At 38.3% G+C, this 144,179-nt stretch overlaps 2 protein-coding genes and 1 non-coding gene across 8 annotated transcripts in view; 1 reads left to right on the top strand and 2 right to left on the bottom strand.

Moving 5' to 3' along the window:
- Positions 1-10,814, bottom strand: part of LOC150075353 (O-acyltransferase like protein-like) — a 22,617-nt gene extending 11,803 nt beyond the window's left edge. The window contains exons 1-6 of the mRNA XM_090388241.1: positions 10,422-10,814; positions 4,423-4,643; positions 4,203-4,317; positions 4,002-4,089; positions 1,358-1,464; positions 174-350 (exon numbers count right to left, since the gene is read on the bottom strand). Coding sequence (XP_090244367.1) covers positions 174-350; positions 1,358-1,464; positions 4,002-4,089; positions 4,203-4,317; positions 4,423-4,643; positions 10,422-10,794 — 1,081 coding nt within the window. The 5' untranslated portion in view covers positions 10,795-10,814. The remainder of the gene's footprint in view (positions 1-173; positions 351-1,357; positions 1,465-4,001; positions 4,090-4,202; positions 4,318-4,422; positions 4,644-10,421) is intronic.
- Positions 10,815-32,375: 21,561 nt separating this feature from the next.
- On the top strand, positions 32,376-139,789 carry LOC150075351 (sushi, von Willebrand factor type A, EGF and pentraxin domain-containing protein 1-like). Of its 6 annotated transcripts, none has more exons than XM_090389007.1 (21): positions 32,376-32,566; positions 59,218-59,391; positions 82,508-82,693; positions 82,792-82,983; positions 85,646-85,819; positions 91,000-91,173; positions 91,986-92,162; positions 92,757-92,936; positions 94,369-94,542; positions 101,568-101,918; positions 107,833-108,042; positions 113,926-114,120; positions 114,210-114,425; positions 116,285-116,620; positions 119,724-119,993; positions 122,097-122,267; positions 125,145-125,282; positions 125,385-125,558; positions 130,302-130,502; positions 138,924-139,100; positions 139,220-139,789. In XM_090389007.1, exons 1-21 carry the CDS (start codon positions 32,491-32,493, stop codon positions 139,417-139,419), a joined length of 4,146 nt encoding a protein of 1,381 aa, XP_090245133.1. In that variant the 5' UTR covers positions 32,376-32,490; the 3' UTR covers positions 139,420-139,789. The 6 variants fall into 6 exon arrangements, with proteins under 6 accessions (XP_090245133.1, XP_090245136.1, XP_090245135.1 ...); XM_090389010.1 differs by having other exon boundaries at positions 122,094-122,267; positions 130,323-130,502; XM_090389009.1 differs by having other exon boundaries at positions 107,848-108,042; positions 122,094-122,267; positions 139,220-139,788.
- TRNAV-AAC (transfer RNA valine (anticodon AAC)) lies at positions 127,471-127,543 on the bottom strand. Its single transcript has one exon. It is a non-coding gene; the product is annotated as a tRNA-Val (tRNA).
- Positions 139,790-144,179: the final 4,390 nt, after the last annotated feature.

Here is a 144,179-nt window from a genome sequence, read left to right as displayed (position 1 = left end):
CAATAGATGGCGCTATTAAAACCTCTTAAGATCTTGCCCTTGGCACTGTTGGCATAATGGAACCTCTGAGTTTAACGATGCAAAACTAAAAGCCGAGCTTTGGTTCTCAAAACTAATTATCTTAATTTGAAAAGACTAAACGAAAGCGATCTGTTCTTATTGTATACACTTACTGTATTTGTATAGATGAGCTGGGTGCGCTATGCCATACGTGTGAGTGTAGATCGACGCTAATACTGAAAATAAACGAATTCCACGAATCGACCCAACAGTAGTTCCATCGTCTGTTTTCATCAGACGCTGGAGATTGGCCATAAAGGAAAACGACTGACCCATCTGGACTAGTTTGCCTGAAAACAGGAATAAAGTTACTGTTAGAATAACATAAAAGGTCATGTAAATCTTCCTTACACTATCCTACCAAAAGTTGGGCGAGTGTACTATAACTTTTGGTAGGATAGTGTACATTTTTATTAGTCTAAATTTGTATTTAGTTAAGTATCGTTGTTCTAAACTATATACTAAATAAAACTATCAAAATGTCTATATTATCCCTATTTCTGCTAACATCTTCAGCACTGCCTCTATCACTATGGCAACCTCCTCTCCTCTCCTCCCAAACACATAATAATCTTAAAATTCATAATTTTTCTTTTGTTCTAAAATAGGTATTGGAGTTATCTATTGAGGCGGTTTTATATTTTATACTCTGGACAATTTGCTTGTAAAATTGTACGCTATTCTAAAATATTCTTAACACGATATTTAAAATAAGACTGTACTTGTGAAGTGGTAAATAAAGCACCTCCATAAGAGGGTCAGTGTTGGATCGTTCAGCCTTTCGCATACACAAAAAGTCGGACAGAGAAAATGTGTTATTACTTGTAGGGTTAGGTTACAGAGATGACCTACATTGTCGCAGAGACAGGGCAAAGAAAGTAAGTGTAACCCCATTTAACGGCATGTTCAGGTGCCCCTGTCTCAGGAATAAACTAAATTTCAGATGGATCTGCGAAATGAAGCAAGCGGTCAGCGTCTATCAGTATTAAGAATTTTAATTAGTGCGCAGGGGACGAAAAAAACATTAATAAATACAGGTGAAGTGTCTTAAGGCTGTATTGACTGCTGCTTATTAAAATAATGTGCCCCCCCCAACTTTCTGACAGAGATTTTGCAAATATGAGTTGATATAGACATCAAGCAATGGAAAAAATTCAACAGGATACGAAGCTCTTAACTGTTTCCAACGATATTTAATCTTATTTTTAATAAACTGTGTTTGTGAAAATGTATTTAATCATTACATTTCTATTGTAGTTATATAAATTTAAATTGTATCCATTTAATGTTTACTTACTCTGTTTTTCATGACCTTTTGTACCCTGTTTAGTATTCCTCCTTCGTACAATGAAATCTGTTATGGTCCCGAGCACTACAAAGAAAACGGCTGCACCTAAAACACCCCTGTAATAAAGGCATAATAACTTCTATAGCAAATTGTCAGAAAATATAGGCCTAATCAAGTTAATATTTATCGAAAAGGGATCAAAGTAATCATTTTTCTAAGTTCATTTTATTGTAAAATAAGTGAGATAAAAACTTAAACTTAAATTAGTTGTTTTTACTTTTCTTTTTGTTTCCTTTATAGCCTTGTTGAACTAATTTTTATATTCTTTAACTGTCAAGCGTGAAGGCAAAATCACCGAACCAAAAAACGCACTTTTTATTTTAAATAAAAAGTTACCTCGTTGTTTACACGCATCAAGATCATGATTACATCAAGATCTTTTGCCTTTTGCCCTTCTTTTTTCAAGGACAAACATCAAAATGCAATTAAGCACGTGTTTCATCACAACTTAAACAATATAAGTTGTCTATTTCGTATAGGTCTGCTTACTAACAGACGACGTTTAGCACATCACTGCACGAGCTGTGACGTGTAAACAATGAAATTTAGAAGTTGTTCTTTCATTGGCCAGCTGATTACCAATTCATGAATAAATTTGAATAATAAAGTTTACGTCACAGAATTTATAATTGTTTTTAATAATCCATTGATAAAATATTCATAATAAATTCCTAATGTATTGATTAATTATTATTGACAATAATTACAAGGAATTAGTTTCGTTTTTTTATTTATTATTAATTTTTATATATTTTTTAATACAGTAAAATATACTTCAATCAGTCACGTTACCATTTAGTAAAAAATTCTTTAGTCAAATATTGAGCAATAATGCACCGTTGCAAAAAGATGGTTGTGGGTTACCACTCACAATGGTACAGTATCTGCATTTTAATTCTTCAACCTGGAAGTAGTTGAAGCGTTTATTGGTTCGGAACAAGGCCACTTCGAATTTCTTTAACGTATTGCACAGGTTGTTGCAATTTTTTGTATGAAATGACAGGTGCTGTTATTATTTACACTAGATCACTGTGGTCTGAGGTCACAGAGTGTTTCCTGTTTAACCATCGGAAGGAGAAAGGAGGGAGTTGTACTGACCGAATCGTCACTTTAAGCTTTGTTTGGAATTTAGTCCTACAGGTCAATATGTTCGAGTCATAAGAGCTCAGAGTGACCCCCTATATGTGGTCCATCAAGCAGGTTCCAGGAATGATCACAACGAAAAAAAAAAACAAGAGTCCTTTTCCAATGCTGAAAATTTCAATTCAAAAAACTTTTTGATCATTAGCAGCGATCACCTTTGAAAGTCTCATTCTGGACTTTCAAAGGTGACCCAGTGAAGTTCAAACTATGCAGATTCATCCTAGTGGAGTATCCAGCGCAGCAAGTTTTCCAGGCCTTCAACTCTTGTCAACTAGATACCACTTTGGATCCTACTCAAATTTCCAAGGTCAAATATTACCTCTGATTGGACTATAAGGACAATTAGCATATAATCGAAATTAAAGTATCATATTTAGTAAATACAACTAACTGAAGTATGGGATCCAGCTAACCGATGTAAACCCGATGAATGATGCTATTATGATAATTGCTTCTAACTATACGCCCTACTTTGTCGTTAAGGGGCAAAGCCAGCTTGCTTGCATAAACAGATTTAATAATACTATATCAGAAGCTAGCGCAAAAATACCAGTTGATCAAAGAAAGTGTACCATATTACAAGGCCCAAAGCCGTACTAGAGACCTCAATCCACAAGCTGTACTGGGACCGCGCCATAATAATGGACAAGACAATCCCGCATAACAGACCAGACATAATCCTCATCGATAAGAAGGAAATGGCTACCTACCTGATTGACAAAGTGGTGCCCAACACCAGCAACCTCCAGAAAACATACGAGGAAAAGATCAAGAAGTGGGACCATTGGGACAAATATCAAGACCAATACTGTGAGAAGGACGCTGCGTGATATGAGTTACCAGGATCGCGCAGCCGTCCACAAGCCACTAATACCAAATGTTATATCGTCTAGCTTGGTATAAGGCCTGTCATTTTTCGACCGTAGACCAATGAAAAGCTGTGCTTTGTTGTGAAGATTCACGGTACATGGTCTATGAATTCGACGGTCGTGTCTGGGTGTAGAGATTGCCCATAGAAAGCTACCTGACGGACGTGATCGTCCCGACAATGAAGTTTGGCGGAAGCGATGGAGTGTTTCTATGGATGTTTTTGAATAGAGCATTTGGCCTGGGACCATTGGTTGTTTTTGACAAAACCACGAATGCTGAGGGCTATATAGATGTCCTGGAGACAATAACACTTTACTTATGATACGGCAGCACGTTGGGGAAGACCCACTAGATATGGCAATGATCTTATAACTTTATCCAACCTTTATTATACTTTCAGAATTTCTGTGAGTGGTGTATGTGTATATAGAGAATGGCATTGTTTTGTATTGGCATTCCTTTATTTTAATGTGTATCCAGGGGAGGGCCGTCCCGAGGATGAAAGGAGTGGACGGCTGGATGAGTGTGTGTGTGTATATATAAACTACGCATTAATTTATAATTTATATATTATACTTACAATATAATCTTTTCTTCTATGTTTAATTTCACCTGCTTCTTGGTTTCACAGTAAGCCACCCTGGCAGGACCTCCCAGAAATTTAAAAGCTTCATTTTGGAAGAAAAAAAAATAAATAATAAATAAATATTAAAATAAACCCAGCAGCAGTTGATGAAAGGATGCAAAAACAATCATAAAAATTATCGATTGGATTACTTACTGTAGTTAAAGATGCTTTCGACATCATTCCGGGAGCAAAGTGAAGGAAAACAAACACCAATACGAGAAATCAGATATTTGGGATTCACTCTGGCGTTCTTTAAAAATTTAAAAAACTGAAATAAAAAAAAAAAATAATAAAAGTAATCATCGTAATACTATTAATTAAAAGTAATACTATTAATGATTTATCCAACGAGAAAAACAAAGCTCTCTCTTACCGTCTTGGTGTTGGCAATGTAAGAAGCAGACCGGTTGCCATGATGATAGTCTTCCAAAGCGTTCAGAATTGCCTTGGAGGGACGGAGCTCAACCATACAGTACTGGCCACGTATTTCTTCTTTCTTGCCTGCACTGATACTAAGACATTCATCGTATTCTCCAAGGGCTGTTACGGTCCCTCGTAAAATTCCGCTGGGAGGTTTACCCATCGCATCCAGCACTGAAGAAAGAAAGAAAGATTTAAATCTATATTTTATTGTCATTAGACCATCGGTAAATATAAATAGATTTTCAAAATCCATTATAGGCATTTTGACCGCATAACCCAATAGACTTGTACGTGGTCCACTCAACAAGAGTTTGGGGTTTCTGGGTTAGTGGAGGTAACTTTAAGTGAAAGACTTCTTTCAGCTGACGTCACAGTCTCGTGTCATTCAAATCTAACTTTCCGTTTCATTTGGTTCAAGTTGTTACGCGCTGCCACTTTGTAACCTGTTGTCACGTGCTCAAAGACACCATTCACTTGACGCTTCTTAGGAGCCGCTCACAAATTTCATAATGAAATATTTTATATATTTTTTTATATATTTATACGTATTATAAATAACGAAATATTTTTATTAGATTGTTTAGAGACTTTAGTTTTAAATATCTGTCAACCTACTTGTCTTTTATTTTCATTATTTTAACCTTCATTGGTCCCTCTCCAAGGGACTGTTCGCTTTAATGTCTTATTCTTAAGCAATACGATAATGCTGCTTGAATTGAGTTTTATTAGATATAATTCAAGTATAGTTTACTCGAGGGACTGTTTATTTACACATATGACCATTACGATTGAGCAAAACAACTTGTTGTGAAAGAAAACCTCTGTAGGTATCATGTGGGTCAACTACAGAAATGGCGGTTTTGGTAGGTTGATAAGAAAATGGGACATTTGCAACTGTAAGCTTAGCTGATGTTTACCAATGTAAGACAAAGACAATTTAAACTATAAGTAACGGATCGATGCGTACAGTTTTCATCTTGGAGCTTCCTCAAACATCCGAGTACACTAACTTAAAGAATATACAAATTCTGGCAGATATTCTGTCCACGAAGTTTGCTGGCAATTTCTTAACTTTGAATATGCTGGCTGTTTTCTTCTGGCAGGGACCCATACTTCCTCCAGTTCAAGGTTGAGGTAAACCTGCAGTTGTTGAAAACTAAGGAATGGTAAGGTATTATAACATCCTATTTGCACAGTGGTTCTTCGTTTATTCATAAGAACAAATGAACTCCCAATGTGACGTTCTCAAGTATGGTTTTCAGGTTTGCGTGCGATGTTTACCTCTGCTTCCTTCTCTGTCCTCTTACGAAAGACATTTGAACAGAGGAAAATGGAACAGCTGCACACACTAACATGAACACTACTCACGAGCGAAAAACATGCGTCGAATTAAAACGCTCCTTAAAATTATACGTCTAGAAAGTAAAGGGGATTACTTAAAATCTGATATTATAAAAACAGATGTTTTATTGCAATGATCCAATACTTTTTGCAGCGAAGTGTATTTACGATAGCTTTACTTTTCTCTTAAAACTAAATACTATTAATATGTTAGGGCATCTCATTAATGCGATGGAAATATCGTCCATTCCTCCAACCAAACAGTTTTAATTGGGCCAATGATGTTGGCTTCTATGAACGAGACCTCACATGTCCCACTCTGTCAATTATGGAGTGATTCCAGAGACAAAGCGACCAGAGAACTTAAATGTATTCTATTACTGATGTGGCTGCATGAGCTATTAAATCTGGATGCTTTCAAAGCGCATGGTTAAAATATGGGTCTGTAGGGCACACAGGTTCAGAAAGTACCAAAGCAACAACATGTGGCCAGTGTTGACAAGTAGGTCATATACTATATCTGGTATCTGTAAGGGGACTTGTAAAAAGTGAGATCCAGATGACAAAGTGGTCAATTCGAATCCTTCCGAACTTTTCAGAAATGTTATGTAGAAATTCAAGTGGAATATCAACTGATCCATCTGAAGTAACCTAAGTTCCTGAAGAATAACTAGTGGGTATTAAAGTATTCCTTCCACCTAAGATGTACGCTCACTGGCCAAAAAATTAGAAACCTTTATTTGTTCCACAGTCCAGTCTTGTAGTTGGCGGTTTAGCTCCAGTCGAATATTTCGATTTTTTTTTACCGAAAGGCACCACCAAATACGGAGGATGCGGAAAGGTCAGGAATGACCACCGCATGTTCACGGAGCAATATGGCCTTAGTTGCTAATGCTCCTAAAAAACAAACAACAACAACCGAAAGAAATGGTTTTCGTATAGGCACTCGAGCACCATATCCCAGATTCTTCAACTCCCACCCCACAGTTCGTTTGGAAATGGGTCTTTCTTTGCCTAAATCGAATTTTTCAGTCATTTGCTATATACTGGACCGTCTGTAGATTTTCTCTCGTCCCTCGTTTATTGTATACTTTTGAGATGATTGGTTTCCGACCAGGGATTTCTTTTGTTAATCTTTTCAAATGAAACATTCATTTAATACGTTATGTAATAACGATAACAAAGCAGTCACTTTTTGAACTCACGAAACAACCGACACGATGGTGAGAACCCGTTTCGAGTAAATGCCAGTTATACTTCACGAAAGGGGAGTGCTTTCGTAGCGCAATCTCTGACGATAACATGGTAACCTCATTGTTGAATGTAGCGAGTTTTGTTCATTGCTTTTTCTAGTTAAAATACAAAAATATTGGGAACGCAGTTAATAATAAGTTGGTCTGTCTTTAGCGGCAATAGTACCCCTTAGCAATAATTCTACAAGGTATGTACAGGTGTCTCTGGCGTCGGCATTCTGATCACGAGGTCCGATGGAATGGTCAACAAAAAGCCACGACTTGGCACTATGCGAATTCTTCTTATTGGGGTGGCAAAGAAGAGGTTTACGAGAACAAAAACACAAAATAGGAGCGGCTTTTCAAATACACTGTGGACCTTTTACAGTCTTCTCTGATATTCAGGACAATGTCCCGACGAAGTTCCATTATGTTGTAGGTTTGCTTCTCAAGTTTTCTGTTAAGTCTATTAATAAGAATTTTGATGATAGGGTGTAGTAAAAGAATATGCCAAAACTCATCATCACCCACGAACCAGATGATATCATACGGCTGATAATACTGGTACCATTAGAAGGGAATGGACACGGAGTTCTAAGTTGGAGTTCTAAATAACAGTACTGAAGTCTACAACGACTACACTATTCGACAAAATTAACATAACAAAATGTTTTTCATGAATATTTTATTGTGACCAGTGTTGCCAAAGGTGAATATTTGATATAATAGGCATCCTAGCATGCAAATTCCGAGTACCCAATTGAAATCTATCCACCACCCTATAGAGCAGCACATTATGCAAATTATTCATGCCTATAAAAATACGAATTGCGACCACATCACTTCATTCCCGTTTTTGGATTGTTCAGTGGGACAGCCACATCTCCGTACTCAGGATGGCAGGTCATCGTCGTTTAGATGATTCTTTGCGATGGTGGGCCGTTGGACGACTTGAAGCCGGGCAGTCGCAGACGGGAGGTGTCACGTTGGTTTAATGTGTCACGCAGCGCCCTCTCCGCACTTCGGAAGCAGTTTCAGGAGACAGGAGCCATTAGAAGAAGAGCTGGCGAAGGTCGCCCGAAGGCTACTTCAACCAGAACAGACCGTTATCTGGATCTAGCAGCAAGACCCAACCCTACGATGTCCTGTCATCAACTGGTGAAAACATTTCCAACCGGACTGTGTTAAGAAGGCTCAATTCAAATGGACTGTACGCAAGGAAGTCAGTGGTTTGTATCTCCTTAACCCCAAACCACCGCAGAATTCATCGAAACTGTGCCATGAACATGTGACTTGGAGCCCTGACAAATGGGTACAGTTCTGTTCTCTTTTTTGGTAATTCTTATACAACCCTTATAAATGTCCGTTATACCTGTCCCAAGTTTCTCCCTGTCTCCTCATTTCATTGTAAGAGCCAAGAGGGTAACTATGGACCGGTTAGTCTGGATTCAGTGATAGGGAAAATCATGGAGGCAATTATTAACATTGCAATACAGGGACATTTAGATAGAAATTAAATTGTAAAGGATATACAACACGGTTTTGTTAAGAGAAAGTCATTTAACTAATGTAGTTGGCTATTTTGACAGTCATCGATAAGAGCGATGTAAAAAATAATTTCCACATTGTTTATTTGGATTCAGTCCAGCACGAATTCTGATGTATAAGTCAGAAAACGTTGGAAGATTATAAGGCGGATCGCGGAGTTGCTGCAGGGTAGGAGGCAGAGGGTTGTAATATATGTTTTACTTTATTCAGATTGGGCTAATGTTAGGAATGGAGTTCCCCAAGCTCGATACTGGAACCACTGTTATTTCTGAATTTCATAAATAAAATGGATGGAGGGATAGAAAGCGTGAAATCGAAAGCTGCAGATGATATGAAGATTGGGAAAGTGGTTAATGATCAGCGCAAGCAGTTATATTTTAAGGCAGCAAATTGCAAAGTACGCTTGAGAATAACAATCCCCCAAATAACTTACACACTTCATGGGTTTGAACTAAAAACACTAGAGGAAGAAAGAGATTTGAGAGTTACGATACGGTCCAACATGAAGTTCCCCAAGCAGTGTACACAGGTGGCAAGGAAAGCCCATGATGTTCTATCGATCACTTATCGAACATTTGCTTGTAGAAATAGGAGTCATAAATCAAATCTCATAATCCCTACTGTACACTGATCCCTACTGTCAAAATCCCTTCTGTACACTGAGTGATAATCGCCGAGTTGGCTAAAAAGTGGAGACTGACTGGGATTATGGAATTATATTATGATCAGTATACAGTAGGGATTATGACTTCCTATTCTGCGCAAATAGGTGTATGTATGGACATAACGCTGGTGAAGTACCAAAGACAGGAACGGCTAATATAAGATTGTAGTTCGCATACGTAGCGATTAGTTTTTGAGTGCCTGGGAAGAATGGGTCGGCGTAGAGATCTTTTCGACTTCGAACATGGAATGACTGTAGGGGCGAGATGTGCAGTTGCCAGTATTTTGACAACAGCCAAGATGTTAACTATTCCCGTTCAGTGGTGTCACGAGTCCACCATGGCTGAACAGCGGTCGAGCAACCAGTCAAAGGTCACACGTGGGACAGCTATGTGTGATCGATGCCCATGCTGAGTGTCGCGTGGGTTGTGTTTCGTCTCTTAACACAGCACCTCTGCAGAGTGTCCTCGTGGGTAGCACAGTTGGTATAATCACCGTGTTCCCCACACCGGATGGAAAAGACCTAAGTTCGAATCCCTTCAATGACGCCAGGAATTTTTATGGGCCTTTTTCACAGCGTAGCTGGGTTAGTTTTCTCTGGGGACGGTTTTTTTTCTCCCGGAAACTCGTGTGTTTCATCCAGCAAGCGGCAAATCGATTACAGAACACATGCAAGTTACAGACATATTATGTATGATGCAATATGGCCAAATTTGCTGATGCGCCTAAAACTCTACTACAACCAACCAGCACTATCACAGGACACCACCTTACAACGCCTTGTGGAGTCCATGCCAAGATATGTAAGGCTGTATTATGGTCAAAAAGTGGCCCCACGAGTTATTAGCACTCCGGTTGAGAACTGTATTACAGATGGTACATCCAATTACTAAATTGTAGTTATGCGTAACTACAATTCAGTAATTGGACTACTGATTGAGGTAATGCAATATGTCAGTTAACAGGGCTAGCGCTAGCGTTTGTGGCGCAAACTTGTAACGGCACCTAACGACTATTTTAGGCGGTGCCTGTGGCAAGTACCTTATCTACGCACCCCTAGCGCCGGCCCTGTGTCAGTAAGAGTTTATTTCCTATCGATTGTGGACTATTTACAGCATACGCGAATGCTATTTGTATTTTTAGTCGTTAATTAGAGGTCACTTACTTTGGATCGAAGACTCTTTCAAGTTAAGCGCTCCAAGCCCCACCGTTATCAAGCCACTAATGCACCGTCCCGATATTTCGGTGCCCTCTGCCCCATCCGGCATGCTGGACATGACCATTCTGAAAGCTGACCCCACGAGCTTCTTCAGTCTGTCTTCGACATCCTTCATCGTCTCTTCAAACTCCGCGTGGTCCTCGTTTGCTGGCGATGTTACGCTCGGCCTGTGGGTGGTTGTTGGTGCCGCGGAGATGCCCCTAGTCGTCGGAATCGCCGTCGGTTCATAAACGCTAGTGTTCGACTCGCTGCCATCGGTGACACACTTTGCTGACCCTAACAGTAGCAACTGGAGAGCAAACAGATAAACTTTCCCCATAACTGCTCCGCGCACCACGCAAATGCTTGTACTCAATTTCCCCGCATCGAACACACTCTTACTATCCGTCTCAAGGCCGTATGAAATTGCCTCCCCCCCTCTTTGCGCATGCGAGGTAAGAAGATTTGGAAATGGTTACCTCATTCAGGTGCGCCTACAAACATTGTCAGCAACACGTCATACGTAAACTCTAAGGCTGCAACGTGCTTTGTGGTCTCAACGAGCGCGAGGATGTATATTATTGGTTCTGTTTTTCACTAAAGAAGTTTGATGGTTAGGTTTATAATTTACAAGAGTTTAACTTGCAGATTTATAACAGGGAAAATACGCTTCAATACCTAAATATTAGAGATTCCCTGGATGCTGGAGATTTATCTCGGATCTGCCGGTCCAGGTGATTCTCCCTGGAACAGCAGATTCGAACTCAGGTCTTTTGAACCCAGTGTGGGGGAGGACTGTGATTATACCACTCTACTGCCCACGAGGGCATATATAAAGAAAATGATAAAATAATTTGGCTTTTTAAAACCAATAAGGATTTTGACTCAATATCTTTTTGATTTCAAGTTTCTGCTTTGATCTTCTGGATTCCAATTTACGCTTCAGTAAATGGACTTGGTAATTCTGCTCAGATTTTGTAGATGTGTTCGCACACCATTAAAGCAAATTATCTTAAAATTGCGAAGAAAATGACCTTAACAGACCATATGGTTACTGGCTTCTTTTCAGATTTAAACTCTTGTAAAATGTTCATTCTTGTTTAAAATTATTAAAACAACTGAAATTACTGGAAAGCGTACAGAAATTTCGGAAGACATGAATATCTCTCTTTTTCAACAGTGTGAACCTTATCCTCTGGAGAAGATGACTTGTTAGAACATTTTCTTAAAAATAGTGAAAATTTTCAAGCTCCTGAAATCCAAATCCAAACCATTCAGCTTGCGTTTGAAATTTATATATTTTATTTTGCAGTTTATTTTGCTGAGGATGAAAAACTTTTCAAAACACGCCTGCAGGAGCTCTGAATTTCTTCCTTATAATGGCGAGGACTCTCAGGAAAAATTTACTTCGAATCTCTAATACAAATATTTTTGGAAAATACGTCTACCAGGGGCGAGCCTAGATAGGGGCTATAACTCCAGGGCCGGATTAAGGTTGAAATATGCCCCCAGCCATATTTAAATTTGAGGCCTCTTTAATATAGAGACTTCAACGTAGCCTGTATACCCCCCACCTCATTATCAAAATGATGTGTATTTTTTATTGTCACATGATAATTAAAGCTTAATAATTCCTTGAAACACTCCTTTACAGACCTTAGAAAATTCTAAAAAAAATTAAATTACTGAAAAAATTCAAAAGAAGTCCTAGATAGACTTCTTTTAGAGTCTATCTAGGATTTCTAAAAGAAGATCTGCTTGGCAGTGATCATTTACTACTAAAAGATGAACAATAGCCGTAGGCATAGGCGAAAGTGATTCTTGCACTGCTTCTATTAGAATGAGCAGCAGTCTGGAGGGTGGAGTGCTGGGGGATTTCAGGGACTGGTTGCAGTCATCATGAAACAAATAAATACACGCGCTCTGTTAGGGTAACTAAGAATAAGAGCAGGTTTTTTTTTTTTTTTTTTATATTATATTATATAAACCACGAACACAAGAGGTATTAGAACCTATAGTACTTAGTACCGTGCTTGGGTTGGAGGTTGAGAAGACGAAAGAAGATATTTGTTGACATTGGACTTGAATTTCTGTAGATTGTAATTTTCAGGAAATACGTATGAAGGAAGGTTGTTCCAGAAAACGGCAGTTGAATGAATAAATGAGGAAGATGAAAAGTTGGTTCTGTGGGTTTGAAGTTGGACAGTAAATGGATGTTGGCTGGTGGCGGCACGTGTTCGGACTGTTTTGAAAGAGAGAGCGGGAATTATAGAAGCCAATTCAGAAGAACAGTGCCCATGGAAGTATCTGTAGAAGAGGCATGCAGCAGAAATAGTACGTCTATGAGACAACGAGTGGAGAGACTGTTAGAGATGAATCATTAATTAACCTGCCTGCCCTCTTCTGAATGGAATCAAGAAGCCTGAGAGAGGTTTTGGGGGCACCACCCCAGATGTGGGAACAATATTCCATGGCAGGGCGGATTTCCGATTTATACAGAATGAGCAGCTGTTTGGAAGAAAAGTAACGCCGAGAGCGAAAGAGAAAACCAAGTTTTTTAGATGCAGAGGAAGCAATATTTGTAATGTGCTTGTGCCAAGAGAGATTAGAAGTCAGGGCAATCCCCAAAAGAGATATATCATTTTGCCTAGAAATCGGAGTGTCACTAAAGATAAGCATAGGAGCAGAAGAATCCTTTTTGCGAGATATAAGACAAGGCTGAGTTTTAGAAGGGTTGAAATCAACTAAGTTGTCTTTGTCCCACTGGAGAATTACCTGAAGATCGGCATTTAAGGAATTGGTAGCAGATTTTCGAGAAGTTTAAGCTGATTGAGCAGGACAAGGTTTCTCAAAATGGAAAGTGGAATCAATGTACTGTCTTCGGCAAAACTTTGGATAGGATTTCCAATCAATGGAAGAAGGTCATTAATATACAAGAGGAAAAGAGTGGGGGAAAGAACTGAACCTTGGGGGGACACCGGCATTAGTGGAGAAGTTAGAAGACAGAGAGCCATTTACCATCACCCTCAGTGAGCGATCAGAGAGGAAACTGGATTACCAATTACTAAAAACAGTTGGCAAACCATAAGATGGAAGCTTGTTTAGAAGACCTTTATGCCAAACACAATCGAAAGTCTTTATAAGATGTCAAGAGCAACTACTTGTGTTTCACCGAACCTTTCCATTGAATTAGTCCATAAATGGGTAACATAAGCCAGGATATCACCAGTGGATCGACACTGACGGAATCCATACTGGCGATCGTTGATCAGACGGAAGGTTTCTAGGTAGTTTAAGAGTTGGCGGTTAATTGATTTCTCCATTACTTTAGAAAGAGTAGAAGTAATTTCAATGGGACGATAATTAGATGGGAGGGATTTGTCACCCTTTTTAGGAACTGGCTGGATATGAGCAAATTTCCAAGCAGAAGGAAAAACACCTTTGGAATAAGAAAGTGAAAAAAGGAGGCAAAGAATAGGAGTAAGTTCAGGAGCACAGGTTTTGAGAACAAGTGGAGAAATACCATCGGGACCTGGAGCTTTCTTAGCATCGAGATTCATCAAAATCCTTCTGATATCCTTTTGACGGAAGACCACAGGAGGCATTGAATGGAGCGTGTTGGGAATGGTGGGAGGTGTTTTACCAAGATCATTAATACATGAGTTGGAAGAAAAATGGGAGGCTAGCAGGTCAGCTTTATCCTTGGCTGAAGTAACAACAGAATCATCTTGTTTGGACAGAGGTGGGAGCAGAGATGGGCAAAAGTTGCAGCCAATAGCTTTGGCAAGAGACCAGAATGCTCGGCTACCATTAGGGCAAGAAACAAGTTTCCTACTCTTAGCCTGTTCGAATGAAACAAGACAATTACGATATGCAACATTCTTCTCTTGAACAGTCTTAGCACATTTATTGGAAAACCAAGGTTTAGATAAAGGACGAGATTTTAAAGTGGAGTGTGGGATAAAGGATTCCATTCCTGCAAGAATAATTTCAATGACACGATCTGAGCAAACATTGACATCAGAAGTTTTGAAACAGTAATCCGACCAAGGAAAAGAAGAAAAGAAATATCGCAGGCCATCCCATTTTGCATTCTTGTAATGCCAAACAACACGAGGTTGGGAATAGCCATGAGATAAAGGTTGTTGTTGTTGTTGTTATTTGATTTTTAGGAGCATTAGCAACTAAGGCCATATTGCTCCAGGATATGCGGTGGTCATTCCCTGACCTTTCCGCATCCTCCGTATTTGGTGGTGACGGGCTCAAACCCCGGTCTAATCAAGGAGCGTGTGCTACGCACTGCTGCTCCTTCCCACCTGGCTACGGAGGCGCTTGAGATAAAGGTTCCATTGGAGAAGAGACAATCATCAAGTTGTGATCTGAAGTGCCTAAAGGACCTCTCACTTCGACCATGTACTTAGAAGGGTTGTTTGTGAGAAAAAGATCAAGCGTGTTGGCTGTATGATTCGGATTGTCCGGTATTCTTGTAGGTAAATGAATAATCTATGCAAGGTCATTAGTAATTGCAAAAGCCTCAGCATCTCGTCCAGCTTGGTCGGTGTGACTAGAAAATGGAAGCCTCCTGGAGTTGTGAACATTAAAATCACTAAGGAAAATTACCTCACTGTTAGGAAAGTTGGACTGGAGAAAGTCAAGTTGCAAAGAGAGGAAGTCAAAGAGCTCCAAGTGATTAGTGGAGTTGGGAGAACGGTAGAGACAACAGATGAATTTGACACAATGAGGTAGAGAGATTTTAAGCCAGAGAAGATCAAAGAGAGGAGATTCCAAATCGCCTCAAAGGTGGTACTTGTGCACATATGCACAAGTACCACCTTTGAGGCGAAAGGAATCATACAGCGAATAATTTGGGCATCTGAGATGAGCAGTAGTTGAATCAACTGATAACTGAGATTCAGTCAGAAAAAGTACATGGGGTTTGGAAGACTGCAAGTGGAAATGGACATCGTTGAGATTAGAATTGAGACCACGTATATTTGTGAAATGAATTAGGAAGTCCTTGGGAGGTTTAGATCTTTTCGCACATAAGCTTGCTCTATTAGTTTGAAAATTCATTGTGTATTCAATAGTAAGAAAGAGTGGGTGGGACATACTGTATGAAGTAATGAAATTTTTGGATATGCTGTACACATGGTAAGAATATACCCAGATCTTTGACATAACGTGGCCTCGACAATGCTCCTCGGATACACACTACTCGGACTCCCTCCAGTCACTATCTGGCAGAGTAGAGGTAGCAAAATTATACACTAGGTGATCCGGAAGCATCCTAGACAGTGTACTAACTAGCGGCCGGCCTGCGAACACCGTTTTAGAGCTGTACCCTCGAAATGTAAGGAATATTGGATCTCGCCACGATGTTCATCATAACCTCAAAATTCATCAGTCATACTGCATAATGGAAGAGATGGGGAAGGGTTGACCGGAACTTAGCTCTGGAGACTAAACATGGGTTCCACCACTTCAAGCCTCCAATAAGCAAAGTGGTGGTATTGCACCGGTTGATGAGAGTCATCTACCACCTAGGTGCATGCATACTTGCGTGTACACCAATGCTAGAAGTATAGTAAATAAATTTGATGAATTTGAGGTGTAGGTCGAAACATCGAAGGCAGATATTGTTGGGATATCAGAGACGTGGTGTCGCACAGATATATGGAATGCAGAACTGGAATTTGGGGAGTACAATGTGTACAGGAAGGATAGACAGGATAGAAAGGGAGGGTTTATGCTATTAGTTAAGAAACACATAAAATCGAAGAAAGTACAGCCAGTCGACATGAGTGGATAGAGCAGTGTCGAGTCAGTTTGGCGTGACATAAGCATTGGGACATCAAAATTGAGAGTAGGAGTGTGTTATAGGCCTAATGACTGTGATGAGTATAATAAAAAAGTGTGCAGAGAAATAGATTGGGCAAGTAAATCAGAGAGTCTTATAATGGGGGATTTTAACTTCCCAAATATTGACTGGAACTTGTGGATTGGTCACTCGCACACTACCAAGACTTTTGTGGATTTATTGGATGATTGTTTTCGAGAGCAACATGTTCGAGGGGCAACCAGAGGGGGTAATATCTTTGATCTGATTATCAGCAGTGGTGACTCATGCATTAGGAATTTGCAGATAAATGAACCACAAGGTGGCAGTGATCACAGTGTACTGATGTGGGATTTACTTAAAGATGTTAACACCACCAAGTGTAAAGGGTTTTTACTTCCATAAAGGTGGCTACAGTGGTCTCAGGCAGTTTTTGAATTCTATACGGTGGGACCAACTGATGATGTTAAAAACAGTCAATTCTAAATGGGAGACCTTCAGGGAATTAATCTTGGAAGCTACTAGGCTTTACATACCAATTAAGAAATACTGTTCAAGGTTTTGGCCTAAATGGATGTCAGATGAACTAATGAGGCTCGTGGGAGAGAATAAAAATGCATGGGATGCATATAAATTAACAGGTGACACAGAAGCCTATGATAGGTACAGTATAAGCTGATCTGTAATCAAGTCACAAAGGAGATTAGGCATGAGAAGGCAGATTACGAGCAATATTGGGAAAGGATACAAAGAAAAACACCAAAGACTTCTTTACTTATGTATACTCTAGAAGTAATGGAATGAATCAGATTGGTCCACTTGATATCAATAGTTTGACTGTAGATGATCATTCTCAGATAACTGCCAAACTAAATGAGTATTTTGCATCTACATTCACACACGAGGAGTTATTCAAGAACGAGAGGGCCAGATGTTTATCAAACTCTAACAGGGAGTTAAATGATTTTGTAATAACTGAGAGCAAAGCGAAGGAGAAATTGCTGAAGTTAAACATAAGAAAGCCACCATTCGTGGACTAATGTTATTAGTGGAGTTCCCCAGGGTTCGGTGTTCGGTTTTTGGGCCCATTGTTGTTTAGTATATTCATCAACGATATTGATGAAGGTATATCGGGCTTAATGTCGAAATTTGCAGATGATACAAAGGTTGACAGGATTGTTAAAGGCAGTGTGCTACTGCGACAGGATCTAGAAGTGTTGTGCAGATGGGCTGAGACGTGGCAACTGAAGTATGCAGTACATTGACAAATGCAAAGTACTGCATATGGGTAGCAGTAACCCCCAGAGAAATGTAACAACTGTGTGATACTACATCATGGTGCTAGAGAATGTAAAAGATCTGGGGGTAATTGTGTAGTCAGATATGAAATTTTCTGACAGTGCAGACAGGCTGCACTGTCATGGGGTCTTATCAATTATATACAGGAATTTTGCTAGTAGAGAAAAGGAGGCCATTAACCCTTTGTATAAGGCAATGGTCAGGTCATACCTTGAGTACTGCGTACAGGTCTTTAGGCCTCATTTTAGGAACGATATAGAGTTGTTTGAGCCAGTAGAGAGAGAGGGGCAACAAGATTGGTGAGGGAACAAAGGGGTGGTCTTACCAAGAAAGGCTTAAATTCTGCAAATTGCAGCGTCTGGAGACTAGGCACCTGCGAGGTGATCTGATTGAGGTGTATAAGGCCTTGAATGGGTTGAGCAAGCTCAATTCTGATGGAATTCCTGCTCTTTTGATATTACGAACCTGAGGAGGCATAAATTCAAATTGAGGAAAGACAGTTGTAGAATAAATGTGCGGAAATTTGCCTTTGGCCAGCAGTTGATTACTGGAACAAACTTCCATCTGTCGTTGTGGAAGTTGATAGCTTAAATAAATTCAAGAGGAACTGGACAAATTTTTAGAGGGAATGGATGTGTGAAATGTTTTTTTTTTTTTTTTTTTTTTTTTTTTGTTTGGTTGACTTGCTTTCCTACATCACATGCCTCTATTACTACTACTACTACTACTACTACATCTGCAAATTTAGACATTACGCCCTCTTTCCCTTCATCGATGTCATTTATAAAAATCAAAAACAACTGTGGTCCTAATCTGATCCTTGGGGAACCCCACTTCTTACATTAACCCAAACTGAGGAATAACCATATATCAGAACCCTCTGCCTCCTGGCCTGAAGCCATCCAACTATCCATCCAAGGATTTTCCCTGTGATTCTAACCTGTTCTAGCTTATAAAGTAACCGCTCATGTGGGACTGAATGAAATGCTTTGCTGAAATCCAAATAAACAATGTCGAAGTTATTCTCTAAATGCAGCTCTTAAGTGACCCTGTCCGAATAGCTAACCAGATTAGTTAAACATGATTTTCCCTCAACAAAACCATGTTGAATATCCTTCAGAATTCGAATTCTATCTAAATGATCCTGAATTCCATCCTTTATCATTGCCTACATGATTTTTTCCTACTACTAAAGTTAGACTGACCAGCCGGTAATTTTCCGCTTCACTCTTAGAACCGCCCTTATGTATTGGAGATACATTGGCACTATACATTGATACATATTTTGCCGTCATTTTAGCTTCACTTTTTATTAGTCTATTAATATGATTATGTGGATTTGACACTCTAAATGGGCTTTGGACTCTCTAATGTATATTATATAAATAAATATTAATAATAAAATGTAAGATGTCTAAGACCCTGATCCATTTTTGCCTCCAAGGTTTTGTTTCGATCTATCCCTACTCTTTGAATTTTCTTACATGTGCGTATCCAAGAGATTGTCTTTCAATTTATTAGTAAACTTGTAAGAGATATTTTGAGTGGATTTTATTCTTTTATGTGGTATTATGAAGAAAAGGCTTGAACTTCCAGGATTCCAGTAGCCCTTTGTTATTATTAAGTTATACGTAATGGTCTTAACAACAAAGAAAAGGGAAAGTTCTTTGAACTGGTTGACTTGCTGCTATGGACATCAATCAATACTCGAATAATAACTGAGCAAAGTGTACCGATGTCTTAACCTTTCTAATTTTATGGACTGCATCTGCCATAACCCCATTTTTCTGATCATTCTACTTTCCTGTCTGTGCACCCTCCTAATGCATACAAGTCAGTGCGCTTTTTGTTTTTACTTTCTGCTTGATCAAACAGACAAAGAGAAAACCCCAAGCACTGAATAAATATTTGGTTCAGATGTGACGATAACAAGATTGTCATGTGACAGATGACGTCATTGTCTTTAGAAAGTTCACGTTAAATATTTGTTTTCTCGGACCTGTACGAAATATGGCTGATCCTACAGTACCGAAGGGAAGGAAGGGGAAAGCCTAAGGGAGTTCTTTGTATCTTGCGCAAAGCACCAGTTAAAAACAATTGGCCATCTGTCAATAGGCCAACTACCATTATGGTTAAGAGGCCTGAGAGTTATTGCAATAAACTTTACAATTTTCATGGAAATATGGAAAGTTTCTGTTCCTCCAAATACTTTGCATTTGGTAGCATTAAACTTTAGCAGCCATTTTTGAACACATACTTGCAGTCCGTCCAAATTCATTTCAAGTAGAACAGCTTGGTTCAGATCGTTAATCACCCTCCTGACTGCTTCACCCTCCAGTCTACTCTGAAAAGTACTTATTTCTGACCACCCTTTTCTTCCTATCCTCCAACCAACCCCTGTTATCCTAACCTGCTAATTTTATACAGTGCCACTCATGAGGAACTGTATCAAAAGCCTTACTTATCCACATAAATAACGTCAAAGTTGTCCCTCGCATCCAACTGCTTTATAACTTCATTACAGCAGTATATTAGATTTTTCAAGCAAGATCTCCCCTTCGCGAAACCATTCTAGACCTATGACGTCATTCACCCTTTCTGATCAGGGAAACATTGGCATTTCTCCAGTCCAAGGGAACAATCCCTGAATCTCTGATGATTATCTCATTAACGTGGCTAATGGTCGGTTCACTCTCAATATAAGTGGATGCACACCACCTGCCATTTGAGCAGATGGTGTGCATCTATTAAATCTATTAAATTTACTTTCTGCTTCTTTGTATAGATATATGAGTAGAACTCATTTTCCCCGTTCCTATCTCTGCCAACAATTTCTCATACTCAACCCTCGCAAGTATTACCCCATCAGTGGAAATTAAAATCCTGAGCTTTTCCTTTGACCGGACATTTCTTTGAATACCACCTATTTTAGGACATCATGATTACTTCCTGTTATCAGTTCTTAATATTTTTGATACTGCTTGAACCTTTGTTGAGAAGCAGGTCAAGGATATTGGATCCCCCCTTGTGCTTTCTCTAACTGACAGAGGTGTTTAAGACTCTTCCTTAAGCAGAAGGAATGAGGGCGGTATACTCGTGTTGGCAGGTCAAACTAGAATAAGGGGGCACAAATATGAAATCTCATGAAGTCCACCTTCAGGCAAGCGTGTTGCTGATCATTGGAATAAGTTGCCTCAAAGACATTGAGCTAAAGAATCCGACAAGGTTCGATGCAAAATTGGATTGTTGTTTTATAGAAATTGGCAAATTTTATACCCGTAATCACCTACAAAGGGCATCTATAATGAACAGCTAAAAATGACATAATAAATTTATGATTTTTTTCTAAATTTATTACGATTCAGTTCTATTTTTCTTATACTTTAGAAGCCTGATTGGTTGACATTTCCTAATATAGGTATAAATAAAAATTATTTAAAATAATAATAATAATATAGTTGGATGACTCCGAAACTTTTTATAAAGGTTTAAATATCTACTTGAAACAGTTAGAGATCTCATATCTGTTGTTTTTGATTAACCAAACAAAAATCATATGTTTTCGAACATCTAAGTGATTTTCTTCATTCTAATTGGTTTATTACTCATCTACAGGTGTAGTTCTCAGATGTCGTTGTGTTGTGATCGTTTCGAGAGATAGAGGTCAAATGTTACTCTAAAGCAGAGACTTCACCAGAGCAGGGAGGGAAGAAGTCGTTGTTGTAGTAGGATTTTTGGAGCATTAACGACCAAGGTCATATTGCTCCTTATGTCTGCAAATTTCGTGTTCTGTTGTCGATTTTCTTTTTTGCTGGATGAAAAACCATGCTAGCTTCGGCTGAGACCGACTAACTCAGCCACATTGTGAAAAAGACCCATGAAAATGTTTCCCTCATCGATGGGAGTCGAACTCAGGTCTTTTCCATCCGCTGTGGGGAGGACTGCGACTCTATTAAGTGTGCTGCCCACGAGAACGCGGGAAGAAGGGTTTTCGTTAAAAAAAAAATAAAAATACGGTACAAGTAAAAAACAAATCACGAATTCTGCTCAAATCATTTGTGCGATTTGAGTTAATCTTGGTCAGACCAAAAGGTATGTGAAGAGGACCTCACAACTGACGCTATGATTGTTTTTTTTCTGAAAAATCTCCCACTTCTTCATACACTGGTGTGTAAAACTTAAGGACCAACACTATTTCTAAAGGTGCTCTTTACTGATGAGAATAGATTCAGTCTCAGTAGCGATTCTGGACGTCAACTAATCTAGCGAGAGGTTGGCACACGGTATCACCCCGCAAACATCACTGAAAGGGATCGATATGGCGGTCGAGGTGTTCTCGTCTGGGGAGGCGTTATCTTGGATGGACGTACACAACTCCAGATACTGGAAGGCGGTACTGTAACCGGTGCACGCTATTGTACGGAGGTAATCCTTCCCCATGTGCGTCTGTTCCCAGGTGCCTTTGGCCCCGAGTTCGTGTTTATGGATGATAACGCCACACCCCATCGCACTGCAGCTGTGATATGCTTTTGGAAAGTGAGGACATTGTTCGTATGGATTGGCCTGCCCATTCCATCGATCTAAATCCCATTGAACACATATAGGTCACTCCGGGCAGACGCTTAGCGGTACATCCACACCCACCAGAAAATGTTCACCAGCTGAAGACAGCGCTGACAGAGGAATGGCCAATGTTACAGCAAGAACTTATCAACAACATTGTTCTAAGTATGGACAGGCGGTGCAAAGCCTGCATCGACATTAGGGGTGGCCATATCTCCTACTGAAGACCACCTCTTCCCTTTGTTCCATCTTTGGCAGTGATGCATCTGTATCATGGCAGGCGGTGCTATGTTTCAATTTTTGAATAAAGTCCCTCTGTACCGTTTTTTTTTTTCGTTGTTGTGTCGGTGTTGTTTCCTTCATCATTTCTGTACCTCACGAGGTTCCTTTGGTATGCTTTTCCCATATCCAGGCCACTCCTATGAGAAGCTATAGGTGAAAACCTGACTGGTCCTTAAATTTTACACACCAGTGTATAATACGCACGAGTGACCACATATTCTCTTCAAAGTGGTCACTCACATTATACATCTGTTTTTAAACTAATTTTCCTAAACCGCGTATAAGCAAAACAGTTTCCTTTAAGCAGTAATAAGGATAATAAAGCAAAAATATCTACTCTAATGAATTCCTGTCAGTAAAAGTAAACTTTTACTGACAGGAATTCATTTTGTTTACTGTTAACTTGATACAATAGTAACACCGTTTTAACACTTGGTAGTATTAAAGTATTTCACTGAAATATCCATCCAATGAAGTCACCAACAGGGGGAGCCACATTATCAGGATCAGTACAATAATGATGGATCTGGTTACTACGACCACCGATCTACTATTATTACACTCACTATGGTTACCGGTTTGTTTGCGTCGCTATAGTTACTGATTTCTTTACGTCACTATGGTTACCAGTCTACTGTTGCTATGGTTACCAATATCCCATTGTTTGTAATGTTATCTGCATTTCTTTCGTTAAAATCATCTGTTGCTCATTAGAAATGTCATAGAACCCAATTTGAAAACCCATGCTCTACTTGATTATATGGTTTTCTTCGAATCTTTTTTTAAGCGAAATGAACCCTTCCTCATCTTAATTCCCTCTCTCGATATTTTCAAGTTTTTTTCTCTAGTTTTCAACGAGTAGAGCAGAGAGAGAGAGAGAGAGAGAGAGAGAGAGAGAGAGAGAGAGAAATCAGCTTGCATAAGTTCACTTTGAGCAGTGAAACGGCGCATAAGCGTGACACGAATGTGTCCCCGCTACAAATGGTTAGGAGGGCACTGTGCCAGCGATAACCTCAGCTGCGGCATAGCCCACTCCACTGCGACCTTCACCCGTTCTGATTTAACCAGTTATGATCACATTATGTCTTGTTCCAGTAGGGCTCTGGGATAAGCTTAAGCACGAATCATCGTGTACGCTCATACGTCATCGTGACGTCACAGTACTGTCAGGAAATGAGGCTCGCTATAATGAAAATAAATGCGTTCTGTTGATATTTTAATCAAGGTGTTATTCACGGAATTCGATGGTTTCTCTAAGGGAGCTTCTCGATCATAAAATTACATTACTTTTCGGGCATATCTAACAGGTTTCATAAAACGTCACTTCCTTTCTCAAGACCAGTATAGGAGGCAAAGGTTTAGGTCTCAAGAAGAGGTAGAAGAATTTCTGATGACAAGAAAGGAATATTATGCGCAGATTAAGCTTGCTCGATGAATTTTAATTGGTACCGTATATGCTGGCGTATAAGTCGACCTTTGAAGCACTAAAATATCCTACAAACATTTAACGGCGACTCATATAAAGTTTGAAATCCTAAACTTTAATTAAAGACATAAAGATGAATTAATACAGTATATTTACATATTTTTATTCAAATATATTATAGTCGCTCACCTTTTAAAAGCCGAGAATTCGTTCGTCTTCTTCATTTAGGTGAGTTAGCCGGTCTCAGGCGAGGGTAGCATGGTTTTTATCTCCCGGAAACTAGGATTTTTCGTCCAGTAAACAGCAAATCGACCGCAGAAAACACTCAATTACAGACATAATATATACGGCGCAATATGGCCCAAGTAGCTGATGCAACTAAAACCCCACAACAACAACAACAAGGATCGAGGTCGCCTTATAAGTCGAATCGACTTATATGCCAGTATATACGGTATATTCAATGAATGCATTCAAAAGTAAACTTGAATGGAAATATCATCTGGAGAAATTGATTATCGCAATTCCTAAATTTGAAAGCTATTACCCCCCCCCCCCCACCATTCCCACAATGCACTGAAACATTCTTACACTCTTAACAGAATTTAATTCTAGATTTCGTAAGTTTTCTGTATTATCACTATCATTCTTGACTATCATTTTAGGTACAGTGTTTTGTCTGTTACTATTGTGCCTTAATTTAATATCAGTAACACGGAAGACCCAGGATTAGAAAAAAAAAAAAAAAAAATTTTAAAAGGCACAGCAGAATGGTTATGAATGAATAAAGTTCTCGATATCATTGAGTGGCGCCATCTACTGGGAACAATAAGTAACAAGCAAAATATTTTCAAAGTGTTCTCTAAATATCTCAGGTATGCACAGGGACAGAGTTCTCATATATGAATATAATCAGTCAATGTATAAAAATAATATATATTTTATATATTATATACAAGTAATTATTTTTGCTTAGCTGAATATAACTCTCAATCTAATTCATTCAACGTGAATTATATTTCAATTTTTATTAAAATCAAGGAAGAACTCCTGGATTTTAATAAAACTTGAAATATAACACGGATATAATATTCTGCTGTGATCAATATAATAAAAAATAAGGTTTATTTATTTGTGTATTTATAAAGTGATAAAAAAAAACGAGCTCATCAAAGTACAACTTCATATGAATGAACCGAGAACATTTCTTTTCTGCGCATGCGCAATATTGTTCACATTCATTTTTCTAATGAGCGCATGGCAGCAAAAATAATATCCAATGTTTCATTTACAGTATATAGTATATGGATAGCTCTTTTCGTACCAAATAAATAAATAAACAAATAAATAAATACGAACATACCTAATAAAAATTAATAAAAATTCCCTTACTTTACATAAGCATTCAATTTAATTCAATAGATGGCAGCACTTCCAATCAGGAATCTGTCAGTATCCTTTAATCCTTGATTGCCATAGTATGTTTCATACATAATACACAGTGGTGGACTTCGGATATTTTCTAGCCAAAGGCATACTTGAATTTTGCTGTCCCTTTAAGGAATAATTTCGAATATGTTCATTTATTTTCACAGTTTTTGCCGCCTCTAAAATTTATTCGCCTGCAGGCAGATTCATCCGACAAGTCTGCTCTGATAAAACAACAATAAAAACACAAAAAACATATATATGGTTTTTCAAAATAATTTTAATGTTTTTATATAAATTAAAATAGTTTATTTATTAAATTGTTAAATATTCTATATAAATCGTATTTTCTAACATTTTAATGTGAATAAAAAAAATAAATAAATGATTTTATTATTTTTTTCCTAACGATTTCGATGTCAGGACATTCGCAAGCTGAGGTCACTAGAGACTTAATCCATCAAATGATAAGATTGATGTCTCAAAGGTAAGTTCAATGTCATATAATCGACATTCCAAAAAAAATCGCTACCTGGCCCTACCTGTAAAAGGTACCACAACAAACGCTGCGCCCATTTTCACTTCCTGAAGGAATTTAGGTGAACAAAACCACGATCAGTCTGGCTGTTCTGAAAGCTCTCCAACCTTGTACAAGTCTCGCACAGAATCGTGGGATATCTTCGGGTTTCTCTTTTTATAACTCATAGCGCGATAAATTTTTATAACGCGATAAATTAATGTGTGGTGTTAATAAAACTATAGTAATTGTCAGTACACTTTTAAAAGAGCTTGAAGCGTTAGGGAAAAAAAATCTTGGTTGTAAATACGGATGGAACTACATTAATAAACTAAATTAAAAATTTATTGAATATTTATTTGGAAATGTAAAAATATAAATTCTATATTTTTTTTATTCCAATTTTCCATAAAGCAAAATACATAGTTGAAATGATAATATTACGGTTGTAATACAACTGTATTATTACTCAGTAGATTAATCCAAATGTCGATTTGTCTTGAAGTGCGGTTCAAGATATCTTGGTCAGTTAAACCTCGGGCTGTCGTGCACTCCCGAACTCCATTCATCCATGTCCTCCTAGGTCTTCCTCTTCTCCTTCTTCCTGGAGGTATCCATTCCAGGATAGCCTTTGGATAACATAATTATAATAAATATATAAATAAATAAAAATGACCACAGTACTGACCTTGTACTGCATTGTTCAACTTTGTCTGTACACGCAGAGACAGGGAAAATGTCATGATTCTCATCACGAACAAACCAGTATGGATGAGTCGTATTAAGTATAACTTAGCAACCATTTTTCTGCATGTTGGGAATACAGTGTTCACACCCATATGTATGAAATTCTTCTAGAGAATATCTAACACCTTATTGATCTTGCGCCACATTTTAATACTGTATTTCTTGAGGAATTATAATTTACACTCAATGATCACTGAATTATGACCACCGTGTCTGTAATGGAGTATGCCATATATCTCGCAGTACAAAAAGCCAAACAACTTCGTACACTAGAGCAGTGGTAATTTGCATCTGGTCGTGAAAATCAAAGTGAAGAAATAGCAATTATGGGATACAGTAAAGATATCACGGAGTTTCAAAATGGTATGATTGTGAGAGCTCGTGCGTCGGATGCTTCCATATTGGAAACAGCGTGTCTTGTCGATTGCTCACGGCCCACTGTGGTTAACGTGTGCAAAGAATGGTGTCGAATGGGCTAAAATGCGCTGCACCCTCCGCTCACCACGAACATTCACCTTGCGTAATCCTTTACAGTTCTCTCGGCGGGAGGTGGTTGTTCGTGGTGAGCGAAGGGTGCAGCGTATTTGTAGGAGCTCAAAGACAGGTCACTGTGCGTTGTGCACACTCAGAAGTATGGGGTTTCACAGCAGACGACCCAAGAGATACCCTCTCCTCACCGCTGATCATCGTCGACGGTGAATGCTGTAATGCCAACAACACGCTGATTGGACACTCGAGGACTGGAACGACTGTGCTAGTCGGATGAGTCCAAATACTTGATGCAACACGCCGACGGACGCCTTCGTGTGTGGTGCAAGCAACACGAGTCTGTCGGCCGACCGTGCATGGTGCCCACTATACAGGCAGTTGGCGGTGGTTGCTTAATATGGGCATGTTTCGCCGCTAAGAAATAGGACCCCTGGTGCATATGAACTAACGTTTCACTGACGAGGTCTACCTGCAGCTCTTAGGAGACAATGTGACCCTGCCATGATACATTTTTTCTCGGACAAAAACAGAATCCTCCAAGACGTTAATGCGCCGTGTAATCGGACCCACACTATGCACGAGTTATTCGAGGAACACGCTGAAGATATTACCTATCCTGATTGGCCTCCAAATTCGCCTGACTTCAATCCAAACACTGTGGGATGTTTTGGAACGGGAAGTGAGATGGTATGGACACGCAACCGTCGTCTGTTCCAACACTGTGGAAAGCCTTGCAGGCAGCATGGATGCAGATCCCTATGGACCTTCAGACATCTAGTGGAGTCAGTGCCTAGGCGAATAGCGGCTGTTATTCTTGCAAACGGTGGCCCAACATGATATTAGTAAGTGATCATAGTTCAGTGATGCCTCAGTGTATATCACATTAGCTTATTCTGCTGACCAGGAACGAGGCAGCTTGGAATAAATAATAAATAAATGAAATTTTTAAGATTATTAGAGTAAAAAGTGCTTTTTACTCTAATAATCTGGTGTGGCGAAAGAAGTAGTGGCATCACAATTCAGAGAGGATTTGTATCGTAGACGGTTGCAGAATTTAACAGACCTGATAGAGTGTAAGAAGGGTTCCCAAGAAAAGTGGCAGAAATGCAGTGGAAGATAGATTACTTAAAATAAAAGGGTGAACCTCATTGAGAAAGTAAAGAATGGACAAATGATACAAGGGAATGGGGCTTTTGCTGCATCCACCAAAAATAAATAAAAATAAGCTTCATCTTTTCCTATCATGATTTACTCAGGGCCTTTGAGGAATTGCATGGCAATTCCTCCTTGAACTGTCCCAAAAGCTCTGAATCCCAGCGACTCAGCAACTTATTAATTAAGTAGGCCACGATGTAAAAAAGGCCCATAAAAATTCCTCATCATCGATGGGACTCCAACTCAGGTCTTTTCCACCTGGTGTGGGGGAGGTCGGCGATTCTACAAACTGTGCTACCCACGAGGATATTTGAATGATATAATCGAATGAAATAATCCAATAATATAATTGAACGAAAATCGAAGAGTTGCAGATTGGAGAAGCATTTAAAACTCCAAGGAGCTTTAGTATTTAGTACAAGGAAACAGGCTTTTTTTTTGCTACAAAATAAAAAAGAATATATATATATATATATACTCCCGCTTAAAAAGTTTGGAATCACAGCGTATGACAACAGTTTCCTTAATTTTTTTTGAAATTTGCTATGACAATGTAAGGTTTGATAAAAAAAAAAAAAACACACTACAAAGTATTTTAAGATTTTTTTATTAAGCATTGAAAACTTTACAGCAAAAAAGTATTGATATGATTAGTATTAACAACCATACGGATTTTTAATGAAAATATCCTCCACAAGATTTTATCACTGCCTTATATAGACGTGGCATTCTGGAGATTGATTGATTTTATAATAGTGTAGTATTTTATAATAGTTCATTAACATTATTCCAAGATATCTGCACGGTTTTCTATAAATTACGTGAAGATGGACAGACTTCACGGATTTGACGGTCTCGCCATAAAAGCTCTATTGAGTCAGGCTATCGGGAGTGGCCACACCATAATTTGCAATGCCTCACCTGTTGTTTAGTTGCTAAAAAGTTCCTGCACAGCTTAGAGCTGTGCTTCGGGTCATTGTAATATGAAGCTCCTTCAATTCTGACGATGTCACACCCACTCCAGAAAAAGAGAAGCAACTCCAGATCACAATGGGACCACCACTGTGCTTGACTGTATCCACTAAACAATGTGGCACCATTTTTAATTCAGTTCATCGTCTCACATAAACTCTACGTTTAGAGACGAAAAGTTCAAATTTGGATTCATCAGTCCACAGTATATTTTTTCACTCTTCAATTGTGCAATGTTGATGGCTCTTAGTTTCTTTCGATTTTCCAACCGTTTCTTTCGATTTTCCGATTTTAATAAGGGTTCTGGAACCGCTACACGACCATGAAGTCCTGCTTGTTTAAGACGAAGTTTTACAATGGATGTAGACATGGGAGTTTCTCAGTTCCTATTGAAGTCAGCTCGGATTTCAGGTGCAGCAATCGTCGATTGCGTTTAGAAATCAGTGTTATGGTCTTATTTTGTGCTTCCGTTGTTATGCGCAGCGTCCTGATCGTGGTTTGTCCTTTAAACTGCCGGTCTCCTTGAATCGTCGAATGGTAGTATGTAGTCCTTTGAATGAAAAAAAATATATAATTTTTTTGTCAATACCTCTCATGGAATAACTTTCTTTATACAGAGTTATAGCAGCAATTCTATTTTCAACACTCAATTCCTTATTTACCGCCGTGTTTATCACGAAACAAAACGTACACCAAACACTCTTTCTGGATGGCACGTGTTCGATTTTATAAGTTACAGCTCTTCCTCCTCAATTTATATTATTGCAAAACACACTCTAGAATCAGCTACAATCTTCTGTAATATTGAAACAATACTCCCACTTTCTAGAATATTCTAGAATCATCTACAACGTTCTACTACATTCACAAATCTTCTACAATGTTTTAACACATTCAAGAATCTTCTCCAATATTTTATCATATTCAGGAATCTTGTACACCTTTCTGAAATATTCTCGAATATTCTAGAAATTTATTAAACATTATCGCAGCTTTTTGATTTTTATACATAACAGAAAATATTTTAATAAAAATTGGTAAACAAGTTGGTCCTATTTTAACAGAAACTTTGAAAATTAAGAAAAATGAAACCTGATTCTAAATCTTTAAGTAACAATTGTACCAACAAATTGGACCGATAATATTTAACAATTGGATCAACAAATGGCACACAATATTTAACAATTGTGCCAACAAATTAGACCAGCAATATTTAACAATTGGACCAACAGATTACATCAACAATATTTAACCCACTCAGTTTCATTGCTATCTTATTTGCAGTGTAAAATTAGTATAATTTCTAAAACTGTAATAATATAGAGTAAACTAGCAATGAGTTGCCTAGAATAGATAACTTTGCGTTAATATTATATTCAGCATTAGCTAATAAATAAATAAACAAATAAAATAAAAAAACACTTTCCACATCACCTGTCCATTCCCTCCAATAATTTATCTAGTTCTCCATTGAATTTATTCAAACCATCCACTTCCACAACAACAGATGGAAGATTGTTCCAGCAATCAACCATCCGCTCCGGCTAAAGGCAAACTTCCACCTATCTATCTTGCAACCATCCTTCCTCGTTTTGAATTTATGCCCACTCATGCGTGTAGTCTAAGAAAGATGAAGAATGCTATGAGCAGTGAGCTTGCTCAATCCATTCAAGGCTTTAAACATCTCGATCAGATAACCGCGTATGTGCGTAGTCTCCAGACGCTGATATTTATAGAACTGAAGCCTGTCTTGGTAAGATCATCCTTTTATTCTTTTCACCAATCTCGTTGCCCTCCTCTGCACCCGTTCCAGCAGATCTATATTCTTCCTAAAGCAAGGCCTCCAGATCTCAACATGTGGCCTGATCATTGTCTTGTACAATGGGATACTCACCTCCTTATCCCTGCTAGCAAAGTTTCTGTATGGGTTGTCCTGGCACCTGTCTGCACTCTCAAAGAACTTCATGTCTACTGCATAATTACCCCTAGGTCTTTTTCATTCTCTACTTTGGGGATTGAATCGCTAGTTCAGTGGATGATGTTGATTTATTAGTATGTGAACCTAATTGTGTTTTACACATATATCATGCTTGCTAAAAATTACTGATCGTCAAAGTTCAGTGGTCCAATCAAGCAATCTCTTCCCCCCTCCCTATATACAAATTTATAAAAAAAAAAACAACAGTATGTTTTTTAAAAATATATTTTTTCTTTACCACTTTTTACTCAGTAAAAAATATTTAAATTACTTCTTTCTTAGATTACCTTTCTTTGCCTTATAATGAATTCCTAGCATATTAAAAATGAGGGCCGGGTTTTGTATTTTCGTATTTAATGTAACTGTAGTTTCATTTTTTTATTGATCAACTAATTTCAAGATGTGCGATTTTTTCTTCCTTCTTTTTTTGTGCAGATAAGGCCGTTAAGGAATAAATTAATTACAATACAAGACCAATTCTACGGAGAGTTAATATTGACAGAAAACTTGAAAGGAAACATTAATTTAATCTGATAAAAAAAAAGAAAAGAAGTTTTATCTTATTTTCGAATTTACAGAATTTCTGGATGAATATTGATCTATCAGTTCAGTGCGGTAGTAAGGGCTTCCTCGAAGAAAACAAAAAAAGATAATCCGAAAATCTTTATGACCTCCATAATATAAAATGCATAAATACGAATTAAATAATCTAATGCGCATGCTCTTTTCTACAGTTAAGAGTATTAAACAATCAGACGTTTGTTTTTTTTAAACATTGTAGATTCCGGTTTTTATTAGCAGAAGAATTTCGAATTTTTATTAGCAGACGAATTACGAATGTCTTTTGGTGGTGGAATTTGTTAAATTAACTCGCTCGAGTTCCGTTCAAACATTCTGCCTTATTCACGAGGGTTGAATATAAGGAATTGTCAAAATTTTCTCCCCAAGTAACCTTAACACTCCAAAGAGAGAGTTTAGTAGTCCACCTTAGTACCATTGTCTTCTGGAGCGTTGGCTCCACCGATGCTCGCCAACTGCGATCTTTCGTATATGTAAGGTTGCGTCCATTCACGTGCTGAACCGGTGACCTCTCGTCAGTCGCATTTGGACCGTTGTCAACTGACGTATAGAAAATCGAGAAGGTGGGAACGCGGTGGCGTCCTTGGCATTCCACGCTAACAACACGCACGCAACCAGTGACAGACGCTCACAACTTGTGCTCGCTTCGATCGTGGCTCAGCTAGTCGTCTGCTCGCTCGCGCGCGCGTTCTTGTCGTGTCCATAAAAAGCTGGTGTAAACGGTTTTGGTCGCACCGGAAACATCGCAGCTACCAGACTGGACCGATGCACAGCTGGCACGTGCACGAACTACTCGTGATAACGACGGTTTTCTCGACCCTCGTCTCTCACGTGTTTACGGGTAAGTCGCTTGTCCAGGTAAGATTTTTTCCATCATCTTTCCATCATTTCCATCATCTTTCCATCATCAAAAAGTCAAAAACATTCGAGAACACAACCGAAAATGAGCAAAACCCTTTAAGAGTTACTCTCAATATTTAAGTAATCTTTTTATTTATGAATTATAAAGCTATACAAATTGTAATGTTTTGCAATATTTCTTTATATGAAAAGAAACTTTTCTTTGCTTTTCTTTTATTCAAAAGAAACTTTAGTTTAATCCGTGTTACTGGTACTTTCTCTCGGTACATCCTTACAAACATTACGTTCATTTAATAAAAAAAATAAATAAAACTATCAAAATTAAGTGAATAAAAAATTTGTTAGGCTAACAGCGCCATCTATTAGCACGCCAAAAAAATAGGGTCTTAATGAACGAGATTTTATTTAGTTATTAATATTATTAACTGAAAAGTCTTTATAATTATTATTTTCAATTGAGAGTGTGTATGGCATCAACGTTTGCCACAGCGCCATCTAACGAGAAATAATTTCCATCTTTCGATAGAATTAGAAGAAATTATTTATTCAACCATGGCTTTTCTCTCGGGCTATATTTACATAAATAATAATGATAATAGCTGTATCTTTTCAGAGAAAACTGTATCTTTATGTTTGTTATATTTAATGATGTTTATATTGTATTACTAGCGTACAATGGATTTGAAAAGGTGGTTCATTAAGCTACCATTCTTCTTTACGCATAAAAGCAGCTGGATGAAAAGAAAACATGTTTACTACTCCCAATTCATCTTGGAGGCTTTTAATTCATTTTTATCTGTATTTTTTTTTAAAATGTATATCTGTCACTCTTTGTTATTTCATATATTTATCGTTCTATCCCTCTCTTGCTTTTCCATCTCTTTTTCTTTTCTTGCTTCTGCTTCTATGTTATGTGTCCGTCACGATTGTACACACACACGCACGTACAACGTTAGTTGGGGACCGAGCGGGGATAGAATAACGTGATTAATGACCACGTCACATGTAGCGTCTTGTAGCTAGTGAATGGAATCATGCACTCTACTCATAATTTCCGTGCGACACTTGACAAGGAGCGCAAATGTTTCATCAACAGCTGCATCAGTGAATTTCATTTACACAGAGCGTAATGGTGCTGGTGGCTGCAATAGGCGATACCATGGGGTGTTCTCCATTAACCCTACCCCTGTCAGTAACAAGTGACTGTTGATTCAAGGCAACTTGACGCGTGAAGTAAACAATATCAATCAAATTAACCAAAATCTGTTTACAGGCTTCATAATTAATGCCCAGTTCGCTAATTTATATGCTGTTGCTTGCATAAATAGTTGACCACTTAATATAACAAACTTCCTTTATGATAATTGAGCAATTATACAATATTCACTTAACTTAATTTTTTCATAACAGTCATTTATCGGTTGGTGTCTCCAAACTTTTGATAATATAGTGTATAATGAAATATAATCACCAATCATACCATATAGTCCACATTTCAAGAGGTTCTTTGGTACCCCTTCTCCATTGAGAAGAGGTACTCTCAGCTTGACAAGGAGTAGTGAAGCAAGACTTTGTTGCTTGGAACCAAGGGAATTGTTTCCCCGATAGAAGAAGAGAATACTTTGCCGTGTTAAACGATTGCCCGCTGTCCCAGCGGCACAGAAAGCAGGGGAATTGACCGAGATTTTCTTGCAAACCCAGAAGGAACCTCAGCATATTGAAAATTCCACAGACGTTCTACCACAGACGTCCGCGTATTTATACTGGTCATACTTGATCTTCTCTAACACAAGCCCAGCATTTCCTCACATTGGTGTTTTTAATAAGAACAAAGTGCAAACCAGGAATCAAAGGGACCAGGAATAATATTTTGAAGCAAAGCAGCTTCCAAACTTTTACTTAAACTGTATATGAAAAGACGCTACTCTTCTGGATTGTGACCAATGCCAATTTATTCATAAACACCAATCGAATCCGCAACAGTGAAAACGTATATAAGCAACATATCTCTATCTGTATGTAGAAATCATGCAGTTGGATCCAGTAGAGTGCACCGTTCTAAACGAGCCGTCGGAAGCTCTGCATTTCATTTTGTTAGAACCCAAGTCCCCTCACTGTCATCCAGCTCTTGTTGATTAGAGAAATGTCGCGCTTTATTTTGAAGTCTTCTGAAGTGTAGTCCCAATTATTCTGTATTTGAAGGATATTAATTAGTATTAACATATTCATTATCTACTTCTGAAGACTCTTCTTTGAAGGTGGATTGAGAATTGGCAAATCTTCACTGTGTGCCACCGGAGCAATAGAGAATGGTACTCATACGTAAGGGACACTACAGGTTTTCGATCCGCAGAGTTTTTAAACTTTGATATATGCTTCGTACAAATGTAACAGTCGTCATGGTGACTTTTCGACTTTCTACGATATTCGAGGTATAGCAAAAGACATATACTTACGAAATACTTATACGTATAATATAGGTTCATATATATCCCAGTACAACATGTCGGAACTTGTAACTGTGACAACGTATACTCTCCTGCCATCTACCGACAGCGCACCGAAACTTGAACGGTTGTACGTTGGCGCTGTTTCTGTGAATTAATTAATCAGAGAGGAGAAATTCAATCATAAATACTGACACTATTATAGTTTGACCGATTAGAAAACATTCCTTTACATATTTATGTACAGAATCTAAAAGAAAGTAAACGAACGTTGCCTTTTATGTTTAACTTTATAAGAAATTTTGCACTTAGTCTAGTCATCCAGAATTTACTTGGTTAATTTTAATATGCCCGAGGAGTATCAGATACTTTTTTTAAATGCAGTCTCCTGGTCGCATTTAATATGCAATACCCTAAATGCGGTTTATCCATTCCCCCTATAAAGAAGGATAATGATGTCCTTCCTTGTTTAGCAAAGGCTCGATAAACCATGTGCCTTCCTAGCTGCCTATTTACGCTGCATGGAAAATTTCAGTCAAATGTCTTCCAGTTGAATAATGTCCAGTCCAAACATTCCAAAAAACTTGTTGAAAGTGTTCTCCAGAGAGTTGCTCGTGTATTAAAGCTTATCTGTGTCGTACTCAATATTAAAATTTTATTTATTTTTTTTATAACCAGATGCGTTTTCATTTGGTATCTTGATGCACGTTGGAGGACAGTGCATGTTGGAAACACAATAGAAGCATGCTAGATTATCACAAACATCTAATTTAAACGTATATTTAATATGCGATACGAAGAAGTATACAAGCAACCTTAACAAAGAGCAAACAAAGCGAAGCAGATCTCATTGCATACAAAAATATAGAAAGTAAATTACGTGGTCGATTTTAGGAAATATATTTAAAGGAAAACACTATTACCAAGTAAAATATTTTTTAAATTTTAGTTATTGTGACACTATTGAAGAAGTACAACCCTCCCGTGGTAATATACGATTTGATTATGTGTTAATCGAACAACCCTTGAATAAAATTTAACTGAATTCTGATGTTTAACAGTCTTCTCAAACATGTGTCAAAATATAAATTAAAATTAATGAATTTCTGAAATGAATCTGACTGCCTCTTTATTGGGGAAAAATCTCGCATAAAATCTCTATACTTAATAGCAGACTTTTCCTTATTTCAGGTCTTAAATCAGAATTCAATTTTCCAGTAGCAGACATTTTAAATTATCCTTCCACTGGAATTTCCTCCAATAAAGCAGCAATCCAATGGACAATATCCAGACGGATTAAGCAGTTCACTGAGCAGGTTACTTCGGTTCGAAAGTTATAATCCCTAGTATTTTTCACAAAAGAATCATGATGTTCTTTTGAATTATCGACTGCATCTTTCATTGGCTGCTAACTTCATTGCACAAAAAGAGTTATGTGGCTACAGCAAACAATCATTCATCTTTTTTTATTAGATCACAGTAATGCCGAATGAAAAGCAGACTTCCCCCCACTTCTCATACACCATAGTATATTCGCCATGTTTACAATATCTCCTGTGCAGATTACAGCCCTGAACGACACATGCCAGCTGCTTATTAGATTAAGAACTCTTTGGAAAAGAACGAATATGACAGTTTTGTATCAACAGAAAGAGACAAGCATAGACATACATTATTCAGAAGAATAATGGCAACCCGTTCGGAAAACTTGATTTAAAGCCAATCTATATATTTACGATACACTCACAGATTGATATGACTGAACTCCTATCACAATATTGTAATAAAGTGATTGATTATTTTTTTCTGTTCTTTTTAAAGCCCAGTTTACATTTCTTCACGATCTACTTTGAGAAAAAAGAAGCCAGTTTCGCACAAATATTGTGCGAAAATTTGTGCACACCCTTTTGTGCACAAATATTGAGTTTTAGATGAACACATTTCATAAATCATCAACTTCTACTAACCTCAGGCATTGCTTGCTCATATACAGGGCCTTCACTTTGTTGGTATAGTCACCATTTTCCCACATCGAGTGGAAAAGACCTGAGTTCGAATCCGTCATGATGGGAGGAATTTTTATGGGTCTTTTTCACAACGTGGCTGAGTTAGTCGGTCTCAGGCGAGGGTAGTATGTTTTTTTTCTCCCGGAAACTCGGGTTTTTCATCCAGAAAACAGAAAATCGACCTCAAAATACACGAAATCTACAGACATATACGACGTTGTTGATGCGCCTAAAACCATTCAACAACCAACTAAATTGCAACAACAACAACAACCAACAATTGCATACTGCCAGCAAATAAAGGCATGAAAAACATATTGAGTGCGCACACAATGAAATGACCTTGGAAACAAATGCAATCGTGACAACATAAGTCCACAACGGCACTCCTGTGGCAAAACCTTAAGTCATACATTGCTCAGCTAATAGTTCCACTAGCCTACGTACGAAATTTGAGACCCCTACAACCAGCTGTTCTTGAGATACGACCATGAAATGGCATTTTTTTAATGTAATTTTTTACTACTACACAGTATTATTTGTTTCGTTCTTATACACAGAAATACTTAAAATAAGTTATACACTTGGTGAGGCTGAATTTAAAGAAAAGTACATTATATGAAGAAAGGGATTTAGGGGTTACAGTAGGAGCGGACTTGTAGTTCTCTGTACAGTGTAGACAGGTGGCAAGGAGGCCCATGGTCTCCTATTGATGAGTTATCGAACATTTGCTTGTAGAGATAGGGAGGTAATAATATCGCTGTACAAGGCAATTACAAGATTGCACTTGGAATACCGTGTCCAAGAAGTAGGGAGACCGCACCTAAAAAGAGACATCTGGCTTCTAGAAAAGATCCAAAGATAGTGTAAGACTTATAGTCTGCCCTCGAGGGTAGCACAGTTGATATATAATCATTATCTTCCCCACACCAGTTGGAAAAGACTTGGGTTCGAATTTCGTCAATGACGCGAGGAATTTTTATGGGTCTTTTTCACAGCGTGGCTGAGTGGTCTCAGGCGAGGATAGCATGATTTTTCTCCCGGAAACTCGAGGTTTTTGTCCAGAACTTTTATGAACTTTTCGTTATTATTATATGTACATATATCTGTATATATATATATATATATATATATATATATATATATATATATATATATATATATATATATATATATATACATATATATATATATATATATATATATATATATATACAGATATATAAGCCAAGTAAAGTAATAATATAATGGAAATTGGTGAAATAATGAGCGCTCCATGCAAGGTGAAGTGCTCATTATTTCACCAATTTCCATTTTTTGATATACCTGTGCACCGTTCCTCTAAAAGAATATTGTATTTCATAAAGTAATTATGAAGTAAACAACCAAACAAAAAACGGAAGAGGCAAGTTTAAAGGTTGAAACAGCAACAAATAGGATTAAGGAGAAAACAAAATAGAACTTTCTAGAAGCACCTTAAACAGCAATTAGCACAACAAGAGAAGTTCCTTACGCTGTAACATATATGATAGGAAATTCTAACACCGAGCGGTCAGCTTAGGAACTGGCAGCCAAAACAAAGTAAACAGGTGGAAAGACATTCTTTCGAAAATACGCAGTAAACAAAGAAACTTAGATATTTATAAAACTGAAGATTTAGAAAAACTGAATAGGCAAAGACAGCCACTCAAATGTAACAGTTTTAATTGAACAATTTATATTACATATTAGTATTAGTGCATGGTAGCAAAGAGGCCCTAGGCTTTTGCTGCACCTGTCAAGAAAAAAATTAATTAATTAAAATAATAAATAAATTAAATACTTATTTGAATGCCTCCACACACAGGTACCTGTCCAGCTAACCTGTGAGTTTCCCCAAGCTGTTAGCTTTGTTCGCCCATAGAGGCAATTTATTCCAGTAATTAACAACTCACTGGAAACTCACCGGGGAATAGGTTTAGACTGGAATGGATTGTAGGAAGAAAACTTCCTACAATCCATTCCAGTCTAAACCTCTTCCGCCGTAATCATTTATAACACTGAAAATTTCATCTCATTCATTTTATAGTTCCGTCTCAGAGATTTATAGACCTCAATCAGGCCCTCCTTCCTTCAAAGGTGCCTAGTTGCCAAGCGCTGTAGCCCACATAACCTCACGTGGATGCCTTTTGCTGATCTCAACAGATTCGTTCCCCATCTTTGAACCCTTTCAAGAAGTTCGATAACTTTTTTACAGATGAAGTCTCCATAGGTAGGCACAGTGTAACAAGTGCAGTCTTACAGCTGCCTTATGCAGTGAGATTATCTCTATCTCTATCTCTACCCTATCTCTATAAGTAAATGTTCGATATGATATCATGATTCTTCTTTGACACCTGTCTACAATTCTCAGAGAACTTCATGTCCAACTGTATCATAACTGTCAAATCCCTTTTTCCTCTGCTGTTTTTAATTCAACCCCACCAAGTGTATAAGTTGTTTTGGGGTTGCTGTCCCCAAAAACATATAATTTAGTTAACAGTCGACGACCAGATTCCAGATCTAGCAATGCATAAGTCGACTGCAACCTGTTGCTTATTATAAAACTTCAATTTAAGCATACTCTTAGGTTGGTTGTTGTAGGGTTTTAGGCAAATCAGAAACTTAGGCCCTATTGCATAATATTTCTGTAAATTGCGTGTGTATGTTCTGTGGGTTGGACAAAAAAACCCGAGTTTCCGGGAGGGAAAACCATGCTACTCTCGCCTGAGACCGACCAACTCACTCAAGTTGTGAAAAAGACCCATAAAAATTGCTGACGTCATTGAACGGGATTCGAACTCAGGTTTTTTCCACCCGGTATGGAGAGAACGTCGATTATACCCCAACTGTGCTACTCACAAGGGCCATAATCTTAGGATGATATGATTGTAAAATGAAATAATAATGCAATTCTAGAAGAAATAATTATTTAAATTTAAGATTTTTTTTAACATCTAGAATTTGCTTTTAGAATTTTAAATTTAAGATATATTTGGTTTATTTTTAAATTATTAAAGAAAATTAATAATTTTAAACATTATTACCATATTTTATATTATAAATCATCTGTTGATAGTGAGAACGTATAGCTGTTTTAGAATGTTTTACTATCCTCTGTCCTTTTAGCAATACTAAAAGAATAGTTTAATGAAAACGTACTTTCTATTCATCAGCTTTATCATTCGAAATAAAAATACATAAAAAAAACAAGCTAAAGACAAATTTTAAAATATTACGTAAAAATCAATGCTAAATATCGATATCTGTCCTCAATTTTTTTCTCTTTGCGCACACCTTTAGTAATAGTTTTTGAAGGAAGCACTTTAATAGTTAATGAATAAAAAAAATAAACTTATTAATTAAACACTTCGAATTTACAACGGTTACAATAAAATCTAAATTCTGATATTGTCACCGGTTTGCGAAACAGTTTAATGAAATTGGGATTATCAGAGCTCGCGTACTCCTACCTGTAGACTCATTACCATCCTCATAACGAATTGCCTCGGTACTGAACTACTTTAAACAGTACTTCCTGTTTCAACAAATGGGTTTAAAGTAGTGCAATACCAGAAAAATTTGCGAAGGTGGAGGAATATTCCGCATTCATTCAGGTGAGCTTTATAGTGCCTCCAAATGCTACAAAGGAAAGTGCTTTTTATTTGAAGTAGTGCAATACCACGGCGACTCACTGTGAAATTAGCGAGTGCTTCTTATCATATATATGTACATTCTTATCATTATGAGGATACTCTGAACTAGTAAAAAGTACATGGAACTTAACTGAAACACCCGAAAAGATAAGTAGATGTTATACGCAAGATTCCTCTGCAAGATTCATTAATTATTAAGATAAACTCTATCTCAGTTAAACGAATAGACCTTTAGATATTTATTTAAAATAAAATCTATGCGCAATCTTCAATCCACTTGATAGGAAAAACATCTAAATCTTTTTCTCATCCAAAATAACTTTCAGCAATTGGAAAAGCGACCTCTTAAGTTAGGAGTTAAAAATATCTTAGTACGTAAATGTAAATCACTAAACATTAAAGTAATGATTTTGATAGAAACATCGAAGGAAAATCTTTGCAATCTTAGTGTCTGAAACAAATTAATGCAATCTATGGGGAGCAATTGAATGAATCCTTTGGTCTGGTGTTATTCCAATTGATTCCTTTAAGATATTAAACAGATGGTCAGTAAATTGTAATTGTTTATCTGTTGGGTAGAATAACTTTAGTTTAAACCATACTGATGATAGCTTTACATCTTAATTCTCATTTTCCCACTCCCTTGACGATGGAATAGTAGTTTGTTATTATGCTATCCGATACAGTAAACTGACATATTTATTCAAATTACTGTTCGAATGGCTCATCAGGAAATGCAACGATCAGCCATAAGTCGTGCATGCATTACGTACAAACACAATCTAATTATGGAAGATTGTCTCAAATCTATAACAGTTTATCATTGCATAATAGTCAGGGGCTGATAGTGGGTCTTCTCTCTATTGTGGTGGTGTTCTTGGGAAAAGAAGATCAAAATATGGACCACGCATCATACGGTAGACAAAATATTATCAAAAAAATTAGATTAAAATTAGAACAGATATTGAGTTTCATGTGTATCGCACTGTTAGAGAAAAGTGGTACAGTGCCTCACAAAAATATTCGACAACTTAACTAAAAGCGAAGTTTTCATCACTGGATTTTATCATTCCAGCTCCACTTTAATTTAGAAAATTGTGAGAGTTTTTAGTTCATTGATAGAAGGCAAATGAAGATTGTGCGATCACATGGGCATAATTCTTTTTATTAGCTATTAAACCGCCGTTTTAATATTAATTATCATCGAATTTCATTTCATTGCTCTTATAATATTTCATTTGCAGGATAGCAGCAAGAGCTCCGTTGCCTAGCAACACTCTCTACACTTCTGAATATCCAACATCCATTAATAGTTTATTTTTTAGAATGCGCCATTTACAATTATATATCCTAGAATGAAATTTGAAACGGTAATGGCCTCTTCACTCATCATCTCTTCATTCATTCTAAAATAACTCTTCCAATTATTAAATAAAGACTTTTTTTTTTTAAATCTAAAATTATAATCCTAATTAATCAAGTGATGTTGGTTGGTTTCTTAAATAAGTTAGCGCATACCTTATTTTTTTTTAGAAGGCTACTTCATTTAAATTCAAGTTTTATATTGACAAAATGATTATCGATTTTAACTCCTGACGATAATGTTATATAGTCCAGATTAAAATTTTATAACAATTGTCAATAGAAATAAATACTCCTCCAGAAAAACAGCAAATGATGCTGACCCACGTGGACTAGTTTTCACACGTTCCTCCAACCCAACTTGACAATTCTATAGTGCATAGATCGACAGTTTGAGCTGGACAGTTCGCCAGAGTCACATTTTCTCAAGCGTTTTAGGCGCATCATCAACTTAAGTCATGTCTGTAAATTGCATGTATTCTGTAGTCGATTTGCTGTTTTCTGGAACAAAAACCGGATTTCCGGGAGAAAAAACCACGCTACTCTTGCTTGAGACCGGCTAACTCAGCCACGTTGCGAAAAAGACCCATAAAAATTCCTAGCATCACTGACGGGATTCGAACTCAGGTCTTTTTCACGCGGTGTGGGGAGGATGGTGATTATACCAACTGATTATACGCACTAGGGCTAATATATCTCCTTCTGCAAGGTACCATCCACATAAACCATTGGTCATATAAGTTATATAATATTTTATAGAATCAAAACTTTATTTAGTTACGAATAAGATTGGAAGGGGACGCTGATGCTCAAAGTGATGCTGTGAGGTGCATGTTTGTTATTTTGTTTTTGCGCCAAAGAAACGAAGGTTATGCTGGTTTATAGTTAGCTTGCTTCTTTTGCTGGATGAAAAACCGGGAAGGATTCAGCCATCTATGAGACCAACTAACAGCACAAAGCCTAAAATAGTATATGTTATTTGGTTATTTCCTTAAACAACGTCCGAGTTAATTCCGGTTTTCCAAAAAAACAACAAAAAAGTGTTTTAAAGATTATAAATCAGATGTGAAAATATATTCATTAGTTTACAATTGGGCAAGCATTTCATAAACTCAAAATTTAAAATAAATCAGTAATAGTTATGTGAATAAATAAAGTAAAATAGAAGATAGAAAGGAATATCTACATAAGAAGACTAATAATAAATCGATATAAATAATATAACATAATCAGTGCATTATTACAAAGTTGCCAATCATGCGCAGTGCATCTTTATGGTTGCCAAAGCACAAATTCTGTGGTCAATATAAAGTACAAAATGCAAGAGAATCAAATGAGGTAAAATGCAAATATTACGACACGCAATAAAGTGATTTAATGGGCATTTTGAGAATATTTGAAAACGACCAAACACAAGTAACTAAAACCAAGTTTAATTGAACAACCTTTCTCTGGATGCTGTAATAAAACTTCATAAACAACTCCACTCTGTCATCCGGGTGATATATATAACATAAAGCTTCGCCTTTCAAAAGGGATTTTAATACATCCCATCTCTGTAATTATTGCGTACCTGATTATTATTCCATGATCGCAGAGCGACCATGAATCACTGGGCAAATCTTTGTAGCACACCGAGACCTCTTTAGGTGTCTTTTCTGGGAAAAAGGGACCAGGTCGACACAGCGAATTACTCGGTAATTCTGGAAAGCATCGAGGATTACTCATTAACCGATACGTTCTCTTTGGCACAGGCAATTTCGCCGCCCTGAGGATTTGGAGCAAATCTGTTGCTGCTACCGTACCTCGTCTTTATATTCGCGTTGCAATAATTTAGCGTTCTATCTGCGTTTTCCCAGACCGCTGTGCCGATAATTATTCCGTTTCTGAAGTCGAAGTAGGCGAGAAACTCCAAGGGAAGGAAACACATCCCCAAGGACGACTTAAAGTAATTAGTGAGAAAGAAATGGGCTAATTACTAGAGACAGAGATGAGGTACTCTCGGGTCAAGTGATGCCATCTAAGCTTGCTGCCTTCGATTGCTCCTTTTCGTGTAATTATTAGTTATGGCTTCATTTCCCCAGGTAGCCACGTTTCATAAATAGCTCCCCTCATTAAGACTTCTTGTCTATGGGACCAAGCTTTAATTGGAGGAATTAAGAAGTACGCAATTATCGTGTTCTCTTGCTACACACTGGAACAGGACTAATTTATTTCCTTCGTTATCTTTGACTGCCTCTACAGCAGGTGAAAAATACCTGACAGAATTTTATAGAAAGCTTTTGGGAAAAGTGGGATTTGTTATGGCGCTTCCTCTATGGGTAGTAAATAAATACGCTTCAGTGAGTAAATTGCTCGCTATCACTCCCTGTTTTAAAAGGCTGCTACAGTAATAATTAGTTTCAAAGCAGAGCAAATATTCAAACATGTTAACACAGATGCTATCGTTAGTAAGCGCACTAACTGCTATTTATCTTTAGGATATGGTTGAGTCAGTGGATGAAATGCTACTTCTTCTCAGGGCTCGGAATAATAAGATATTTATTAATGAGCATTCCTTAAAATATTTCATTTCGATCTCTACTTTTTCCTCTTTCCAACAAAAAATTCAGAAAGCTACGTCTTTAAAATATCGGTGAGCACGTTAACTAGGTGCACTCACCCTCCTCTATTAAATATTTTACTTTCTTAAAATATTCAATTTTAAATATGTAAATTGATTTTAGTGTTTTTGAATATTACTTCTAATCTTTATTTAAAATAATATACTAGCATTTATTTTTAATAAAGTATTCAGCAATAAGTTGTGCACGTATGAATTGTACATATACATTCAAATATACAAGGGCGGACAAAATAATGGAAACATCTGTGATAAGAGTTACAGATATGCACTAATATGGTCACCCTTTGCTTTTAAAACAGCTTGTATTTTGCGTGGAACAGATTCAAATAAATGTTGAACTGTCTTAAGAAGAATATTGGACCATTCTTCGTGGAGGAACGTTTCAAGAGCCATGAGTGATGAAGGTGGAGGAAATCTGCTTCTCACTCTACTCTCCAAATATGTCTACATTGTCTCAATAACGATTAGTTTGGCCATAGGAAATGATCCTCAAACCAAGACTGGACATTGATAATGCTCCAACACGCACTGGCTGTGCGTGTTGGAGCATTAAACAACGTTTGCACCACGGAATGAACCTGGACACGCAGAATATCAAGGTGATCAGTGGGCAGTAATTCGCCCGTTCATTCGGCCATTTTCTTCATGCATCTTTTAATATCACCTCTAAATAAACATCAACTTTTATCGTGTTTCCTTCGCAATACCTGCAAAAACAAAAAAAAAAATCATCACTTCATTAATACTCGTGCGTCATACAGTCATTAAACAAACTGTTACTTTCATATCAGGTGTTTCCATTATTTTGTTCACCTCTGTACGTATTATGTAAAATTAAAAGAATTAAATAAAAAGGTGAATATTATATTAATAACTTGAGATATTACAGTAAATTCTAAACTGGAACTGTCAGATATACTCTTCTTATAGGAATATCCAGGGAATCGGGAAATGTTTCATTCTCTCGTGAGAAGTCTTTTTTCTGTCAAACGTGAAATGATTAAGAAATGAAAGCCAGTTCCATGTTGACAGGTTTGCATTCATTATCACAGTATGTTGCGTAGTTCATTATAAAGAAGCAACGATAATTTATTTTTGGTCATTTATCTGAAAGGAGTGTAATCTATTTAAATTGCCCAATCAATGAAATTCAAAAAGGAAAAAAAAACATCCATTTTTGAAGAAACAGGTGGATGATAAATTCAGAAAGAATTAGGAATAAAGCGAACATTAATCATGTAACCTCTATCCTTTCTTATTTCTTCCGAGAGTGAAATGGGGTGGTCGTGTAATGATGCACATGCTTAGAACGATAGAAAGAACGCAGAATTAAGTGGGAACATGCCCATAACTCATGACAAGAATTACTTTCTCTCTCTCTACTACGCTGTAGTGAACAAGCCCTGGGGATGTTTCCTGTGTTCGTCTTTTTTTTAATAAATTGCTCACCTGCTCGGAGAGTAGGATAATCAGGACCTCATTGCGAAGGTAATAATGATCCTACATTTAATTTTCCTTCCAATGGTAACCATCACAACACAGCGAATGCGTCCTGGCGATAATAAGTGTGCTTGTGGTGGTACATGTATGTTTTGATAAGGGAGAAGAATAATTTTGTCAGAACAAATGTGGTGACCAAAGTAGCTCACGAACTCGGGATTATTCTTAGAACGATTTGAAGAGGCTTGTGAATTTTGATGGCACAGAGAGAATTTCATTTGAATAATTATATATTATGTTGTCTTTCTTGTATCCAGATCCTCCCCAGATCATTATTAAATATACTCCTGCAATTAATTGAAGATATTCATTTTTCTACCGAAATTATGACGGATTTCGATCTGCTTAAATTAACTATCCACTAAATTAACAAGACAAATGATTACAGTCTTTATTAATCTCGCGGAAAATCGAGATTGGGGGGCTCGTAAGCTTCGAATTATTGCGCGAGAAAGAAATTAAAACAAAAATCATTACCTTAATTATTGTAAAATAGAATGAAATTCTATTAATCAAGAATTGGGGAGAAGGTTGTAAACTGCACCATCTATTAATGAAAGATTTAATTACTTCAAAAATTCCGATATCAAATTTCCCAACTAGTTTAATTCTAAATGAAAATATTAAACAAAACTTAAAGCAAAATATTAAGTGAAGATTTCATTATAAAATTATGTAATGGTGTTAATGAGCCTATTTTAACTTAGTTCTTATCTACAGAGTTAGGAATACCGAGTTTTATTAAAAGGAAAATTCTACTCATTTCATGTTGCGATCAGGGATACCCACAAGGCTCCTCCTTTGGACCGCTGCTTTTTTTAACGAATAACGTTAGTTATCGTCGATCATTAAATTTATGAAAGAAATTAAATATTAATAGTTAGAATACGAAATTCTGGCCAAGCATGGTAGTATTTTAATTGAAGATGTACTGAATTGAGTTTATGGAAATTTCTTGGACTAGTGGATCATCATTTTTTGAGAAGCGACTCCCTCTGATGATAACACACACTCGACGTTTATTAAATTAAACAGCTCGGAAAACAGCTCGTTTCATTGGTCGAATTTCCTAAGTGATGCTCAGCGACTTTTCTGTTAAAAGCAGGTACTTTTATTTTGGCCAACGTGGCGTCATCGAGGGTAGGCTGGAATGTATCAGCTGTCTGGTGCATGCTTCAAGCTTCGTGCTCCATTTGGCAAGTCCACTGCTAGGAACGTGGAGCGGAAAGCGATCACATGTTCTGGTGTGCTAGCCGGAAAAGACGCCACACTGTACGTTTCGAGATGTGACAGCCTTCTTTATTGTGTGTTAGCGGGCTTCCCATTTGGGGGGAACTGTCCTGTAAATATTCGCTGTGACTGCAGGCCAGGCCTCTTTCTATTAATGCGCTTTATTTCGGTCTGCGTGCAATAGAAACAGATGTCTGGTAATTGTCACCAACCCGTCTTTCTTTAAGCATTGGGTACCCGAAAGGGGCCCCTCATTCTCTCGTCCGCTTTCCAGTATTTATTTGGTACGCGTTTATGCCCTCCAAATTCCTTTTCATATTTATAATACCGCATCCCAACTCCAAACCACCATCGGTTCCTTTTTATTTCCTTTTGTTCAGATATCCAAGGCGTTGGAAACTGGCCCGTTTCCATGGCTACACAGAGAGTAGATTTGACGATTATCGTCTTAAGCTTTCAATCCTTCGAATGGCAAACGTTACAGATCACGGAATTTCCTGCCTGACAGCATTTCCCAGATCCCTCAAACAGGAAATTAGCCCATTTCTTTAGTACACCAATGGGTAAGCTACCCGGTGGAGATCAAAGAGTGACGTATAGATATCCGGTATTTGAGACTTCTCCGGAAATTTACGGAAATGATACAAAGTTCACGTACAATGCACCGGACAAATACTAATAATATACCCCAATCTCTCTCTCATCCTCTGGTGCTTCGCCCATCAGATGAAAATAAAATTGCTTCAGTCATTTTAAGTTACTAAATGCGCCCTAATATTTTGACTATCCAATGTGAAATAACTCGTGATAGTGGACCTGTTTTTCAGCAAGGAAGTTGAACCTATATAACATTTTGGGCAAACTATTTATCGTGCATTACCTGGTGGTCTGTTCTGGAACTAACGATATTTGCATTTCACAAAGCAAATCACACGTCCACCGAAAATATTTTGTTTTTTAAGACAAATATTTTGCTTTTCAGAGACCTCGAAGTAGGTCGAGTTTCATTCTGACAGTCGAATGTATATAGGGACACTCTTAGCAACTCTTCCGTTAGCAATAATGATCGCGCAGAGAGGAAAACTCGAAAGATAAAAATCATTTTCACAATCCCTCTCTTCGGCTCATCTCTATACCCTTCTTTCTTCTTTAGTTTTTTTCCTATGGAAAGCGAGGGTCATTATAACTTTCGGTGGCGTAACTACGATAACAAGATGTGAGTTTCTATTGGCTTCTATAGAGGCTGACCTGATCATTGAGTCTAGGTGAGGGTCTATTGTCGGCTAACATGTGTAGGGCCTGATTGGTTCGTTATCTTCTTTGAATCTCCGAGAAAGACAGGAAACGGGGGCTGCAGTCCGTGTCTTTCATCTCCTTCCCTCTCTCATATCTACAATGATTCGACAGTGGCGTGCTAAGCGGCGTATCCACTACTCTGACAAGGAGGCCTACTTTTAAGTCAAATAAATCATTTTTAAAAATCTTGAAGTCACCGAAGCTTATTTTAGATTCCTAAAGCTACTCTTAACCAACAAAAAGCCTGTTTATGTTTTTAATGAACTCTATGAAGTGCATTATTAGCTTGGATATCAAAATATCCAATAATCTTCTCTGGAATTAGCTTAGAACAACTTAAAGAGATCCAGAGAGAAATTTGTGTGTATGATGAGCTGTTTTAGAAGATTTTTAATTTTAATTTAATTTTAATTAATTTAAAGATTTTTAATGATAGACGATTTGTTTCATATTATTCAATAATATGAACTTTTAAATATGTATAGTAGTGGACATAAAAATCGGTACTGGCATTAATGAAAAATTTGGCGTCACAGAAATCCTTAAATATTTTTATCTGCAGAAATTTGGAGAACGTAGATATTTAGCTCAACTGAGCACAGTGGAGTCGACTTCATGCTCATGAATATATACAAGTTACTTCTAAGCTTCCAAATATAAATGGGAACTACAGTTCATTTTATAATCTATGATATTCACTTATTAATTCATAATTACATTTCCATTTTTACAAAAAAAAAGCTGCTTTATTATCTGCTAAAACTCAACCTTAGTATGCAAAGACTAGCCCTTGAGAATCGTGTGATATGTTTACAAATATGGATGACTCAAAACAGGTGGCTAATGGTGGCACAGAAGAGGACAGATTTCATATGAAGGGATTGATGTCACTTGCAACCACACCCTTAGAAACGGGGTGGGGGGGAAGGGTCTGTTTTCAGTCAGTGAAAAGCTGAATCACTAACACCTGATCTTACACTAAGTCAAGAAAACAATGATGGTGGGCTGTTCTTGATGTAACCAGTCTACGGTCTACTAAGAACACGTTCTATCTTTGAAATCGCTGAAACAAGTGAGATTTCCCACGTTTTGTCTTGTCTTTTCTCTCCCATGACGTTAACATCAGCTCCAGAAGCTCGCGGTCATATTACAGCCTTCTTTCAAAGATCAGATCAACGGGATTTTTTTCTTTTTCCTACTCCACAGTACATTCTAAACATTCCTTTGCTGTCTCCTCCTCGCTAAGCATCAGGGAACATGCACACATACACATAAAAAAAAAAAAAAAAAAAAAAAAAAGAGAGGGGGAGAGAGAGAGAGAGCGAGCGGAGGAGTTCTGTTCTGTTCTATACTGGGATCTCGCAGTCTGACGCAATCAACTAATGGATTCGAAAACCCAGAGATCTCTAAATACTCTCCCTGTGGAAAGATTGCAGAATCATTGTTCTAGAGTAAGCTTTTTAGGTGTGTTTAATAAAGGGAATTTCAAGCTTTGAATAGTTGCGTTCCTTTGGGTGAACCGTCTTGGAATTTATTTCTTAATTTTGGAACCGAAGAAATGAATCCAACTATTTAGTGACCATCAAATCAACAAGAAGAAAATATTTTATTAAACATTCCAGTATTTATTCAACTCAGAAATTCTCCTTCTTCATTTGTTTAGAGTTAATATTGCGTTCAGTATAAAGTTATTATTGTTTCTAAATCATATCGCGTTTTCTCAAACTTGGGATATATTGCCCAACTTTTCTATAATTTATATACACCAAACTGTCAAAAGTATTCGGAAACCCCGTGGAACATTAGTAAAGTAGATCCGATTGTCTATATGCAAACTAGAAAAAGCTATAAAATTGTCAGGGGTGGGGGGTATTACAAATATTATAAGTTAGATTGCAAATATTGGGTACAATTATCAATGCGAACTTAAAAGAATAGGCCTCTGCGTTTAGAGAATACCCCATTTGGATGCACAGCTGTCAGTCCCAAGTATAAACAAATTTTTTGTTTATACTTGGGATTTTTTGTGGACCACTTTTCAGAAAGTGGCTAAGTTAGTTGGTCTCAGGCGGGAGTAGCATGATTTTTCTCTCCAGGAAACTGGGTTTTTCCTCCAGCAAACAGGCAAATCCACCACAGAACACACCCAATTTTACAGACATAATATATACGGCGTAACAAGGCAAAGTCGCTGATTTGAGTGTTTTATTCTGAATACGAACGAATAATTTTAGTGGAACGGCTACAAAACATATCTGATTGACACAACGCTGATCAATTTCTTTCATGTTTCTCTGATAAATTATTATCCCGTTCATGCAGATTAAGCGGGTCGCTGTACAATATTTACATATGTCAGAAAGAAATGTCTAAAGTACTCATGACACTTAATTATACTAACACATGGTGATAAAAGCTCAGCGAACGATGTAAGTTGGAAACCACATGTAAATTCCTGGATTCAGCAACTCCATCTTTCATCATTGTAAGCCTATTGAGACATGAATACAAATACATTTTAGTGTCTATAAATTACATACATAACGCAGACATACCAAAGTAGTTAGGCTTGGGTGCGCCGAAGGAGTATAGGAAAACATCAAAGGTGAAACCTCACAATAGCCACACGGTTCACCACAGATATACTGTATTCTTCTCTCTATTGATAAGTGATAAATAACGACAGGGGATAATTTCCTCGCATTCTTCGTTGGGTTCGCCGCCGTACCGGTACTGGAAACGCTTCACCCCCCCCTCCCCAAGTTGATAGCGTTTTCATTCTAGACCCTCCTTCCGCTCCCCACAAGGGTGAATACGCGGCAATGATTAATAGCCGAGAGTAGGATTCAATTCCATGTTGTTCCCTTTTCATTTCTCGCCACCTTCTGTATGTTCCCTGGGGAACTGTGACTCCGGGAGAGGAGTGGGGCACGTGCTGCTATGCCCCGCTGCAAAGGCGCACTTCCCATCAAGTGGCCGTGTAGTTAATGGTCCTGTTGACACCCCACGGTCCGTGGATGAGCAGTCGGCAGTCTATCGATTCCTCGCCTTTACGAGCGTTCACGAGCGGGTCCAATTGTCTCCCCGTTTATGGCTGATGGCACAAGAACAGGTTAATTAGACCATCCTACCTTGTAACTATGGGTTGCTTAAGTGCGCGAGATAAATTAAGAAGAATTTCATTGCTTAGCAGAGTTATCCTCGACTTAAAGTGCCAGCCGCTATTCGATCGAGTTTGAATAGATGGGACGAAGAAGGAGGGGGAGGATGAAAAGTTTGCGATGTGGGGAAATGCACCAATCGTTGGGGCCATCGCCATTAACAAAGGTCTTTCGTTAGTAAAGTAATAAAAGTTGTGGCTCTTACTGAGATTCAAAATCACTTTGGAAATTAAAAAAAAAAAACAGTTGAACAGTGTACGCAGGAAAGATAAATCAACCTGAATCTGAAGTGTTGAATTAGCTCAAAATCAATGAAACGACAATTCCATCTAACTCTCACTAGGTGAGCTCATTTCTCTCATAACTACACTGCTCGACAAAATTAACAGAGCACGTAGAAAACGTGGCGCAGCTCGTGCAGCTTGCAATGAAACAGGAAAACATTTGGTTTGGTGGTTTTCCATAAAATTAAATGAGGAGACAGTGAGAACCATCGCACAGGTATAAAGAGGACATCTGGGTTGTATAAGAATTACCAGAAAGGTCACACTACAGAAGTCGATAAATGTGGTCACATGACATCAGTACGGCGTATGATTCCCTCCAATGGTTAAACGGGCCTGATAGCGGTGGTGAACCATGCTCGATATAAGGGTCTATAAGATTCCGTAGCAACAAATCCCATTCTTCCACCAGCTCAGATCTTAGCTCACCAAGTGACCGAGGAGTTGGCTGTCATCGTGCATTGCGACTCCCAAGGGCTTTTCACACATGTTCGACCGAATTTCAGTTAAATCTGAGATCGTGCTGGCCACGGCAGTCGTTGGATATCTTCAGTTTCAAGATATTCCTCCAAAAAAAGAGCTATATGTGCAGTGGCGTTGTAGTTTATGAAAAGAAAATCTGGGCTAACCGCACCCTAAAAAGTCGCATATAGGGTTCGAGGAACTGTTCTCTCTCAGTAACTCTGCACAATTACGGTGCCCCTATCAAAAACATGGAGGAGTGCGGCTGTTGATCACTATTCCGTCCCACACGAGAACACTGCCTCCACCGTAAGTGTCTCTTTCTCTGATGTTGGAGGGATGGTGCCGCATTCCTCGTTGCCTCCAGATGAAATAACATCTAGAATCTGTAGGCTAAAACTGGACTCATCAGAAAAAAGAACTGTACCCCATTTGTCAGGGCTCCAAGTGACATGTTCATGGCACCAATTTGGAAGAGTTCTGCGGTGGTTTGGGGTTAATGTGTTACAAACCACTGGCTTCCTTGCGTAGAGTCCACTTGAAATGAGCCTTCTTAACACAGTTCGGTTGGAAATGTTTTCACCTGTAGCCGCAGCAACCTCAAGAGACAGTTAAAGACAGGACATCGTTGAAGCCTGGAAGTCTTAGGCTTCAAGTCGTCCAGCGGCCCGCCATCTCAAAGAACATTTAAACGACATTGTCTTGCCATCCTGAGTACTGGAGATGTGGCTATCCTACTGAAGCGATGTAACCAGTGTTCCATCACAACCAGTGTTCTAATAGGCATGAAAATTTGCAGAATGTGCGGCTCTGTAAGGTGATAGATCTATTTCTATTGAATACTCGGAATCTGCATGCCAGGATGCCTATTATATCAAATATTCGCCTTCGGCGACACTGTTTACAATAAAATATTCACAAAAAACATTTTCTTCTGTTAATTTTGTCGAGCAGTGTATATGCAATTCTTACAAAACCACATTGGTGGCAATACTGTATACTTCTCCATGTTAGGTTACACGTACAAAAAGGCATCCATATTGGTTTGGTGATGACAAAACCGTCTTGACATAATCCGTATATAGAGCCAAAGTAACTACAGCTATGTGGTATTGCGTTAGTAATTGCGTGTATTCTTCGGTCAGTTTGCTGTTTGCTGGAAGAAAAATCCGATTTTCGGGATCAAAAACTATGCAACTCTCACCTGAACCACATTGTTAGAAGAGCCCACAAAAATTCCTCGCGTCAGTGATGCAATTCGAATTTAGACTTTTTCCACCCAGTATGGAAGACTGATTACAACGACTGTGCTACCCACAAGGGCCCACATCACATTATTTCATTTCCAGCTTTACACTTGTTTTTGTAACGGTCCTTCTGTTTCTTTCATCTGGAACAACAAACCATCTCCTTTACTGTCCGGCATTTCAATTAAGACATATATCGCTAGGGGCGCTACAGTAATGATTAAAACGACCTTTATGTGTGTTGTGGTAACAATCCTTTCATAAGGCACTCCGTGTAAATGGTACTTGAACTTTGTGTGACTGCCTGTTGTTTGAATAACGCGCAGAAAAGTGGCAGATCAAGGACTAGTGATGAACGCGTCGAAATTGTAGGGGATACAACTATTAGGAGCCACAAATTCTCATTGTGACTAATGAAAATTCGATTATTAATTCGATTATAAATATTCGTACAAAACACATTTTGCGTTAATTCTCCGTTTATTTACCAGTCTTCACTTGTTCAAAAACAGTTTTAACAGAGATGTTGTCCTTTGTATAGTATGGAGGAAGCAAGGATTCTGGTGTGGGTCTCATTTCAGGTTGCTCGGCGAACCTTCGTGAGCAGATTGGACAAGAGGAAGATGAGATGAATTGGACAATTAAACGCTTTGACTTAACGGCATTCTGTCTTTTGGTGGTAATGGACAACGATTGCTCGGGCCCATGCTAGTGCAGTTAAGTCGCGCGTGCATCCAAGCCACTGTAATGAGAAGACATGTAAACCTCCATCCACTCTTCCTTTCTCCCAGTAAACGTACGGAGTAACAGATGTTACTTCCCGTGTTCATCGCTCTTCATAATGGGCCCTTCTTCGCGTTAATTACATGTTGAACTAATGACCCGAACACCTTAGTACGGCCATTCTTACGACAGCTGACGGCCAAAGACTACCACCGAGATTTAAGTGAAAAGCATGCAAAGAGGCGCGTGATGGTGGATGATATTGTGTCTTGTCGGCTTGTCCATTAGGACGGAAAAATGCGATGTGACAGCTGAGCTCCAACTTTTCTTCTCCAATACATTACAGCCTTTATAGCTTGGCCTTTACAGAACAGCGACATCTTGCGGTATTCCAAAGAACGTTTGCATGATGCTGGCTGAGATCTTTATTTAACTTCTTTTATTTTTTGAATGATGAATGCATTTTGCAATTAGGTTGCATAATGGTGTTCTGGTTACGATACACTGGTGCTCAAAAGTTAAGGGTCAACAGAAAAACATACTGTGGTATAATAAATGATAGGAGACCCAGAATGCACTATGAACCGAAGTCAAAGGTATTTTTTCTAATTTTGTAAATCTAATGGAAGGTAAAGCGTTGTTGAGTTAGTCGATCTCAGGCAATGATAGCATGGTTTTTTCTCCGGGAAACTCGGTTTTTCCTTCCAGAAAACAGCAAATCGACCAAAGGACACACGCAATTAACAGTCATTATACATAGATGGAGCAATATGGCCCCTTAGTCGCTGATGCGCCTAAAATCCTACTAACAACACCAGCTGATTTCAGTCCCAAAATCCACATGAGCTTTTTAAGGTCTCCGTTGTTCTTTTACCGCTAAATAAAAATGAAAATCCTTGGGGAAATCAAATAAGAGTGAGTGAAGTTTCTATAAATTCCTTACCCTCTCTCTCTTATGGTGGCAACTGAGAGCATCTTTCCACCTCTTACAGGTGTTTGAGCAGGAGAAAGGGATGAAACATCATTTTCGTGGTCATTATCACACCGGATTTCTGGGTAATAACTTCAAGTTTCTTGCAACTAGCTACGTCTGGAATCGTGACTAACAGTATCTGACGGAAGCCTCTAAGAATCCAATAAAATAAAACACTTCTGGACTTTATAAAGTTATTGCAGACACCGAGAAAGTGCCACTTACAATTTTCATGGGAATTTTTCCTCTTCAGACTGTCTGCGGCTTCGCTGTATACAAAGCCTTGTTAGTTTGCTTGGGAGCTTCGGCTGAAATTAGATTCTCAGGCAAATATTACGTGTGGTTTTGACGAATTGCAAATAGTTGGGCATGCTTTTCAATAAATTGGAAACTACAGGTCCTAATTAGAGTATTCTTTTATTTTCTCCGAGAATGCATAAACTTTTTTCAACTCCATCCACGAGTGTATCCAACTCTTTGCGCAAAGTTACCGCCCGTATTCTTTTACCATCTATTCTGTCAGCCGCATCAGCTCGTATCTGAACTTCCTGTCAACTCCATATTCCATATAGATCAACGCGGCATAGATCAAAAGATCATATTTAATATGAGAACATAAACCAGCTCTATACGCTAAGGAAAGTCTGGGAGTCGGACTGTCTCCATTACGTTAAATAATGTCATCTTTCCCTAAGGCTTTGATCCCCTTACATCTCGGTACTTCTTCCCTCCATCCCATCGCATCCATTCGGTCCTTCTTTCCGGTCCTTATATACAGACGCCGTAGCAGCGTTCGGTCACATAAGAAAGAAAGTCTCTTGCTGAGAGGAGATGGCTGTGTACGGAAGTGGAAAGCTCCAATTTAGACCCACCGTTGGGTGGTCTCCGAGGAGGAGGACTGGCTTTGTTCTCGGTTGGAGAGGTGACCGCAGTATCGTTTCTCTAATTAGCGGAATCAGAGAGAAGAAGGCGCGTGCGACAGAGGCTCCCATATAAAAATCCTGCACCGAGATATAAGGAGTTATTGGTAATTGAAGTAGAAGCGCGATGCGGTTTTTATGATCACGTGAGGGTGTTATGGTGTTTGATATCCCTCAGTGAAAGAGGTCGCAGAACCGTAATCTTTGGATAATGGAACAGTACCCCTTGTGGTTCACGGGAAGTTAGAAAAAGATAGTTATGGAGTATTTCTGTTACAAGGCAAAGTGGGCAAATAAACAGAAGGGAATCTTAAATATTTTAGATTTTTGAATTACGTTGTTGTTAAGCAACGATTTGTAAACTTATCTCTTCATTCTTTTAACTATTCTTGCAGATATAGTTTAACTTACATGCAAAATCAAACTAATAACAATAATTTTTTTCTGTATATAAGCTGCATTATACACTGAGTGATCACTGAATTATGACCACTCCTATGAAAACTGAATGCGACCCATTGACCACGTGAGGTACGAAGGTGCGGAGTTAGTCGACCTACGTAGCATAGATAAGGTGTCAGTGGTTCAGTAGGTAGTAAAATTCCTAGCGTGATGGGTAAAAGGAAGGGTTTATCGGGGTTTGATAAAGGACAGATTGTGGGTGCTCGACGAACTAGTGCTTCGATTTCCCAAACGGCTGAACTGGTGGGGTGTTCGAGAGCCATCGTAGTTAAAGTGTACCGAGACTGGCGTCAAAATGGTCAATTTTGACCATTTTGACGTTTTTGGTTTGACGGAAATTTTGACGGTGTTTTGATGGAAATTTTGCAGTTTTGCAGTTTTGCAAAACTGCAAAACAGCGAAAGGTTGATGTTAGAGGTGAGCGCCCGGTCCGACGACTCGTACAGGCGCAACACTGTTGAAGAGTTGACTACCCAATACAACATGGGCCAACCCGGAACAATATCTGGCATGACCATGCGTCGCACGCTCGCACGTATGGGCTATACCAGCAGACTACCCCTACGGCATCTTCTCCTAACCAAGGTTCATCGGCATAAAAGACTCGCCTGGTGCAAAGAGCATGCAAGTTGGACATTAGAAGACTGGAAGGTGTGCTGGTCGGATGAGTCACGTTATTTACTCCACACCGTGGATGGTCGTGTACGGATTTGGCGTCAACATGAGGCTCTTGATCCATCATGCATGATATCAAAAGTGCAGACCGTTGGAGGCGATTGTATGGTGTGGGGCATGTTTCGCTGGCAGGAACTTGGACCCCTGGTGCATGCGGAACAACGTATCAGTGGTCTCCGCTATCGTCAACTGCTTGCTGAGTGTGTATATCCCGCTATGTTATACCTTTTCCCGAATGGCGATGGTGTCTTCCAAGATGACAATGCGCCAAGCCATCGGGCACATCAGGAATGGTTTGAGGAACACAGTTCTGACTTCCAGCATATCGATTGGCCTCCGAACTCCCCTCGATATCAATCCCATAGAGCACTTGTGGGACACTATGGAAAGGCATATCAGACGTTTGGATACACCAATTACCTCCATACCTGCATTACTGACCGCATTACACACAGCTTGGTTGGCCATACCTCCCGAACGCTTCTCACATCTTGTTGAATCAATGCCACGTCGGATAGCTGCTATATTGAGGGCAAAAGGAGGACCTACGAAGTATTAGATAGGTGGTCATAATTCAGTGATTATTCAGTGTATCATGTCTGGTAAGATATATTGTAGATAGGTCTAACCTATCTACCATACATCTTACCAGATATGATACACTGATATATGATACATGATACTTGGTAAGCGATAGCCTAATTTATAAATGTGTGTCTGCAGTAAGTACACAAATTAATAGATACACTAATAACTCCTTTTACACGAAATAAATGTATCCCAGATTGATTCACTCCGTGGCTGAGTTAGTCAGTCTCAAGCGTAGATAGCAAGGTTTTTCCTCCCAGTAACTGAGGTATTTTTTTCGACTAGCAAACAGGCAAATCGACCAGAGAACACACGCAATTTACAGATACAAATACGGGTTAATATATTAAATTACGCGTAACACTAATATAATAATTAATTAATTAATTAATTGTCCCAGATTGATTATACGGTACTAGGCTTTATATTACGAGTACATGCAAACCTTTTCTGGACATTCTCTTGATCCACAGGTCCATTATTCTCCCTTTCATTCAATCTGTGCGTAAATTTTTTCAAATTATTTTCAGTCAATATAAATATTTATCTATTTTGTTGTTTCAAAATAGTATTCATAAGATCTCAAATATTCGTAGATATTTGAGATCTTAGTTAACTGAAACGTGAACGTGCGTTTTTGTTAGGCGCCAAAGCAAACTAAGGCTATGAGGCGTCAATATATATTGTGTCTATAAATTGTGTATTCTGTGATCAATTTTTTTTTTTTTTTTACTGGATGAAACACCACGTAGTCCACGTCCGAGACGTCTAACTCGACGACGATGTGAAAAAAAAGCCTGAAAGTTCCAGGCATCATTGATGGGATTCGAACCCACCTTTTCCAGGCAATGAGGAGAAAACGATGATTATATCCACCCTGCTAACCGTGAGGGTCTAGATAATTGAAGCAACTTAAATACTGTATTTTTGGCTTTAGCATGTGGTTAGAATACTCTTTAAATGTTTTAAATAAATATTTCTTTGGTGTTTTACAGATTCTGAGCCAGAACTTGATACCAGCGAAGGTGATGACTGCCCTCGTAACAGAGAGGAAGCATCGGCCAAAGGTCGTCAATGTTTACGAAAATGCAGAAATGATGCAGATTGTATCAGTTCCAGAAAACGATGTTTGTGTGATGGTATGTGTGGCTGGAGCTGTGTTAGGCCAGGTAAGATAACGTATATTAATGCCTCTTTATTAAGTGGGTTATGGTTCCACCTGGCGTCGAATTTCAACTCCTCTGCTTTTATTGTTTGTTTCGGAAGGACATTTTTAAATACATCCTTGTTTAATGGTAGACAGATCGGGTATGCGAGTACATCTCTCTGTTTAAAGTCATTATTTTTTTTTTTCTTTTCGATTTGGTTAAGTATTTTCATGCGCTTGGCTTTAAATGATTTACGAACCATGACAGCGTAATGTACTTCGTTGGCGAAATTCATCTCGCAGTTTGTAAAGATTCTTATATTAAAGCTACAATGTCAAATATTTGGTTTTCTCTCAAAACCGTCTTTAAGGAGTTCATCAAAGAGGGATTTCACAGTCGTAAAACGGTTGCTATGGCAACCGCGAGAAGGTTCTTGGGGAAAGAGGCTACAGTCGAAAAATCTGTTTGTCACCATTGTGCATCTAGAAATAGACAAAAAAAAAATTGAAAAAGCAGAAACGTAGAAAAAAAAATAGAGAGAGAAAGAAGAAAAGAGGGAATGTCTAGCCTTCTTCCGATATCCTTTAGCGATTTCTGACACTTCAGCACCCCTGTCAAGTCTATCAGTCCAGTTATTGTGCATCTAACTCCGACGCAACGTGATTGGCAGCTGGAAATAACTAGAAAGATCAGAAACGTGAGAGAGAGAGAAAATAATGTTCTCTTGCATGAGAAAAGAGATAGTTTCCATCTGTGAGGATATTCCATCCCTCCTTGCATTTCTCCTTCTTACATTCCCTGTTCAAAGTTACTCTTCTATTGGCATAAGTTCGCGTTCTGCATCTCTTTCACAGTCACAGAGTACAGCTGATATAATATTGTCTGCAGGGAAGTTGTCCCAAATAAATACGCTGGTATATGCTGTAGTTTTTACAATATTCACGATGCACTCAAAGTATATATAAAAAAAATAAATAAATAGGATTTTATACTTTTTTTTTTTTGTACTTCAAATCTAGCCCGAGCTAAATTTGAAGTACAAAACTCGGAGCTTATCAAAGAAAATGGAAAAGTGATTTCTGATTTGTAGTAGGCAACGCCAGATATTAATCATTACTACAAACTACATTATCTGGTTAAAATATTAAAAACAGAATATATTTTGCAGGATCCCTGCACGCCTGAATTACAATTTGAACGTGAAATGTGGTTTGGATTTGGCGGATTGAACAGAGATGACCTGAATTCACCATTATGTTTCTCGAACCACTCAAGACAAATCTATTACTATCATCTTGAAATCGGAATTCTCCTTCTGGGTAAAAATACGAGAAATAGAATAATAAGGAAAAGGGATCATGAGATGGTTGGACCAGATGGTCCAGCTATTTTATGATCATCAGTAACAAAAAAAATAAAACTTTCTTAAATATGGTCCGAACGCCTTCTTACTAAGTTAAAGCTTCTAGAAATTTTTCTGGTCTGTCAATGCCAATTACTAACTTGTTTGTTTTGACTTATTCACTTAGCACATGTTGCAAAACCTGTTTCCCATCCGCAGAAACTTTCAGTACCAATCAGCCACATTCCAGTCAGTGGCGTCAGAAAAACTAGTCAAGAAGAAGCAAAAATCAATTAGGTTTTTACTCGTGGGGACATCTAAAACAAGTACTCTTATAAGACTTAGGTGCTGACTCAATAACAGTTACTTTGGCGTAAGGACATGGCATTTTTAGACCTATTTTACACGAATTGTAAAATTGGGATATTGTAGACTGCTGCAGTATCACTTAGCATGGCAGGCACTGTGGCTTTTAAAGATGTCGGTATGTCTCTTAACAAATTTTATTGAAATAGCTCGTTATGCAAATACTGCAGAGGGCAGAGCGATGACGCAACGATATCAATGAAGGCAAATTTGAATGCAAACAGGTGGTAGGATGCCAGAGGGCAACAAGGATTTCGAAGGCTACACAAGTGGAGAACTGCCCCAAAATCAGTTATGATCAACCTAAAGGACCCATGAATCAAGAGAGGTTCCATGGACAAACTTTTCATCAGTAAGTTAATGCGCTGCAATGGATGGAACGGTGTCAGGATCAGTGAAATTGGCCTCTGTATCAGTATGAAAAGGATTTTCTATATAAGTTGTATTCATCAGATAGAAGTACTTGGGCGTGTCTATTCCATAGAACGCTTCCAAAAGGACGCTATTATCCCAACTGTAAAATATCGAGGAGGCAGTCCAATTCTGCAAGGTACCACTATAATTTTTCTTAGTGTCCAACTACTTTCCGTAATGTAGTATATGTAATTAATAAGCACTCATTACTAGATCTTTAACTGAACAATTTTGCTGATTATAGTGATATTATTAATAAATGTGAAGATCAGAAAAACTAGTGGTCTGATAAATAAACATAACGCCCTCTAGCGGCTCTTCTCAATAACGAATTTAAAACGAATTACTAAGAAGTTCTTTAAATTTTTGGCTTTATCCACTCCATCACTGATACCCCTCTCTTTTTGAATTTTACAGATTTTTTTTTTTAAATTAAGGTGGATATTATATTAAAATAAATTAAATAATTTAATTTAATACACTATCCACCTTAATTAAGGTTAAAAAATTTCTCAGTTGATGCGCAAAGTTAGAGCGAAAAAAAATGGAGTAATTTTCACTTTCATAAAACACCGTTTAAAAATCTTATTTATATCCATTATTATATCAATTTAAGGATGTCTAAATTTATATAGTGTTCTTTATACTTTAGTAAATTAAGCTATCATTTTATTTATTAAAATAATTTAATCATAATTGTTAATAACTGAATTCAAATGTTTTGAATATAATCAAGGTTTAAAATTTTCTATCAAAGTTACTTCAAGCATTTTAGCCTTTCCAGGCTTTAGTAAAAAGCCTGGAAAGACTAAACGATGAACGATAACAGAAACTACGCTTAATATTTTCTCTCACTTCTTTTTGTCAAACTATTTACTTTTAACTGGATATCGCTTTTAAATTAAGATTTTTTTTTTTTTTTTTATTCTCAAGTCTCAGATATTTCGTTAGTCGTGACATTACTCAGCGATGAATAATCGCCATGAACTTGATATGAAACCCAGTGTATTAATGCGCATCGTGCACTTAATTTTATCATTAATTCTTAAGCACTGAAATGTTTAAAATTTAAAGAAGTGTCATAACATAAAGTATAATGGATAAATATTACGGTGTAAAAGCATATAATTATTACACGTGACTTACGAAATGTGAAGAAATTGCAGCTAATAAGCGAAGAATAACTGTGGAATTCTCTGACATTTTGCATGATGACATTAATGTAGCAACTAGTGCTGGTGACGCATGCGTGATCAAATTATGTTACACGAATTAAACGTAATTATTGTCAAACGACACTATTAATTGAAACATGCGCCCTCTATGTTTAATGACAGTGAAGGAATAATGACGGATAATGCTAAAATATTGATAAAAATTAAATACAGTACTAAAAATATTAACAAAAAATATAAATACTAAAAATATAAATGCTGGAAATGTTAACCTAAATATGATACAGAATTAAATTACTGTATATTAATATTTTAAAGAAATGTAGAAATTTAAATAATCTCAATTATTATAATAAATTATATAATACGATGTCACTCGTCCTTTCCTATTTTTAAGTTAATTGTTTGTTTCTTAAGGAGGAAAAGGGCTTGCGTGGTAAGAAGCTAATTTTGGTTATCTCATCTGAGCTTTGAAGCTTTATGCATAGCAAGTCTCGCTTCATAGCCTAAGGCAGATATTAAATCCACTTGAAAAAGAAGATTTTACACCTCGCGGTACGCTTCAAAGAAACATTACTGCACTCACCTAATGTTCTTCGAACCGAAACGTAACAGGCAGCAAGCGAAACATTAAGGTAGCGTCTCTAATACTTTATCGATTGGCGTTCCATGGACAGGTTAAGGACACTTCTGAAGATGAAAATATAGTGATGTTTGATGCCGTTGTAATTAAAGTCGGCTCGCACCTTTCGAGGTTTTACTGACACGTGTAATTAAGTCTGTTTACACTGATAGATGATGTTGCCATGACGTAAGGAGCTCTTGATCAGACGGCTTACGGCCAAGAATGAAACTTGTTAATTTGCTTCAGGATGTCTTCAAGAAAAGATCGGACAGCTTGTTGCGCAGCTCTAATTAATTTGTGCTTTTCAAGATTTCTTCTGCTTTTTTATCTCCCTCTTACTTGGTGTTTTTCTAAGCGTGTCGAGTTTTCTTTAGCTTCGCTACTTTTGAGGACTCTTGTTTTTCGTTTCAAGGAAACCCATCTGGGGTAACTACTCGCTCTGAAGTTACCATTCCTAGAGAGAAATCGATCGATTTTTTTGTTCAAGATAAAAAAAAGGAGTGTTGGCCACAGAATAATGTAATGAAACCATGACCAAAATGCTATATACAGAGTTCCAAAAACATGCTGGACACGTTAAGACCATATCGCCCAACCAAGAAATCGACATAGATTGCCATAGTACAGTTAAGTTCTGATAAGTTCATTGAAAATACAGACCTATCATTACAGGACCCACCTCACGAAAGAACTACTTCACGGAAATTCACTCCCCCCCCCCCCCAACACACACACGGATGTAAGTACATAATTAATTGTGTGGTTGATTTTCAACTCTATAGACAGGTCCATGTCCAAACAGCAGATAAGCGGGGCTGTAGAAGATTTTTAAGAGTATATCTTTTAAAACTTAAAAAAAAAACTATAAGTATATTTCGTATATGTTTATAGAAAAAAGGCAATTGGCTGTCTTTAGTGATTATGGCCGCTATCTTTTTTTTATTATTTTTTTTATCAAAATTTGTTTTCGATAAACTTCGATGACCAATTTTCATAGTTTCTTTCTAATCATGCCGAGAGTGACCTGAGAAGTCACCATAATCGAGTGTGCTAACTCCAGTTCTAATAAATGTATAGATTGGCTTCGAAGGGAAACGCGTATAAAGTAATATTTCAAATATTTCAAGGCTTGCACATCGATACCATGATAACAGATTGTTCTGCTATGGTATTTTCACTACCATAGCAGAACAATCTAAACGGAGTAGAATTACGGAGTAGAACAATCTGAAAGGAGTAGAATTACAAGATCAGATCGTGAAATGCACAATGACACTCCTTCCACCGAGAAATGCCGGAAAAAACATTCCTTGCAAACCGTTCAGATAACATATTAACAGGGCTCGAATGTTCCTGAGATGATGATCCTGTAACTATCGGTTATGGAATTATCTAAATTCGTGACTGTTATGTAAGCCTGTAGTAATAATCCTATTTGACAAGAAGGAGTGCATCAGTGTCATATTAGCAGGATTAAGTCTACACTCGAATAATTACTGACCCTTGTGTACCACGCATTAAAATGTTTGGCGCGTGTTCTAATGATGTTTGGTGGTCACTTTAAATAGTACTGACAAGAACTATTCACTTTGTGAAACCTCTGTTATCCAAAAGGAAACGACGGCTTCAAGAATTAAATATTCTTGTCTCCATGTTTCTGAAACATGGATGTTTAAAAGCTATAAGAAGATTTTAATTGATCCGTATAAAGAAGATTGTCCAAGTTGCTGTATACCAGCATTGGCAACATGTGTTTTCATTGATGGTATAATGATTACAGGTGTCGTCTCAAACACGATAACTGCCAATCCATTTTCTGTGGCGCCCTCAGTGATCCAGATATATAAAAAAAGTAAACTGCAGCCATTATCAATCCACTGCAGGATGGAAGCCTCCTCAACAATTCATGTTGAGGAAAATGGACGATAATCTGACATGCTGGTCCAGTGCGGGTTGGCAGATCGACCGTATTTAGTAGTCAGGGGCTTGAGCCCCGGCCTACTCAAAGAGCGTGTGCTATTGCACTCCCGCTCCTGACCACTTCGCTACGGAGGCAGATATACATTTAAATCTAAATATAAAAACAATTATTAAAAAATACATTACTGAAAAACACTACAACTGGCAGCCAATACAAGATAATCCATTTTGTTATTGAGAATCGAATATTCTAAACTGTTTAATCCATTTCAGAAATAGGGTTCAGTAACAATTGGACTGTCCTTAGATTAGCGAAATCTGTTACCATAATGTCCTAAATGGATCATAACACAGCTTTGTAAATGGAAAATCCAGGAACTGAATGCAAGAAACAATTTTGAATTTATTTATTTTAGCAATATTGATAAAAATGACATTTGACACAGTTCCACATGGGGCGTTGCTGAGCAAGTTGAAGCATATTGGGATCAGAGACAAGAACCGAGATGTTGTTTTTATTGTTAGTTGGGTTTTAGGAGCATCGGCAACTAAGGCCATGTTGCTCTATGTATATTGTCTGTAAATTGCGTGTGTTCTGTTATTTGGTTTTTAGGAGCATTAGCAACTAAGGCCATATTGCTCCGGGATATGCGGTGGTCATTCCCTGACCTTTCCGCATCATCCGTATTTGGTGGTGACGGGCTCGAACCCCGGTCTAATCAAGAAGCGTGTATTACGCACTGCTGCTCCTTCCCACCTGGCTACGGAGACGCCTGCGTGTGTTCTGAGTTCGATTTTCTGTTTGCTGGACGAAAAACCCGAGTTTCCGGAAGAAAAAAACCATGCTACCCTCGCCTGAGACCGACTAACTCAGCTACGTTGTGAAAAAGACCCATAAAAATTCCTCCCGTCATCGACAGGATTCGAACTAAGGTTTTTTCCACCCGGTATGGGGAGAACGACGATCCTACCAACTGTGCTATTCACGAGGGCAAGACTCGAGATAGTTTGAGTGATGGATGAAGGACTGGAGGCAGAGGGTTGTTATTTAGTGTCTTCAGAGTGGGTTGGGGTTGTAAGCGGAGACCCCTCGTGTTGATACCACCCTTTTTTCTGACCTTGAATGATATCGACTATGGCATAAATAATAAATAAATAAATTTTCTATTTATACTTCGGGACAACCATACAAGATCAGTGAAGTTCACAAGGTAGAGAGAATGACAAGAACATTACAGTATATTTAGCCACCAGTTGAACCATGGTGACTGAAAGAGCATGCACTTTAGTACCCGCTCATGATACTTTATCAAAATGACTTACCATACCTTTGCATCTGGGGAAAAGGAGATTATTATAGTATTAAAGAAGTCAATGAAGACTGCTTTAACACTATAATAATCTCCAGACCTTCCAGACTTTCCAGACCTTAGTGCAATATTTTGCACTAAGGTCTGGAAAAGTGTCAGGTCTATAAAATATTGCGCTCAGGTTGCGTTTAAAAAAAAGATATTTAGCTTCTTGAAACGTTTCAAAGAGACCTGGTATGAAATATTGTACTAAGGTCTGGAAAGGTGTCAAGTCTATGAAATATTGCACTCAGGTTGCGTTTAAAGAAATACATTTAGCTTCTTGAAACGTTTCAAAGATAGCGACTCCTATCGTAAAAATGGTAAAGGGACGTCCATATGAGAAGAAACTCCGAAAGTATGGATTATGGGAGGTCACAAAAACCTGGGGAATATAAATACATACTATTGAGAAAAACTAACAGAACGTAACTCAAGAAGTTTATGTTTGGACAGCCTGTTGTCGACCACTAAAATAAGCTGTCGTCCTGGATGAAGAAGGTTGAGAGTCTGGAAAAATGTAAAGACCAGCTGAAACTATAGCTTCTGGCAGTGAGAAGAATCCGAGAAAAGTGAATATAGGTTGAATAGATAAGTGATTTTTTGGCTAACAGAGCAAAGCTGGCTTCTTTGCAATTTCTGGTCTTTACCATCACTATTAAAACCACTTCTAATATTCATTTTCTCAGAGAGGAGAAGGAGCATTTCATCAGCATCTGAGTAATCTGCATATTTTTCGAATGCCTTACATGGAAATCCAAAAACAAACAAACAAAAAATAATAAAATAAATATAAAAATAAAATACAAATGGTGGTTCTGTAGTTTGTAACCAGAAACTAAGCCTAACGTTAAGCCTGTTGTCACTTGTTTAAACATCAACAGTAATGAGAGTGGACAAAGAAAGACCAGAATGTCTATTAACCGAAAGGAGAATTGAGACTAATGGCTATTATCTTTTCTTTAATGGAGAAAAGATACGCCACTAACCTGGAAGGTCAAGAGTCATACTCGATTCTCCTCCTACCTTTATGCTCACGACCTTCTGATACCACTGCAGACATCTTAAGCAACTTATCTTACAATTTATTCTTTTTATTTGTGCTTGGCCGACCATAAGTAACGCATCCTTAATTCCCCTAACGTATTTTCTTATTAATTTTCTTCTCATTCGAAAAAATGATTTCTATTCTCTTTGTCTGTTTCTTCTATTCAGTAAAGGGTGTTTTTTAAAGTTCATCACACCATAGGAGGACTGCAGTCTCGTCAACAATACCTTCTCATTATATCGATTATTACTATTTTTCCTTTGCTGTCTCCTTTGTTCTTCCTAGATGGATGATCGAAAAACGGCTTCTTTCATTGCAATCAATGCATGTAGGATTTTTTAAACAAAAGAAGAATCCAAAGTTTTACCAAAGGTGGAAGCTAAGCCTCCACCTGATTCCGTATCATTGGACTCGGAAGAGATTCTTTTAGATTGGAGAAATGTCACAGCATCGCTAGTACATAAAGACAGGTCTAAGGATCAAACTTACTCATGAGCTTGATGCAGGGAACAATTTGTTTATTTAGATTTTAGCAAAGCATTTTACTCAATTCCTCATAAAAGGTTACAGTATGATCTGGAACACGTTGGGATCACGAGTAAGATTCTAAGATGGATCAAAGGTTATGCTACCGTAAAGAATAGGGTTTTCCAAGAATGAGTTCTGGGACCACTGTTGTTTTTGATTTTCTTAAATGGCATCGATGGATACAGGGCATAATGCCGAATTTTGCAGATGATGCCAAAACTCGTAGAGAACTTAATGATCGATGTCAATCAGCACTTCTTCAGAATGAATTGGAGAGGCTTCAAGGATGGGTAGAAAGTGAGAGCTTTGTTTTAATACAATATAAATCAAAATTTTACAATTGTCCGCAAGGTAGCACAGTGGTCATAATACCGTCCTCCCCACCCATAACTGAGTTAATGGGCCTCAGGCATGGCTATCACGGTTCTATCCCCAAATAAACTCGGGGTTTTCATCCAGTAAAACAAGCAAATTGATAAAAGAACACAGGCAATTTATGGACATAATGCACATGAACAAATAAAAAGTCTTTGGGTGGCCCTAATATAATATTTTTTTAATGTCTTACGCGCTTCTTGAATGGATCCAAAGACGAGCAACGCGCTTGGTGATATCATCATCCATATGAGGGAAGACTTTGAGTATGTGGGCTACAGAGCTTGGCAACCAGGCACCTTAGAGAGAATCTGATTAAGGTCTATAAGGCTCTAAGAGGGGTCAGTGAAATGAATGAAGGGCGAAACTTTCACTTTTATAAATGCTTCCAGACCCCGGGACTATAAATTCAAATTATGGAGTGAGTGGTTTAGACTGGACTGCAAGAAGTTTTCCTTTAGCCACTAAGTTGTTGATTACTGGAATAAGTTGCATCCATGGGTAGTTGAGGCCGAAAGATTGAGAAATTCAAAGGTCAACTAGATGGATAAACGTATCGAAAAGTTAACTTGAAAAAGTCAATTAATTCATGTCATTAATGGCGTAAAGTTTAACACCAACAACCATACGAAATTTTGAGAAAATTGGAAGAAGATAAAAGGCTTTTATAGACAGCGAAATGTTTTTTAAAATACACCAACAGTACGTATTTCCAAATACAGAAATCTTCCAACTGATAGAGCATTGAACGCATAAAGACCCATAGACCCTTTTTTTTTATAAACCACATATACCACCACTGCCATTTTAAGCATCAAACGAACCTTTGCTGTGCACCAAGTGTTGTTTGGCATACTGATCAAACCAGGGCCGTCTTTCCTACTTTAAAAACACAAGGGATCTTAAATTTTTCAGACCACCAACCACTAGGTGGTTGACAGACTCCCAAACACCAGAGTAGCTTTCATCATTTAATATCGAGTTTCCGTTCCAATCGTAATTCCACGCACCAACCCCCGCAAGTGCATGCGATGTGCATAATTTTGTTTCGTAGCGCTGAATTTTAAGTTCCCTTCCGCCATGCTTTATGGTACGACAGACGGCGTTCGAGCATTTTGCGGTAGCCAATAAACCGATGTCAGCTTGGTGTAGAACCCGTTGAAAAGTCTGTTGTTCCCTTCTAGCGTTGGGGATGTCGTTTACGTCCGTAATTGACTGATCGTGTTTCGATACGACCGGGCGAGGTCTCCCCCATGACAAATAGCCACCTGCTGCTGCTGTGGGAGATTTATCACTGCGAGTGATCGGTACGCGTTAACTTTGTACTCGACGACAGTCATTGCGTTTAACTTCCGATAGGGGGCGCACGGTAAATAACTATAAAATCCAAAATAGTTTCGGCTGACGTCACACGCTAACAAATTTCAAACTGTCAACAATTCTTCGATATTTGTTTAGGTATTTTTCATAACAACTATATTTATAAACTAATATAGGGTAGATATAAATTATGTATTGGGTTTTTTCCCTAAAAAATTCAATTTCTGATACATTATGTACCAGAAATTTTCAATAGGGTTTAAATCTAGACTGTTGCCAGGCCAGTCCAACACTGAAATGCCAGCATTTCTGAGGTATGACTGCACCTTAAGGGAGAAAAACGAGGGAAAGCATTGGTGTAAGTATGTTTTAAGCCTTGATTCAAAACAAACTCATCATTAACTCTAAATAGCATAAAAATTACCACTTTTGCTGTGTGGCAAGGTGCTGAGTCCTGTTGAAAAATGCAGTTTTCGACGTCTGTGTGGTGATCCTAATAACCGGTTTCAGGCACTCCTATAGTTAATAAACTTAATTCGCCCCACCTCTTTGCTTGTTATGCATCCCCAGACCATCTGGGAACTCTACAGTCGGTGTTATGTAGTCAGGATGGTACGCCTCCGATTTTCGTCTTCTGACATATCGCTTCCCATTAGAGCCATGCAGATTGAATTTCGATTCGTCAGAAAAGATAACGGTGTCCCATCGCTCTTTTGTCCATGAAGCACGAGTTTTAGCCCAAGCAAGTCGCTTCTTCTTCCTGATTTTGGGTCAATAAAGGCTTCTTCTTGGGCCGATATGAATGCAGACCACATTCCGAAAGCCGTCTTTGAATAGTTCGTGCACTTGTTTCAACACAAGAGGCCATCTCAAAGTCCAGTTTTAGATCAGGAGCACTATCATGGCGATTACGAAGGTATAGTTTCAAATATCGATCTTGGGAAGGCGTAGTCACTCTCTTATGGCCTGATCCAGGTCTTCTCTTTACATCACCGGTTTCACGCTTTAATTTCGGGATACTGTTAATTGGTGGCAGCCTATTTTATCAGCGATAGCATGCGTAGAAAGCCCTTCCTGGGAGAGAGCAACAGCTACACTTTTTTTTCTTGGTGTCAATTGAACATATGGAACCATGGTTACACCTCCTCAAAACAAGATACTAATGAGGAAGTGTATACACTTCCAACGCCGTATTTATAGTAACGGCTGATGCAATACCTTGCAATTACTGCCTGATGCAATAGAAGCGTTATCTGACGCAATACCTTTGCTTTGCGACAAACAAAATGGCTTTCATCAAACAATATCTTATATTTTATATTTAAAATAGATTAATACTTATTTTGTTATAACAATCATTGGAATAACAATTTGATTTATTTATCCAATTTCTTTCATAGCTAATTTTGCCACTTTAAAGCCAAAAAACGTTACTTTCAAAGTCAGTCTAAAGTTTCGTATATTTGACAAAAGTTTTTCATTTTGAAAGAACAAAAAAAAAAAAAAAGAAAAAAAGCCAGTAATAAATGAAATACAGACTCGGTTGCACTTCCCGGTCAAAACTCCAACCATTTTTCGGGGAGGGTGGAAGAAAAATAAAAAAGAATTTCTACTAAAGTCATTCGTTTCTAAATCTTACCAAGTATCGAGTTCATTTCGTTGGAGGCAGTCAATTCGTGGACCACCCTCCATGCACACACAGTCAACCAATCAAATATCAGCTTCTCCACATCGAGTACAGTGAACACCAAAGGATTATTGGATTTTTTTTTATTCTCCCCTGCCGATCGTCAGAATAACCCAACTCTTTCTTTCTCTCTCTCTCTCTCTACGAGCAATAACAGAGTTCACAATAGGACACGCTCAGGGACAGCAAACACATCTGGCTAGTGGAGATTCTTAGAAATGGTAAGCCGGAAGTTGTTATAGAACATTTCCGGTTTGACTTATGGCCGATGTTATTGAGTTTTTCCAAACCAACGCTTGAAAATCTGTCCTTATTCGTCCTCAATATTTTATTTATTTTTTTTTACGAAGCCATTATTATTCGGACATAAAAGAAGGCCAGAAAATACTTTTACATTTATTGGAAAACTCGAGTATTTCCTAGAAACGATTGCAGTTTCTTACGAGCTTATAACATTAGCCTATAAAATTTAAAATGACACGCGCACTCAGCCAATCTTTAACCTTTAGTGTTTTCAGATAGATGGTTACAGCGTTTTAATATGTCGAAAAGCTTTTTCGCTTCGAAGCTGACAACATCAATTGACATTTATCAAAGATATTAAAACCTAAAATAAATCGAAAACTGTTTAATAAAAAGGCAATTTTCAAGCAATAATGGTTGCAATAAAAACGGACAGAGTTTAAGTGGAAGATGCGAACTCGTCAATTATTCTGGACATTTAGTATACACACGTGTTAATGTAGTTCTCTGCTGAGAATGAGATTTACGTTTTCACTCATGCAATTTGCAGCTGTCAGCTCAGAACTTCACCATCTCTGACAGCTGTTCTCTTCCATCCTCGCGAACTTCTCCAATACTGTCCTGGAGCAACATTGTATGGTATTCAGGGTCACGTATGTGCACGTGGCTGTGGTGTAATCGACCGATGCTGGCTCTACACGTTTCCAGCGTAAACAATTCGATCAAGGCGACTCGATGTGGTCAGTTGAGGAACAAAGGCCGTAGGTGATACCACGGGCTATCGAAGCTCCTGGACGTCACCCAGGTAACGCGATCACGTGGAGAGATCAAGATCCACGTGAGAAGAGAGCAATTCTCGAAGAGAAATTCGCCATCCCAACGGGTTGCCAATTTTCTCTTAACGTTCCGATGAATATAGGAGATCATCTTGGTCTTTTTAAATCCTCCAAGAGTTTAATTTACGTTTTATATTCTTGTAAATTCAATTTATTTTTCTCTCCAGTTGAATTAAGAGAAGGTGACAATCGCTGTTAATAGTATAATTCTTTAAATTTAATTACAGGAATGCTAAACATACCTCATCCCCATCCTCATCCCTAAAGCACTTCCGATCTTAGAAATATGTCGTTAATTTTTATTTTACCACAAATATATTTTCTTTTTAAGACTCAGTAGTCGGTAGAGGCAACCCTGGCACTATAAAAACTGGAATTCCATACATTTCTAAAAATGTTCTTCTATTCTGAGAGACGAGCTATCTTGAAAGGTTAAGACACGAAGTAAACAAACCATCGGATCCAATTAATTTCTCTTTGCGAGAATTCCAGAGGTTAATTACGAAATTTAAGTAAAGATAGCACAGATGCCTCTGACAGGGTAACATTTGTGGAACGCGTTCTGCATTCCTTACATAATGCGCTAACACTTCAACTAGTGAACACTAATGTTTCATCTCATCTGAAGCATCTTTTAGGGTGTAGTGCAACTGTCGTAATGACTTACACTTGTTATGATCTCTTTATAACTATAAAAGGTCCCTAGAATTCTCGCAAAGAGAAATTAGAGAGTGTTCTGATGTCGATTTTTTGTTTGCTGGATGAAAAACCATTCTACCCTCCCCTGAAACCGTCTAACTCGGCCACGTTTTGAAAAAGACCCATAAAAATTCCTTCCATCATCGACAGGACTGGAACTCAGGTCTTTTCCATCCGATGTGGAGAGGACCGCGATTGTACTAACTGTGCTATCCACAGGGGCACAGATGCCCCCGTTGCTGGACAAGATATAAACATCTACGCTTCTATAAGCAGTTTTGACTGCGTATTTTAATAATTCCTTTAAAAATTAAAGTAAAAAAGAATTGCAAAAATAAACGGGTTTCCATAAGAAGTATTGTTGTTTTTTTTTATTCTTTTTTGTCCAACTCGGAGAAGGTTATGATTTTGTGATGCCACGCAACCTATAAAGAGTTTAATAGCAGGAAAAAATATCAATATTATGGTTTTATTCCATTTTTATAGCGCCATATATCTTAGGAGTTTTAATAAGATCCTTTGCTAAATTAAAATTACCAGGGTATGCGCGCACTCCCCTCCTACCCCTCCCCCCAACGAACTTCCTAAATTTATAGAAAGTCTGATAACTCTTGAACCTTGCATAGAATCTACATATGCGTGCCAATAGACTATCACTGGAAACCTCTTAAGATAATAACAGTCAAAAAGCAAATTAATATCACTTCGAGTTGGGTTCCTCAACTACTGTGTTAGAATTTAACTTCCAGCTGTTTTATTTCTTTAACTGACATTTCTATATTAGATTTTCCTGACGCCTAAATAACATTTATTTGGCGTAACTGCCAGTACTTTTATTAGAAAAAGAATCGTAAATCCTCTTCCAAATTATTAAAAATAGTACGGTTAAAAATGTTAAATGAAACAAGTGAAAAAGATAATAGACTCCAACCTGCTCTACCCAGAATATCTGAATGTGAGAAGGTGAATGAAAAGGGACATTTTAAGATTATCTATCATACTAAATTTATTTTATTCTTTTCGGTTTTCTGAATACAATTTTAAGACGTAAATTAATTATAAAATGGGTTGTAAACTTAGAGAATCTGGTTTTAACTCCTTTAATAGTGAGTAGTTAGACTATCAAACAACAAAGCAGTCAATAGAAAACTCTCCAGCAACAGTTTAAACGCAAGCAATCAAGAGAGACCATGCAGCCTTTTGCTCTTTCCAGAACTGAAGAGGGATATCAGAGATAGATAATGTCCATGAAAAGAAACATGCATAAAGACCCTGAAAGCAAAATGAAAGATATCGAAGAATGATCTGGACTACGTGTACCATTCGAAGTGATTTATTGCATTCCAACGTGGATATATTACAAAAGAACCTGCTTCCATCTACAATTAAATAAATCATATGCAGTACGTACTGTTGTTCTTTTTCAGAAACCCTCACACCTCTGATTTCTCGTTCTCTTTCTCTCCCTAAGCAGTGTCATCCATATTTCATACAAATAGTTTCTGCGAACCCTTTCTAAAGACGGGAGAGACTCCAGGGTACGATGGAAATGAACTGAAAACAAAAGGATTCTATTCCAATAACAAACACGCACGCATTCAGCATTTTCTTCAGTTTCTTCCAATAACAGACAGAAAGCAAAAGATGCAAACCCATCTATACATTTGCAGCATCAACGGAAGAGGTTTCGTAGCAGCGTTGCCTACGTATCCTCCTTATCAGCCTGACGCAGCACTTCTGCATAGAAAACGCTCCATCCCTGACGTGCAGTCACACGAGGAAGACGGGCATCCACGTGCTTTATTCGCTGGTGGCCGTATAAGTCTGACAACTCGATTAACCAACGAACGACTTTCCAGCCGTGATGTATCGGCCACTTCGTGAGTACCAAGCGATTTATTCATGCGCAGCCTTCCATTCATCCCGGGCCACGTCTGTTGCAGAAATACCGACATGAGGACGTGTCAAAACGATGGGAACAAACCATCGCTCTTGTCAGCCACAGACAGCGTGGATTTTCTTGCGTCATTTTAACAACTTAGGGATTGCGAAGGTGATGTCTTTCTTATAACTCGTGGGTGAGAAACAGACGTTAGGAGGCGAAATGATGTGGTTTCATTTAGCATTCGTACCTCCAGGAAACCAAAGAGTTAAATGGAGAAATCTATTTGAAATTCGGGGAAAAGAAAATCTGATAAAACCCCTGGTAATGTGGCTTTACCGCATAACAAGAGAGTATTGCAAAGAAGCAAAGTTTGAGTATTGATCGAAAGTTTGGAAAACAAAATTTACTATAAAACGCTAAAATTCACACATTTAACTTATATAATGACCTTTAGTGACCCCTACTGGTCTCCTTACACTGTTATTTAATTTTTATAACTTTCCACTTTATTGAAAATGGGGCTCTCCTCTATCGATCCTCAAAGTGATACCTCATATGAGCCCCATTGTATGTTACGAGGAAACTCTCGCGTCCAATTCCACCCACCCTGATCCCGTCACCTTACAGAAGGGGTGCATTTATCTTCCGATAACTTTGAGACTTCCACATCTCTGGTTTAGTCCCCAGAGGATTTGCTCTATCAGAGCGCATGGAATGTGATACTTTAGGGACTGCCTCAGAATACTCAACGATGATTTAATGCTCGAATGGTCGTCGTTACTGGGTTGACCTTGGCCACTGAGAATTGTTGTTTTTTTTTAGAGCCATTTCACATATTCTACTGACGTATGTGGTATTTAGCAAACTTCAAACTTTTTTGCAATAAAGCATCGTGGAAGGGGGGCAAAGGTCATGGACACATTCGTGAGAAATTGATGTCGCGGGAATTCTTGGGTCCAATTGAAGAAATACACAGTGGTAGCATCTCAAGAAATGTGTGGCGCGATACAGCCCACTTCCCATCCCTTAGTTAATAAGAGAAGAGTTATTAGAACTTCCTCACGTGGTTATTGAAGAGAGAAAGAGAAGAGGACAGCGCTGGAATTGTCAAGGGGGTTGTTGGGAGCAGGATGTCAATTGTTGAAGCCGCGATGTTGGGTCCAGAGAAAGACGGGATGATGGTAATAAAGTAAGTCTATTTTCAGACAGGAATTTCCAGGGTGGTCGTAAAATCTGAGGCGTTAATGAGTGTTTGCGGTAGCCAGATGTGCGGAGAATATTTAAGGAAATTTTCGCGGAGGAAGTTCATTCCTCTCCTTAATTTGAGGCACACGCGTTGGGGTGATTCTGCGTGGGTTTTTAACTGTTTATTATATTTAATACGCGGTATGTTGTAATGTATACATCTGCGCAATCTGCGTTTTGTAGCTTAAACGACTTTAAATGAGGTACCCAGCGCTATTTTATAAAAGTAAAAATAAAATTCCTTTTTTTTAAAGATCTTTGAACCGGAAATTTGCATAAAAGGAAACAAAAGTTGCTTTTCTTGGCTGAGTTACTTAAAACATTTCACGCATCAAAGCTGGGCTTTTTTTGGACAGAACGTTGGGCATATTTGTATAATTTGATATTCGCTCACGAGTTGATGTTTATCCCAGTTTTTGATTCGCATTCTCAAATGTACATCCTGTGGGAAATAGCGCTCTCTGATGAGTTCCAACGTGGGGATAACTTGCGAAACTGAACTGGTTTAAACAAAATGCAGGATGTCCAGAATAAAACGTGTCCAAAAGAACCTTGCACTGTCAGCCACCATGTTCGCATTTTGAATATCATTCCAGAATAATAATCGCTTTCTATCTCCAACTTTAACTCTAGTAACACCATATTAAAATATACTGAGTGATCATCCCGTTCTCAAAGCTCCACAGGTGTTAAATTAGACAGAGGTCAGGCGAATTTGGAGTCTAATCAAGATGTGTGATATCATATCTTCAGTGTTCCTCGAACCCCTCGTTCACAGTGCAGCCCGATAATATGGAGCATTATCATTTTGGAAGATCCCGTTTTGGTCCAGGAAAAAATGTAACATTGCAGGGTGTGCACGGTCTCCTAAGAGCTGCCGGCAAACCTCACCAATGAAACGTTGGTCCATACGCACCACCTAGTTCTTGACAACAAAACATGCCCAAATTTAAGCAACCACTGCCACCTTCTTGGATAGTGGACACCATACACGAAGGAGTCTATCAGCGTGTTGCACCAGGATTTTGGACTCATCTGACCAGCACATTCATATCCAGTCCTCCGGTGTCCAACCAGCATGTTGTTGACACCACGGCATTCGCAGTCGATGATGATCGGCGATGAAGAGAGGACATCTCTTGGGTCGTCTATTGTGGAAGCTGTTCGGTTGTTCAATGCCGAATCAATTAATCATTCGCTTATGGACGAAGTCTGCGAATTTCCCACCTTATTTATGATTGGTATAAAAGAAGGAAATCAGACAATAGGAATTATTTCTACTGTTCACGGACCACAAAGAAATCTCTGTAAATTAACTCCAAGAGAGAAAGAGTACAAATCATGAAATTTCGCTCTTTATGCGCAAGACTAGCAATAAGATGTTGTCGACAATCGTGTCCTTTATTTCAAGTAACTCCGCGAATTTTCATTTCCATTTCCATTCCAAAACACGCTTCGCTCAACCCACGAAGCAAAAAGGCAACTACAAAAATACATTCTTTAGATATTTGTGCCTTGGACCAAGGATAAAACTTGGCGTACCTATTACGTGGCTCAGAGCGAAAAAAAGAAAGAAAGAAAGAAAATATAAGCAAAGTCATGTTGCTCAACACCTCTACGATACAGCGTCGATTTTCTCCTGATATATTTTTTTTACGCTCGAGCTGTTAATATACGAAGTTTGATAAATGTTCTCCTCCACATGCTTTCATATTCAGCGAGGCTACACAACGTAAGAGAAACATTCAGCCAGGAGCTCGCAATATCAAGAAAAACTATGTACCGCTACAAAAACTCCGGCCCTGACTCCGTTTTCGTTCGTTGCTCAGGATAATTCTACACATCTATCGATTGTTACATAGCACATATTGCCTTTCGGATCCTCTTCGCGCAGGTAAAACTCGAGCGAAGTCTATTCTGAAAGTAAATCCTTTGTTCTGTTTTAGTGATTCTCGAATCCGTCCAAAAATGCGCAATTTTCTCGAAAAAAATAAATGATATATCTTGCGTGTCTCAAGAAATAGAGAGAGAGAGAAAGAGGCAAGTGTAGATAGACAGAAGCCATGTTGTGGATGTATTTCTGGCCAGTGAAAGAGGTCGATGTATATTTTCAACAATCAGTTTCCATCTGTCACACAAGAAGGCTATATTAACACCAAATGTTGGAGTATCTCCAAAGTCCTTCTCGTTAAATGAGCCAATTTTATTAAACGTTGGAAATCAATATTTAATTTTGTGTAGATTCTCAGCCTTGGGAAAGGAAATCGTAAAGAACTCGTGTTTCGACTTTGCGTACCTTCTAAGACTAATGGATGAAAAGTTCAAGCATTTACATAAGTTGCTCATTAGAAACAGGGAACACTTGGACAGCTTGATTTATACCATATTTTCATCGGATGCTAAGAGCGCATTAGGAGGCCATTTGTCAATAAGAGTGCGCAGTAATAGAATCTTGAAAATTACTCACAAACTGCGTTTATACCGAAAAATTGTGGAGTAAATGATTTTGTTAAGGCGCACATCTGTTATTTGGTCTTTCTGTAGTACTAGATAAATATTGAAAGAGTAGAAAATATGTATAAGAGGTTCGAGAACTAAACTAATATTTGTTGTTGTAGTAGGGTTTTAGGAGCATCAGTGACTAAGGCTATATTGCTCCGTGTATGCAAATTGCTTGTGTTCTGAGGTCGATTTTCTGTTTGCTGGATGAAAAACCCGAGATTCCGGGAAAAAAACCACCCTCGCTTCAGACCGACTAACTCAGCCACGTTGTGAAAAAAAGGTCTTTAAAAATTCCTCCGGTCATCGAGACTAGAACTCAAGGTCTTTTCCATCCGGTTGTGGGGGAGGACGGCGATCCTACCAACTGTGCTACCCACGAGGGTGAACTAATATTTCGGAAATGAAGTTTACAGGCTATTTGGATGGATTTTCTTCGAAGTAGTCTCCTTGACGCAGTGTACACTGGAAGCACTCCTGACTGAATTCATCTTTTGGAATTGCTGATAGTTCCTCCGTCGTGTTCTGAATACTTTTTGAAGTTGGAGGGCGGCCATAGTGAGGATTATCTTTGAGGGACAAGCGGCTCTGTTTAAACTTTCCAAACCACTGGAATGTCTTCAAACGACACTTAGTATATTCTCCGAAAGCTGTTTTTCACCTTTCGTGGATTTCTGTTGCACCCTTCTCTAATTTGAAACAAAATTTGATGCAAATTCGCGCTGCTCACTCATTTTAAATTGAACATTTTAAATTAATCATTTTAACACTTTCTATTCAATACGCGCTAATTCAAACTCACTGAATATAAATCGGTGATTCATACGTTACTATAATTATCTAGATGAGGCACCGAACATGTTGCAACAAGCAGGAGTCGTTAAAGCCTCAATTTCAAGATACAAAGCTAGTCCTCGAACCTTTTGATCACATCTCGTATATGTATATTATACTCCCAATGTTGTTCGGGCGCCATTACTTTTCGAGAGACCGTACATTTATTCAGGAAATTAATGTCATGTGGATTTGTGTGACCTGTGGCCAAGTTAGTCGGTCTCAAAAAACCTCCAAATGTTTCGCCTTTTGGTTTTTGTCTTGCTTACGAGGAAGAGTTGATCTTCATTCGTTTTACCAACCCCTTCATCGCCATATAAACCTCGATCAGATCACCCCTTAAATGTCTTGTTGTCGGACTTCGCAATCACCCCTTCTAAGCTGTTCTACAAATGTGCATCAATTTGCACTCAGCACTAATCTGGTCACCTTTCTTTGAATCCCCTTTACAAGTTGTCTTAGACGAGGTTCCCAGATCCAAATACAACATTCCAAATGCGATCTACCCATCATCCCTTATAGAGGGATGACTTCCACCTGCTGGCAAATGTCCTATAAATCATCAAGAGGACATCCTTTGTTTTCCTAGCCTCCTGTTTACACTGCATGTCGAATTTCATGTCATATTGAATCGTGACACCTAAGCCTTCATCTTGAATCCGTTTTAGCTCTTCTCCTCTAGCTTATACTTAACTCCAGGATGTTTGTTTTCTAAACAAACATGGCCGCTTACGTAATCCATTTAAAACTCCCTGGATTCGATTCCTTCGATGCGCAATACACTCTCATGACGTTTTTAAACCATAGCCGAGTTGGGCAGTCTCGAACTTGGGATTTTCATCCCGGAAAAGAGGCAAGCAGACCACAGAATTCACGAAGTTTACCGACGCTATATACACACACCTCATGGCTTTAATTGCTTTGGTGATTAATCCGAACAATCCATACTTGAAATTAACTTTGGTAACGCTGCTAAAATTCTTGTACTCAACACGTCTAATAATAATTACTCGAAGAATCGCGTAGCAAATAGCCAGTACCGACCTTGGCCAATCTTCATTAAAATACAAACCACGTTATCAGAATCCTTTTTGACAGGACAATGTGTCTAACGTTTTAATATAATACCTGACATGGTGAGTGTGACATTCATTTGAATCGACGCGGAGTGTACAACATGATTAGCCTCCTTGGACTCCTTAGTGACGTGTTAACAACATCAAATCATTACTGGAGACGGGGAGAAGTTACAGCGAAACTCGGCCGACAATCATTAGCAAGCCACTGTGAGAAGGACTGAATTGCTGTTAATGGAAGGACAGTATGCTAATAGATAGGACGTTAACCACCAGCTGGCGCTAATGGTGGCGGTTGCACGTACATCCTTCTCGTCTGTAATCTGGGGCTTTTGTTTGAACGAGAAGTTTCCTGCGTTAAGAATGCCACCAGACGTTGATGTGTTTCGAGAAGAAAGAGAGAAAGAAGAAAGATAGCCACATTTTCTTATAGACGCACAAGACGCGTTCTGTAATTTCGGTGATTGCTAAGGGGATAAAATCTTTTTACTGGAGAATGAAGAAATTATCTGGACCGATTCGAAAATCCTTTCTTTCTTGGTGTAATGTTAATAGGTTGTTGAAGCTGTCGTTGGAATAAATCATAAATTAAATTTTTATTAAACAGGTATCAAATTACCCATAATACCAAACTATACCAAATTTGCCCTCTCCTGTAATTTTTTCTGATACTTCTCTCATTTCAAATTTGTCCAGTCACAACCCTCACAAATTTCCATAGGCTAGTATGTAACTTAGAAGCAACCAGTGGAAGTAGAAGAGAGGAAGTTTGTACCTTAATTTTGATGATTCCATCTTAATCAGTCGATGAAGTTACCCCTTTCCAGTAATTTGCAGCTAGTTTCCATGGTCTTCCCATCATGTTTTAGGCCCAAAAGGGTTCCACCCATGTTAAATCTATGGGTGAAATTAGCGAGTTACTTTTGAATACAACTTTTTCAAAACCAATCTACCAGCCTTTGAGGAGCACCATACGATTCCTCATGGCTTGTTATCCCTTGTAGGACCAATTTTGCTTCCTTATGTTTAGAAATTCCTCAAAAAATGTTTCTTCCCCCTCTTAGATCCAGGGCCTTCAAGAGGCCTTCAATATCTGAAAGGGACCTCCCAAGATGGGGTTGATAACACCTTCTCTGAGTCAGCACAAGCTGCCTTTGGATTTTAAACTTGTTCCACCCATTATGCTGGAGTGTTTGCAAAGCAGGGTTGGCCTTTTCCTCTCTGGTGTTTGCTCTTATAAAAAGAAAAAGGACGTCAGCAAATAGCGACCTTGTCAACGGGATATAAGCTCATGTTTAGAAATTCGTCAAGTCGTGCGTTTTGCCACAGTACGCGTGATTGTCAATCTGGTACGCACTGTGACAAGTCTATTTTTTAGGTAATCCTGATTAACATTGTACAGATTTTGTGGACCATTTGCTTGGGGTAGCCTTCTGAGAATGCTGGGCCATCAAAGTACACCATAGGCCCATTAAAATTCCACTGAGGTAGCCAGCAGATGCTTTTCCTGTTTTATTTGTTTTTCTTCTGTTTATTATATAATTGACAGCTTTGGTATAATATGTATTCAAGCGAAACAGGATTAGTCTTTCTAAGATTTTCCCATGGACTGGACCTAGGTTCAGTTTTCTGAGTATTTCAAAATATAATTCTGTTTTCTTTACTTCTTAGATTTACACTGCAGTGAAGTTTCCCCAGTGGAAAATGGCCAGTTTAAGCTGACTGGAGAATTCTTTGGGGCAAAGATCACTTACATGTGCAATGATGGATACTGGTTATCAGGACCAAAGGAGAGGTTTTGCCAAGGAGACGGACTATGGAGTGGGCATCCTCCTGAATGCAAGGAAAAGGGCACCAGTAAGTATTATTTACTCGGTTGAAACTATGTACACATATCACGAACCTCTGTATTCAAAGATTACAACTATTATTTCTAATTATACGATTTTTTTCAGCAATGTGCGGACCACCTCCTCAGGTTCCTCACGCAAGACACAGCGCCCCTTTGGATAAGGACGAATTCGAGACGGATGCCATGGTTCAGTACAACTGCTTTCCTGGCTATGATTCTAAAGGATTTTCTAGAGCAAAATGCTTGTTTTACAACGGTACTGCCCAATGGTTTGGCCCAGATCTGCGTTGTATTCGTAAGTGTCCATTTTCATTGTTAAAGTAAGAAGGAAAAATCTACATAATGTAATCGTAACGTTGTAATTTTCTTTGCTTTGAACTTTTATAGAATTTTATTTGTTTATTTTTTGACAAACCGTGCTTCTTTCTAGAAACCTCAAATATTTAAAGGAATATGGAATCACCAATTCCCCTCTTTGTTCGTTACTTTGTAAATGTGATCCCTGATCCCCAGGACAGTGACTCACAGGAGTATCAACTTTGCTGACGAGGTCCATAATGTCGAGGCATAGAATTTTCACTTCTGTGAGTGATTGTAGGCCGAATTTGTGACACTCCCATTTCAATACTTGGTGAGTGATTTGGCATTGGTAAAAGGGATGCTTGAAGCTTTCTTCTTCTTCTTCTCAAGTAGAAGAAAAGTCTTGTTTTTTGTGTGCTTTAATAGTGTTTTTTTTTCCTTTTGTACGTATTGGCTTGTACATGTTAACTGGTTGGCAGCAGGATCTTGAGGTACAGGTTCTTAGTTTTTTCAGTGGCCAAATTTACTTGGATGTTCTTTTTCTCCAATTTTTTAATGGTATCTGGAATCACTTGGTGGGTGGGTCTTGAAGTTTCGGCTTTGGCCCTGGTTCTAATGGATGTTGTATTCGGCTCACCGCGATCGCTAGCTGGTCTCTGGAGAAGTTTTTGGCCAGGTGGTCTTGGTGTCTCAGTGTTTCTTCTCTGAGTTTTCTCTGTGATTCATTTCCTGGTCTTTATGCAGGTCATGCCATATTCTCTTTTGTCTTTGACTTCTCTGTGGAGTCCCTCTGTTTGGTAGTCCGGAAGAATGTGAAGGTTGCAGACTTTGGAAGGAGAAAGTACCTCTGTACGTCTTTCAGGCTTGATAGAGATTGAGATGTAATTCGTATAAATGTATATACACTCAGTGATCGCTGAATTATGACCACCTCATGCGTAATGGACTATGCCACATAGCTCACACTATAAAAAGCAGAACAGCTTCGTACGCTAGAGCAGTGGTAACTTGTATCTGACAGAACTGTAAAGGATTACGCAAGTGGATGTCCGTGGTGAGCGAAGGGTGCAGCGCATTGTACGGGCAGCGCATTGTGTGGTAGTTGACATGGCAATACAATATTGGGAATGCAAGAAAAATATCCCAAATGACTATACGCCGCAAACTCAGACTTATAGGGTTCCACAGCAGACGACTCAAAACATGCTCTGTATCAACAACGCACTAGTTGGACACTGGAGGACTGGAAACGAGTGTGTTGGTCGGATGAGTCCAAATACCCAGTGCAAGACGCTGATGGACGTCTTCTTGTGTGGCGCAAGCAACACGGGTCCATGGATTCATCGCGCATAATACCTACTATCTAAGAAGTTGGCTGTAGTTGCTTAATATAATGAATGTTTTGCTTTAAAGAACTAGGACTTCTGGTGGGTATCGGCCAACGTTTCACTGTTGAGGTCTACCGGCAACTCTTAAGAGACAACGTGCACCTTGCCATGTTGCATTTCCCCCGTACATAAAAGGCATCTTCCAAGACGATAATGCGTAATGTCATCAAGCCCGCACTGTGCGTGAGTGGTTCAGGGAACGCAGTGAAGATATCACCCATCTTGATTGGCCTTCATATTCTTTTAACCTCAGTTCAATTCCGTTCCAAAACATCCCTGTGGGATGTTTTGGAACGGAAGTGAGACACGTAACGGTCATCTATTCCAACACTGTATGTGATAGGTGGTCATAATTCAGTGACCACTCAGTGTATTTATTAGTGATGAAGGCATATCCGGCTTAATGTCTCAGATGGCAGATGATTCAAAGGGTGGCAGGGTAGTTTATGTCAAGAAAGGTAAGCTACTGCAACAGGATCTAGCAAAAATTTTTAACGCTAGCAAATGCAAGGTACTGCATGAGAGGCAAATGATTTAAAAAAAAAAGAAAATAAATGTTTTTCGGATTAAAACTTCAAAAGGAAATTAAAATTACAAAAATAGTTATAAAATTCATAAATGAAGCAAGTGTTCATTATACAATTGTACTCTGAAATAAAAAATGGAATTATAGGACTGCAGCGACATCTAGAAAAAAGGCTAAAAGAAACGTAAAAATAATTGCTTATTGCTTATCAACGTTGAATTAAATAGAAAATATTCATCATATTATAATTTTTGTATAAAAAGTAATTTAATAATAAATTTAAAATTTTTTAAAATAATTAGCTCTGCTTTTCCGCTTAACAGTTACTAAAATACATATATATAAATCAGACACCTTTTCATTTTCTAAGTTTAAAATAGGCTCGAATGTATTCGCATAATAGACTATATAGATCACATGATAATGACGTCATTATCATGACGTCACGTTCTTGACAGTATCCCTAAGTCTTTCAAAAATTTACTTCATAAATTTTATAATTTTTTAAATTACCAGATACATTACATCTTAACATTCGAATTAAATATTTAATGAATTTAATTAAAATTTAATAAATAACAATCGATTTAAATTCTCTTTTATAATTAAAGTTTACAATAACTAGAAGTTTATCAATTTAAAGTGAAATGATGTTACAAATGGCCTGAAGATTTTCACTCAAAATATATAATCATTAAAGTTGAAAACGATATTTTTTTAATCCTAGGAATTTTTCTTTGTAGCAAGAAGCTGTGGACCACCTGGAGATATTGAAAACGGCAAACGCGAGGGTAATACTTTTACTTTCACAAGTCGAGTTACATATCAATGTACAGAAGGCTACGAGATAGTTGGAAGAGCTAACAGATATTGCCAGTCCAATGGACAATGGAGTGGAATGTTACCATCTTGCAGGCGTAGGTTACGAAAAATTTTGTATCTGAACATTTAAATGTGAAATTCACTATTTAGATAAGTTAAACTTTCGTCTAGTGTTCATAGAGCTACTAATATTTTGGGCAATTACTATACACAAAATTATAATTAAAATTTTTTATATATTTTAAGCACGCAGTAGATTTATTGCATGCTTAAAATTATTTATTAATCATCAAGAGCACAATTGCGCTTGATGATTAATAAATATTCTGTTTATATTCCGAGAAGACCTCCTAAGAATCTGCACAATCTTCAGAAGTAGAGCTCTATACTTCCTTACAGCATCCCAAGATTTCTCATTCTTTTATATCTCGGTGGTGACCCTCATTCCACACACAGTTGTAAAACAGCTACAAAATAGAGTAGCCCACCATAAAATAAACACGTTGCACGCAGACACACCTGTCACAAAGGAAAGAAACTCCAGTAAACAAACCCCATATAAAGAGAGGACCACAATAACCTCAGTGCACAAAAACAACCCAAAAAATAGTCTCCTTCAGATTAAAAACGTGGCTCGTTTTAAAACATACATTGCCGGTGATTGAAATACCTATTCTATATTCTCTGCATGCAGGCATTCAACGTGAGGATGCACATTAAATTTAAATGGCAATCTCACCCTGTTTTCCATTTCCTCAACACATAACTTCAGTTATGTTCTTCACAATCACGAACACCCTTATTTTCTACATCTTCTTCGCGTTGTTTCAGCTGTGATTCAACACACACAGTCTTAGGCAGTACGATCTAAGATTTTTCTGTGGTGTCGTTGGACTTCATCATACAAACGACCAATTCTCTCGCAAAGGGGAAATTGGTCCTATTTTTAGAATAAAATCTTTATTTATTTTCCGAAATCACACTATCCAGAATTATGTAAACCAGCCAGGTCTTGATATTTTTTGGAGTTAGAGATAAAAAACGAATTCCGAAGCAAAAACTAGAAAAGAGACTGACTCAATTTTAGTCAGTTATCAACATCGGAAGTATATATTAATTTTAGGATAACGAAATTCGAGAAAAAACAACATTAAAGAAAATAAAAATGGAAATTGGATGTATAATACACATACTGGCCAAAATTAAGACAGTCACAGATAGAAGAAATACTTATTCTGTCTACACAGAAGAAGTATTTCTTCTATAAAGACTACACAGACTACACAAACACCCAGACATGATCTTAAGACTATAGACCATGAACTCATCACTCCAAAGGACAGTTTTCCATTGGTCTAAGGTCAAAGAATGACAGGCCTTACTCCAATCTAGACGGTGTCTGGTATTAGTCGGTGATTAGTGGCGTTTAGATAGATGCACCATTGTGGTAACCATTTCATGTAACGTCCTGCGCACTGTATTGGTGCTGACGTATCCTAATCGTCTTATTGAGGACCTGTGTGTGCGCTGCGACAACGTTGACCTGCGTTCTAAGCAGACAATTCTTTGCAGGACTCTCCTATCATGTTCCTTCAGCTTCGGAGGTTTTCCGGATCGTTTCGTGACGGTTTCAGCACCAGTTCGCTTCCATTTGCAGATCACATCACCAATCTTCTTTATTAACAAAGAACAGCAAGCGGCCCCTAGCCAGAAACTGGCAAATCCGCTATGTACATGCATAGATATATATACAATGATATATATATGATACAATATATAATGATACATACAATGATATATACATATAATCGTGTTAATTACAATGTTATAGGTGTGATGAACATGTATCATGTTCACAGAGCAAATCACATCACGTAATTAATCAGAAGTATTACTTGTGTCCCAGGAACCACAAGACAGCAGTCTTTTCCTATCCTAGGAAGAACGAAAACCGCACCCACTGAAGGTAGTGCTATATACCAATGGGTGTTAGCTAATCCTGTATCCACAGCTGCCCAAACTGGGGTACCAGCTAATAAAAAAAAAAAAAAAAAAAAAAAGAGAATAGATGGCAGGCGATATCAGTTTCAAGAGGCTATAGACATTGCAGGTGTTGGGTTGGTTCCTTGTTGTTGATATGTTGATAAACTTGAGAAGAGTTGCTTTCTTTTAGTGAAAACAGTAGAGCAGAACTGTTGTAGAGCTGAGAACGATTGAGAATTTTCAGTCAGCGCCACTTCATTTCCTTCAGAGAAGTTGCTGACAGCAGCTTGTAATGTATTTCTGTCATCGTGGTACAGGTTGCAGCGATACAGAATGTGCGTCCAGGTTTCCTCAGCACCACACAAGCAGAGATTGGTGTCAGACAAGGCAAATTTAAATAGTTTGGAGTTGATGGAGCCGTGCCCAGTAAGTATATACGATGTTGTTAGGCTAGGAGAAAACCATTAGCGGACGCTCTTGTTGAGAGGGAAGGTAACTGCAGGAACAAAAGAGTGGGTGACTTGACCAGTAGTACTGGAATCCCATCGTGATTGCCACACACTGATAAGTTCATTCCAGATTCTCCGTTTCTCGTCTTTGATGTTAGCAGTTAAGTTGCATGAGATGCCGAGAATCTCGCCGGGAACTCCGTGCTTTAGACGATAGCATAGTCCTTTGAAGATGACATGCAGGTCTAGTGGTAAGACTCCAGCAAGGACCTGCAGAGCAGCAGAGGACACTGTCCTGCAGGCCCGGAACATGGCAAGCAGCATAATCCGTTGAATGGAGATGAGCTTGGAACGGAGTTTAACATTAACGGCTCTATGGAACCAGACTCCCGAAGCATATGTTGTTATTGGTACGAATACTGCTGTATAATATAGTAAGAGAGTCTTCCTGTTTAGTCCCCAGTCCGATTTGGAAATTCGGATAACTGCTGCAGTGAACTTCTTAATCTTCGAGGCGAGGTGATTAATATGAGAGGAGAAGGTTAACCTGTCGTCTAAAATTACGCCAAGATGTTTTAATTCAGGAACAAAAGGGATTTGCTTTCCGTCTATCTTTACATTTGGAGGTCTTCTGTAATCTAACTTGCCTTTAAAAATCATCAGTTTTGTTTTTGTGGCAGATATTCGCAGTTTATGTATACTTGACCACTTGATTAGCTGAGAAAGAGTTATATTGGCTGATTGTTCTAGTTGCAGACGCGATCGACCTGGAATTAGAAGAACCAAATCATCGGCGTAGGCGAAGGCAGAGATATTGTCAGGTTTTTGCGTGAGCCAGCTGTCCAGAACTATGTTCCAGAAGAGGGGCCCCAGAACTGATCCCTGGGGGCATCCTCTTGAGATGGTCCTTGAGAGAGATTGCTGTTTTGAAATTACTTGGATGAGTCTATTTTGGAAGTAGCTTCTAATAACTTGGAATAGTTGCTGAGAGCACTTGGCTTTGGTAAGACGATTGAGAGCGCTCTCCCACCAGAGGGAATCGAAAGCTCCCTCGAAGTCAACGAATATGGCCATTTCATATTTTGCCCTCGAAGCTGATATGTGGTTAACTAAAGAGACCAAGGCGTCTTCACAGGATTTTCCCTTCTTGAAGCCAAATTGGGATGGACACATTAAGATGGACACATTATTTTGGCCTTCAATTAAATCTGCTACTCTGGGTGCTAACAGTCTTTCAAATAGTTTGCCAAGGTTTGCCAAAAGAGAGATGGGTCTGTATGCTTTGGGATCAGATTTATTTTTGTCCGGCTTGTGAATAATTTTGATCAGAGCTACCTTCCAGAGATTTGGAAATATCCCCTCAGTAAGACATTTGTTGTACATAGTTAGAAGTATTTCTGGAAAGATTTCAGCAAATTTGATAATTACAGCATTTTCCACAAGATCTAAACCCGGACATTTATGGATATTTATTTTGCTTAGGGCCAGCTTTAGCTCGGGAAGAGTGAAGAGATCTGTTGCATATGAGGAGTGGTAGGTTGAGTTACTATTCCTGATAGATATTTGTTCTGGAGTTTCTGTGGTGAGATCGTCCAGGGGAAGCAAGCGATCCAGGATGGCGTTCGTCGATATATGGATCCTCAGTGCCATTGAAATGTCACGTACAGACCGATTGCTTACGTGGCATCCTGTAATCATTATATTATCCGCGCTGTTTCCTCTGATGCGTTTAAGCATCCCAGAGTAATTCTAGTTCCTTAATTTTCAGTATTCAACAAAACACTTGTAAATGTTAATCATTTACAGAAGTATATTTAGACTACATAATACATTTAATTTAAATTTAAACTTAATTAAAATTATAAAAAATGAAGTTTTCTTTACATTGAGTTTAAAATAAATCCCACTTCACTTCTCAATTACTCACTCTGTGATTTTTCATCTTAAAAGTGGTGTATGGACATCCGTCCAATCTTATATGCCTTGTCTGTCAAAGATTTTTCTAATCTAGAATTTCTATTTGACTTCTTTTTGGCTTAAAATCTCTTTGTTCTGGCATATGTTCTGTCGCTGATCTCTTTTTCCAGTCCAACTTCCCTAAACAAGAAACTCCATCTTTAAAGATGAAGCTCTACTAGCATCCTAACTATATCTTCTGATTTCTCCATTGACAATCCGGATAAATATTCTCCTAGAAGAAAAAATCTCTTCTATACAGTTAATATTTTTACTACATCCTTTTCTAAAGTTAAGAAGAAATCCATTAACATCTTCTACACTGCTGTACTTTAATACCACTAACGAACTCCAATATGGAATCCTTTTGACCTCGAAAAAAATTCAAAGAGACTTCTGATTTTCCATCCCTAATTCCACCTCTTTCTTCCAAACATGGGCATTAGCTAACTAGCATCCATTCAAGAATCGGCAATAAACTCTTTGAAATAGCTATTCCTCATTTATTCTCTTTCTGAAACAACCTTCCCAGAAAAAAAAAATTCTAATATTTTACCAGAGGTATTCTCTGCATCCGGTCTCTTCATGAATCCATTGGAGAAAACGCTGCTAATTAGGGATGCTTTTATTACACGTCCTTTCAAAATGATGGCAAGGGTTTCCTTAAAAATCAATTGTTGTCATGACATAACCACCACGTTACTTATAACTGTAGTAATATTCCATTTATCCACCAGTGCGATGGCAAACTAATGGAACCCATTAACCTATGGTCTTCCTATTAATGATTGTCATCAAGGGCTATCTTTGGAGCATCTTCCAACAGAAGCAATTGCCATCGCGACGAGTAGTTCATTTAAATGATCTTTTTTTTTCCCCTCTTCCAGCGGTTCAGTGTGTAATCCCCGCCAATCCTGCTAACGGCAGAGCCCTCTACACATCTGTATCGTACAATTCCGTCGTTAAGTACGAGTGTCGCTATGGTTACCGCCTCATAGGGCCGGCCACAAGAACGTGCGGAACAAGCAAGCAGTGGGAAGGCACTGATCCCCACTGCGAAGGTAAGTTACGTCCGCTTTGAGGACACCATTTATTTTTCTCCTGCAGCTGTGACTTACCTTTAAGTCAGCCAAAGTACGTAATTACAAGATGACAAAGAAAAAAAAAAAACAGTAAAAAGCGAGGATCAAAGTAGAAGGAGATTAACGCACATCTCCTCATTAGTGTCAAACACAGAACCAAATTTATTAGCATCCACTCAAATTATGTCCTGGATTTTAATCTTGTTTCAGACTATTTTGTTGTACAATTAAAGCGAGTCTCTTATATAAGTGTCACTGTGAAATATTTCGGACATTTTTTATGTTCTCGGATACTTTTTTTTTTAAATAAAGGAATTTATTTCGATAAAAAATAATAAATTCGCGCATTCTTAGTTTCATTCGCTTGATTGCGATATCGGATTTTGTTTCTAGCGATCACATATAAAATTTCAACCGTTTAAAAGCAATTTTAAGTTTATGTATAGGGTGTCAGAAAAAAATCTTCACCAGTGTAAAAATTTGCAACTTTTGAACAGACGCAGATAAATAATTGTGGTTCTGTTCTCATTGTCTCTAAGATACGATATGATCCTAATGAGGTGAGCCGGGCACATTTGGCTGTTATTTATTCTGAATTCATCTTTACGATATTGAAAACTCCAAAAATTTACCTATATCCTTTTAAAAGTTATATATTATTTTAATATATTTTTTTCCGTTAGTAAAATTTTAATTTGGGAAATATCTTAACCTGTCTAGTCGATTAAGATATCTTAAACAAATTCATCTACTTCAAAAAATGAGGATGAATTTTAACTTTCTAATTACAGAAATCGATTGTGGTCTTCCTGGTACCTTGCACAATGGATATCTGGAAGGAAGGAGTACGACATTGGGTTCTGTGATTATCTTTCGATGTTTTGATGGCATGAAATTTGAGGGGGTTTCCATTTCCACAACTTGCCTTCAAGATGGATCGTGGTCAAATCCTCTTCCAAAATGTTTAGGTAGGTTTTCAGCAACATAACACTTTCTTTATTAAACATAATGATGATAATTACTCTTAGTGTAAGCTGGTTTAATATATATATATATAGAGAGAGAGAGAGAGAAATAAAATAAAAAAATTAATAAAAAATGGCAAATATATAGCATAACCGACAACATGTTGCCTAAAATATAATGTAAATTATTAAAAAAAATAACAATAATAATAGGAAAATTGATAAACTTTTAAAAAAGTAACAAATATAAATACAATAAATATAATAAAAAACGAAAAAATCCCATATATGAACATATTTAAGATAAATTGATCATACACACCAAATAATTTTATTTTCCCGCAGAAACGTATTTGTTATATAAAATAGTCTATAACATTAATAAAAGAAACTAAATATTATTTTTATTAATATACTTTTAAAATTAATAATGTTTAAATATCGTTATAATAAATACACCATTCATATTTCAACTAATTGTAATTGAGTCGTCTTTCATTATTCCAGACAGAACTAATCGATTACCACAACAGGACATAAAAAGGTCTATTGTTGCGGATCATAATTATTTGTGATGGCAGCCATTTTGTTTTTCAGCTCCCTGCATTGTTCCCGAGGTGGATTTTGGGAAGGTGAATGAGGTTTCCCCTGGATTCCGAGTTACTCATGGACAAAAAATTATGGCCGAATGCGAATCAAGATACGAACTTATTTACAACGTCACACCTGCTGCGTGCAATAACGGCACGTGGACCCATGTGCCTTCCTGTGTTCCAGGTAAGTATCTAAACCATCCGTGTCAGTATAGTTCAAAGTTTTAGCATTCTGATGCATCATATAATCGCTTGTCCAATGTGCAGGTAGAGCATTCCACATATCGCCGGTTCGAACTTGCTTAAACGAAAATGGATGTCTACGTTCCATTTAAACACATCTTATAATTTGAAGAAAGTACGTATTGAAACGATGTTGCTCTTCTTCAGGGTTGCATTTAATTCAAATATTATCCGTTTATTCTATACGTCTCTTTATCTCTGGCTTTCTACACGCACACAGAGTAATCTAGTTTTGGAAATGGGATCTTGGATGTTGTTTTCCTCCAAGTAGTAGCTAATCCTATATAAAGTGAGTGGAAATAATGGCATAGGCGGGGAGTAATTGAAACTAACTTCACTATACGTGCTCTTCTTAATGGAATCAGTGATCACGTGGTTGGTCTGTTGTATACAATGTTTATGATGCATTTATCACAAGTAGTCCCTCCTTAAAAGGCTACGAAAACAAAGTCTGAACAAGATTTTCAGTCATTCTACGAGGATCCCCGGAATAAATGATACCATAAAATCAAGGAAAAGTAGCTAATCAAAAAAAAAAAAAAGAAAAAAAAGATTGTTTATAAGAAAAGAAACTACACACTTCCGAAATACTTAAAGAAAAGAACGTTACTTTGATGTAAGGTTGCTAATTTGAATTATATACACTCGTAGCACAAAAATAGAGGATCCCAAAGAATAAATTATTTGGGGTTGGTACATTCCACTTATTTTAATTCATAGCAGGGAGAAGGGGGGGGGGATTTCGAACATGAAAATAAAACACCCAATCAAAACAAAAAAGGCATAATTATAAAAAATATTTAAATACTTTAATTTTATATTTAAGTGGTCTTTCTTTCTATTAATATCTACTACGCATAAACATTTTAATTAATTCAGCTGCTGTGTAACTAACCGCGTGAGATTAGTTGCTAGGTTACCAAATATTCTGCTAATCTTCATCTTGAAAACTCTTTTAATTTGAGCAGATAAAATGATCCTGCCAACTCAATTTGTAGAAGGCACAATGTCTAGCAGTATTTTCACAATTTAAAATATTACATCTACACTCCTTTGGCACAAAATTAGAAACGTTTATTCGATATTAGTAGAGCCATCTTTTGCCCGAATTACAGCTTATCGTGATATGGATTCCACTAGCTGTCCAGATTTGACCATTCTTCCATCGTTCACATACCAAGGAAGTTGCTATCATTTGCGTACAATTTAATTATCTCTTAACGTCAATTGCAAATGGTTTCTAATTTTTTCCCCACAGATTTGGACAAAGGCTTAGAAAACTAACGATTTCAGAAATGCTTACCTCTTTCCCAATAATTGAAATTCAAAATGGTCGACAGAATGTTGTCTTAGAAAAATCTCTTGTTTTGTAGCTCGCTGTAAGCAACTTCCTGAAAAGCCAAGACATGGGATGGTCATTGCACCAAAGACCGATCACGGAATGAGGGCGTTATTCCGATGCAAAGACGGATACGATTTAGTGGGGTCAAACGTAACGGAATGCTTCTTCGGAGAATGGACAGGAAAAACCCCTTCCTGCAGAGAAAGTAAGTAAAGTTTTGAAATATCTTATATATATTGTGGGATTTTCTCAAGGTATTTTAAATAGATAAAATTACACCAAACTGGAAATTTAATAACAAAATATAATTAATTTTTTGTTTCTACGCATAATTATATATAATTATACTTATTTTTTTTCTTATAATTATATATTTTTAACGATATTTTGAAACATGCGCACTGGACAATATTGATACAATTGCGCATTCAATATTAAAAGAATTATTAGCAGTCGATTCTTTTAGCAAACAACAAACTGCATGCTGCGCATGCGCGACTCTAAAATAACAAATAAAACGTAATGTTCCTGGAAAAAAGTTTTGCTGTTTTCAGGAACCTATTAAATCGAGGAAAATTTTATTTAGGGTGGAGGGAGGGGGGGTTGACCTTCAGAGGGATGATTTTTACTGCTATAAAGATTCCAAGTAACTTTTTGAACACATTGCAATAATAGAACAGTTTCTTTGTACATTCCCCCTGAGGAAGGGCAAAGTTAATATTTTCTCTTCTGTGTTTACAGTATTATTGGCTGTCACGCTCCATCTTCATCATTATCCGTCTTCTTCCTGCCATCCGTCTTTTCTTTACTGTCTTTTCATCTTACACTCATCCTTGTTTTTTGCCTTTTTTTCTATCATTTTCTACCATCTTCCTAATCAGTCTTTTACTCCTAAGAATCAAGCTGTCAAGCGAATTAAGAAGTTGATCAAATATTTATTTTCTTAAATTTCTCATCCTGATCTTTGAGATAAAGAAGGGGGAGGGGGAGTGTCTTATCGTAACAAATTAAAGAGTCAAATGCAAGATGACGTGTCGCATTCATAACCTTCTTTCTTTCCATCAAACGCAGACAACCTCCTGTGGACGGCCGTAATTACTGTCTTAGCTGTTTCAGCGTTCTCCGTTCGCGCCTATTACGACACCTCGTGTATCAGAAACGGCGGCCGTATCCCCCACCGCTCGGAGTCCGTCAATTAGTCCTCATTATGCACTTAATTAAGAGCGTTTCTGGCCTGTCCCCGGATGCGCAGAGGCGCATAGCTCACTGTCAGTGGTAGTCGGAGGAACCACGAGGGAAATTTAAGCGCGCATCAACACGTAATTAATCATCGGCCGCAGAAAATTAGCCCCCTCGTTCGGTCCGCTCGTTCGTAAGGAAACCGACATGTTTCGCTTCGCTGGCCGCACTGGTGGGTGCAGTTTATGAGCGCGAGACATCATTAATTCGGTTACGTAATGGGTCACCAAAATTAAGCTATTAATGCATTAGCATTTTAACGCTCACTCGCCCGTTTGGGGGTGGGGGAAGGGGGGCTCGAGGGTACCTTACGGAAATTTGCGAAAGGGAAATAAAAACACCCCTAAAAACCTTTCGGTTAATTAGCGGGAGGTTAAAAATCAAGAATTATTTCATTACGGGGGTCATTGGAAATGGGTGCGCAAAAAGTGAACTCCACAATGATGTTCATTGCCGAGGTCATTAAGGATGTTTGAGAGGGGCAAGTGAAAAAAGAGATCATCCGTATTCATTCTCTCGCTTTTTCTTTTCTTTCTCTCCATCTGCGCGTCCTACTTTTTCCCGGGATTCCTTCTTGCAAGTATCCCTTCCCTCCTTGCTCTCGATCTCTTTCTTTTGCTTTCTCTTTTTTTTTTTTCTTATACTTTCCTGTCTTCTTTCCCCCGTTCACTGATCCCTTCTCTCTTTTGCTTTCGTCTTTGTTTCTTTCTTCTTGTCCTTACCCTCCTGTTTATTTCTTGATCTCTTCTCATCTTTGTGGTCCACTTTTCCTCTCGCACTCTTTTTCTTTATTTCTCTTTCTCCTTTCATCTTCTTAATTCTCTTTTTCTATCCTTCAGTCTATTTGCTCTCTTTCTATCCTTCAATCTATTTTATCTTCTTCATTTTCTTCTCTCGCATTCTTATTCTTTCCTACTTCATATCTTTATTTTCCTCTTCTTACAAGGGCCGGATTAAAGCACGGGGTAGTAGGGCCCTTGCCCAGGACGCCAAAAAATATATCCTTAGTAAGAGGGCGCCGAAAAACATTCTGCCTGGGGCGCGGAAATACCTTAGTCTGTCTCTTCTTCTTACCGTCCCATTGATATCTTCTCTCTCGCCCCCTCACAAATAGATTCTCTCTCTCTTTCTATCTATCTATCTTATATTTTCTTCCCCTCTCAAATATTCACTCTCTTTCTTTCCCCCTCTTTCTCTCTCTCTCTCTCTCTCTCTCTCTCTCATATTCCTGCTCTCTTTCTCTCTCTCATTTCTTTATATTCTTCGTTTTCACACCTTCTCTTCATTTCCTTGACATTTCCTTCATTCATTCTCTCTCTCTCTCTCTCTCTCTCTCTCTCTCTCTCTCTCTCTCTCTCTCTCTCTCTCTCTCTCTATTTCTTTCTTTCAGTCACTTTCTCTTTCTTTCATTCGTCTCTCTCTTTCTGTACTTCTATCGTTCATACACTTTCTCTCTCTCTCTCCTTCATCGCTCTCTCTCTGTAGTTCTATCTCTCATTCTCTCTCTCTCTCTGTAGTTCTTCTTTCTATCATCCACTTTCTCTCTCTCTCTCTCTCTCTCTCTCTCTCTCTCTCTCTCTCTCTCTCTCTCTCTCTCTCTCTCTCTCACTGCCTTTCCCTGATTTCTTTTCTCTCACTAACATTCGTTGTCTTTCTGTCTATCGTTTTCTCTCACTTTCTTTCATTTTCTCTCTCTTCATCATTCTCTCTTTTTTATCACTCTATCGTTCTGTTTTTCTCTCTTTTCCTCTCTAGCAATTATTCTCTCATCTCTCTCTTTTCATCTTTTTGGCATTCCCTTTATCATTATATCATACCCTTTATCACTTTGTCTATCTTTCTCTCTCTTTTCTTTCTTTCTGTCTGTCTTTCGCATTCTCTATTTTTTCTATTCTTTGATTTCTTCTTCTATCCCTCTTTTGCTTTTCTCATTTTATTTTGATCTTCTTACCAAACCCTTTTCCTCTATTCCTAGATATTTTCTCCTTTCTTTCTTCATCTCTTTCTCCCTCTCTCTCTCTCTCCAAGTACCAAATAAGCGCAGGTTTCGGAATTATCTTCAATCAAGGCGATGACGAAGCGTCCACGTGATTAACAGTCCGTCTGTACACGCCAAAAAGAAACACGTGCGCCGCCGATAGCTTACGAAGACACAAAACCCACGGCTAAACAGGTTTACTTAATCTGAGATAAGAGCACTTCCTTCTCCAAACATCTGCTGTGTCTCTACAGCAACAGTGATGAGTTTCTGTTGCTTGCGCACGGATCTGATATGGACGTGGTCATTACAGCAATCCATCACTCCCACGAATCTTCCTCACAGCAGAACCTCCTGTTGCTTAACGTCAAGCCAAACGATCACAGACGTATAACGATTTATAAAGTAAATTATAATAAACCCAATTCTCTTTTTATCTTTAAAAAATTACAACAAGGAGGACCTTCTCGATCGTGGTAAGGTCTTAGGCAATGCCATTTTGAAAGTACTGCAATACCACGGCAACTCGTGGTAAAGGTAAAGTTCGTTTGTTTTGTTTACTATAACTTTTCACCAGGTTCTAAATACAACGATTCCCTGTCCATCTGAACAGTAAAGTAAGACAGAAAGAAAAGAAAATAGAAGGATCGACAGGATTAATGTATCGTGGTGTTCGAAGGTCTTACCGAGAATACCAAAAACTCATTTAAAAGGATTTTAAATCGACAGACGTACCATAAATCTCTTCAACTTTAAAGTGAAATGTCTTATCGCATTCTTCTAACAGAAAGTAGCATTTCGACATCAAGTAACCTAAATACCTTCGCAAAGAGATCTTAGCTGATCATTCGGTCATTACTGAAGCCAGGAGAAACCTCCCCCCCCCCACGCCCCTTTCAACGAACATGATGGAAACAATCAGATTGTATCAACGCGAACGGAAATGGAAACATTAGTGACGAAACAAACTATGACTATATTGTGACTCTAATACCTAATGGACTTCTTATCTGATGACGTCATAACCGATTACTGTTCTTTAATGTCATCGGGACTTAACCTTACTCGAATTGGTAGGCTTGGAACGCTGCTGATCTTGACGATAAAATATGGATGATATCATAGTCGTTGATGATTGGCTCCCTCGCTGCAATACAAGATCGTATTAAGATATTTACGCCTGTGCGCGATGCAATAATAATCCCTTATTATGCCTCAATAGATGCCTTTGTAATGGCTACCGAGAACAGAAACAAAAGACAATCTTTTGTTGGCACTATGCCAAAACGTTAGTTTCGTAATCATAAGTGAATATTGGAATTGTGCCAATTTTATTACTAGCTTTTGTGTTTATTAAAAAAAAAAATTGCAAACTTAAGTTACAAGGAATTCTGCTGGAGATTTCGCTAATATAATTCGCCGTTAATGGAGATAACAGATAATTCTCCTTGGATGATTCATCAAAATGTAAGCGTGATGATAGAAGCAGTCTTGGTTTCCAGAAGGCTATGTCAAGCCTATTTACTTTTCTCGTTCCTTAGAAGGCTCGTCCTAATTCACAGGCGATGTTTTCTGTCAAAATTCAATTGATGAGTGAAAAGCTTAGTTCATTAGTCCGTTATGTAAACATGGAAGAAGAAGGGATGTAATGGTTAACTGGCACAGCGTGAAGTCATAATGAAAACGCAGACGACATTGGTCCAGTTTCAAAATGGTGGATACTCTTAAGCTGAATAGTAAAATAACTTTCCTCTCTAAAAAAGAAGTCTTCTTTCTTAAAAAGAAACTTTTTTTTTTTTGCGACATGGGAGCTTGTAAATATGTTGAGGGAAGACTGGAAATATGCATGTTGTGAGTGAAGGAGCGTTAAGCACAGGTTAGAGAGAGCCTGGAAGCAAGTCCATGTAAGTCGCTAGGAGCTTGCACAACAAACGGGAATGTCACACGATTGTTGCTATTCAGCGGTGGGGAAAACTATTTCCTTACAAAGTGCATATGTTGTAGAATCTTTTGCCATGAGGCTGTGGAAAATGAAACGAAGCCATTGATGTAGATGAATACTAAAGCCCCTCAAATGTTAGATTGACTTTCTTCTCCAATGAGGCCTGATATCATATGATTGGGTATTCTCAGAATATTCGTTTCTGGTGTACGGAAATTCTCCATGCAGCATATGATATGAAAATATCCTACATCCCATAAAGATTGGAGTAATGTGCAATTACCTGCTACAGGACTGTTGGGCCCATGTTTTTCTCAGGACATTACCTCTGGACATAGTCCATAAATTCTTGGAACACCTCACTGAGAAGATTGTTAAAGCATAGTTTTAACAACATGTCACACTTCACGTGCGTCTATGGTTGGGCTGTCCTTCTAGTTCGGATATTGCATAATATCAAAAAGAAATATGGCCGCCACCTTTGCGAGCTTTTTCGTTATTAGACATTTTTCTTGGGACTCTGTCAAAGGCAATGTCTGCAGCAATAATCCACTCACTGTTGGAAGAAATGAAACCCAATATATCCAACAGCACTCTCACCACGTTACAGGTAGTGTTTTCGAACATGTTTTGTCTTGCTCAATTATGTTGTGAATATTTTCAACATTTTTGTGACCAATTACGTAATGTTAGAGAATAAAGACTGTTATTTGTAAATTTTATATCCGTCTTTTACTCGAACTTATTCGCATATTAATAGGTTCTCATTTAAAACGACCCCTCTATACTGCTATACGTCAATTTTAATTGGTTATAAAGAAGAATTAGAGATGAAGATGAATGATCATGAAGGGAAAAGAAAATTGATTTAACAAGTTTAGTTAATGTTAATTATATGTATTTAAAAATATATATTCCAATTTAAATAATCAGCATAAATAAGTCGATATTTAAAGTAATAATATTTAATTTTCATAGTTGGTATTACATATTTATAAAACTATGATGGCATTTAATAATACTAACAAAATATTATTTATATTATTTAAAAAAACGAAAAGTGGAAGTAATAACTTGTTTCAATAATGATAGAGTCAGTGAGCTAAAAATGTGACGTAAGCAATGTTGTCGTGACGTAAACAAGGAAATTAAAATATTGTCACTTTAGAACGCTGTGATGTTTATATTCCTTCAATTTATTATTAAGTAATGTCTTACGAGAATTTCATACTTAGATTGCACAAACAAAATTATTTTTAATTTCCAAACTGTAGCACAGTACTGTTGATAGTATTTGATCGCTTACTGGAAAATGCGACTGGTGGCGCTAGCATCGGCTGTCTCCATAGCAAATTATATTCGTATTATTTAATTACAGTATTTAATAAATAATGTTTAAATGAGTTGTTTGTTAGCAGTGAACGGTGCCGGAAGTGGAAATTAAAATACTGTCACCCAGGAGCACTGTGATATTTGTATTCCTTCGATTTATTACCACGTAATGTCGTACCAGAATTGCATAATATACAAATAAAAGTATTTTTAATTTCCAAACAACAACAGAGTACTGTTCATTGTATTTGCTATCATTTTTTTTAATGGGAAAATTCAACTGGTGGCGCTAGTATCGACTGCCTTCATAAACAAATTATATTCGTATTATTTAATTACAGTATTTATTACACTATATGTATTCAAAAAGGAATCTTATCTAGTTATGATATTTTATTTATAATGATTTAAGCTTACTGATTCATTAATTATTAGAGATTGCTTACGATATTATCATAATTAATTATCCTGCAAACACTATTTCATAATTCAGAAGAAGCATAGCGAAAGCCAAATTTAAGGGACCAAATCTAGTATAGATACCCACACATTTGAGTTATTAACTATATTAATATAACTTTGCAAGCAAGACAAATTAAGGAGATATGGGTTACCATTTAATATGTGTTTGTCTCCTCAGTTTTTTTCTTTTTGTTGTTGTTCTTTTATTTATTTACTTTCTTTCCTACTCTGTCTATCCCTCCTTTGAATAACGTGTTGTTCCCTCCTTTTCCCCCAGTCTACTGTTCCTTCCCTGGGATTCTGGAGAATGGCCGTGTATTGCTGGTCGGACACATGGGTATGTACGACTATCGTCCTTACGTCCGGAGAGTGACCAATAACAGGCAGATCATGTACGAATGTCATCGCCACTACACCCTTATAGACGGACCCCCAGGTGCCACGTGCGTGGATGGCCAGTGGAGCCCCAAACAATTACCCCGGTGTGTCAGAGGCTCTCACCCTCGTGTGCGGTGGTTTCGGTCGGTTCGTGCTCGTCGGGAAGCCACCGTGAGACGACAGCGGCGCCGTGAACTCCGCCGCCAGCGACGGGCTAAGGGTAGACATTACAAGGAGAGAAAGGTGAAAGGTAAGAAACTCCTAAGGGTCAGTAGAGAGTTTTTAGATACAGGAAGAGTGCTCGGTTAGTAGATAACTTTTGACCTTCCAGACCTTTTTCTGCAATTAAAAACGAAGGGAAGGGTCGGACTATGACTGCTATTGCCTGATGTTATTGGCTTCAAGGGGTACCGGTTATCTTCTAGCGATCATTTAACATCTCTTCCAGCAATTTCCTATTGTGAGGTATAAAGGGCATTTGCTGCTTCTCAGCTACACCCTCACTCCCAAGGTCGAAGTAGACTGGGAAGATACGGATAAAAATCTCGGGGCCCTCAAACTCTTCTAAGCTCTTCAGGAGGTATTCCGTATATTTACTCATAGATCTCAACAAAAATATTTTCATTTTTTTTAGGGAGCTCTCCTTTCCAGCCCGATCCTGCTCCACTCATCAGGAGCAAGGCATTGCACCCAAAAAGAAAATAAGACGACATCCTTCTACTTCGGTCATAATAATATTTGACACATTTGCATTGGGCAATAACTTTCACGTTGATATAGTGGCTATGTCCTAAAAGATTCACAATCAAAATATATCGTATATCTCTGAGTAGAAATAAAGTACTGTAAAGGATATTAATAATGGCGAACTTCTTAATGTAAAGAACTGCCCTCTCGGTAAAAATATTACTTTCATAAGCAGACATGGCTGGTTGCGAATAACATTAGGCAAAAGTTCTGTAGGTAGTAAAGCCCTCATTCCTGTTATATGTTGTTTATTTATTTGTTTATGTTCGTTCTTTTATGTTTGTGTATATATTTATTTTATCCTCATGTATTGTAGTCAGGAGCTAAGACACCAATTAGCATTAGTAAAGGCGTATGATGCAAGAAAGCAAGCTTATGCAGCATCAGCTAATTGAAGAATTAGAACTCCTGTTTCGTGTAAAAGTAAATTAAATGTCAAACATAAAAAAAAAAAGGGAAAAAAATCACAGATAATATAGTTTTACGTATTCTATATAACAATAAATTTATATATTATATTATTTTAAAATTTGTTTTGTTTATGTATTTAGTGAAATCCTGAATGTACGAGAAGTAGCAATCAAAGTTCCCGGGCTGGTGCAATAAAAAGAAAACAACGTGAAGAAGTTCAAAAATGGTTTTATTTTGACTGAAAATTAATTACCACCTGATTTATTGAACTTATTACACTGTTGTAAAAGTTTCTGAAAAGCTGTCTTTCTCAAAAATATTTCTTCAGTGGTGTCCAAAGAGATGATGTTCAGTTAGGCGGTTAAGCTTTTCTTTATGTCCTCAACATCCTGAAATCTCTTTCCTTTGAAGGCAGTTTTCACCTTGGGAAAGAGGAAGTAGTCCGCTGATGCTCGATCGGGAGAGTAAGAGGGATGCTCGAGCTGTACAATGCTATGTTTCTTCAGAAATGTCTTCACAAGTGCGGAATGGGCGGAACATTGTTGTAAAACCAGAACCAGCTGCCTTACTCTCGAAATTGCAGCCTCACTAGGGAAATGCCCTTCAATAGTTTTTCAAACACCTGTACATAGAATCGCTCCCTTTCAGGTACAAATTCCTTGTGAATCACACATTGTTTGTCCAGAAATATAATCAGCATCTTCTTGATCCTGGACTTCTGTACACGAAACTTTTGTACCTTGGTAATGATTTTGAAGTCCATACATGCCCTGATGCCTCGTTTCTAGGTGGTACAGAAATGATGTGAAAGTGATATAAACTGGTGACCCAACACTCATCTCCAGCGACAATAATACAGTTGAGGAAATTAGGATTGTCATGACAATTCTGGATGAAGTCTTTGCATGATGACACCCTTCGTTACTCCTCATCTTTGAGGCTGTGACAGCACACATTTTGCAGCCCTTTATTTACCCTAAATCTTCATGCAGAATTTGACGAACTGTCTCCTTATTTATATCCATCTCATCAGCTATCATTCGGATGGTCAAACGACGAACTCTTGCAACAATTTTCCGAACTTTTACAGCTCTGTCCTCGTTTCGAGAGATTGACGGATGCCCACTTCTTGGGTCGTCACGTTCGTATGTGAACCACCTATGCCATTCAGACACAGTGGTTCCACTTAACATTTTATCACCATAAACATTTTTTAACATTTCATAATGTTTCTGTTGCAGATTTTCCCAGTTTAAAGCAAAATCCTCGCACAACACATTACATACAGGCTCACGCGTGGCGGTATAGTTGGGATTTTGAAAACAAAGTCTAGAGGGGAAAAAAAAATCTAGATTAACTTATTTTGTTTTCATTAATCATATATTTTTATATTATATGTACTCATCATATAAAAAAAAGAGCAGTTCAAAACGAATATGCTTGACTTTGAGACATTCATTTGCTATGTATTGCAATATTAGGCTTAACCAGTTAAGACTCCATTTTGTATTATCCTGTATCATTACTGATATTTTCCCGTTTTAAAATATTTTATTAATTCTTTTCTTATTTAGTATAAGAAATATATATTTTTTAAAATTTCCTAATAAAAATAGTTGACCAAAAATTAGTAAAATATTCATTTATATGTCCATGTTTATAAATATGCTATTTTTAATGTTCTCTCGCTTAAAGTTATATTTTAGAGCGTTGTTCGATGTCTGCTTTTAGAACACTCAATGCTAAAGTTTAGGTACATCAGTTGTAAATAATTAGTGCAGCATTTATATTAAGTAACCATCAAATAAACCACAAACGTAGTGGCTACCGTGAAAAATCTCATCAATGACTTCAGAGGAAATGGATGGAAGCCATTCATATTCAACGTACGCAACAAAACGTTGACAGATTCAGGTTAGACAAACACATCCCTTATGTGAAAATATTATCCAAAGGTTATATCAGATGATGTGGTATAGTTTTCATCACCCGAAACATGAAATCTGACCATAGAATACACACAATTTACAGACAGGATATATTCACATCTCATGGTCAGTGCGCAAAAGCTCAACAACTCTGGTCTAGGCCAGCGTCATTTTCAGAATCAGCTAGAGTAAAGTTCACACTACACCGATTAAAACAATTAGCTAGCGGATCACAGCATGTACAAATGACGTATGTGTAAACATGACAACATACGCGACTTGTGATGTCGTTTAAGTTAAGTTCCGATCAGTTTGTGTGTTCAAAGTATTGAAAAGAAACTCAGGAGTGAACAAAAATTGCGGCTTTATTGGGACATGATATATCAAAAGCAAATTACTGCAGCCTTATAGGAATAATCTTCGTTACTCTTTGAAAGAGCATGTGCACAGACAAGGGCTTTAGCATGGCGTAAAGGCCATAGCAATTGTCAACTATGTTTCGCTAAAATTTTGATATATTGATAAAATCAAATCAAGTCAATCGACTAAATGTCACTGGACAAACTGGAGGAGTTGCATTACATCTTCCTAAGGGAGGCCAGATATGCTGGATGGAATTCAGGTGGAGGTGGGGAGAGCAGCCGGCCAATCTATACGGATTATCCACACGTCTTCCAGTATATAGTTGTCCAGTTGTGTCATATGGGATTGAACAGTGACGTCTATCAGAACAAACTTCGCCTACAGTACGAGCAAAGGGAAGGGTCATGGGTTGCAGGATCTCACCTCTATTCCTGGTTGCAATTGGGGTCCTGTTCCTGATTATGCAGAGGCCTCTACAATCACAGAGACTAATGTTACCTCATGCCAACGATCCACATCCATCGAACTGACTGTGGTCATAGGATTATTTCGGGTAACTCTTTCACGCCATACTATGACCCAACTAAAAACTGACTTCAGGCTGTACTTAGACTCATCTGTGAAGAGCACAGGCGCTATTTCTCGTCAGTCCAATTACCATGTTCGAGTGTCCACATTCTTCTGGCCCCACGATGTTGGACACTCAGTGGAATACACATAATGGTTCTCCTGGCATAAAGTACATTTCTATGTAGACGATTTTGGGTGTTTTGGGCTGAAATCCGCGTCCCTGCAGTTGCTGAAAAAGCGTCGAACTAGTTAACAGCCTACAACCCTGACTTGGACGTTTGAGAATGGTCTGGGATGCTCGGAACCGATTCTACAACTTGCCAATGACACTTCGTGACACACCAAGCCATGTCGCAACTTGGCGTTGTGATTGTCCCACATCCATTCTTCCGATTGACTCTAGCAGTAGATCAGGCAAATATGTCTGATATGACATTTTCAAAAGCTTCACTAAGATAATCGAAGGGGGTATTGTCTGTGCAACTATTATTCACGAATGAGATGCGCCTGCGACATGGTCGAGTATTTAATGAAACTGCCGAGAATTTGCATATTCACCGCCTATACTTCTTTGAAAACCTGGTAATTTACTTCTACACGTCAGTCCGCTGTGCCGCCATTGAGGTAACCACAATGGATTTGCGGTAGATTGTCCAACAGATAATGCAGTGATCCTCTACTTGTTTTGATCAGTGTAGCTCTTTTCTAACCTTTCCACTCTTCAGCAACACGTAATATGATGTTGTTAAGGAATTTTTTTAACGTGACCATCAAAACTTGTTGTAAGAGCCAAAGAACTGTCATTTGCTCCGATAAAGCGGACTATTTCTTTTACCCCAGCTTTCTCTCTGCAACTAATGTCTTCTGTAGTTCAAAAGATATTTCGGCAATATTTTCTTACTCTTCAACACTGCCTTGTTGTCATGGTAACTTATTGCGTTACTCGGATATGTTGCTAGTGGTAAGTTACCTTTCTGTAAACTAAAAACTGATTAAAAAAGTCAAAGACTTCCAGTAGCCGGATTAAGAGAAACAGGCCCCAACATAGTTATCGTTATGTTGAAGTGAGGACGAATACAAAAGAAAATACTCCATTACAGACGAATACACAATAATAAAAGGTGTATTCTATTTTTCTTTTACATTGTCAACGTATTTCACCGGGACCAATCCTTAATCTGGTATGGATTTACGTAATCAAACTACACTGGTGATAATTTTATCATTATGAGTACTTTACTTGAACCGCTTCGAACAATCTTAACACATCATTTCAAATATGATTTCAGCTGATGTAAGCATTGCTCACGTCCGAAGTGTTTCCAGTTGGTTAAAGTAAACCTAAATCAAAACTCACGTTTGTCTTAACATCTGGAGAAGAGTTGCTAGATACGATAAAACTAAATCAAAATGTCTACCTGTCACCTTCTACTCCTATTATTATTGTTAGATCGTAGATCAACAGTAGAGTCTAGAAAAATTGCTCTTTTAACTTTTTTCTGTATCTCTATAAGTTTATTTTTCAAATCAACCAACGTTTTTCATCCACATTTTACGATTCTAATTCACATATATTTATAAAATAACAAAATATATTAAATAAAACCAAAATATACGTAAAAATTAAATTGCGATTCCTCAACCCACTGAGATCTTTACAAAGGTACGAGTGAACAGATCCAAAATATACACTGATGTCCAAAAAAAGCTAAGCTACAACCATAAAACCTGAGGTCCCGTGGAAAATGTAGTTCTATGGAGACCTTTTTGAAGCAATATGACTCGATTATAAGAAAGTCAGAGAGAACCACAGAGTTGTTAGCACTCCACTGACTGTTGGTGACGCATTTATTGGTGTTGTTATTGTTCTCTAGTGATTAAATGTTAATATACGAGTAAAATTAATATTTTTAAATATATAAATAAAGCAAAATAGTTAACATATAATTCAAATTTGCTTCTATAACGTAAAAATAAAGGAAGACCATTATCTTCTAAACATTTATGATGTTTGCTAGAAGTTACTGACCTTCAAAGTTCAATGGTCCAATTCGCTGAATCTTCTCCTAACATAACGTGATTTGCAATTACTATCGTTGTTAACGTGTTCCACTTGCTTAGAACAGTCTCGACAATTGAAAACAGTTTCTTCTGTTGCAGACCCATGCCGGCCGATCACCGAAGCTGCGTGGATGGAGGTGGAGATCGTGAAACTCGGCAAAGGCAACGACACCATTCCTCATGGAACCGTCATCAACGTGACCTGCACTAGAGGCTATCGTCTTAACATCGGCAACAAGACAGCCAGGTGTGTGCGAGGGAGGTGGAAACCCCGGGATCCAGAGTGCGTGACGTGTACGTAGCCCCGTGTCGGCAACCATGGAAGTAAAGTTCACCTTGTCACGCATATGTCTTTCTTGTTTCGTTTTCTCCGAACCCTTAGAGCTCACCTTTTCTTTTTAGCGCATTTATTGTAGTCCTTGGATCACTGAGACGAGGGTTAAGGGGTATAGTTAAGTAGGCTTTATAATATGGAAGAATGCAACCAACTCTTGGAAATCCTACGTTTAATTTTATTTATGGGGCAATGAGAATTGCAGTTGGCTTACTCTATAGCCTTCACTGGATGATCTGGTTGTCATGGAGACTTAATATATAAAGCGGTAAAAGAAGTTCAACATATTACCACAATGGGGGGAATAATTCATTTCTCAACATTTTAAATTCACGTTGTTATATAGTCGGTGATCACTGAATTATGAATATCTACCTAATATCGCGTTGAGCCACCGTTCGTGGGGATAACAGCTGCTATTCGCATAGCTTTTGACTCCACTAGATGTTGGAAGACGTGTGTACGGATCTACAGCCATGCTGCCTGCAAAGCTTTGCACAGTATCGGAATAGATGATTGTTGCGCGTCCATGCGCCTCATTTCCCATTCCAAAACATCCTAAAGACGTTAAATTCGATTGGGATCAGACGAATTTGGAGGCCAATGAAGATGGGTGAGTACTGTGTTCCTCAAACCACTCGTGCACAGTGCGTACCCGATGACACGGCGTCATCGGGCCGGCACTGTGCACTTCGAAGATCCCGTTTCTCTCCGGTGGAAAATGCAACATGTACACACAGTCTCCCAAGAGCTGCCAGTAGACATCACCAGTGAAACTTTGGTCCATACGCATCAAGGCTCCTAATTCTTGCCAGCAAAACATGCACCATATTAAGCAACCACCGCCACCTGCCTGAATAGTGAGCACCATGCACGATGGGTCCGTGGACTCGTGTTTCTTGCGCCACACAAGAAGGCGTCCGTCGATGCGTTGCACTAGGTATTTGGACTCATCCGACTAGCACACTCGTTCCATTCCTCCAGCGTCCAACCGGCGTGTTGATGACACAACAGCATTCGCTGTCGACAATGATCAGCGGTGATGAGACGGTGTCTCTTGGGTCGTCTGTTGTGGAACCCCATATGTCTGGGTGTGCGGCGCATTGTCATTTGGGATGTTCTTTTTGCATTCCCCATATTGTATTGCGATGTCAACTGTCCCATAGTAACCTGCCATTGAGCCCGACAATGCGGCGGCGCTCTGACATATACTAAAAAATCCACCTAAGCCACAGGACCTCCCGGAGTCTTAATGACCCATAGTACTCTTAACAATGCTAAGAAAACTCCTAGAACACCTCCTGCGAAATAGAATCGAACAACACTACGAAAACTCAGGACTACAATCTCTGAACCAGTTCGGCTTCCGAAAAGGATACTTAGCTGTCCAGCTCAGCCTTAAATAAATTTAAGGCTGAGCTGGACAGGCATTTGAAACGAATGGAAGGATGAAGAAAATATTTCCTTGTCATTGCAGTGGACTTTGCCGGGGCGTTTGACACCTGGTAGAGAAGCGCCCTCGGCAGACTCCGGGAGGCTAACTTACCAACTAAGCTTTACAAGTGCATCAGCACCTTCCTCTCAAACAGATCCGTCAAAATCACAGCCCCGTACTGCTCCGTATCCAGACCAATCTATAGAGGATGGCCACAGGGCTCCAACCTGGGCCCACTTCTCTGGAATGTGGTGCTGGACGGCTTCCTGAATCTCAACCTTGAAAACGTCAAGTCCCAAGCCTACGCAGATAACCTAATTCTGATGCTTACAGCAAACAAGGCACTAGCCATCCTGCAGGAATGGGCCACTCAAAATAACATTATCCTCAACAAAGACATGCTCAATATTACTTCGAGGGACCCAGACATCAGAAGACTGCCCCAAATTAAAGTCCAGGGGTAAACAATAAAACTAACAATAGAGCTGAAATACCTTGGTATCATCTTGGACAGCCACTTATCTTTCACTCCACACATCAACTACCTTCGCAACAAAATCAGAAAGTACTCCTCCCTTTTTGCAAGAATTACTCGCAAGGGCTGGGCTCGAGAAAGAAACCCTGGCCCTCTACCACAAAGCCGTCTTCCTACCAATCATCTTATATGCGGCAGGCGTATGGTACCACAAAGCAACTAACAGACGAAAGCTTGAAACAACACAGCGCCACATCCTGCTCACCATCTCCAGAGCCTGTAATACAGTTAGCACCCATGCACTGCAAGTTCTCATGGGTGTCCTCCCCCTGGACTTAGAAATAGTTCGCTGTAGTCTCCTCCACCACATTTCGAAAGGCAAAACTGCCACCTGCCAAAACTTTACAATAGACCTAACCAACGACATCAACACAGAGAAGAAGAGGCTTACACTATACCTACAGCAAACTTGGCAAACACGTTGGGATAACTCACAAAAGGGCTCAAGAACTCGGAAATTCATACCGCAGATACTCACCGTTTATCCAAAATATCCACACTGGCTATCACCATTACTACTAACTACCTATCTGCTCACCGGCCACGGTGCCATCCGACAAAAACTAACTGACTTTGGACTCAGCAACACACCTCTTTGCCACTGTGGACAGAGAAACGTGAGAGCACCTTATGCACCGTGAATTATATGAAGACCTACGTTGCTGCCTAATCACAGAAACACAATACGTGTTACAAAACAAGGAATACCCTGTACTATAGGAGGAGTACAGCTACAAGGCGCTGACTAAATACGCACAGGACCTCTGCTGCAGAAGAAGAACCTTCCCTGAGTCACAATCACAAACAGCGCAACCTCCCTGATTTACCAGCCAAAGAACGCTCTTGCCTACATGAGCGTCCAGCAGGAAGTGTAAAACTACCTGGAAGAAACCCCATCTCATTTCCCAAAACACTGAGAAAGAACCCCCCCCCCCCGAGAATACATCCACCTGGACTGGATAAACCATCGACCAGCAACACACAGAGACACTCTCCATATGGACCCGGATGCGACAACCATCCAAAACGGTGTTGCTTGGTAGAAATTGCTGAGGTGCTGACCTGCGGAAACCATGCGTGACAACATACCCTCCAGATAAAGAGAGTAAACTATATACCCTGATGGAAACTTAGTTGACCAGGCGACCATGGAGGACATCATTCTAGAAATGGCAATCGCACTGAAAGACAGCAAACTTTAGTGTCCCTCTCATACCTCAAGCGCTGTCCTCTCGCAATCGAACGTTAAATCATCATTTTTTTTTTTTTTTAGGTCCTATCCCCTGAAATCTCAGGAAATTAGGTGGCAGGACCTGCCAGAGTAAATTTTAACTACTGGCTACCTGGTCTGCCTCCACGGGGCGAAGTGTGGGCACCATCGGGCCTCAGCAGAGGTCTGGCGGCTAAATGGCCAGAAGAACAACGGTACATGACTTCACACACCCCATAATCGACACACTTTTAAATCTCTGGGCTTTACCACAACGTACTATATCACATGACAATGTTAACTAGGCGGTGATGGGAGAAACCCCTGGTGCCTCTTGACCCTAAACACACTTTACTTTATAACGCGCCCTTCGCTCACGACGAACATCCACTTTGCGTAATCCTTTCCAGTTCTGTCGGTGGGAGGTGGTTTGACCCGTTCGACACCATTCTTTGTACACCTTAACCACAGTGGGCCGTGAGCAACCGACAGGACATGCCGTTCCGAATATGGAAGCGCCCGATGCACGAGCTCCTACAATCATGCTCTTTTGAAACGTGATGTCTCTACTACGTCCCATAACTGCTACTTTATCCCTGTAACTTGCACGACCAGATGCGAATTACCACTGCTCTAGAGTACGAAGCTGTTGGCCTTTTTAAACTGCAAGCTATTAAGTCCATTAAGGATGGGGGTGGTCATAATTCAGCGATCATCGAGTGTAGTATTCACTTATTAAAAAAGCCTCGCTGTTGTAAAATGGCGTAGAGGGACAGTACGAGACTCGTTAGAACTATTGATCTTTCAGATCTTTAACTGGTCCAAGTTCGAGCTCATTGGGGCAGTCTTCAATATTTGCAAAAGTACCGTCTCTAATGTAGTTTGGTCAATGTCACGACGCACGTCCATTGTGCAAAAAAGAATACGCGTCCTGGTGGCGACATATTGAAAGATATTTCGCTTAATTGCAGCTCTTTTCTTCCTAACATTTGTAGGGTAGTTCAAGTTTAATTCTGGTCTCCCTTAAGTCGAAACTCTAATTCATTTTCATTCCTGTTTTCCAACCCATATCCTCAATAATCCATATGAATTCATTATGCATTAAGTTTATTCTCTAAAGCAAGCTTGACCATCCCAAATTGGCAAACATTTCTGGCTTTTGGAAACGCATTGTTTCAAAAAAAATATCACTTTTTTTGGCTTAATGGGATGCACAGGCTTGCTGTAAAGACACAAAGTGTGTAGCATTTATGTATTTTTTAGTGTAATCCAGGGGATCATGGAATCTTCATTGATTATCTTCTAATAAGATCCAGGATCCTCAAACTTCGTCAACCTGCAGAAATAACACTGTCATACATTTTATTTATTTACTTTTCTTTATTAAACAAAAATGGTTGAAGTGGTACAATTTTTAGATGCAGATTCCAAATTTGGTATTTATTTTGTTTGTCACAATTTTTGCACAAAATGAGACATAAATAATTTACCTGGAAATTATATATGTATTTCGAACATTCGGCAAAAAAATTCTTTTCTGCTGTTCACATGAATCCCTTTTCCAACACCAACAGTAGTCTACCATCACTGTTCTATTCCATTTATTCTGGTATCATTCTTCCCGATATCTTGGTTCAACCTTTAGCCCTATTTTTCGACATTAAAGGCATTGTGTACTAAGCATATCTTCCAGAGGACAATTGGTCAAACATAACATCCAGTAAAGGTATCCTGAAGCGGTTAAGTCAAGGCCGAAGCTGCTGAATAACAACTAGGTTTTTCATCCCAACAACTTCCCTTCCCAGTAAGCGTTATCAGTGAAGCAGTTTTTTGGTCAAAACCAAATCACAACGACGGAGCACCCATCCTATTCGCAGTTAGATGTACTAAAATGAACGGATTAGGAGTTGAGCAATCAGAAAAATCCTTGACATTGGACTAATTTTAGTTTTAACTTTCAGAGACTACAGAAGTTGTTGTTGCAGAAGGGTTTTAGGAGCATCAACAACTAATGCCATGTTGCTCGGGTTATACTGTCCGTAAATTTCGTGTGTTCTGAATTCGATTTTCTGTTTGCTGGATGAAAAACCCATGCTATCCTCTCCTGAGACCGACTAACTCAGCCACGTTGTGAAAAATGCCCATAAAAATTCGACGGGATTCGAACATAGTTCATTTTCACCCGATACGGGGAGGACGGCGATCCTACTAACAGATTTTTCAACATTTGACTTTTTCAATTTGACCCATAGCGTTTTTGTTATCAATACATTACCAACATCTGAAATCTGGTTCTTTATTATTTTTGTTTGTTTTCATTTAATAACCAATGTATAACTCATTTTTGACATATTCCATAACTATTGATACCTACTTCCATGTACACGGTTTATAAGGTTTTAAAAACACAAACATACGTGATTTTCTTAATCTTCTGCTAGTGTAAGAAATGAATTAAAATATTTAGAAAATCTGGCTCTTGTAAATTTCTTTATAAGTTTTCTTTCATTACTTTTTGTTTACAAAACAAACAGACGATTTTTGTTAACTGTCTTTTGTTAAAAAAAAACAAAATAGAATTAAACACAAAATCGTCTGCTTATTTCCTGTCTTCTGTTGACGAATGATATTACCGAATAACGCAGCTTTTTCTTCTCTAACAGTGCCTTGCGAAATACCACCATCACAAAATGGCGTCTATCATCATTTCCAGTTGGCAGTTGCAGAATATAGCACCATTCCTCATGGAGAACTGGTAACCTTTACTTGTGTTCCTGGCTTCCAGTTGATGGGACCTGAATCCTTAAGATGCTGGTATGGTGATTGGGCAGTGGACAGCCTCCCTGAATGTGTCCCCCGTAAGTATTGTATTATTGCATTCAGAGCCGTCTTATAAGTATAAATAAATAAATAACAATAGATTCAGACACATATATTATTGTTTCAGGTCCTTGTGAGTTGCCTATGATTTCAAACGGATACTATCTCAGCGGATATAGGGCAGGATTAACAATCTCTCACGGATCATCAGTGGATTACGAGTGCAAACCAGAACACATAAAAGTTGCAGCAGAACCAATTAGGTGTTCCGAAGGCCAGCTACGTCCTGCACCTCCAGCGTGTCAACACCAATCCATCAGAGTGGTGACTGTTGCAGGACCTGGTAAGGTATCGAACGCTGTCATTGCACTAATTTTGTTAGGCATACCATTAACACGCGGGATTGTATATTATGCGGGAATCCACTCGTTTTAAATCCACTCAATTAAATATTTATTTCGTTAATTGTTAAAATACAAAAGATTCAATCGAGCCAAAAATAAACAGGAAATAAATAAGTTCATTATTGCTTTTAAAACGTTATACGCTATCGATACCTATAAGTTCATTTATGGAAACAAAATACATTTTATTGCTTAATTGTAGAATTATCATAAATAATAAAAAAAATCATTACAGAATTAAAATAAAACCACAAAATATATAATGCGACTTATAATAGAATAACCCATAATAGGTTAAGATTAAATACGGTGAATAAAATACGATTTTTTTTTTTATTATTCAATCTGCATACCACCTAAGACAGGTGTCGAGATCGGGTCAAGGTATGTAGTCTGAAATTAAATGAGGTCCTGTCTGCAGAGGATGTATCCCAATAAAAATTGTTATTTTCGGTATTAAGGGTGATTTTAGGCCCTTTATTTTCAAAGAAAGAAGTACGTCTTATTGTCAAAAAAATACGGTATTTTAAATAAGATTCGCCGGATCCCACTTTTCTCTTTTTTTTTTCCATTCATTTATTCTCACACCTCTATACCTCTTTTCATTTCTCTCTCTCTCTCTCTCTCTCTCTCTGTTATCACAGTTATTCTATTCAAACGTGCTCTTTTGATTCGTTGTGAGTCGTTAAAGTTCTGTTTTCTCTTTTTACCGCATCCCTTGGGATTTTAACTTCTCTTTCCACTCGAAAACATTGCACTTTTCTTATTAAGAATCTCACCAGCTTGCACATTTCCCCGCTAGAATTTTCCTCGGGCCGGCGAGCTGTTATCGCCTCAATCACGTGGCCCCACGCTCGGTAAGTTCCTTTCAATTTCCCACCATCGCCCACCGGAGTATTAAACCCATCTAATGGCTCGAAATAGGTATTTAAACAACGCCAAACTGCAGTTTATGTTAATCAGAAGGCACTTTAACCGCACGCGCCTACAGCAGCGTCCGCTCTCGGCCTGCCAGTTGGTGGTGACACAACGTCTGCTAGACATTTCGCAGCGCACGAGTGGAAACCGCTACGGAATGTATATCTTTCAGCCCACTAACCTCGATAATGGAGTCAACGAATGCCAACGTGGTGTTACCGCGCGCGCTAACCGCTGTGGGGGTCGTTCTGAACAGCTTGTAACCCACCAGGGAAATTGTTAAGCCCGCATTCATTTTCGCTTAGAAACGTGAAAGAACATCGAGTTAAAGCTACGTTCAGTGCAGCGGGTATCAAAGTTTTCCCCACTAAATAAATGTTTCGCGGCACTTATCTAAGTCAGACGACGTTTGCTTGGATCGAACTTCAACTTAGCCAGCGCCCTCTATGATAAAAATCAAGAAATATTGCGCAAACGACTAAATATGTCTGTTTCCCAAACGACGAAAATTGTACAATCTGAGCAGTGATGTCTTTTGGTTTATTCATCTGGTACATCCGTAAAAGATAAAAGCTCGTCATCATCATCACCATCCTTTCAAAGATTTAGGCCAGATGGTCTGTTCCGGTCTCAGTCCATCTTTTCTTCGGACGTCCTGGAACTCTTCTTCAAATTGGTCATAATCTTCTTTGGTAATCTTGCTGGATGCATCCTGTCCAAATGATTAATCCATTTTCCTCTGTATTTGTAAATTCTATCTATTATTGAATCAAAGATAAAAGCTCATTTTAATAAAATTAAAATATATAAAAGTTCAAAATCAGTTTTCAATCTCTTAAAGTCAAGTATGTCGACAACTAATACACAATATCATTTTCAGATGGGGTCCAAGAAACGGAAGTACGCTATCGACAACCGGAAGGCAGTGAAATTAGCGTCATAGACATTCCTGTTGGAGGAGGTCGAAGGTCATGTGGATCTCCAGAACGTCAACAAAACACTCTTCTGTATCCTGCAGGACGAGGACTTGTACAGCCACCGAATTTGCGAGATGAAGACCCAAATGCCAGTAAGATCGCTTCTCTGCACCAATCTCGTTCGTTCCCACATGGTACCGAAGTCAGATTCAACTGCATTACTGGGATTACTGGCGAGAAGACCACCTGGAAGATTGTCTGTGAAGATGGCAACTGGGTAGGAGGAGCTTACAAGTGTGGTAGGTTTATTTGTGTGCACACAGATTAATTTTCATACCCCATGTACTTGTGTTTGATGGATTCTGAGGAAGAAATGCAGACAGATAAATTTATAGGAAGGGGCCTTGAGGGTGTAGTAAGTTTAAAATATCAGCTAGATATGTTGGCGTATAAAAGAAGTTTGAAAAACACTGGATTTGGTTTACAAAGTACAAAAAAGTGCAAGGAAATATAGTTTAAAAAAGAATAAAATTCAAAATCGGTTAGTTTATAGTCAAAAAAATTTATGAGCTTTTTAAATTCTACTTGGAATTTACCAATATTTAATCTTTTCTTAATGGATTACAATACTTATATGATTTTAAAAAAAATTATTTAAAAATTAATTTTTTAAATATATATATATTTTTTAAATTTAAAATTTATATTTTTTAATTTTTAAAAACTTTTTATTAATTTTTTTAATTATTAAATTTTTTAAACATTAAATAAAAGTTTGTTTCTTACACCTTTTGTTTTTTAAAAAAAATTATCAATTCTGCTGAAAATTTAAAGAAAAAAAAACATTATAAACATAAAATATAAAGATGAAGCTGTTTTGTTTCTTCCATTTTTCAAGTTTTAAAAAAGTAAATCGCGTAAAACTTTAAACATGAACATGTACATATATTTCTGCTTATAACTGTAAAATGGATTTTAATTATTTAAAAAAAACATTTTAAAAATATTCAAATCCCATATAACATTTTAGAAAGTATTATTTACTTCCATTTTCTAATAGTTTTAAATGCGACAGTTCTAAAGTGAGATAGAAAATAAAGCAATAGCCAGCTACACACTTTTAGAGTTTTCTACCAAAATGTCTGGAGCCTCCGAAATAAGCTTGAAACTTGATTCTTGTTGTCCAACAACATAGATGTAATTTGTCTATCAAAAACATGGCTCGAACCTGACCAGGAGTCAATAGCTTGTGCTGCGACCGCTGGATTTTCATCGTTCTTCACATCCAGATCTCAATCCAGAGGCGGCAGTGCGGTGTTGCCATCTTCGTCAAAGATTCCAACCTGAAATTTGTGCACGTCACATCTAGCAACTCTTTATTTGTGAAATTTAATGCCTGTTTAATCGATTTAGCGGCAATCTACAGACCTCGAGTTCCAGATATTGCAAATTGACTCACATTCTCTGCAGCGATTTTAACCTTCCACCGCATCTAATCCCTCTCCTTCAGTGACTAATAAACAGTTTCTGTCTATTAAAGTTTACAATTATCAATGAGGAGCCAACTAGAGGCACTAATCGTCTCGACCTGATTCTATGTTCTGGCATTTGCAGTAGACATTCCACCAGAAACGTACTTTAAATCAGATCACGACCCAATTGCATTACTTCTTTTACTGTCTGTGCTCAGCTTCAATTGCCATAATACTGTGGAAGGGAAAATCATATTTTCTCCGACTTTTCTTTATCCCAATAAGTGCCTCGAGGCAGCGCAGTATATTCCATGACATGTGTTTGATGGATTTGCCCCAATTCTCGCAGTTGATCTAATCACAAGATGTATAAATACATCCACCCTCTATGCGTCAGCCAAAAGCTTGGTGGACCAAAGATTTAGCGCGCAGTTTCCACAATAAGCAGTACCTTCACAGGCAATGGAAAATCTCTGGCATAACCGAAGATCGTATCCTGTATTCCAGAGCAAGAGCTATTTTCAACCGACCCAAGGCATCAGGCATAAAGAGATACACCGATGCTACTTTGTCTAGAGGAAACGCGCCATACTCATTCAGACAGTGTCATTAATTCCTACTGATGACCTCTCCATCATTTCTATCACCATAGAGCAACTGATAAATGCTGTAAACTACCTGCGTCCATCTAGTACGCAGCCAGAGATAAGATACCGCATTTCATAATTAAGTGTCTTAGCCCATACATCCTAGATGCATTGCTCTCAATCTGCAACTCAGTTCTTTTTACACGAGTTTTCATTGACCAATGGAATGAATACTCTGTGAGTCCATTGCCTAAGATTCAAGTGCCAACAGGCCCAAAACATTTCAGACCAATCTCAACTTCTTCCGCCATCCTCAAACTCCTTGAAACGGTACTCCTTCCAGCATTAAGCAAACAGCTGGTGCTACAGAAACAGAAACAGTTCCATTTCGCAGTCACAAATAGATCCACCATTTCAAACCTCATGGCGGCACAGACATCAATTCTTCAGGCCTTCAAAACTAAATCCGAATTAGCAATTGTGTACGCCGATATTAAAGCTGTCTTTGACAACCTAGATATCACAGTCCTTCTCACTCTTCTGCAATCCTTCTTCAGGATTAATGGCGACCTACTAGCTTTCTTCACCGCTTTATTGAGGAATAGAAGTGTCCACTTAATGAAGAAGGCCCATTTTACAAGGAATATCACTGCAGGAGTCCCACAAGGTGGTGTCCTTTCTGGCCTCCTGTTTTCGGCCATTCTAATTCCTTTCATGCGTCCCCGTGATGATGCTCTAATATAAGCGCGGTAGCATAGTGGTTATATAAATTAATTGAAGGATATTAATAAATTGAAGGCAGAACTAGACAAACATTTGGAGCGAATGGATGGGTGAAATGAGAAGGTTTTCTTTTCTTTTTTGAAAGTATATTCCGGTTGGCCCTAGAGTAACATAAAAAAAAAAAAAAAAAAAAAAAACCACTCCAGGCCAACAGAAATTTCAGTCAATAACAACAGAGGAAATTCTTGTAGCGCGGAATTTGTTAAAAATTGTACACACACACACACACACATATATAAAGGCTAATGTTGGAAGACGAGAATTCTTTTCCAGTTACTATGGCAACGAACTGAAACGAAATGTTTGTCGAAAATAACATTTTATTATGGAATATATTTTAAACTGTAAATCCCAACATTACATTTTCTATAAATTGAACTTTAGCTTTTATTATAGAAGGATAAAAGCTAAAGATTTTATCCTTCTATAATTAAATCATTTTAAATCATTAAAAATTTACATTCTTGTTTGTGTACGTATTCCACATAGAAAAGAAATCCAAAATGTTTCGAAACTGATTATTATTAATGCAATTTTAATATTTTTTCTTTTATTTTCAGAGACCGAGCAAGAAGCTCCACCTGCCGAGGACCGTCGTAATAAGAGCTGTATATTCCGTAACACTGAACCGAATCTAGTAGCGTTTCACGGAGATCGCAAAATAACGGAAGAGGTGACCGAATTTAAACCCGCTACAGAACTCGTATTCCGGTGTCGGGATATCGGCAAGTTCAGTCTTATCGGCAGCGTCAGACGTCGGTGTGTAAACGGAGATTGGGACGGGGTTAAACCTTCTTGTTTCGGTCTTTCTCAAGAAAATGACTATGCACGTGAGTACGATTTTTTCAGTGATTAAGTAACTCGTGGTCATGGTGGGAGCAAACCAAGAAGACACCCTCTTATTCATTGCAAAGCTTACAGCTGGAATGAACCCTCTTGTAATGGTTCCATACTCACTCAGATCTCAAGTTGCTGTCAGCAATTCACAAGCTCACCTCAAATTCTACGTTTTTCCTCCTTTATGTTGTTATTTGGATTAGAGGTGATATTCAGTATTTGTAACGCCCTTCCCTTCTTTAAGTTATATACAATACCTCGGAAAAGAATGTGTAAATCCAAGGGGATGGTACCTGCATAACCTGTAAGGCATTTGTCAAACCGCAAACCAAATACCAGTACCATAAACTACAATGGGAAAGAAATATCGTCTTGTAGTACAATACCAGAGTTTTTTTTGGTTAAACCCCATTCTTTGTGGGAAATTCTAACAACTGCAGCTACAAACTTTTTGATTTTAGTGACGTACATGAAACCTGAGACGATCATCTAAAGTTAAACCCAAATATTCGGTGTTCTGTACATATGGAATTTGAGTACCATTATAGGGTTACCTTTGGCAGCCTTCCATAATCGAAGTGGTGTTTAAACACCATGAAATTGGTCTTGGTGACAGAAATCTTTAGTTTATTTAAACCCGCCCATGTTAGTAAATCATTCAAAACTGACTGAATTTTTTGTTCGAGAATTTCTCTTGATCCTCCCTGCACTGCCACCACCACCAGGTCATCTGCATATGCAACTTTGTTGAACTCATCGCTGTCCTTCGTGAGTCACTGGTCTAGCACTGATTCCGTGGGCGGGCGGGCCGGCGGAGAAAGGTGGTGGATGAATGTGGCCGTCGACGTCTGTCTCGCAGTTTTTCAGCCAACTGAAGAGCGACAATGGCACAAATCACCGCCAACTTCAACAAGGGAGAGAGGTGTCAGAAAGAAACGTCTCCACCAAGACCATCAGGTGATCATTAGCCGCAATAGGTTATGGGAGCAGCTGACCCACCAAAGTCCCATTAACAACACCACGACACAGGACTCTACCACTGAACTGGGCGAAGGAACATCGGCACTGGACCTTGAATAATTGGAGACGGATCTCCTGGTCCGATGAGTCCCGTTTCCAGTTATTTCGAGCGGACGGGAGGGTGCGTATCTGGCGGAAACCGCACGAACCTAAGCACTCGTCATGTCAATAAGGAACTGTTTAGGCAGGTGGACGGTCGGTAATGGTCTGGGGCGTGTTCAACTGGCACACGTTGAGACCTCTGGTATATCTAGACGCATCTCTGATCGGTCCAGGTTACGTGTCTATCCTTGCAGAACATCTGCATCCCTTCATGGTCATCATGCACCCACAGGGCAATGGACTCTTCCAGCAGGTCAATGCACCTCCCCACAGAGCCATGGTGATTAGAATATGGTTCGAAAAGCATTCCGCAGATTTTACCGCCATGGAATGGCCTCCCCGTTCACCGGACATGTACCCTGTGGAAAGGTCCGTTCGACCTTTGGATCCTCCACCCAGGAATGCGACAGAATTATTGGACAGCGGTGCAGCAAGCATGGATGGAAATACCTGTGAAACGCTTTCGTGAACTACTGGTTATCCGGGCGAAAGGTGGGCGTACCCCTTACTATGTAGGTATCCCATGATTTCTGTCCACTAAGGGTACATTAACATCTTAACTATCACGTGATCACTAAATACTAACCAATCGAGAGTCCCTTACAAACTAAAATAAATATTAATATAATTTTTAAAAAATACATCATTCTCAAAATATATAATCAATAACGAAGCAATCCAATGAACAAATAAATGTTCATTACACACACAGAACCTAAAAACTTAAGTTTGAAAATTTTCCTCTCAATATTCTCTTGAAATCTTGGTGTCGAAACAATTATTTAAATTATCACTTAATATAGTGTCCAAATAAACAAGCTAAAACTTAAATATCGTTGTTTTTAAATTAATCCACTATTTGTATAGTAAATTTAATAATTATTATGGTTATAATAAAAAAAATAGTATATGTTGAATTAGCAAAAGTATATTTTTATTTTAGTTTAATTCGTATTCGCTCTGCTTTTCAGTAGAGAAGCCACCAACTATCTTATTCCGGCACCAACTTGGGCCCATTGCTCAGACTAACGATGGTAAGCTGGTCGTCTATCCTGGAACTATTCTACACCTGGAATGTCTCTGGATCCGGAAGTATGGTACCCCTCAATGGGAAATTAGTCATTCATACCGGAAATATCCGGAAGGTATGGCGTTTTATTGAAAAATTTAGTGGAGGGACCTTAGCACTTAAGATAGTAGCAGATAGCAGAATTTACCAAATTTCTTTACTTAAAATTTCGGGAAAATAAAAGAATTATTACTTTGTTACCGGCCCCCTTATTCATAACCATTAGATTATGATTGTTGCTAATGACGTGCTTTTCATCCAAAGCTTGATTACGGCTTGCTTCTTTCAAGACAACGTGTTTTTTTTTTTTTTTTGTTTTTTTCAGAATAAAGAACATGGTTCATTTTTACCCAAGTTTATCATTCGCATTTCAAATCTGTTGCAGGATATACAAGTGGTGGACAGAATAATGAAAACGCTTGGACGCCAGAGCCGTACAACATGTATGCAAGCAGAAAAGCGCTACACATGCATGACTATCGGGTACCACATGCTAATTGCTTCCGGAAGTCTTCTAGTCATGGATATAAATGGAAGTTGCGCTGGGACCCTTGGATTATGAGTGGGCATCACTATACGAGAAACTGAAATGAATTAGAATGTGATATAATTGCTGGAGTCTGATTGGCAGCAGCATCTGTGAAGATTGGCGGAACATAAGACCTCATCTCTAAATGGAACAGAAGTCGACATTACAACAGGGATATTGGATAATTAGTCAGGATTGGGAAGCAAGACGGATGAATTGTGTAAAGTTCCCTTTTGATCCATTTTCTTAGAGAAAAGGATCAGAAGGAAACTGCGAAAAACTGGATTTGAGTAACCCCAGTTGCTCAAATTTTATTTTATTTTATTTTATTTTTTATTTTATTTTATTAATAGCAAGATACACAACAGGTAACCATTAACAGTGTATCTGAGATCAGATCAATAAACATAATAACAATAATATGAAATCCAACAGGACGATAAACATTGATATAGATTCAAACAATAGAAGCATATGTACAAAAGAGGATTGTATTAAGTTACCGGTAAAACAAGTAATAATTAATCCGTTAGAGAATAGAAAAATAATATAACAAATAATAAGCTACAATAATTAGATGTGAGCTAGTCACTTTGCAGTTTAAGAGAAGAGGCAAACTTGTGGATGGAGTTCATCAGTGATTGGGAGTTGTCAAAGAAGTCAATGAGAGAGTCATTTGCTGATTTGCTGATTCTGTTCAGTGGACTGAACTTCATAAAGTCCGTGTTGGCAGAGTCAAGGCGAAACGGTGTAAGGTTCCTGACTTGTCTACAAGGATGATTGAAGTTGATTTTGCTAAGGATATCAGATGCTTCATAAATTCCAGTGATTACTTTGGCTAGGAGGGCGATGTCAGCAGTAACTCTTCTAGTGCACAGAGGCCTCAGATGAAAGTAATCACACAGCGATTCATAATACACTGAGTGATAGAATAGAGGATTGCGGTACGTAAGGTAACGGACAAAATTTTTTTGGACTGCTTCAATTTTGTTAGTTAAAGTCTTTGTGTGAGGATTCCAGATGGGTGAACTGAATTCAAGGATTGGCAGAACAATAGTTTTATAATGGATAACCGCATATCTGTAGTTTTTGAACTTGTATGTGTTCCGTTTGATGAATCCCAGTGTTTTGAATGCTTTGCTGGTGATTTTAAGGACATGGGCATCGAATTTAGCACTGCTGGAAAAGAGAATCCCCAAGTCGTTAACTTGGTCACACCTTTCGATGATCACAGAGTTAACAGTGTACTCCGTATTCATTAGTTGTGGAGATCTGCAAGATGAGAAAGAGATTACTTTACACTTCGAGGGGTTAGCAGACAAGCCATTCAGAGATAGCCACAGAGAGAATTTATTGAGAGCACATTGAAGCTGTTGAGCATCGGTAATCTCCTTCACTGCTGAGTAGATCTTAAGATCATCTGCATAGAGAGCAACTTGAACATTGGAGGTGTAGATGAAAGAAGGAAGATCATTTACGAAAACAATGAAGAGAAGAGGACCTAAGGGAGAGCCTTGTGGTACTGATGATGAGATAATCAGATAATCATCTAAGCGAGTCTCCCACTTCATCCCAGAAGATGGCCATTTCACTGGCACGAGCTCTGCGGCCATCCTAAAGATAGTCTGAACCCTGTTCTGGCGTATCTATGCCTGTCCAGGATGGGTGTCTTCTCGGATGAGAATGCTACACTTCGTGGTCTCTATTGTTAAACACTGGTTCGAAGTTACTTATCTGCTAGAATTGACAACGTTTCTTGTGAACGAATGGTGCCAGATTTCCGTGGGATTGTTTCAGTCTTTATTTTTTTTTTATTTATTTATAGTCTTTATTAATAGAAGTGAAAATTGAAGAGAGGGAATATATTACCAAACCAACTGTTCATATGTCGTCTGTGCTTCCTCAATGTATGCTGGGACTCCAAAATACAAATTCACACAGCAAATGCATGGTTAGTGTTTTTAATTTAACCTTTTTGGAAATAAAAGTGTGGATAAATCTGGGTGTAAATAAATGAAAATGACAGGTATGCCGATTTAAATATACATGGATATTTTAAGTAACAAAAAAAATAAAAGGCAAGAGTCACAAACTACATTTAGAGTCACGAAAGCTCAATTCAGTAGAAACTTTTTGTGTTCTCTTTGATTTATCTCCTAGAATCTTCTTTTAGAAACATCCTGGAAATATACTAAAATATGAAAAGAAGAAAATACGACACGCGCAGAATATATCCCTTAATTTTAATTTTCTCCAGAAAAAAAAATGGATGATAAAATTCAGCGAGTAAATACTGTAATTAGTTCCTTCGGAACATTGAAGGTAAACAGAGAGGTAGGGGATTTTATACAATATTTGCGTTTGTTTTTGTTTTTTAAATTTTTATTGGAGGTAATTAAATCTCTTTGTTGTTTTATACCTCAGGATGGACAAACGAGGCTGGAAGAGACCCGCAGCTGGAGTATCGCCTATCTATTTACCACACGCAGAAAGATGATTCCGGTAGATTCACGTGTCTTACGCCAATGGGACATCGGCATTCAGTTGACATAATCGTGTCAGGTAGGTGAGGCAGAAAGGTCCGAAACTCTGTAAGCTCATTTACCAGCCCGTCTAAGCATAAAAGTAGGTATTAACCGGTTCTTTTTGCTATTTATCCCACAGCCGTTCATTGCGACCCAATTCCTGAGGCAACAGGATTACACATCAGCAATCCAAGTACTAAAATGGAGACAAAAGTCGTTTTTTCGTGTCGAGATGGTCAGAGTCTAGTAGGAAGTGAACAAACAACATGTTTGCCTTCCGGTAATTGGTCATCCAAACCCCCAGTTTGCCAAGGTGAGTACAAAAATTTTGTGGTAGAATATTTGGACACTTCAGAATATTAATTCTGAATCTTCGAGATTCAGATTTTAAGTAAACTTCCAAAAAAGTTACTAAAATCTTAAGATGGTCATTGTGGATTACAAATTCCAGTGGATTTGAAATTAATTGTGGTGTTCAAATATCCAGAATCAATAAGAACCTATAAAAATATCTTCATGTGTTTCATCGGCTTTTGACAAAAAAAATATATTTAATATTCGATACGTCAAAGAAAACATTTTCCCATAAATATTAAATTAGTTCCTTTGGTGAGTCAGGATAAAAATTTACATTCTTGTAACCAGTTCGGATTACGAATTTAAGTGACAACGTTTCTGAACTCTTTTGGGGAAACTGTCATCAGGACAAAAGAATGCATCTGCAAGAATTAAAACAGTGCAGATGAATATCGACAAAACTTATTTTTGTCAATTCTTTATTGTATACAGGAATGAATGAATAGATCAATGGCATACAACCTCATGGGGTCTGCAAGAAGGTTCGCTTTCTGCTCATTATATGCGCCACGAACGATATGCAGCAAAAAAGATACACGCTTACCCATCGCACTAATTCTGAGAGATACCATTTATTATTTTTGACGTCCTTCATTGCAGTTTCGTTGGAGAATCTCTCAGTAACTTTAACTTTTTACTCTTCTGTGTCTGGTCATAACTTCTTACATTTCAAACACTAGAAATTTATTCGGCGTAATAATTTCAAGCTGCTGAGAAATAAGCATAGATTCTGTAGAGGGAGACAAACAAAACAACAGTGGCGAGTCTTCCTCTTCATCTTTAAAGGCTTCTCTAAATAACTTCCTCTCTTTGAGAAGAAATATGATCTTAGAGCTGGCCAGTTAAACCAAAGTAATCAATGTTTGTCACGAGTCATCCGCCTTAGCCTATCTCCACACCCCGAATCAGTGAACTCGAAGAATGACTTGAGTTTTCCTTCTTAGTGTGCGATGAAAATTCATATGCATTTTCACGATAAGTATTTCCACATCAAAAGAGAAAGTTTGAAAAGCAAACTTAATATAGCTGTGCATTATTATTGATGCTGTGATTTTCATTTTTTTCATTTATGGATACATTTTGTCATAATTAACTAAGTATTTATAAGCAGAGAATCCATTAATATTATTAGGTGCATTCGCATATTCATAACTACCCGTTTTCTTCACCAAGTCTATCTGTCCATCCGTCCGCATGTAATAACCCGATTCTATGCATTGTGGCTGAATATAAACATCACTACTTTTTGAAGAGCTCGTTTTTTTCTTTTTTTTTTTTATCAATTTACTAAACATATAAATAACGAATTTTTACTAATTGTTTATTATATGTTTATTTTACGTTTAATTATTATTTAATTATTAATATTTATTATATTATATCGTGGCAGAAATGTAATATACGTGTTTGTATTCCAATTTTTATTAAAATTCAAGGGGAAGTGAGAAAAGTACATTACAAAAATGTTGACCGCATATTACTATCTGAGGTATCGGTTGGTATTTGTTTAGTTTATTTTTTTCTATTTAATTTGTTTATTATTTTAATACTTGCTGCATTTGAATTTTTATTAAAAAAATATTCAGCAAAAATAAGTACAGTATTGCAAAAAAAAATTGAGAGATATTATGCTGTGAGGTATGTGTAGTGAAATGAAAGAATGCTCATGGTGTAAAAATAAAAAGAGTAAAGGGCAAAGTCAGAGGAGTTCACAAGGTGGAGAGAGAGAGAGAGAGAATACAAGAAACAGCACCGTATTTAGCAGTCAAACGACTTGAACCAAGGTCATTCAAAGCGCATGTACTCATGTATCATCGACTGACCACTCGGTTGCTGTCGGGCTTTAAAAAGGGAAAAAAAAAAAAAGATGTGCCTGCCAGGGTTCGAATCTGGGATCATCCGCGTGTTAGGCGGATGTGATAACCACTACACCACAGGCACTGACCAGAAACATTTTCTTTTAATTTTTAATTAGTAATAAGATAATTATTTGCATTTCATTTTGATGATAACTATAAAATTTGATTTTAATTTCAACTTAACTAATAATCTGAATACTAATCAAGAACTGAAAGAAGTGATTTCCATTTAGTTATTTATTTTAGTTTTTTGTTAATATGCATACCTCTTATGTAAAAATAAATAAATAAATAAAATAAAAATAAAAATTATCAATTCTAGGGCAGAAATATACGTAAAAGGTAAATCATCGAAGGCGCCTTTTTTATATTTACTCTAGATATTGCTCCTAGGGGAAAATGCTCTTAGTGTCATTGAAAAGTTTGTGAACGGAACATAATGCCCAAGTTCAGTTCTACTGATTAAACAATTGCAATTTTAATATTCGTGGTCTCCATTTTGTTTAAAAAGAATCAGTCCAAATGATTCAATGATTTTCTATAATCGTTAAATAATAGACTGCTATTATTAAACTCCAACTGAATAATCAGCTCATGGTGCACATTCCTTACATCACTTAAATATTATGGTGGAGGACTATATATGGCGATAAATTGACAGGTTAAGGGGATTTTCAAAACTTGATATTTAAAAAACAAACGTAATTTTCATTAAGGTTTTAAAAATAATCTATTATCCTCCAAGTTAAGTCAGGCGAGTTACCTCCTGACTTGCAGGATAACTCACTCTCTCATTGAAATCTGTTAGGAACATAGGGAGGGTAGATGCAGTTCATCAAATCCGTTCTAATCATGGTAATATTATTATTACTCTTCACCGCAGAACCAAAATGCGACCACGCTCTATTAAATATTGCACGCGCAGTGCTATGCAGTTGTCCTGTGAGGTAGGCCGATCTATAACTCGCAAATTGTCCTTTGAGCAAAGGTTTTCTATAAACCGATGTTACCAATCAACACCTTCACACTAAATTAGGACATACGACGAAAAGAGCGCATGGTCCACTTCCGATTTCATGGTAAACTGAATATAGGGTGATAACGAATTCACACATTTGAGGAGCAGCATCTCAGATCCACGAGGAATTAACGTGAACACATAACCCAAACATTTCCGCCAGAGTCCCCCCTCTGTTACCAACAGATTCAGAAATATATCTTTTTCCAATGCCTGTGCTTCTGGGGGCATCCATTGCCGCATCCTGAATTTATCGGTATAAAGAATCATCGAATACGATCGCACAATCGATCACATAAATATTCAAGGCCGTACAAATATCACCCACTGAGAGCGAGATCCTGTTGCCTAGTGTGCAATTCTCCAATATACGCATAGCAAAAGCAACCGCTGACTGTATCGATACAGAAGCAAACGGGGAGACAACATCAAAGGAAATCATTTGAAGAGCATCCTCAAATGGTTTCCTTTGATGAATTCCGAGGATACTAAAGGATTTTTAGCATCATTTAGCATCCTCGCTCTCATGGATGCTAAAAATCCTTAAATAATCTGAAGAAAATGCGTGCTGTACAATTCACTACATTATTCCTTCTTCCAATGAACGGTGACAATAATTCTTGGAAAGATCATGAGTCGGAGTGTCACAAAAAGCCACAACAGGACTGAACTTACGTATTTTCGGCAAACCATCAAACTGGAGATGTGCTATGTAGGAGAAACTCTCCGAGGATTATGTGATCATGTTTCGGAGCACAGGAGGGTCTAACCGCCAAGCCAATTTGCACGTTCTACTTGCAGAATATTACCGTATGGAGCAGCGTGCTCATTTTAATCTAATCTTAAGCTAATTAAGCTAATATTAATTATCGCTCCTTATTGGAAGCACTTCATGGCGGATCCAAATGTAAATCGCAACAGGGAGCCCCGCATACACCCTATTATGGAGGAGGTCATCCTGCAGTACGATGTGCGTTGCCGATCAGCTTATGCAGGCGCAGTGACTAATTGGGGATATCATGTTCCTAGGAACCTGACTAATATGCATATCTGTCATGATCAACACGTAATCAGGGTATCCGATCATGTGTTGTTATGTCATCCAATAACATTTGTCGTGACATTCAATAGTTTTTAATGGAGCACATCGTTCCGAAAGCTACTAGTATTATTTTCATAGCATTTAATTTATTTTGTAATTTACGCTTTATGCTTTTATTATTTACATTTTAACTGTATAATTTTAATATTTTAATAATGTTCTTCAGTTTCGTTGGTTGCAGCAAGATCTGTTTTAATGATACGCTTATCACAGACGCGCAGGGCCTTTTATGGAAAATTGCCGAAGTGGCAATTTTCGATAAAAGGCCCTGCACTTCCAACTGAACACCAAATTCAGTTGGAAGTGAAACTTTCCTAGTATCACCCACTTCTCTTCAGTGGGTACAACTAGTGAAACTCAGGAAGAGAAACTTCTTAAGTTTCACCAAACTTTTCCATTGAATTTATTCATAGATGGGTAACATAAGCCAGTACATCACCAGTAGATCAACGCTGATGGAATCCATACTTGGAGATAATTGATCAGATCTGAAAATGTAAACCGGTTCATACAAGTAGTATGAGGTAGTGTGAACCACACACCACCTTATACAAGTCCTGTTAAAAGTGTTAACGCATGTATTCAGATGTAAATGTCTTTTTTTTTTTAGTGTATACATGTAAAGTAAATGTTTTAGTGTATATTTTGTATGTATGTGTATTTAGTTATATAGAAAGCTAATAACCGTATCACTTTCTTTGAACACCAAATTATACTCAGAGGGCTTGTCTTTGTCTTCAGTAATGGAATGTCCGGAGTTGACGAATGGAAGTGATGGGCGCTTACAAGTGGAAGTCACAGGGAGGTATGTGGGTGCAAAGGCCATCTTTACATGTGCTACAGGGTTCGGTTTACGTGGCCAAGGAGAGTTATCGTGCCAAGACAGTGGCCAGTGGACAGGCGCAATCCCATATTGCGAAGGTAAGTTAAAAAGTTATGACTGCTGTCGAACTGATTTTCGTTTTTTAATTTTTCATTTGGATCATTCTACTGCAATCTCTGGCAGTTTGTGATTTGTAATTTGCATATTGGTTTGATTAAAGTGGAGTTATAATCGTCTATTGTCGCTGTATTTAGCCATAAGGAACGTTCATTATCATCAACGTAGGGGTAAGTTGATAATTTCGCAGCGAATTCAACAATAATTGCAGCTCAGATGCCCATGTATATAGCTTGAACATCAATTGACTCTCGCACGAATTGTGCTGATGTAGCAGGTGTCAGTATAGAGTGGGACTATTATGAACTGCTCACGATTCTCAAGCACAGTTGTTGCTGAAACACCCAATGCAACTACTAAAAGATTACAGGACGAAGAACCACGAGATATAGAAGAAAATGAAGAGTACACTGCTGTTGTGAAGAAGTTGTGCAGCAATCTCATACGGCAGTCCAATTATGTCTAGTGAAATTCAGTTGGAAGTGAAACTTTCCTAGCATCACCCACTTCTCTTCAGTGGGTACAACTGGGTACAGTATGGCATTGACCGTTCTCGTAATTCAGCCAAAGTTAGGACAAAAATGGCTGTTTTCATCAGAAGAGTCAAGGAAGAAGATTCCAACAAAATGCCAGTTTAACCACTGACGAGTGAATGTACTGAAAAACAGAAACAAAAAGAAGACATGTGGTCACGTGTTTTTGTAAAGGGCGGCTCTTGGAACGTTGGTTCAACTCCGCCTCGTATCTCTGTGAAGAACAGTATCACTCTACAAATGGGTCAGCTATGTGTGTGTTCTGTTGTTCTGTTCTGGCCGCCTAGCTACCCAGAAGCATCAGTCACCTGGACAGATGATTCTGGGTACTCGTCCACACCACGGGAGAGTGGGCCAGTCCTAATTGTGCTCATAGTGTCTCAATTTGAGACTCTGACTCACCTAATGTTTCCAAAAGGTAGGCCAGATTCCTCCGGGGGCCCACTCCAGAGGAGAAAATAAATAAATAAAAAAAAAGCTTCTCGTAGTGTATTAAAAAAAAAAAAAGAAAACAAAAGGGAAAAAAGTTGAAGAGAAAAACAAAAAAAGGAAACACAAAAACAAAAAAAAAAAGATGAAAAAAAAAAAAAAATAAAAAAGATAAATAAATAAATAAAAAAGAGAAGAAGAGAGGGAAAATGTTCTCGTGGTCCATTTATATATATAAAAAAGAAAGAAACAAAGAAAAAAAGATTTAGTTGGAGTTAGTTTATTGATGGTTTGCAATCAGTGACTTCCGCAGGGCAAAGACGTCTGCGGCGAAGGCTTGGAAGGCAGCGAGGTTAGTTGAGGTGCTGATAAGTTTATGGACCTAGTCTGGGGAGAAATCAGGGTTCTTGCTCTTGAGGCGGTCTTTGTATTCTTGATACTGGACACATTCAAATATTAAGTGGTGCCAATTTTCACTCTGTCCACAGAAGCATATGTTAGTATTTAAACCCCAAATTGATGAAGTTTTTCATTAAGTGATCCATGCCCAGTTATAAGGAACGAGCATTCAAGACTGAGGGAAAACCAGACACTATTCTTTTTGGGCATCACAAAGGTCACATCTGGTGAAAATTTCTGGTCGCCACCCCCACGGCCGAGGTGTCCCATCTGGTCTGCCACGCATTAATAAGCTCATTTAAGCAGCGAGCTTTTTCTCTTTTAACATCTGTATTTAAGGAGAGTTCTATGTCAAGGATAAAGGAAGGAATGCTTTTCCTGAGTCGGTAGCAAAGACCTCTATAGATTATATATAAGTCTAATGGAAGAGTGCCTGCCATTACTTGGATTGCAGCTGTGGAGATTGTACAGCAGACCCGATGGGTTGCCAAAATCATTCCTCTCTGAATAGAATTGAGTTTCTCTCTCAGTTTGACGACAGGAACCCGATGAAACCAAGCCCCGGCTGCGAGGGAGACAATTGGGAGAAAAACGGCCTTGTAGTTGAGCAGCACGGTACGCCTTGATAGTCTCCACTCTCTCCTGAATATTCTTACAATGGAGGCTGTGAACTTCTTGATCTTTGCACTGAGATGATGAAGATTATTATTATTAATAATATTTTATTTCCACATCAGTGGGCACCCCTGGAACAGCCTAGTTCTGCTAGAAGGGTGTACATTATGCAAATTCCAGTTGATTACATTCATTGGAATTGCAAGAGATCAAAACAGATTGAAATACAAAACAAAGTAAAAATCAATAAATAAAATAATGAACAAAAAAATAAATAAATAACAAACAATAAAAAACACAACGGTGAATCCAGGAAAGCCTTTGCAGGGAATTCTTTTCACATAATGCTTATTGTTCGTGTTTATAGAGTTCTTTCACTATGTCCTGTCCATTGCGCTTCGAGCTGCAGAAAGATGAGGCATCAATTCCCAGGAAGTTATACATTCCGAACGTATTTGTCGGGAACACTGACGTAAGGCATTCACATTTTGCAGAAAACATTGTAGACAATGTGTTGAACTGCACCCGGTTCGTTGTGAGGTCCGAGGGTTTTCAGAAACATACCAGATGTCACGTGAATCCATTTGGCCACATAGAAGTTGTGCCAAGGTGTGTAGATTCCTCTCTTTCACTATGGTTTCCCAGGGTTTCATGCACCGGTTTGCATAGAGCACGCTACTAGAGATGGTGAAAGGGTAGCCCATCTACCTGTTTAGCCATCTCAGGAGCCAATTTCAATCCCCAAGAAATCTCTGTAATTGAGTAGAGGAAGCTCCTGACCAGAGTACTGAAGCGTAGAGCGATAAGGGTGTTAAATTCCTTCAGACGTATTCCAAAAGGAACTCTCGAGGCCTAAGACCGACTAGTTCCTGCTGGATTGTCCAGTACGCCGCAAGCGTTTTTATCCTGGCCATCTTGAGGTGGTCTTTGAAAGTAAGCCCATCATTCCACTTCAACCCCAGATCTGTGTGGGAGTGAACCTTTTTAATGGCGGTCCCATTTATTGTGAGCATAATTTCATTAATAGTCCTCCTTTTTGTGAAAGTCATCTGAGCTGCTTTTTGAGGATTCAGTTTAAGTCCCAGACAATCCCGGAGTTCAAACAGTACTATCTGATTTTCATAGGCGACTGCCTCAGCTTTTGCTGGATCATCGAATGTGACCAGCATCTTAAGATCACCAGCGTGTGAAATGAAGTTTGGGTGCTTCACAAGGAAGGGCTCTAGTGCTGCGGCAAAAAAACCATGGTGAAAGAACTCACTCACCCTTGTGGGATCCCGACAGAGGTCGTGGTGGTCCTCTCCAATCTATGATCGTATTTAATAAAGATTTGCTTGTTGATGAGAAGTTGATGGAGGATAGCAAGAAGATTACCTTCGATTTTGAAACAATGCTTCAAAATGTGGGAGGAATGATAGTCGTGGTCGATTACCACTCCAAGGATTTTGGTTTGGTCAACAAAAGGTATTTGGATCCTGTTGATTTTGACCTGAGACGGGGCGCCTTCGAAGATCAAGCCTGGTTTTTAAAACCATCATTTTTTGATTTGGTAGGATTTATCTGAAGTTTGTTAAGCACTGTTCAGGAGATGAGGTTATTGAGGACCCGCTGTGCTGTTGATTCAAGTGCTGCTCTGCTGGAGTGTCCAGCGAAGACGATAGTAAGATCGTTAGAGAATGCGATGATTTTGGTTTTTTCAAAGGTGTTGTTAAGCCAGCTTTGCAACAAAAACAAGAGGTAGAGAATGTCAGCAGCATCAGCCTCTTGTACGTCAGCAACATATAACAAGAAAAACAGTGAATAAATGTGTGGCTTTTGTGCGCTGAACGATCCGAAATCTGTTAAAAAACGAACCTGGATTCAATGTCCAAGTTATTGCACATGGTACCACTCAAATTCCTATTTCTGTCGATTCAATAAGGACGGAAACTTTCCTTTGTGGAAGATGCAAATGATTATACACAGGTCAACAAAAATGTTTCTGGTTTGAAAATAGTCAATTCTTCTTAATTTCAGCATGAGAAAAACGAATATATCATTTAAAACTCTTAGTTAGCTCTCGGTTCCACGATATGGCCCCTCTTATAATTTAGGGGAATATTGGTGAATACTAGGGAATTTTGGAGGCTAGAGAATAGATAGGTTGGTAACATTAAAACAGGAACCGATATGCCATGTTTTTTTTGTTTTGTTTTTTTTTTTGTATTTCTGTGTATCATTTACCTTGCAAGTGATGCTATGAGTGGTGTTCATTTCTTTCTTTTTTTTTTTTTTTTTTTCAGGTTTATGGACAAAAATTACGTAAAAAGCCAGGATACCACATAAATGTGTTAACAATGTTGACAATTTTTGTTATGTGTGTGGCATTGTCACATTTGAAAAAAATGTGACATTTTCCACTCAGAAACGCCAATTGACTCCACTTGTGAAGATAGCCTACTACCATTATTTTGGCTGTAAGGTAGTGGATGAAGACAAACCCTGGGCACCTCATATTTACTGGAACACATGTGCTGTAAATCTTCGCGGATGGTTGAATAACAAAGGACGTTCAATGCCTTTTGCCATCCCAGTGATTTGGAGGGAGCCTTCAAATCATGTAAATGACTGTTATTTCTGCATGGTGCTTCCTCTTCAGCATGGCATGTCAAAAAAAAGGAAGTGGACTGTGGAATACCCCAACATCCCGTCAGCTATCCGACCAGTGGCACATGGGGGATGGTCTGCCTGTACCTCACTCTCCAGAAGAGTACACTTTGAAGTCTGATGAAGATGGGGAGTGTGAGGAATGATGGACAACCTGGGCCTTCAACGTCACAGGATCCTGATTTTGTGCTAGAACCTGAGTCGCCGAGTGAGTCACACAGAATCGCTCAAGGTGAATTAAGTGATCTAACTCGAGACCTAGATCTATCGAAAGATAAAGCAGAGCTTCTGGGATCAAGGCTCCAACAGTGGAATCTTCTGCAACCAAATGTCAAGGTGTCCGTGTACAGGAGCAGGCAGAATGCTTTGACTCCATATTTTAAAAGTGAAAACAACCTTGTTGCCTGCTATGATGTCAATAGTTTGATTACAGCTTTGAATGTGGAGCACAAACCACAGGACTGGAGGCTATTCATAGACTCGTCAAAGCTAAGCTTAAAAACTGTTTTGCTCCACAATAGCAACGCTCTTCCTTTAATTCTTCTAGGCCATGCTGTCCACATTCTCGGGACGGGAGGAACTTTAGTGGGCTTTTTTCACTCCGTGGCTGAGTTAGTCGGTCTCAGGGGTGGACAGCAAGGTTTTTTTCCCTCAGAAACTGGGGTTTTTTCGTCCAGCAAAACAGGCAAATCGACCAGAGAACAAACGCAATATACAGACACGAATACGGGTTAATGTATTTAATTACGGGAAACCCTAAAATAATAATAATAATAATAATAATGTCGACATTCTCGGCCTTTTGGCTAAGATCAAAGTGTATTGTCCACATGAAGGAGACATATGAGAATATGAAATTAATTTTGGAAGCAATGAAGTATAAAGGCAGCCAATGGCAGATCTGTGGAGACCTGAAGGTGATTGCAATACTGCTGGGCATGCAGTTGGGATACACGAAGTACTGCTGTTTTCTGTGTGAATGGGATAGTCGAGCTAGGTCCTCACACTACAAGAGAAAAGTCTGGCCTATAAGGGAAAATCTGCGTCCCGGGGAAAAAATGTCCAGCACAATCCTCTGGTTAATCGAAGCAAAATTCTTCTGCCCCCTTTACACATCTAGGACTCATAAGAACTTTGTTAAGGGGATGAACCAGGATGGAGAAGCTTTCAAGTACCTGAGAGGACAATTTCCATTGTCGAGTGATGCTAAGAATAAGGAAGGAATCTTTCTTGGTCCGCAAATTCGTGAATTTTTAAAGGATGAAAACTTTGAGCGAGCCCTCCAGGGTAATGAGAACGCAGCTTGGGAAGCCTTTAAAAGTGTTGTGCATGACTTCCTGGGAAACCGAAGAGCTGGAAACTACGTTGAGACTGTGAACAACCTTCTAGAACAGTATCATCAATTAGGCTGCAACATGTCACTGAAAATCCACTTTCTCGACTCTCATCTGGACTTCTTCCCTGACAAGTGGTGCAGTGAGCACGGTGAACGATTTCACCAAGACATTTCAGCAATAGAAAGAAGATATCAGAAAAAGAAGGCGCCGTCATGAATAGGCCACAATTTGAGAAAGTACTTTCGGTTCCTGTGCAGTTTCTTGTTTTTTACGTTTTAATTAAAAACAACTGCGATTTATGTTGTATCAAGGAAATGCAAATATGAGATTGTTTTAATTTACTTTTCACTCCGACTACTGCTGAAATTACTATATTCTTAGACAATAGTGAAAGTACTGTATCTCAAAAACTAGAGCTAATAAAAATTTCTGAAACCATATTCGTTGTTCTCAACCCAAAATTAGTAAAGTTCGCCTATTTTAAGAAAGGAAACAAATTCAAAGAATTTTTTTGTCGAACAGTGTTAATGCGTCATTTAAATACAGTCCTATTGTGAAAATTCGTACGATGTCTATTATTCCACGATGCATGCGCCATTGAAATCCATATCAACTACTTCATGTTTGATGTTTACAATTTTTAGTGTCATAAGCCCTTAAGCGTCTCATTTTATATGAAATCATCAGAAAAATTCCAATGCAGCATCTTGTATATTTAATAAGACACGTACAAGGCACCGCGTAGGAATATTTCATTAAGAAACGTACAAGGTACTACGTAGGAATATTTCATAAAAAACGTACACGGTACTGCGTAGAAATTAATAAGATACGTACAATGTACGCGTAGGAATATTTCATTAGGAAACGTACAAGGTACTGCGTATTAATTAATAAGAAACGTGCAATGTACGCGTAGGAATATTTCATTAGGAAACGTACAAGGTACTGCGTAGGAATTAATAAGAAACGTACAATGTACACGTAGGAATATTTCATTAGGAAACGTACAAGGTACTACGTATTAATTAATAAGAAACGTACAAGGTACGCGTAGGGATATTTCATTAGGAAGCATACAAGGTACTGCGTAGGAATTAATAAGAAACGTACAATGTACGCGTAGGAATATTTCATTAGGAAACGTACAAGGTACTGCGCATTAATTAATAAGAAACGTACAATGTACGCGTAGGAATATTTCATTAGGAAGTGTACAAGGTACTGCGCATTAATTAATAAGAAACGTACAATGTACGCGTAGGAATACTTCATTAGGAAGTGTACAAGGTACTGCGTAAGGATATTTCATAAGAAATATTTTATGATAAATGTACAAGATAGCTTATCTCATGAAATACGTACGTACTGTATTCGTGTTTTTCAAGAAAAAGCTAGAAATGCGAAGTTGTTAAGGAGCAACCAGATGCTTCACTTCCTGCTTTTTATAAGAAATGTGATTAAATACTTTTCTTTATTTCCCCGCATTACCGTTCGGCCCAACTTTTACGGTCTGTATCCGGGTCACATTTATCCGTCGGGATATTTAAAGGGGGATCATTTTGACCGCCAAACCGTGTACGGTGATATGGTGGCAACACGTTGCGATGTTTCCCCGCATCGGTGTGCACGTGACAGCCTCCCCATCGTAGAGCGGGTAATGGGGAACGGTCGCTCAAAATGTGCGGCAACAGAGTCGCCGGGCTGCTTCCGAACTCACTTGTTACTAGGGGGGGAAACAGACGCGTTTATGGCACACACACACACACACACACGGGCGCGCGGCTTTCATTTCGAACTCCTCTTTCCCGCTGTGCTCCCAGGCGATGGGATCCTGTCGTTGAGTTTAGGAACAGCAGGTGTATACGTAATGACCTGCCTTTTTTTGTTGTCGTCGCGAGACCTGCCTTTTAGCTAATCACTAAAGTTAGGATTCAAACAGAAAGAGAAGAAGAAAAAAAAGGAACAGGCACTGGTGCAGAGAAAGCGCATTTACTGCGTTTTTTTCCCCTCCCATTCCTTTTAAAAGGCCATTAATTGCATCAATGTGGGCTTTGGATTCCCCCCCCCCTTTTTTTTGTTCCAACCACGCAGATGTTGCTTGGAAAATTCGTGGCTACTTTTGGAGATTAACGAACCTTGTACCATCCTCTCTGTACGTACGTCTCGATATCACGCCTTAAAATAACGGACGATAGCCCGAACTGAACTGAGTCATCCTCAGAAGGCACCACGATGGCATCTGCACATTTGAAGGCAACTTGTCTCGAAATGAATCGACTTATTTAGTAATTCAAACGATATGAAATCTATCCAAGAAAATTAGCTTAAATATAACCTTCCGCGTGTGTGCCATCCTCATAAGGTTTCTAAGGCTTTATTAAGAATGTTATGATTTTTGAAATAAAGAAGCCGCAGTATTTTCTTTCTTGTTTTTATTTAGAAGTGGTCTGTGACCCTCCGGATGCTCCCGAACATGGCTACCTGCACGATATCAGGAACAACAGCTACAGAGGGGGAGTGGTGGTCCAGTTTGCCTGCAACACCGGATATATGATGGATGGAACAGCGATTGCCGTGTGCCAGGAGAGTGGACGTTGGTCCGCACCGGTGCCCAAATGTAAATGAATTATTTTTGTTCAAATACGCGGAGTTTCTTTTTTTATCGATACTCGAACATTTTAAGCGTTTCAATCCTTGGCATCCTCAGTATTAAATGTGCTTTTCTCTTTCATCCAGGTGTACCCGCTTGCACGTATCCGGGAATAACCCCGGGAACTACGATCTCTAACGTCAAGTTCTATTACCGAATCAACGAAACGGTGACCTTTGACTGTGCCGAAGGAACCGAGCTGCGAGGTGCGGCGATGATGCGGTGTTTAGAGGATGGTCGTTGGTCCAGCACCATCCCCACGTGTCATTTGGTGAGAAAAGGCTAGAGAAGACGACGTCGCGCTTCCTTCCCCCCGATTATTCAACGAACTGAGTGCTGCGCGTGGCAAATGTTTGTGGATCCTCAGCACGGGACTGCTACAGGAGACACCCATAAAGTCCTCGAGCCAAGTGGGAACGCCGAAAAGACATTTCTCAAATGAATGTACTCGTGTTTATTTTTAATATGCAATTTATTCCACTTTGTCATCTTTGATTTGTAAGGCAGTGAGAGGGAGGAAAGGCTCTTCCATCTCTTATATACTCGTGTCTTGATTTTAATTTCGTATCTCGTCGGTAGAAAGGCTCTCGCAATGCGACCCACAAGTTCAACACGATTCGTGTATTTTCAATATTTATTATAATTTAATTGCATTATTTTTTTGGTTTCATTTGAAATTTGCCATTGAAATAGAAATGTCGGGCTGATAAAAGAACCCGGAAATATATCCGAAACCATATCAAATATTCTCAGGCATAACTTTTTTTCATTTTTCTCCCTCCTCCACTTATCTCTTCATTTTCCCCTTCCTTCACCACTTTATCCGCTTTCTTTCCACCTTTGTTAGTCTCATCATTTCTCTCTCTCCCTATCCCTCCCTTTCCTTCATTCATCTCTGCTGCCCACCCTAATCTCATCTATCTATATCATTTTTCTCTATCTTTTTATTTTCTCATCTACCTCTCACTCTTTCTCTCGCCTACTGGAGAAACCCCTGTCTTCATCTTTTCCTACCCTTCCTTTTATTTCTCCGTCTTCCCTATCTTTCTAAATTTCGTTCTCCTCTCCATCCCCTCCTCCCGCTTTTGTTTTTCATAATTCTCTTTATATCACTCAAATTCTCCTCTTCATGTCTTTCTCTCCCTCTATCACATTTCTCTATCTTTCTATTTTCTCATCAATTTCTCACTCTTTCTCTCGCCTACAGAAGGAGAAACACCTCTCTTCATCTTTTCTTACCCTTCCTTTCATTTCTCCTTCTTCCCTCCGTCTTTCTAAATTTCGTTCTTCCCTCTGTCCCTCCTCCTGTATATCTTTTCTCTCCTCCCGTTTTTTCCCATAATTCTCTTTATATATATATATATATATCTCATTGTCCTCGTCCTCTCTCTCTCTCTCATTGTCCTCTTCCTGCCCCATTTTTCTGTACCTTTCAATTTTCCCATCAATGATCAAAAGAATTTTCTCATTCTTTTGATCATCTACAGGAGAAAAAGAAATCCCTCTTTTCATCTCTTCTTACCCTTTTCTTCATCTTTCCTCCTTCCCTCCTTTTGTCTTTCTAAATTTCGTTCTCTTCTTCATTCTCTGCTCCCGTTTTTTCCCATAATTCTCCTCTTATATCTCACTCTCATTCTCCTCTTCCTGTCTCCATTTCTCTCTTTCCACCACTCTCCTATTCCTGTATTTATTTCCATTACTCTCATATTCCTGTCTCTTATTTCTCTCTTTCCATCACTCTCCTATTCCTGTCTCTCTATTTCCATAATTCTCCTGTTTATCTTACCTCCTTCACCTCTGTCTCTCTCTCTCTCTCTTTCTCTTATGTATATCTTTCCCCATTTATCTCCTTCTCCTATTTATATATTTCGTCTACTTTTCCTGCTTCTATTTCTCTTTCTCCTTTTTATGTCTTTCTTTCTCCTATTTTTATGTATCTCTCACTTTCCACCTCCTCATGTCCCATCAAACTTGCAAGAAGATAATGTAAGGTGTAATGTATTTGACACTTTTCGCTATACATCTGACCGCTGCATCGCTTTTCGTCTGGAATTTCTGTCGTCGTTCGTCTGAAATGTGCAGTAGATTGCAGCGCTTGTTCTCTCAAAACTTACTGATCTCCTCTATCGTTCTGCTTCTCAAATCATTTTTCTTATGATTTTCAACGCTTTCTCTGTTTATTGCTTCTTTTCTTTTGCTCTTCGTTCATAAGTAGCTTCGTAATCTCGCTGCATTTCAATTCCACGAATATTAGAGTGATTGCACTTCAGTACTTTCCTTTGCGTACTCGCGCAAATGCATCTGCTCACTTACCAAGAAGAGACTGCGAATGGATTGAAAGGCGTAACCAGTGAGTATCATCTGTGACAGATCAGTACAACCGATGTAAAAAGTTGCTATGGGGCAGAGCATGCTGGAAACAAGCAAAAGCCAACAAAATAATGCAATTTTTCAAATAAGTCAAAGTATTTTTTAAAAACGAGGAAGACAACAATATGTTTTAGTAACATTAATAGCGTTTACTTATTACACGAAAGAATTTCTAAATCATTTTAGACCGTGGCGACACCTAGTGTTTAAAAAACGAAGCAAAACGCGCTCGGTAGGAAATATAATTTTTTGTACATTAATGTAAACAATTTTAGAAACGGACTGAGTTTTCAGTATACTGCCAGTGGCAACTTCAGCTAGCCTTATTGTTCGGCTTCCACTAATTATCATCTTTAGAGACTACGATGTTATAGCCCTTACTCACTGTACAAATGTACGCAAGTATTTTCGCTCACCATAGACTTCCCAACAGATGAATTGTGTATTGAAGAACCTCGTGCAAATCATTTCTTCGTTCGCTGGTGTATGTGTAATCGATCTAATCTTTTATCGCGGGCGTAGTTCTGTGTTGATCAGTCACGCAATTGCAGTAGCCGATTCTTGGAAAGGACCAACACTCTTTTCTCTCTTAGCATTCGGAAAAGAAGTTAGGAAGTATTAAATGCCATCCTGTGTGTCTTCGTTGCTTATCACAACAGTTCATCTTACTGCCTCCTCGCTGTACAACGAACTCTCTCAAACTGTGCATTTTAATGTAAAAGTTGAAAATCGAGTTTGATTTGTTTTTTGTTGATTTGTGATGTCACTCAGGTGTAATGCTGTGTTAGTCGTTCATTTTAATGTCTGTTAACTCTGCCTGAAATCATTAAAGTAATTACGTTTCCAGTGTTTGTCGTTTGAAAATAACACACACACACACACACACACACCTGCACGGAGACGCAGCGCTTTCCCAATATTCTCTTACCCAACGGACGATAGATGTCATACTTGGTATCGGGAAAAACCCATGTTATACACCGCACTAATATATGCTGTGTGTTCCAAAAATATCTGATGTCAACAATGTTACAGGAATAAATTACATGGCTGTCACTAGTTAATTTACCACCTGGGTTAAACAGTTTATATTTGATCTCCTCAACAACTTAACTTTATTTAATTTATGTTCTCCCAGGGGTTTCCAAAGTGTGGAACACGTCGCCCCCTGCGAGCACATTTGGTTTTTAAGGGGGCGCTTGTTTTGATGAAACACTTTTTATGTAAAAACATCTTTGGCCACCTACTAAATTTTTTAGACTTATGTAACACCGATTGTGTAACAAAAATGCGAGACGGAAATGACGTTACTTCCTAAATGACACTAATTCAATTACTAATGTTGATTCGGTAGAGCAAGTAGAGGTCGTGAGCATAAAATGTTACATTGTTCATAAATATTTCGGACTGAAGGTAAAACTGATTGGTAATGAAAATGCGAGACGGAAATGAAGCGATTGACGTCACTTCCTAAATGACGCTAATTCAGTCACTAACGTTGATTCGGTAGAGTAAGTAGAGGTCTTGAGCACAAAATGTTACATCGTCCATAAATATTTCGGACTGAAGTAAAACCGATTGATATGAAAATGACGCTGACTCAGTCACTAACGTTGATTCAGTAGAGTAAGTAGCGGGCGTGAGCATAAAACGTTACATCGATCATAACTTCGATTCTAGCTGTTCAATTTTAAAAATTTAAACGGTTTTGATTTTCGTCAAAAAGATGTTTTCACATAAAACATCGTTCGTGTGTACAGAGTACATACCGTTTTTTTTTAAACAAAATATGGGCAAACCACTACTAATCCAGGTAAATTAAATATATTAATCTATAGTATGTACAGGGTGTCCCAAAAAGGTGTAACCAATTTTAAAAGGTTGTAACAGATGTAATTTTAATGATAGAAACACAAAACCTGCGCTAAATGTGAGAAAAACAGTTGAAGTTTTTACCGACATTCAACATGTGCACCACTTGTCACACGAACAATATCTAATCGGTAATAAAGTTCATCCCATGTTTTTTCAAGGATGTCACGCTTAATCGTGGTAATTGCATTTGTAATCCTGCACTTTAAGTCTGCGATGTCTGCAACAGGGGTCTTGCAGACTTTGTCTTTGATGAATCCCCATAAGAAGAAATCACAGGGGATTAAATCTGATGAACGTGGTGGCCACGCAATGGGACCATCACGCCCAATCCAACGGGTGTTTTCCACCCGGTGTGGGGGAGGACGGCGATCCTACCACCTGGGCTACTCAGGAGGGCCGAGAGGGGTGGGTGAAATTTAAAAATTTTAAGGGGCTCAAGGTATAAAATTTTGGCAGCCACTGCCCTAGAACAAATGCGTCCAGTTCATACTGCACTCTCTACAGCTTAAAATTTATTTCATTTGTTCGTCCCTAGAATAAATCCATCCCCCTCCCGCAGCAAGCACCCCAATTCGTCCATATCTGTATAACACTAAATGTACAAGAACATAAAGCATTTTATCAACCAAGTTAAAACTAATTATAACGTCTTTACTAAATACATAATGTACAAACTAATAAATTATAATTAACTAAATTATTTTTCCAGAATCTTTCGGATTTTGTATCTGGCATTTGTGTAGGGATTAAGAATTTGCAAATCTAAAAACAAACATGGACGTTGTTTACAATTTTTTTTTA

The sequence above is a fragment of the Mastigoproctus giganteus genome, chromosome 14 (genome assembly GCF_048544385.1).
Source record: "Mastigoproctus giganteus isolate SK-2022 chromosome 14, ASM4854438v1, whole genome shotgun sequence".
Lineage (NCBI taxonomy): Eukaryota > Metazoa > Arthropoda > Arachnida > Uropygi > Thelyphonidae > Mastigoproctus > Mastigoproctus giganteus.
This window is presented reverse-complemented; position numbering and strand designations above follow the sequence as displayed.

What these genes read in the sequence shown, in the direction of transcription:
- LOC150075351 (XM_090389006.1), top strand. Translation starts at nt 32,491, where the DNA reads ATGCACAGCTGGCACGTGCACGAACTACTCGTGATAACGACGGTTTTC. An exon ending in ATGCAAGGAAAAGGGCACCA is followed by an intron (nt 82,694 to 82,791) that starts GTAAGTATTATT and finishes GATTTTTTTCAG; the next exon opens with CAATGTGCGGACCACCTCCT. An exon ending in ATACCGGAAATATCCGGAAG is followed by an intron (nt 122,268 to 125,144) that starts GTATGGCGTTTT and finishes TTTATACCTCAG; the next exon opens with GATGGACAAACGAGGCTGGA.